This window comes from Cinclus cinclus, chromosome Z (genome assembly GCF_963662255.1).
Source record: "Cinclus cinclus chromosome Z, bCinCin1.1, whole genome shotgun sequence".
In the NCBI taxonomy this organism is placed as follows: Eukaryota; Metazoa; Chordata; class Aves; order Passeriformes; family Cinclidae; genus Cinclus; species Cinclus cinclus.
The window spans coordinates 66839984-66984162 of NC_085084.1; the positions used below are offsets into that span (position 1 = coordinate 66839984).

The 144179-nt window shown below is 37.4% G+C and overlaps 1 protein-coding gene across 2 annotated transcripts; it reads right to left on the bottom strand.

Annotated features, from left to right (window-relative positions):
- Positions 1 to 249: 249 nt before the first annotated feature.
- RAB3C (RAB3C, member RAS oncogene family) lies at positions 250 to 117634 on the bottom strand. 2 transcript variants are annotated; one of them, XM_062513194.1, is made up of 6 exons: positions 117593 to 117634; positions 108649 to 108669; positions 107579 to 107806; positions 59499 to 59617; positions 10949 to 11073; positions 250 to 437 (listed from the first exon to the last, which is right to left on the bottom strand). In XM_062513194.1, the coding sequence occupies exons 1-6, from the start codon at positions 117632 to 117634 to the stop codon at positions 250 to 252; spliced, it is 723 nt and encodes a 240-aa protein (XP_062369178.1). The 2 variants fall into 2 exon arrangements, with proteins under 2 accessions (XP_062369178.1, XP_062369179.1); XM_062513195.1 differs by lacking the exon at positions 108649 to 108669 and having other exon boundaries at positions 117611 to 117634.
- Between the last annotated feature and the right edge of the window lie 26545 nt (positions 117635 to 144179).

Sequence of the window (144179 nt, forward strand, 5' to 3'; positions counted from 1 at the left end):
TATAAAACAGCAAAAAGAGAAGAGAAGTTAATACACATCCTGCATGCAAAAGCCAGGTTCTAAAACATGGATCAGCCTTTCAGACTAAAAACTGCTCTATCCCCATATGCATATCCAAACAGCTTGACATAAAACAAGACTGTTCTCCCAAATAAATTAGTAAGACAGTATAAATAAAGGCATATAGACCATTCATAAATACTCTGTTGGCAATAGAACACACTGGAGTTGCCTTTGCTGATAGCTGCATTAGCAGCTGCAGTTGGGCTGCTGTGGAGGAGGGGTGTCCTTTAGCTGTGTGTTCTGGTTGCTGGCAGCAATGGTGGGATTTGTCTCCAGACTTTCTGACATTTTGTCACAGATGATATCCACAAGTCGCTCAAACGTCTGCTTGACATTAATGTTTTCCTTGGCACTTGTTTCAAAAAATTCAAATCCTAAGAAAATAAATAACATGTTTATGTTCTAGGCATATTTCCGTATCTCAAATAAATATGCAAACTTCTCTTGAGAAGGAGACACTCAGAAAAGAAATACATGAGAGCACACATATGAAAGAAGAGCAGTTAAAGTTGTAGCACAATTGGAGTAAATACAATAGTGCTTCTGGCTTTATACAAGGCCAGATAAAGTTACGACCACTTCAAATATATTCCATTAGAAAAATCCTACTTTAACACAGTTTAATCTAAAAATTGATACCTGTTTCAGAGTATTATTTTAGGAATGCCCTACAGCCATTGGGAACGAGTAATCTGCTGCTCCATCTCTCACTGTTATGTTTCTCTGAGCATTATTCAGTTGGAAACAGCCATTTCCATTGTGTTATTAAGGTGGTGCCAAAATACAAAATAATACATGGAAAAGTACAGATAAAAAGCTGAGCAAGTCAAGAAAAGATTTTTGCAATCTGGTATTTACTAAAGTTAGACATGAATCCATGGGACCAAAGGGATTCTCAACTCCACAAACAGAACTAATTAAAAAACAACAACAAAAATGCACATAAGGAAGAAAACATCTTAATTATTTTATATATAAGGACCTGTTATTGATTCATTCTCAGTGATTACCCCAAAGGCAAAAACCAGAGCTTTCCTTAGCCCTTAAGGGACACTAGAAGTTTTTATGGAGAGAGACAGCTGTTCTGAGCTCTCCAGAGACAAGTTTTCCTACGTTCTCTTCTCTGTCCCCATTTGTACTACATCTCACCTCTCACATGTGTCTCATTCACTTAGGCCAGGTTTGAAGCTTGGACATCAGCATGCAACCTGAAAGACTTCTGCTAGTGTTGGGTCTTCCCAAGTGCTTTTTTCTTTTACAAAGCATTTGTGTTCTTTAATTTATTTTTATAGGAATTTTCCTACATTTTTCCCCAGTTATAGCATTGCTGACCCTTTTGCTGATAATTCAAAACTTTCTTCCATTCCTGTCTTTCCACTGACTATGAGTTCAATATTGAAATAGTTTACAAAACATCTGACTCACTGGTAATTTTACAGAAGCCTTTGTACAGTCTGGCTTAGCCTTTGCATAACTATTTTGATTCCTTCTGATTAAATCTAAATATTAATGCCTTTAATTGTGAGAAAAATCCCTGTCAGAAAATTTCAATTATTTGAAACTCCTGGCAGAAGGACAGAAGGCAGATCTTTGTGGGTCTGGTGGTTTGGTTTGGTTTGGATTTTTTAATGTTTTATTTTATTCTGTTTTGAAGGCCACATGAAATTTAAATGCAAGTACTTTGTTCACAATAGTATTATGTATTCAGTATGCCATCTAAACAAAATGTAATCTACACATTCAGTCCTATAACTGTTTTCCATGCAGCTTTTGCACTTTGAGTTCTACCCTAGAATTACTGCAGATAATTATATTTAGCTTGTAATGATAACCCAACAAGAAGTAACAAGCAATATACAAACTCAACTCTGCTCTGATTTTTTTTTTGTATTTTTAATTTACGTAGGGTGCTGGACTGAAGTATCACAAAGTACTAAAATGTTTAAATGTATAGAAGCTAAGTACCAGCAAAAGCTAGTGTTCAAAGGGAGTTTAGATAGCAACAGCTACAAATATAGTACAGGGATTTGCTTGGTCATATGTCTTCTGTTAGTACCAGGAAGAAGCAAAAGGGTTATCTCACCAGTGTTTTAATACATTGCCATAAAAACTTTTCCATTCCACATTTCTCTGCAAAGTAGGAAAACTTTGAATGATAAAAGACATTTTACGAAAATTACATGCAGGGCTATAGTTTGAATCTATGTGATATTGCTTTTGTTTGGCTTTGCTTGCACATTTCCTTTGTTCTAAGCTATAAGGAAAACGAGGAAAGCCAGAGTAACATCACTTGCTGGTGGCTTTGGCCCTCCTGCAGGGCTCCATGCAGGTGAAAGCTCTTCAGATCACTTGGCAGCTGCTTGAGGAAAGGAAGATCCTCCACAATTTCAGTGTGATGTGTTGAAACCCAGATGCAACTCTAGCCCAGCAACACAGTCAAGAATTTTCCACAGCTCTCTACAAGAAGGAGGAGGAAGGCAGCTGTTCCACAGGGTAGAAGGATTGAGTGACAATGGAGGAATGATACACCAAAGCTTTGGAGATGATAGATAAGAACACTGAATCTTAAGGACATTTAGGAGTGTAGCAGGTTTTACAGTTATAAAGATGGAATAATGAGCACATCAGATGATCATGAAATAGCAAATATGATATCTAGGTAAAAGACTTGGACAGAGAAAAGAAGAAAATGAAAGCAAAAGTCACAAAGAAGAGAGGAGGCCCATGTCAAGAAATACTGTTACAAGGATAGGAACAAGAAAACAGGCCCACTATCATGGTGAGGATGTTTTGTAAAAGAACATCATAAAAAACTTACAAGGAATTCTCCAAGTCAAATGGAGGGTTAGAGAGTGACAAGCACAAAATAATTTATTCAGATAAAGTACAGCTTTAGGGGTGGTGATGTCTATGGAATTTCAGATATGATTTTGATATAAGAAGGAAATTGCAGCCATAGCAGTGGTGTATTTAGATATCAGGCAATGATAGTATTCCATTACCTTAGACATTAATTGCCTGGACCTTCTAGGCTAGACTTTGCTGCATAGATGAGTGTTGGGAGTTGGTTCTTTCCCTTTTCCCTCTGTGGAATTTTCCCCATAGTCATGCTAAGATACCTGTTGACTGGGCCCTGGTGGCAAGGGGGGGGGGGGGGGGGGGCGGGAAGAGAGAGAGGAGGGAAACCCCTCGATATCCAAACATCCAGAAGAGCAGACAGAAGGCTCTGGCTCAGCCCATTTCCCCCGCGGAGTTCGGACAAGAAGGACGATCGCCGCCTCAGCCCCATCCCTGCCATCCCAGCACCGGGAGCCATCCTCACTGCTGTCAGACCCTGCCCTTCTCCCTTCTCGCTGTAACCTGCCACCATCCAGCACTCTGCTGAGCACCAGGACCCACACCGTGAGCGGAGGGCTCTCTCTCCATCTCTCTCTCCCCCTGGGACAGCTCTGCCATCACCCCCAGCCCTCCTGTGGCTCTGCAGGACCTGCCCGGCCCCAGCACCGGGAACTGCAGCTCAGGGAAAAGATGCCTGCAGCCAAAAAACACTGGGACTGAGTTATTGTTCTGTTTGTGGGTAATTTCACAGCTGTTGTTGTTCTTGTTTGTCTTGTTAGATATACTAGTAAAGAACTGTTATTCCTACCCCCATATCTTTGCCTGAGAGCTCCCTTAATTTCATAATAATCTGTAGGAAGGAAGGATCACATTTTTCAGTCCAAAGGGAAGCTTCTGCTTCCCTTAGCAAACACCTGTCTTTCAAACCAGGACAATGAGACAATGGACAGACCTGAGAGAAAGTGGCTGAGCACCCAATTGCCTCCACAACATAACTAATTCTTTATTCTTTACTGGAACTGTACAGGTGGGAATTTTGGACAGTAGTGGAAATTACCTACTCTGTATAGGCCTATGATGGGTGCTATTTATATGCTTGGATGTGCAAATAAACATCCATCTTCCCAAGAAGAGAACAGTGCATACATTTGAGTTCCTTCCAGGCAGTTCCTGCAGTAAAGCAGATGCAGCTGCAACACAGGTGAGACATTTGTAGATGGTCCATGGAAACTCACAGGTGCAGAAATGGAAACACAGCAATCTTTGAAGCCAATTAAGACAGTTAAGAAAAGCTTTGTACAGTTTCTGGCAATCACTGTCAAAGCATCATGGTATGTACTGAGCAAGTAGGACCAGCTGGATTACAAAAATTCAGCAGGAGTTCAGAATCTCATCTGATGCAGACAAAGACACCATTATAAAGACACTCGTAAGAGAGGCTCCTGTCACACCCAAATAGCAACTGAATGTCCTGGGCAAGAGATTCAGTTTCTCATGTGAGTATTGCCTTGTGCAAGATATGCCAACAAATTTAGATTGGTTCTTTTGGCTGGTTTGTTTGTTTTACCAAAACCCTCCCTGTGGAACAGTTTCTATAGGACCTATACAGAATTTTTCCTAGCAGAGTGCACTTGGAATCAGCACTTGAATTCTGTTTGTTTTCATTCTGTTATGGAAGGTTTTGCAGATCTTTTTTCCCCATGACACCTCCTTCTCTCCTGACTCATCTTGCAATTATTTTACTAATGGCTCTTAGACATCCTAAGCTTCATAAATCCCTGTGTATGACAGCCTAAGTTCTATGATTTTCAATACTTTCTTCAGGGCTTTTTCCACCGCTCATTATTAATGGAGTGAAAACATTCTCCATGAGGGTGTAAGTGTGAAACAAGGCTGTTATCTGGTGATGCCTGGGGAAGCAGAGCTCAAACACCATGATCCCACCACCTGTGATGATCTGTACTGCTGATGTGGATGAGGCCAGGCAGAGGAGATTATTCCAAAGACATGACAAGCCCAAGAGGTAAGTTGGTAGGTAAGGCAGAACAGAGCTGAAACTCAGAAAATCCAAAACATCCAAGTGTTACCTGAACATATGTAAATAGTGTATGGAACATGCTACACGATATTTTAAATGCTTATTTTGTGTTTAATTCAGTTTTCCTTTGCTGACTCTTTCCCTCTTTCTCTACTACTGACTCAAAGAAAGCTGGCAAGCTCTTGGCAGCTCCCACAGAGCACTACAGCAGCAGCGCTAGACAGGGCACTGGCAACTGGTGCTGCTGCTCACCTGGTGATCTACAACACACAGAGAGCAGTTAGATGGATGGCTTTCCTGAATCATACACACAGCCAAAATTACTGACTTTGTACCCTCTCTGCCTCACATGTGTGCTGGCTCTGTAGAGGCTCCTTCATGACTGCTCATTAACACTTGTTTATGTCTGCTTTCAAAACACAAGGAAGAAAAAACCCAGAAAGCAGTCACAAGCAGAGAGAAAAACATTCTGCACCCTCTCATCTTCCTGAGAAAACATGACATTAAGAGCACAGGCTAGACTGCGAATTTATAGCACATTTCCACAGACAATACAGACAAGACCTCTGCTGATGTTGACCAGTTGATAAGGAAGGCATTTTGGTTTCTGAGTGTTTGTCTACAACAAAGAAAATTTAATTTATCACCCCTGATGTTATCTTTTACAGGTGTCCACAAGGGTCTATTGCCTCAATAGCTATCCTTCTAAACTTTCATGAAGACAAGCTTGAACCATGGTCCTCAGTGCTGCTTCTGTGTCTTGTTCAATCCAAAATTTGAGCAGTTCAAGACTGCAGCATCAGAGCAAGAAATGGCTGCAGGAAGCTGCTCCCTTTGTAAGAGTGGGATGTAAAAGGCAAACTCCAAGAAGTCATGGGAATTAAAAATTTAACAATATCATTGCATATAAAGGAAAGGAGTTAATAAGGCCTTATTTTCTTAGAATTGCATCCTGTGGGCAGTTCTGAGGGGGCGCTGGCAGGCACTTAACTTCTTGTCTACTCTGAATAGTACCTAGTAAGTTTTGCATTCACATACAGTCTGTCAATCAAGATAACTGCAAGACCTTTCTCCTCTGCTCAGATGTCCACTTCCTCAGAACTGTCAATATCTTTTAGTCAAAGAGATAAAGAACACACGCGGCATGACTGCAAAGGTCACCTCTCCTAGGAAACTGAGCTAAAGGTAGTTGGAGACCACTGCTGCTCTTCAAAGTATCTCCCAAATCAGCAGCTATCTGGTTATGGCAGCAGTTCTGGCTTGTTGTGCTTTGCTCTCTAAGTCAGTAGGATGGGATCTCTGCTGTCCTAACAAGCTCAAGTGCCAGACTACAATAAGAAAATTATTAAGACAACACTGAGCCTCAGAACAGGACTCTGCTAATATTATCTCAGTGAAGACTGGTGCTTTATCACCATTCAAGATAGAGAACTAAAAGTAAGGTAAAGATTATTAACAGAAATGCTTAGGTATTTATCCAGTCTTTAGGATGGTCGAATTTATTAACAAAAACAAAGCTAAAGGGAGACTGTCATCTGTGGCAGAATGGACAGACCCAAGGAGAAGTCACTAGTCATGCTCTAGCTAACATCTCATTTTCCAGTCTTTCAGAACAGAAGGTTTCATATAAATTCCAGTATTTGTAAATTTGTATTGATTTTGATTGTAGTTTCCAGATACCTTTTAAATGAGTGTATTTGGGCAATAAAATACATTTCTAGCAAAGATTTTTTTGTGTGTGTTTACAAGTTAAGCAAACCCTTGCTCCTCATTGTTATTAAATAACTTTGCTGTAATGCAGCTCCACAGTATGTGAAAGCAATGGCAGTTGGCTTTCCCCCTAGTAAAAGAACATCCTGGGGACAGGAGGCTGTAATTGGTCTGCCAATAGCCTGTCTGTGTTGTAACTAAACAGAAGACTGGTATTTGTCAGAGCTGTCAGTCTGTCTCTTTCGCCTGGAACTAACATTTGGTTGTTAGAAAGAGCTAAAAAACAGTTAAAGATGAAAGTTTGAGCAGGCATATTATAGCACAGCTCAATTATTTTCATTTTAATGCAAATTTAGATGCAGCCATATGTCCATGCTCTCTAAGCTGTGGGTGACCCTGCCTTGTGCACCACAGCCTTCAGTCAGTCACGGAGGCAAAACAGAACTCACTGTTCTAGCAATCTGTGTGCTGAGGCATCAGTGTCCACTTGGTCCCTGATTTAAATGCCAAAATTACATCATTAAAAATTGCAAGAAGTTCTCTATTTTACTAAAATGCTTTAAAGTATATAAGTGCTGACTATATTTCTATTTATTCCATAGACAATCCACATACTGCTGAGAGCAAATATTCATGAAGACAAAAAAATAATAAGAACTATATTCTATGCCCTTTTTCTGGTAATGATTAATGAATAAACTTCTTCAAATGTGTTTGTTGTGATTACCAAATCAATACCAACCTTGCACTAATTATTTTTCTTTATTGGATGGTTTGTTACATTTCTACATATTCTTGGACTTATATTTATAGGAAGAAAAGTTATGTGACTTTATTTGATCTCATCTATTACCATTTAACTGTAATTTTAATCTTTTCATGATTCTATTGTGTTAAACAACCATGAAATAATTTCTGGAAAAAACACTTTTAAAAAAGTACTGAATAGGATGATAAGGAATGGCTAATGCCATTCTTTGTGTCTTTCTGCCTGGAACAATTAAATATTCTGGGAATTGCCATATGGAGAAAAAAAAGACTATGGCAGAGCTCTCTGAAACCCAGAGAAGTATACAGCAGGTAGCAGCAAACAACTGTACACTTGTTGTAAGAGTATAATAGTGAAGAAAAATAAAATAAAACTGTTGGGAGGCCAATTCAAAGGAGAAGCAGATTACAGATAAACTATACATATTTAAAGGACATTGTGGGTGATATGATTCTATATGGCTTCAAAGACATCATTGTACAAATCCACCAAAAAAAATTACAAAAGGCCTATTGAATATAAATGCTTTGCATTTGTATCATGAAACCCATATATAATTTGCTATGGTCAGAGAAAGCATCACAGCATGTTTGCCAGTTTGCATCTTTCACAAAGCACCTACTACCCTGCTTGTAGCTATGATCCATGGGGGCACTGCCATGTTATTAGCAATAATAACATTGTCATGTTATTAACAATAAATTAAAAAAACAAAAAACAAAACCAAAAGAACTTCAAAGCAAACAAGACATATTCTGACCTCATAAACATTCTGAAATTTTCCCTCAAGGACAGGTCTGGGTTCCTAACTATTCCTTCAACCTTTTGTGAGCTTTGAAGACTGCCATGAGAAAGGTATGCAGAGGTACCAGAGGACACTTGACTAGTTCAGTAGACCTCCTGCAACAGTAATGAGACCAATTGCTGATTCATTTATACCCCTTGTTTGGGTTACACTTGAGAAATAAGCCACAACAGAGATTTGAAGAAATGAATGATTACACTTTGTTAATAAACTTTAAGGCCACACTTTTCAGAGAAGTCAGGAGCCAAAAGGAGGCCCCATTTTCCAGTAACGCTATTCTCAACAGAACACCATGTTTCCCGGAGGGCTAAATACCAGTGCTCTTTTTGACCTTTAGAATATTCACCCCAGAAGGTACATGTGTTAATCTTCTCAGTGACTTCACATAAACAAGGGCTGAAAATAAAACCACACTTGAGAACAGAAGGTGTCAACGTGTAGTTTTTTGTACAGCACTCATGAACTGTATTTGCTTGTGACTGTGATCAACACTGAATTCAAAGGGCTCACAGTTTTAAAATATCTAGATGGACAAAAAAAAATCTATATTGTTATTTTAAATACTTATCTGTAAGAGATGTTATCAATTTACTGCAATAGAAATAAAAGACAGTCCCATGTGTAAAACACAATGGGTGCTCTCCAAACCAGCCAGCAAGGCCACTTCACTTACAGAAGTTAAAGGAAAGACTTTCTTCTGCTCTTCCTGCACTCAAACCTCATTCAGTTTCTGGGAAGATTTAAGAAATTATTGCAGCTATACAGGAAATATGTAAACATTTGTGTGTGCAGTCTGACTACAGTAATTGATGGGATCAGAGACAAAACTTATCTAATAGAATAATCTGCCCTTGAGATAGACACAGGATATATATATCTGAGAAAAGAAACCCCCTGAGTATATAAATATGGAAATAGAGGATAATCTTCTTCAATAAAGATTGAATTTTAAACCCCAGGATTTAGAATTTGCTTTAAAGCCTGAAACACGAGTTTTGATATCTATCTTATTACCCTTTTTTCTTTTTTTCAAGCATCGGATATTACATCTGAGATTTCTTCACTGTACAACATGCAAAGTTCCTTTTTGTCTTCATAAATCCAACTGGGGATGTTTTGTCAATTCACTACATTTTTTTTTTATTTATAGGAATATGGTTCAAGGAATAGAAATTCAAATTTGTTATATGACTTTAAAAAAATCTTCAAACTCTATAGCGAAAATTTATGGTTGTTGCTAAACATTTCAGCAACTAGTCAAAATTTGCGGTAAAAATATACAATTAGATTTTTGGTATCTATTTGTCCAATAAATATACTTTCCTATCTCAAATTGCAATGAGTAAATATTATAAATGGTAAAAACAGATATAGATAAATAAATGTATAAACATGACAGGTTTTTCAGCAAAGACAAATATCCTCTGTTAATGGTTTTGTTGCAAGAAGTTTGAGAAACTCAATTCCTAAAAGAATATTGGAAAGTATTCTGGAAATAACCATCTGTTAAATATTTCCTGTCATCTTTCAAGGACTAACTTATAGTATCTTTAATGTATTCTTTTAAGGATATATTTTTTTAGACATATGCAACACTTACTAAAAGAGGTGCAATAGAAAGGCATGTTATTCTGATGATATTGTTTACTAGTAAAAGTAACTGTACAAGTAGAAAAAATATTTTTTATAAAATAAGGTCATTGACCTATAAATATACATAACTTAAGAACCACAAACATGAGATTAGATCTCCTCTTAAAACATCCTTTCATCCACCTACCTTTATAGCAATAGTGACAAGGATATCTATATTACACATATTTTGACCAGATTGAGCTTTTATCACACACAGTTTTAAAATAAATGGCAAACCAATGCCCATAATTTATGATTCTGTGTATAAATTGACCTCTAACAATGCCAGAGTTTGATTTACACACCTGCTGAGCTTACTATCCAGAAATCAGGAAATTTGAAGGAGAAAAGAGGCTGGTAGTAGTATTACAATGATGCTCTGGAGATTTTCTATTAAAATTTGGCCATTGTCACTTCAAAAACATTTCATGGTATGAAAGGATAACATTGTTGTGTAGAAACAGAAACAACAGAGGTACTCACAGCTTAGCAATTTTCTGTGTGAACAGAATTTTCTTCCCAGAGGGGAGACTTTATGAAACAAATTCATATCTACAGTTCTGTGGATGTACAGTAGATCAGTGGATTATTTGTTTGCAGCAGGAGTTGAGTTGGACAGTAGCATATTTGGATTATTGGTATTGCTAATGATAACCCAAATCTACTCAAGTTGCAAAAAGGTCAAAGGTCTCAAGGTCTTGTAAGCTTTTTCTGCAATTTCTGAATTTCTCCTTTCCTCTCTTTTTCCTTTTTCTTTCTAAATGTCTTTTTCCTTTTCCTTTTCCTTTTCCTTTTCCTTTTCCTTTTCCTTTTCCTTTTCCTTTTCCTTTTCCTTTTCCTTTCCCTTTTTTTTTTTTTGAGGAGACAGTGATTGTTTTTTTCTTTTTGTTTGTTTGTGTTTTTTTTTTAATTTATTTGTTTCCTTGCTCCATATCATAAAGGCTGTAGAAATGAAAGGGAAGCAGTGAGTGACTATTCTTTTACAATGAATGTGTCATCAGCAAGTATTTACAAGTACTGTAGCAATTAATGGCATTTATTTGTGCATTCTCACAAACAATCACAAAGCTTTTGTCATGTCTTTTCTTACCAAGTTGCTCTGCTAAATGTTTTCCCCTCTCAGTGAAGACTACTCGTTCATCTTCCATGTCACATTTGTTGCCAACCAAAATAACTTGGGCATTATCCCAAGAGTAGGTTTTGATTTGAGTTGACCTTAAAAGAGAAAGGGAGAGTGAGGAGTCAAAGCAAAGCAAATTCCCCTTAAGTCAATTTCAAACAGAGTTGCAAAAAGATTACAATACTGATTTTAACAATTAGGGTAACATTTATTCTGTTTAATTACAGATTTTAAATAAACTAAGGATTATCTGTCATGCATCACTATTACAGAGATAGTATCAATATAGGTTTTACTTTTGCTTACTAAAAATATTATTTTCTCCTGCCATCAACATTCTTCCTATAATTTTAGGAAGAAGAGATGGTATTCCCATTTTCACATTGTAATATAAATCTTATAATCTAAAAACAGAATTCTGAAAGAAAATCAGCAATGTATTAATTTCTTATCTTTTACTTTTAAGATCAGGATGTAAATTTAGCAGCAAAACTTTAAAAATTTCAGTTTGTCTTCCTTCTGTTGTTTCTCTCCTGCACACCCATCTGTGTCTTTGATCTACTGGAAGGTCAGTAACACATTGTGTGTTAAGCCACAGGCAAGGCTGACTTACCTTCTGACTTACCTTCAATTAAATTATATAAGCCTTAACCATGACTACAGCTGAATGGAAGTATCTGAGGCCTTGAAACACCCTAGCCACTATGAGTGCTGGTGGTGAAACAGCTTACAACGTTCTCTTTGAACATGAACAGATCATGGGTGACTTAGATCCATACTCACGGTACTTCTCAGTTGCTGCCTGCAACCATTCTGCTGGTACCCAGATCTGTTCTGTAGAAGGAAAGCTCCATGGCTTCTGACTGAGAGCATACTTGCTCTTGAAGGTAACACAGGATGCAGGGGATTTACTCCAAGCATTTACCCTTTGTCTTGGACCTGTGATTGTCTGGCTCTAGGCTCTAAGTTTTTGGTGGGATATTGATATTTTTCTGTCTCTAAATGATCAACGGAAAAGGAAAAAGACAGAGAGCATACCTCTTTTTGCCAGGCTGTTCCACATCATTTCCTACCTCCCTCCCTCCTTAGAAAATACTGGGTGCTTAGGAAAATGGCAATAGAATAGAAACTAACTTCTATAACTACACATTTATGAGAGGATGTCCTGGAAAGAAATCCTGTGGCATATCATGGACCTTTTCCTCAAAATCTCTTGGACAAAAGATTAAATAGCTTCAAAAATCTGTGACCTATATGTTTTGGAAGTTGGTCTGCATGGGTACTGCATGGGTGTGTTCACTAGGAACCCCTTCTCAAAGCACAGTCAGCATCTCTACACATTGAGACTCCTGCCTGCAAACTCTTAGATTCAAAAAAAGATCATGATCTAGTCTAACAACTGATTCTAGTGAAAGACAGAAAATTGATCAAATCTCCCCAGTTGGCTTTGCTTAGTGCAAAACCAGAGGAATGGCCACAGGCAAAAGATGCTATCATTGTGACCCTGGGTCCAGTGCCATTGCCTACAGGTTCTGTGCACGAGTCAAGGAACCTCTAGGCCATGTCTGATGGGTTTGCAGTGCCAGGCAGAGAAATTTAAAGTGAAGGATCACTGCCTTTAGGAATGTTTCACTTTATCACAATGGCCAAAAAAAGCTGAGGAAAGTCCCAGGCATTTTGTGCTACAGCGTTCCTTTAGGCCTGACCTGGTCTTTTCTTCAAGAAGTAGACACTGTGCAATTCTAAATCTGTTTTAATAGTAATTTGAGTAGGTGTAAGGTACTGTGATCAAAGAGAAGTCAGACTTCCCCATACACTCATATTTTACTAAAGATACCATTTCTCAGAAAAAAAGAACATGCATTCACTTTGTCAGAAATGGTGAAATTCACTTTTGGAATCATGCTGAGTGCTTAAGCAAAATATAATTATTATTGTGTATTTAACCAGAATTACATTTGTCACCACAGCAACTTTGCAAATACTTGTACCTCAAATGTCAGAGTATGTTAGTCCATTAAGGACTCTAAAAGAGCTTAGCTCTGAACAATTACTAGTTGTGAGCCAATTTATTCTCTTTATGTCAGCAGGAAATCCAATACATTTCAAAAGCAAAATATACAGTAAAGATACTAAGCTTTACAGAAGGAATTACATACATAATCTGTAAAGTTGAAATGGAATAAACTGATGAATAAATACAACCTGAAGAAATATCATCACACAACTGCAAAGAGCATTCATTCAACTATGTTTTACAGACTTCACCTCCAGAGCTCTACATGAGTTTCTTTCATTAAGAATGTAAGGTACCTTCATTTTATGGCAGCCAGATATGATTTGTTTAATTGTACAACTACAGTCTGTGCATTCAAATTCAGACATTTTTAAGTCTGTCTTGCTTTTGTCTCATCTTCTAGTTACATGTTTTTTAAGTAACAGGAAAAGAACTTATCCTTGCAAATAAAACCAAAGGCTTACATTTTGCAAAAGACTGTAGTGCAAAAATATAACTGGCTGAAAATTAGTCAAATATATTCATAACCAACACCACATCAGCAGAAGATTGATTCAAAGGATATGATAGGCTTATCACTGTTATGTTTTCTTTTAGACATAAAGTTCCACTATTGGGTTCTGTAGATTTTGATTCCCACAACTCCCCACCTAAACCAACACATAGGTTATTTGAATAAATAAAAAAGAATTTTCTGTTCCTTGCATACATGACTTTTCAAATGACCAAGGTTTCTGATTAATCCAAAACACAAACAATTGTCCTTGTAAAGAACTTCAGCCACAGGAAGATTGAATACATGAAAAGGCAAAGATGATGTTTGCAGTAACCTGAAAAAGACAGCTCTTGTCCACTCTCAGTGACCTGGTGTATGCCAATAGTAATTTACCCTGTAAATCTTTCCCTTTCTAGTTCTATGGTAGGCAGGCAACCTGCATCACACTTGAATTTTTAAAACTAATAGACTCCAGAGGGGCAGATTGATGGAGGAGTGAAATGATTCATTACTTCCCATGTTCAACACCACGCTGGTCCTTCCTGCACTACAATTCTACCAGCCCCTTGTCAGAAAAGAACACTTGCTGAATGCAAATGAAAGCAATGCTATTGGCTTATCTTAAAAGTGTGAGATCTTCAAATAACCACCCAGGCAACAGTGGCAGGGGGGCCTATGTGTGCTCTTGGTCAGCTTGAACAAGGTGACAGAATGGGGTTCAGGAACATGCAGCCCTGGCTGGCTGAGGCAGCTGAGATGCTGGAAGCCAAGGTAGAGAGCACAGAGCAGTATTGGAGAACTGCTCTGATGTTACTACTGTGGAACCCAGACTGCTCACATCAGATTAGATGATAAAAGCTTATCTGTACATCCAAAAGAAATAAAAAACCCCAAACCTAAACAAAAACCTCAAACAAACCAAAACCAAATTAAAGAAACTTCTATCTCTAAAAAAATGCCTGTTTGTTTTTGTATATTTTTTTAAGTTACTGTTATGTTGAGTCTATTAATCCTTAAAATTCTCCAATTTTTATCTACAGCATGGTGACTGCAAAGTCCATCAGCTAAATTAGAGGTCATGGTGTAGTGGTGGGATCTGTGTTGGAGCACAGTTTATCCTCCCTCAGTTTATCTATTTGGTGAGAAGCAGTATCAGATAAGCAACTGTGAGTTTGGAAGGGTTTCCAAAAGTGTTCAGTGTCCCCAGTTAAAATTCCTGTGTTTATTTGCTGAAGAACGTGGCAATTGTTCATGCCTCTTTGAGCAGGAAAGGTTGCTCTCCAGCTTTGTCAGGAGACGTAATTTTCCTTCTGTAATTGAAGCAAAGAATTTCCCCAGTCTCCTTCTTGTGATATGGGAAAACACACCATTGCACTCTCCAACCCCTTGTACAGACAGGTATGGTAAGGGGAAGCTCTGTCATTCACATACTTTCAGAAAATAGGATCATGCCACAAATCCTTTCCCACCCTCCTTGCCTGTGAGGAACTCTGACCTGCTTCCCATTCAAGCCAGCTTTTCCAAAGAGTCTGAGATCTCATTCATACAATGAAGCGTTTTCTACACTTCAGTGTACATCATAGGCTCCATTCTTTTTCCCATCCCCTCAATGTCTCCTAAAGTCTTATAATTCCCAGCAGTACTGATAGGTTATGTGCCTTAAGAATGCCCCAGAATCTTGCAGTTTACCTATCTCCTCTCTCTCTCTCATGCTTATCTTTTGGATATGGTGAAAATGGGGCATATGTAAGATTATTCTGTATGGCACATTAAATAACTGCAATGCTCAGTCTTGATGGCCATTTGGAATTTGGCTCTGAACCAGCTGCTCTGCACTGGGTTTTTAGACCTTGCTGCAGGCAAGGCAGGGAGAGAGGTGGCCTTAGGATTCTCATCTATTCTCCAGTAAATAATCTAGTATTAGTTGGAGACAAGCCATTCAAAATATACAAACCTACCAACCAAAACCACAACTCTGCTCTCTAATTGGGATTCTGAAGAGAGTACTAAGGTTAAAAATTTGGAGCAGTCTTAGCAAAAAAACAAGAAAAAGGGTCCTGGTGTACTTGCATACTAGATTTTTGTTGTCACAGTTATTGACATATCATGACTATACTAGAAATAATTAGTAATAATGGCATTAATAATTAAAAGAATATACAAACATTTGCCATATTTTAATTGAACTGATGAATAGCTGGAGCCATACACAGAAATAGAATTGTCTTTAAGAAACAGCTCAGGATCTTTCCTCTTCTACTGACAAGGAAAATCTGGATATTTGCAACTTTTGAAATTTTTCTACTTGTTTCATCTGTCTGCTCTGCTCTACCTTCAGGCCATAAAACCTCCATGATTGTGGCTAATACAAATAGTTTTTGCTTTTGCATTTATGAACCCCTTAATAATATTGAAGCCATTGCTGGAAAACATGGAAAGCAAGACATAAAGGAAGTAATTAGCAAAATAAAAAGCTGATGTAGATGAACATGTGACAAGAATGGGGAAATCGCCCCTCAATCATTCTCAAGGAGGGTTTAAAATCTAGTGGACATTCTAGCATCTTCAATTCTATCCAGAATGCATGATATATTGAATTTGTGATGTTTATTTTCAGTCATGGAACTGAACCCTCTAGGCAAAGACATCCCAGCAACACAGAAGTACTGAAAATTGACGGAGATGGGCAATTAAAGGGGAAAAAATGAGAAAAATAAATCTATTCCAGCCTTAGTATCACAAAACAGCTATAGGAAAAGCATTTGGGGAGAAGTGGATGTGCTAAGGATATGTTTAGTGTGGGTAGCTTGGTAAGCATGGCAGTTCGAGCTGCAGATTATACTCTGGGTGGCAGGAGCCCAAGGAAAAATAAACCTGAGCTACTTTTTGCATAACAAAAGGCCTGGGAACCTGTGGTGTCAGCCAGGTGACTGGACAATTAGACACAGCAGGAACTGATGACCCCAGACTTTGGAGAGAACTTAGACTTTGAGGGTATGAAAGCCCAGAAAGTCTTTATCAGAGGTCCCTCCTCAAAGGCACCAGCTCAAGCTGTTAATTTGTTACTGCACCATGATTAAATTATTTTAAGAATACAGAGGTCTGAGACTCTGCTGTGGATGTCTGAGACTGTTATGGGAAAGGTAAGAGAGCCAGTGAGGAAACCTGGTCTGACTGTATGAGTGTGTGGTGTGTAGGGAGTCCAACAAGGCACCTGCAGGGTTACTTCAGCCAGTTGCTGTGAAGAGGCTTTGGTCCCAGCCCAGGTGGGGCAGGTGAGGCTCCTGGATGGTTGGACAGGAAAGCTTATTTTACATAAAAAATAGCGAAAGTGGGAGACATCAACCCCTCCATGTTTGCAACAGAACAGGATATATGAGTATTGCTCAAGACTGACTCTCTTTGATGTGTCAGTTGTTGTTTATACAATACTGTGTTTTCTGCCTGGATTGAAGGGCAAATGAAGAAAAATGCCTTATGATTGTGAAAAAAAACCACTGATACTGAAGAAAACAGAACAATGCCAATTACTCACCACTTCTTTTGACAGGCTTTATCTTCCTTGTGCAGAGCCAAAGAGTGCACACCGTGCAAAGAAAGGCTACACATTTAACCTTTCCTTGGAGGAAGATAGACTGATGATGCAAAAGCAGCATGACAGGTGTGACACTAACAAATTTCTGGCTCATTATCAGCCAGAAAGCTAGTCAAAATGCACATTACCCAGAGCATCACAGGTTTTCATTGTTCTGGTAATAATTGCATAAATTTTTATTAAAAAAAAAACAAAACCAAAAACAAAAACAACCCTTTCTACAAGCTTCTGAGGCCATAACTTTATTTTAGAAAACCATGAGTTACATTTCAGTTTTGACAGGCTGTAAAGACATTCAAAATTAATCCAGTTCTTTTAGAGGTAAAACTGAGCTGATCTTTAATATGTGCATTTTTATAACTATATGCAAGGAAATATGACATTTTGCAAAATGTTTAGTAACCTAAAAACAATAAAAAAATGGAAATGGATAACAAGGATAACAGCTAAAGATGTAAGAGCTGATATTCTCTGTGTGTTTATGACATTTATTCTTATTTATTATTGGTGATATCCATTACCATAATTGTAATGAGGAAGTATATGCTTGCCCAGTGATTGTCTACTCTGGGTCTGCATTTAGTAGAATGCAATAAGAACTGATATAGCATTAATAATTGCACAATTCTGTGTGGTAATTAGGATGAAGGGTAAGGCATTATAGATGTTCATCAACCAGAAATGTCTTTCTAATCAACCATGTCTAGCTGTTCCTGCTCTGCCTATGGAAGTGCCATCCCATCCAGAGCTCTCTCCTGAGTACTTCATTGAGTTACATTTCATCTTTCATGTAATATACAAATATTTTTTGAGTCTGTGATAACATGGACAGCTTTGGTGCCTTTTCTGTACAGTGCTGTTTCAAATAAGAGTATCAAGTGTCTGTTATTGTCTGAGAATTATTGTGTGACATTATAATGCAAATCCATTGGATAATGGTCTATGATATAAAATTAACATATTTTTGGCAAAAGACGTTAAGTTGAAACTCTAATTTTTACATACTTCTCTTCAGTTGGTGTTACAGTGAAGGACCAGAAGCCTACATGGCATATTCAATTTGTATTAATCAAATTGTAGATGTCCTTAGTTTTTTGCATCCTTGGCACAATCTTTGCAAGCTGCTTTTTTTTCAAAGCTGTCAAATACACCTTGAAACTGCTTTCCAACACCAGTGTAGCAAGAGCCCAGTATGAACTTAATGCATTAATAAAAAAAATGACCGTGCTGTAAGTTAGTACTATAGTCTGTATCTCTCCTCCCCAGTACCTCCTGTGCTTGAATTCTGATGGCCCTCTCTTTAGAGCAAAAGCCCTCGAGGTGGAGTTTTTTTCCTGTACCTACATTGCCAGAACACCTCATCCCTAGGCAGAGTAAGGCCACCACACACAGTACACCTGACATTGCACACATTGGAGACTATTTTGTCACAGAGACAGATAACAGAGAATTTGTGGGGAAGCTCATGATCTAATCCAAAGCAAAGTTGGCTTTGGCTGAAGGTATTCAGAATTCATAAGAGAGAGGAAATTCCTTGTCAGACAATCACATTTCTTCCTTTTCTGGTGTGTACTACATACTGGTTTTCCAGGCTTTTTGTTGAAAAAGGTAAAATGGATATTTGCAAAAACAGTGAATAATAAATAAAAATAGTGTGTTGGACACTAAGAGCAAAGAGATCTTCCAGGCAACTTCCTTGTGTTTTTTTTTGTCAAGATAAAACAAGATAAAGTACATCTCAATATTTAATTCTTATTCACAGGAGCACAAAATTCTCTCTTACAACAAGGTTTACTTATAGGCAGACCAACTAATACAGCACATTTTTCACAGTAGGACACATGTTAATGAAGAGTTTTTATGTCATGTATAATGCCACAAGCTGTGTCATATTGTGGGAAGTGATTTAACAACTCACCACAGAGACAAAAGGCTGTACATTTTAATTTTCTCCCCACTGAGAAACCCACCATTAAATTATCATCCTTCAAAGCTGCTACCACACAGGCACAGTGAAAACAATCCAAAAAAAAAAAGGAATTTGAAAAGAGATGGAAAAAATCTTTATAGGAAAATAATATTCATGGAAACAATAAAAGGAAAAATACAGACTGCACTTGCATATCTTTTTATTATCCCCTTGTTTTCACGTTCCAGATGCTTCCACATAAATGATTCTGTTTATCACCAATTTATGTTGATTGCCCAGACTGTCACTGGAATTCCAAGTAATGACCCTAATCAATCCAGCTGATCCTAACTCTAGTATATGAATAACAGAGCTATAAAACAAGGGAGTTATGAAGAAATTTACTAAAACAACTACAGCATCTGCTTGAGTATATTGCAGTTTCAAATAAATGAACAATTTACTGTTCACTTTTTTTTTCTTTCTACTTTGCATTCTTATATATAAGAATATATATAAAATGAAACAGATACAGACAGATATATATGTGTCCTCATTTTCTGTTTTTCTTTCTTACACTGATGGGCTTTTGATAATTTAAAAAAATATAGTTAAGAAAGCAATAATGATGCTGAACAAGTTTTTTTCTGCTAGCTTCTCATATCTAATAATTTCTTTTTCACTGCATATACAAGTCCTCTAACCCTGGACTGCACTGCCTACCAAAGAGGCTCTTGCACCTGGGATTACTGACTAGCTTCTCATCTCCAGCCCCAAAGAGCAGCTACCCAACAGTGGCATTTTGGGAGTAGTGAGGTTCTTAAATGCATGGTCAACTTCTTTTGTTTGGTACCAATATTGAGAGTTCTATAGCAATCATTGAGTTGGATTGCACAGGGTTATTTATTTTTTGGTCTTTTCTTTTAAATAACAAATCCAGATTCATATTCAGAATATATATGGCAAGTATCTGCCAACAGGACATCCCTATTACAAGGAACTTCTGATTAAACAACTCTAAGTTGACTCTGACTTTTTACTGTCAAATCTCATTATGAAATGCATTGCACATTTGTCACTCTTAATCCCTTTGTACCTATTTCATGAGGAATGACTTCTAAGTTTCTCTCACTTATCAAATTCACTTATTTGGATTTAATTTCCTCTACTGTTTTAGCTTTCACCTTTTTCAAGTTTAAATGAACTCTGCTATTATTTCTCTTATGTCCAGTTGTTTCAGTTAATTGTGGATTATATTTCTCATTTAGTATTTTACAATAACTCTTTTATAAATAACTCAATCTTATATGCACACAAATTGAGTCCTGAAGTGCTTGTGTTTAAGTATTAGAGATGGAGTTGAAACAAATCACACCTAATTGTAATCACTGTAATCACTGAAAAATCTTACCAGGCTACTGAAGCCACCTGTGATAAATTGTCATGATCTATCCATGTTAAGTATTCATGAAACCTGGAAGTATCAGGGCAGTTGTGAATTATTTTACTTCTTCTTGATAAGAGACAGCATTGTTTTACTGAAACATCAAGGATATGTTTCTTCTTCTGATATTATTTTACACAAAATTAATATAATTCCTAGTAGCATTTTGTCTTCAGGGTTGTTTAGCCTGTTATCCTCTGGAAGCAGAGCAATGGAAACATTCAGAACTATAGTGAGGCATTTATAGTGGCACAGACTACCACTGTGTCCTTGCAGGCTTATCTCTTTGGAATTAATTTTGCTGTGTGGATATACTTGCAAACACAGGGGATTTGAGGTCCAGAATTTTGAAATGTGGCCTAGTTTTAAGTTGAACATGTGAGCTTCTGACTTTTGTCACAGATATCTGGAACTGGATTGGCAAAATAGCAGCTATCTAATATAGCTAACTTAATTAGCTGGTGCTAACTGGTTAATTTATTGAGTATGAGTTACACAATTGTACTGGGGTTTTAGGGGGTTGGTAGGTTGCTTTTTTCCCTTTGAGGTCATGAGTATAAATTTTTGTCTGACCACATTTTGCTTTGGGGGTACTGCTGATCAAAATTTATTTTGTGAAGGTGGCCAGGGGCTAAAGACAGCAGTGAAAACCATTTCCCTGTCTACACCCTGTCTGGCACAGGGTGGCAGAATTGTCTTGCTGACTCACACGACAAGCAATAAACTGCAGGTTTATTCCTGCTGACTCACAGAAGATGGAGGGAGGCATTAGACTTCATATTTTATTTCTAGGATTAAAAATAAAATAGGATTAAAAAAAAGGTGGGAGAAAGGGTTGCATATTCATTCAGAATGTCAGTAGTGCTACATGATTCACAAATCAAAACACTGGGTTTATAGATGTGTATGGGTAATATCTTTGCCTCTCCAACCCTAGCTATTATATATTTTTATTTTCTTCTCCATCACAGTTCTGAAAACAAAAATATAATGTTTTTCCCTGACCCCAAAATACAGATTCAAAAGCAAATCCTGAGTATTGCAGAAGTTAACAGCAACACAAGCAGGCATAAATAAAACATTCTACCAAAATATGGAGATTAGATGTATAACTCTACAATGCTCTTGAAAACTGAACACCGTGGCATTTCAAGCTAGAGCCCTCTCCTAAGGCTTGTGTTGAACTTTCAAAAATAAAAGTTTTTCTTGCTTTGCCTGAGAGGTCTTTAAAGCATACTGTTTGAACCATGTTCACTAAGATTTTTCAAAGGTTACAGCTTCTTTCTGATAAAAAAAAAGAAAAAAACAGTTTAATGTTGTTTTATTGGGACTTTGTCACTGACTTCAGTGGGTAAACACCCCTCTCAGAGGACACAACCATGATCATAAACAGGTGTTTGAGTAGACAGTAATCTTTGTATGGAAAGATTAAAAGGGCAAGCATCAGAAAATCAAAAATTCATCAGGAGAATTGCTCTGTATTGTGGTGTAGAGTGAAGCAACATACTGAAAGGTTAAAAGAATAAAACATTTTCTATGCATGGCCAGAAATGAAAGTCTGCAATTTCAAATAATTAATTGTCAGTAAATGAGTTGGTAACCAGGTCTTTGCATGGATAAGAGAAAGAAGGGGCTTGGCTTGTGGCAGATTCCTCAGAGGTCAGCTAAGTAGACCTCTGTGTGCATGGCAGAACTGTGGAAGGGTTAGCACCCCTTGCCATCCAGCCTCCTTTCATCACTTGATCCCTTTGCCCAAAATAGTGCCTCAATCACAGTGAGTGTGTGGGACGGAATAACCCTTTGTTTTCCCACACTGAACAGCAGAGCTAAGAAAGATTGAAAGGGAAGAGCAAAAAAAATGTGAAAAGGCTGATGGCATTTACCAACAAAGAGGGGCTTTGGCTGATCTAATCTAGAAAAAGTCCACTATTTCAATGAAGCTAAAATCTGCATAGCAGCATTTGAAAGTAAGGTCTCTGTTGTTCACAGATGAATGGGAGGTTACAGCAAACCTGCTTCATTTATACATGTCTTTGTATGTATAAACAGCATCTGCTGCAATTAGAGTAAGAAACCACTGGGTATAAAACATTTACACCTCAGAAACTTCAGCTAGCCCTCACTGTCTTCTTACCAATGTGTGCTGCTGTGAGGTCATTTAACCCTGTAAGTATGGGGGTCACAAACCACAGACACTGACTGAAGTGGAACTAGTTCCTGTCTCTGCCAAATTTTACTGCAGTGTGAGGGTAGATTTCAAGATTTCACCAAGTCAGCTCCAATCTGGTCACTTCCAGATTGTTCTCTAAAACAAGGATTTAGTTGATAGCTCTGCTCACAAACAGAAGGTGCCCTCTATTAGAAGGCCTTTGTACAGTGGATTGTGGATTTAAAGACTGGGGAATTGCCAGTGGGACACATCAAGGGGTGAAGAGAAGATCAGTGGTGTTCTTTTAACAAGAAAAAACCCAAAACAATCAAAAAAGAGAAGAAATTTCAAGCAGGGTATACAGTCTCATGAAGGCTTGTGTTCAAAAACACAAATGATGACTACCTCCCTCAGACAGAAAGTTCAACTAAATTAATTGATGCAACTCAAGGCCAACCTGAAGCACAGACACGGGAGGTTTGGGAGGGAAAGAAGAATGCAACTGAACTACTACTTCAACTGCAATGCAATAGAACTACTCTGTTTTCTTGGGAGCCACAGAACCCCTGGGGGACATTCAGAGTACATTCACAGAAACAGGGCTGGTCTCATGAACCTAATGCTTCTCATGGCAGCCCCCTAACCTCCAGGTGAGTTTTGACAGCTTCAGTCTTCCACTTGGTTAAAGAGAAAATAATTTGAACAACAAGGTTTAAATCTATATCCTCTTTTCCCATTTCTCACAGCAGTGCTGAATAGATCAAGCATACCATAAATAAATTTTAACTTCTTTCTCTGGACATCTGTCAGTGGAAGGACTTGGAATAGAAGAGAGGATGTGACTGAAGCAAATTATGAGTTATCTGAAAGCCATTCAGTTGCATAAAAAGGGGTATGCATGAAGAGATTCTAAGTGAAAATCAAGTACATTTTTTAATTTATGTGGTAGATAATCTCTGAAGGGTCTGAAGTGCTTCACTGCACTTAAACAATTTTGAATATGAAGGTAAACTACATTAAAAAAATAAGGAATACTGAAAGTGACACAAAAGGTCCTATTAATTCTTTGAAAATTACACATTACTTATTTATGTATCATATGTGAGTGACTCAGTCTGAGAGAAAAAAATAGCCTTAATCTTACTACATCACGAAACAAATATGCTATTTTTTCTTAATATAATATGATTGCTAAATTAGAAAATCTTCCCTCCCTCTCCTCAGTTTTTCTTTGAAGGTTTTTTTTTAATTTTTGCATAGCATTAGAAAATCCTCATTGCACTCTAAACAATGGCTGCTTAAAGAGAAATCTGATGAAATACCAGTAATAAACAAAATTAAGTATCTAAAGGTAGAAGACACCTAAAAATGTTATAAATTCTTAGTATAACCAAAATTCAGCTCACTGATTCACTTCCCACTTAGTCACATAGTGCAAAGACAAATATTTAAAGGCAAGATAAATTAAGAACATGCTCTCAGTCAGTGTGGAAAAAAAAAAAAAAGAAACAACCTTTAATATAAACAACTCACCTGAAAAGGAGAGATATACAAGAAGTAGGTAGCTGCTACATTGCACACCATAAAGAAGTTGGGCCTATAGCATATATATAAGGAATATGCACAAAGCCATCTTTGGCTGCTTACAGAAGAGAAGCAGGGGTGCTGCAGGAAGATACCACAGAATCCTTATATGGAAAGAAGACAGTGTGGCACAGCATGCAAAGCAGGATGAATTAAATGTGCTGATTAAATGAACAGCTTGCTTCTTTTACTTCATTGAAGTTCAAAGCTTTCTAGCCAACCATTTTAAGCATACCTAGCAATCAAATAAATGACTTATGTTATAAAAGCCTCATGCAGAGAAACAATAGGTAATGCACAATTGATCCCTACAGGCCTCTATCACCTTTGTTCAGGGTTTTAAAAAGAATACGTAATACTTTTTAATGCAGGTATAAAGGCTAAAAGGCTGAGAGAAGAGAGACCATGCACTGCATCAGTGTTAAAGGAAACTGAGGACAATGCTCTCTATCCTAATCCTGAAAGATGGTACAAACAGCTTTTCTCCCAGCTTATACCTCAGGTATGCTGCACACTCATTCCTTGTGCGCTGATCTTTAGCTAAAAGATTAAAGGTAAAACAATCAGTAAAACAAATTGCAAAATAATCAGTGTTGCTTGGTCTGTTAAGTGTCAGTCTGCAAGTATCAGGACACCTGGGCTCTAATGCTGTACATAACAAGTATTCTGAATGTAATCCTGTATGTAACTGCTTCCTGTAAATTCATGGCAGGGAGAAAGGTAGCATAGGTAGTCCCTAGGCCTCATTGTGAGGAGCAGGAAGTCTAACAACTTTGATCAGAGAGGTAAAAGAAAAAGCAGACACATCATAACTCTTCATTCTCAGACTTAGGACAAGAGGAAAAGAAGTATTTTTGTTTGTAATCTGAAGTATTACCATATGAGTTACTGACAGATGTTAACTGTAGTGTCCTAACAGCATTTGGACTGGTTGCAATTTATACTGTGCTACAATACTTTTTGGTTGATGACATTTTCAGAGAAAGAACATCTAAAATTTGGAGTAATGCTATCCCATGCTGTGAATTTGGGTGTTGAGCTCTGCTAAACTAGCTTGGTTCTTCAAGTCTCTCAATACAGATTTATGACTCTATCTTTAGACTATCAATTAGAATATCATATAATGGTTAGAGCCCTGCTCTGCTTGACCTCTCAAAGATACATTAAACAGATTCAAACAGTAAATCAACCCTAGTTTTTATCTTGCCCACAAGTCATGAGAAGAACTGCAAGCCTCTCATTTTCACAGCTTCCAGAGGGTTTTCAGTGTAGTGTGTGATATTTGGACATGAAAAATCCACATATTTGACCCTGAAATGATCTTGACATGATCTGGCTCAATCTTTAAGTACAAAAGAAAACAGATGGAAGAAAGATTTTGTTCTTTTTTTGAAATCCCAGATAACTGCTACTGGTTGAAATGTTTCTGTACAAAATTCCTCACATTTCTTTTATGCAAAGATGCCATCAAACTCCACCTCTGATGTGAGTCAAAAGCCTGGATTGCAACACATTTCGTTATTCTAATAGTAACCTCCACACATTCTCCCAATCTGTCTTTTGTAAAAAAGTAGCATTATATTATCTTTCTTTAAATCTCTGCTGATAAATAACTTGTGCAGTAATGCCCCTTTTCAATGAATTGGCATGCTAGGACTGAATTTATTACACTAATTATTAAATATTTTACTGGCATCTTACATTTTTTCTGTATGCTTGTGCTCATGCTTTACTCAGACTCTTTAACTAGGAATTTTTTTGTTTACAGTAATGTGCAGTGATTAACATAATGGTATGTCACACACTCCATCAGATTTGACAATAACAAAGAGAGCTGCAAACACTGAGGAAAAGGCCAAGGACTAAGCCAGACTGAAGGTTAGAGCAAAGAACATGGAAATACAACTCAGTATTGGTTTGTAGCTGTCTCATTCTTGGGGACAAATAGGAGCAAGAGAGGTAAACAGACCCAGATACAGATGCAGAAGGAAGATGGGGAAATTGCATGTAGTGACGCACATGAAGAACTCTGGCTCTTGTTAGCTTCTATTGTGTTCGTGGAAACAGGACACTTCATGAGTATTTGTAAATTAAATCATTATTACACCTGAATAGGGAACAAATCTCTGCATCAGAAAGAAACAGCTGTGCTAAAGGCTGAATATAATCTATAGCCGGTGGCTATGTAGGCATCATAAATATACACACACACACCCCAATTCATAGCATTCTAAAGTGTTGATAATAAAATAAAAACAGAATGCAAACTCTTGATATTTATTGTACTTTCAAGGACTCTGTGTCCAGTTCTACAGGACATAATAGAATAAGAGTTCTTTTGTACAAAAACCATGATGGAAAATTCATATGCAGTTGAAGTACTCTAAAGAAATTAATAAAGTTCAGTAATTGCTTTCTTTTTAGTTGTGAACCACTTGGTTGACATAGTTTCTTTGGACTATTGAAATTTTGAAACTTTTTAAAGCAAGTTCAAAGATTTGGACACATGAAACCACAATCATCTAGCTACCTTTTCTGCTGGAGGTTTAGTGTAAGAGACTAAACATAATAGATATTTTCTCAGATATTTTCACCCACTGCAATATATAAACTTAACTGAGGATGAACTATAGATCTGGGGTATGAGCTGGTTGAGCTGCTGTGTTTTCCTGCTGAATTGTGTATAGCAACAATATAAAGGAAAAGTAGCTAAAAATAGGTGAAAGTAACATCTCAGGCTATTGCAGTTGTTTGTGCAGTAAACCCAAATGAATCAGTATAGTACAAGCCCTAAAAAGCCATTATCAAATAAGAGCTGGATAGGAAACACAAGACAAAAAGAAAATCAATATTTAATTTGGTGAAAAAAGAGCAGCAATATCTCCAATTTTACTGTGAAGCAGTAAAAATAACATTGTAAAAAATGACATAAAATGAGAACACATGGAAAATCCCTGTTAGATAGCCAGGATGGAAAATGACTGAGACATTTCTGCACTAGTGAAGGAATCAAAATGAATGGACAGAGTCACAGTTACTAAAATTTAGTGTCTATAAATTTAAAACATGTACATTAGAAGAGATAATCTGTACTACTAATCTTCTCTAATTAAGACTAAATGAATTACAATCACTTAGGAAAAACCTCAAATGCCATTGCAAGGTGCCTAAAAAAACCCACCAGTGTTCAATATGCTGCAACAGTTAAATAACCAAGCAAGATGCTGGATGCATGCATAACACAGTCAAGGATACTAAAAAAATCCTCTTGCCCAAGGTCACTAGCCAATTTCATGGGTTTGTCAGCAGTGTTCTTTTGGGTGTTTCTGCTGGTTTATTTATTTTCTTCATTTTTGTAGGAGAGTACCTCATGTATCTTTGATGCAGTTTCTTTACATAGAAAAATGTGCTCACATCTGAGGTCACAATGGAAATTAAATAGGAGATATTATTTTTTTTCTCACGGTTCCAAATGTCATAAACCCAACCTATTCCCAAAAGAAATCCATACAAAAAAAAACTTCCTTGCATCTTCTCAGAAGTCAAATTGTCACATTTGGAGGTGGGAGGGGAGTATTTGTTTTGGCTGTTTCTCTGAAATACACAGAATAGGCTCCATCTTGCCTAAACCAAGATATTTACAGTGTAAAAGCCCAGTAATTCCAATACATAGTTTTTTTATGCAGAAGCTTGCTCAGAACAAGATGCTCAGTTCCAGTTTGTCTGGCACAGAAAAGTATAAATAAAATCAGCCTTGAGATGCAAACCAGACTTGAGAAAAAGCACAGAGTATGACATGGAAATTGGAAGTTTTGTATCCTGTGAACTGCTAATGTCCTATGCACCTATAACAAATAATTAGTACATTTGCATTTACTTTTGGTTGAAAGAAATTAATTTATCAGTTTCACTGACAGATGCATGCCATAGTCATTCCGAAAACTGTTCAGCTATTTGTCAAGTTTCTGAAATGTAAAAAAAAATTATTATGTTGCTTTATAGTGGAATGAACAACTGAATAGAATGCAGCTGCCTCGTACTTGGATGAAAGATTGTTCCAGGGTTTTAGGTGTCTTAGCTCGATGCCAGAATTATGTCCAGCTTAGGGCCCATGAACACAAGCCAAAAGTCTTAATTAAGCTTGTTGTAACCAATGGTTACTGATGTAAATAATAATAATAATAATAATAATAAAAATGTAGCAGATGGAAGCCAAAAAACAATAATTTTGTCCAAGAAAAGCATATAAGACTTAAAAATCTGTAGGCCTCAAAAGTAAGAGTATTTAATTTTTTTTCCAGACTTCAGCATTTTACATGGAATGAATATTTCTTTCATGCTCAACATGTAATTTTTCCATTAAATTCCCACTTGCCATACAGAAAGTGTAGATGTCTACTTGGGTACATAATTAAGTAAAACAAAGTCTTCTGTCAAATATAAATAATAGGGATGTTTTCAACCTTCCCATAGCCAAGTAGTTCTTACAAAAACCCAAAACACTGAAGGTACAAGTTTTCAAATAACTGTAAATTAATACAAAAAGATGTTTAATGGTCTTTGAATCCACGCACAGCAGAAGCATTATGATCTCTGAAGATGTTAGGAAGGAGAGCTTGAACAATTCATAAGGTTCTTCTTCAGCCATTTCTCATAGGTAACTATGGGGTCAGAGAAACACAGCAAAATACATCCTGCAGGGACTTGTTCAGTGCCAGAAAACTTTTAGGATGTTTTACAGCAAAAAATAAATATGTGGTGGGAGAATGTCCTTCTGATTTAATAGTTGTGTAAGCAGACAAAGTATGTTTTGGGTTTTTTTCAGGTCAACAACCCTTTGCTATAAAAATATATGGAACAATATGCTGCTTTTTTAACATATCAGTTTGTAGCCTACCTTGCTGTGGCTTGACCTCAGACTATTCAAGGCAATCCAAAGTCCTCTCTGTATTTTAAAATACACTGAGGGACTCAATAAAATTAACACTTTGCATATCAATAGCTCTCTTCTTATGTCTTTAGATCATCACTATTACAGTGTTACTTGTACTATCCCCTGTGCATGCTGGAAATTTTGGTATTTGATTTTTGTATAAAAATGAAGGATTTGGTAAGATCTCTAGGTTTTTCAGTTTCGATAATACAAATTTTTCTACTAATTATGCAAAGAATCATGATATCATAGAATTATTTGGGTTGGAAGGGGCCTTAAAATCTTCTAGTTCCAACTGCTCTGCCATAGGCAGGGACACCTTTCACCACAACAGGTTGCTCAAAACCTGATCCAGCACTTCTGGGAATGGGACATCTACAACCTCCCTGAGCAACCTGTCCCAATGTCTTACCATGTTCATGGAAAAGTATTTCCATCTAATATCTAAATTTTCCCTCTTTTATCCAAGATTAATTTCCCCTTGTCTAGTCACTATATGCCCATGCAAAATGTTGCTCTCCTGTCTTTTTATAAGCCCTCTGTATGTACTGGAAAATTGCTGAAAAGTCTTGCTGGAGCCTTCTCTTCTCGAGGATCACCAAACCCATGTCTCAGTCTGTCCTCATAGGAGAGGTGCTTCAGTCCCTGAACATCGTTTTGGTTCTCCTCTGGGTCGTTCCAATAGGTCCATGGCCATCTTATGTTGAGGGCTCCAAAGGTGGATTCAGCATTCAAAGTGAGGTCTCACCAGAGCAGAGCAGAGGGGTAGAATCCTCTCCCTTGCCCTGCTGGCCACATTGCTCTGGCTGCAGCCCAGGATACAATTGGCTTTCTGGGCTGCAAATGCATATTTCTGGGTCATGTCCAGCTTTTGAGACACAGGAACCCTAATGTCCTTCTCAGTGCAGCTCTCAATCAGTTCTTCCCCACTCTCTAATCATGCCTGGGATTCCCCTTACCCAGGTGTAGCAATTTGCACTTGTCTTTGTTGAACTTTATGAGGTTCTTGTGGGTACATTTCTCTTGGATGGCAACCTGTCCTTCTGTGTCACCTGCACTGTTAAGCTTTTGCCACCTGCAAAATTGCTGAGGGAGCACTTGATCCCACTGACTGTGTCAGTGATAAAGACATTAAAGGGTCCGGGTCCCAAGATAGCCCTGAGGGATTCCACCCATCACTGGTCACCACCCAGACACAGAGCCATTGATTGCAACTCGCTGGCTCTGTCCCACCAGCCAATTCCTTATCCGTTAAGTAAGTCACCCTTCAGACCCACATCTCTCCAGTTCAGAGATCAGGATGTTGTATGTGACTTTGTCAAAGCACTTAAGGAAGGCTAGGTAGATGACATCTGCCGGTCTTCACTTGCTGACCACTGAAGCCACTCCAACATAGAATGCCCAAACTTTTCGGGCACAATTTTCCCTTAGTGAAGTGGTGTTGGCTGTTTCAGATCTCTGCATTGTTCTGTATGTTGCACATTGCTTCCATGAGGATCTGCTTCATGATCTGCCCAGACACAGAGTTGAGGCTCACTGCTCTGTAGTTCCCTGGATTTGTCATTCTTAATTTTTCATAATTTTTTCCCCTTTTCCAGTCCCAGAGACATTCTTTGAGCACTGTAACTTTTCAATTATGATGGAGAGTGGCTTGGCAACAACATCAACTAGATCATCAGAGTTGCCCCAGAACTGTGGGATGTAGGGCCTCTCAGTTCAGGGACTTGAGAGACATGGGAAGCCTGACTGCAGTATTGAGGTGCTTGACTTGCTGACTGTCTCAGCCTCTTCTGTATATGTAACCAGTTCTTTTCTTGTTTGTCATAGGGAATACAGTCTCCTTGGCCTTTCTCTTCTGACCTATGTACTCATAAAATCTCTTCTTATTCTCACATCCTTTTCCAAGTTCTGGTCCAGCTGCAGCTCATCTTTGCTTGTCCCCTCCCTGCACATCTGAACCACATCCCTGTACTCCACCCTGGTCACCTGTCTCTGATTCTAGTGGCTCTGCATTTCTTTCCTATTCCTCAGTCTGAGGAGCAGGTTCATGCTCAGCCATGACTGTTTCCTTCCTTCCCCACTTTAATTAGGGAACAGACAAATGCATAAACAAAAGAGATTGTCTGTAGGAGGATTAACATGTTTTTAAATTAATATTTTGATATAACATATGGGGAATTTTTCCAAAATTATTTGCTCAGGGTATTTCTGTTTAGGTTGTAACATCACTGTGCAGAGAAATTTGTGAAGGCAAAACTGATGATGAGAGATGTGGCATCAATGTCAAGTCTGTCATAATTGGTATGTAAAATTCTTCCAGCATTTTGGTCAAATTATCTTTGTTAGATCATGAAGTTTTGCAGACCTAAAAAGTATTTCTCAGAAAAGTGAACAATACACACTATTCCAGGCATTGCTGCCCTGCCCACACCCATCACGCATCTCTGTTTTATGATATCCCTTGGCAACAACATTTGAAATCAGTCATCTCGAAGGTTTAATACTGCATCAAGAATTTATGTGCAAAGTATGACCATTTTGTCTAGTCTCAGTCAAAATCCATTTTTATCAATGCATTTAAGCTGTTCATAATTTTCTGTGAAGAATATCTCCTAATAAAAAATATGTCTTTCTAAATTGGATGGATTTGAGGAGCAAACTGTTAGATGGATAAGAAATTAGTTGGATGACCACATCTAGAGGGTCCTGGTCAGGGACTCAGAGTCCCAATGGACATCACTGAAAAGTGGTGCCCTCAGGGTTCTGTACTGGGACCAGAATTATTTAATATCTTCATCAGTGATGTAAACAGATGGATCAAGTGCACCCCCAGCAGATTTGCAGGGGACCCAAAGCTGAGTAGTACTGTTGAGACACCTGAAGGATGGGATGTCTTCCAGAGGGACCTGGACAAGCTGGAGAAGTGGGCCCATGTAGTTAAACAAGACCAAACACAAAGTACTGCACCTGGACTGGGGCAAGCCCTATCTCAGCACAGGCTGGGGATGAACAGACCCAGAACAGCCCTGCCCAGAAGGACTTGGTGGTGCTGGTGTGTGAGAGGCTGGACATGACCCAGCCATGGCACTCCCAGCCCAGAGAGCCAAGCGTGTCCTGGGCTGCATCCAGAGCAGTGTGGGCAGCAGGGCAGAGAGGGGATTCTGCCCCTCTGCTCTGCTCTGCTCTGCTCTGGTGAAATCCTAGCTCTGAGGTCCTCAGCACAGGAATGACATGGAAATGGTGAAGCAAATCCAGAGGAGGGTACCAAATTGATGTTGAGGGATGGATCACCTCTCCTATGAGGAAGGACTGAGAGAGATGAGTTTGTACAGCCTGGAAAAGAGACATTTTCAGGATGTTCTAATTCATGCCTTCCAACACTTGAAAGGAGCTTACAAAGAAAATGGAAAGGGACTTTTTACAAGAGCATGTAGTGACAGGACACAGGGGAATGGCTTCAAACTGAAAGAAAGAGGGTTTAGATTAGATATTAGGAAGAAATTCTTCACTGTAAGGGTAGTGAGGCACCTAGAGAAGTTATGGATGTTCCATCCCTGGGAATGGATGGCCCGGCTGGATGGGGCTTTGAGTTGGGTGCGGCTCTAAACAACCTGATCTAGTGGAAAGCGTTCCTGTCCACAGAGGAGGGTGTGAACTAAATGGTCTTGAAGGTTCCTTCCAACCCAAACCATCCTATGATTAAGTGTAAGGAGATGTCTAAGATTAAGTGTATAGGATTTTTTCACAGTAAAAATTACATATTGTTTCACAAAATAGCAAATGAGGCAATACTCAATCACTCAGGCAAACAGCTGTTACTTGGGAAATTAAATACAGCACAGAGTTGTCATTTGTGTCCCTGAAGACATAAATCATCCCTAATTTAAGTAGTGCATCATGGTGATTCTGATGAACCTTAATAGTGCATAGCTTCCAATTTGTTTTCCAGAATAACCAAAAAGGAGCATATATCAACAATATACATCCTCAAGTGATTGGTGATAAACAGAAAGGTGTTTTCCATGTAACAAAGCTATGAGTAGCTTTTGGTGGGAAGGGAGTGGTGGATGTTATAAAAAAATAATTCTATATATGTATTAGAAATAAGCAGAAACTCATTTGCACTCATAGCCTGATGAAGTCCAAGTGTTCAATATATTGTACTTGGTACCTTATTCATTCTTTAAACTAGAGATTAGTTTTCATGCATAATACAAGATTAATAACAGGACAGACATGCATATCAAAACAGCAAAGATGTTAATGAATGCCCAGGATATTCACAGACATTTATGTATGGAGAGTGTGATTCTTTTTAAGACATTAAGGAACTTGTTGAAGTGATCTCTAAATTATTAGCTATTACCTTTGAGCACTCCTAGAGTATGCACCAAAAATTTAAACACAGGAATACTTAGAAATCATATTAAAAAATAAATAAAAGCAGAAGTGGAGGAATTACAGGCAAATAACTCCATTTAATGCCTGGAAATAAAAATCACCTTAAGAATGTTAACTGACGTTGCTACATCAATAACAAAGATGGTCCAGGAGGATTTTGTTGCCTTCACTGATAGCCAAGATAACCTGGCGGGTACAGGGGAGGAAATGACTGCGGTTCCTCTTAATTTTAGTAAGATTAACATGTAAAAGCAATTTCCTGTATAGCAGCAAAGTAAAAATGTTGAGAAAATTCTGAAAAAAAAAAATTTTGAAAAATTTAAATTACATTTTAAAATTTAAAACTTGCTCTCTGGTTAGCTAGGAATGATCCACTGAAGTTAAAAAGGCACTCTGAACATGGGGTGTCAATTCCATTTGCTGTTGTATTAATGATCAGGATGACAAAATAGGAAATACACTGATTAATTCTGTAGAGGCCATGCTGGAGGGAAGTATCTGCAAGAATTTCAGTGAACAGGATCAGAATTCTAAGTGGTTTTGTTAGACTGATGGAGTAATCTGAAATCATGAGATGGAATTTAACACATGTGAGTGCAAGATGCCGTCTTCTGGAAAAAGAGAGAAAATGCATAAATATGAGCTTTGAGATAAGTTACTATGTGGTGTTTCTAAAGAAAAGGAGACAGGCTGCAGTGACCAAAAACCGAGTGCAAGTTACAAAGTGACAAAACAAATGTGATTCCTGACAGAATTAAGAGGTATTATGAAGAACAAAGATTATTCATCCTACTCAGAATTTTCTGGACTATTGCTACATTTTAATGACATAGTTTTGAGACAAAGTAGGAGCTTGTAGAAGACAGAAACAAGATAGAACAAAGAATTACAATTGTGGGGAAAAAAATAAAGGATTCTAATCTTAGATTATAATCTGAATTTAGAAATTATGGTAGTGAAGCAACAGTAGAGAATACTCTAAGAGACTTAAAAAAAAATCCAATGAGATCCAAGAAAAAAAACCACAAAAGCTACTTCAGTTGGGTATTTTCATCCTGAATATCTACAGTGTTTTTACATGGAGCTGTGAGCAATCCTAAATCCAAAACAAAATACGGCAGTGCTACAATTCAATATTTTTAACTTCAGCATCTGAAAGCCTAGACATCCAGTGTAATGCAAGTGCTTTGAGTCTTTCCTTTCCTCAGTCAAAGCAAAGGCACAGTTAAACCCTCAGTCAAAGCAAGTACAGCAGTTCAATCCACTGTATAATCATTATAAACCATTCCAGGTTCCAACTTCTCTTATTTGATTATCATAGAGATTTTGTGACAGGCATGGACTAAAACCTAAATTAAGACAGATCCAAAGTTAAGAGAGATTCTATTATTAAAAACCCAGCATAATATATTGTTTAATCATCTAAATTTACACAGATCTGAAAGGTAAGAGACAAATGAATGTTGATTAATATGAAACCTACAGAGAGTAAATAGACTTCTAAGAATTTGAAGGTGAGCAGAGACAAACATAACTTTGGACTAGAAATATAAATAGAGGACAAAAGTGAAAGAAAACCTTCATCCAGTGGTGACAAGAAATCTTTATTGGTAAGCAGCAAATTTCTCTAAAAGAGGAATTTACTGAACATAAAGTGCATTTTTCTGTATGACCATGACAACAAGCAGTTTTTAAAAAAACACAATGTGTCCTGTGGCCAAAATGTGTAAGGCTATTATAAAAGACATAAAGAAGCCATGGCTATATGAACAGCTTTAACTAAAAAAAAATTCAAAAGAAATAATTTTAAAATAAATATGCCTATATAAAATGTTGGATTTTGCATTCCAAATGATATAGGCAGAAATGTTTCTGTAAAAAGACATTTTACAGAAGAGGGAGAGAATTTTTTTTTTGTTTTGTTTTGTTTTTTTTTAATGAATATGAATTGACTTCACTGCTTCTCAAACTGTGGACCTTGCTCTGAAACTACATACCTTCCATTACAGAGGTAAATGCTTCTGAGGGTTACCTTCATTAGAGTTACCCAGAGCAATATTGGTCTTGACATTTACTTACGGCAGTTGCTTAGTTTGCTCCTAATTCTGTCAGTAGAAAACTAATCATAACTTCCTCCCTGCTGTGGTTTAAGTTCAATGCCCTCAGTGAGACACTCCAAAAACTATACACCACTATCTCTTGCATCCCTTCACCTCCTGCTTCCTGCTGCAGTGGGATGGGAGTCTCCAGTGGAGCTGGAAACATAAAAGGCAAAGGTTTCAGGGTGAGATAAGCAATTTACTGGAAACAGAAATGAGATGAGAAAATGAGCAGGAACAACAATATTGATGACAGAGGGCATAAGAAAAGAAAACAAATTTCTTGGAAGAAAACTCAACCAATAATAAACAATACTCCACCATGTTTTCTTGACCAGAAGGAATCCCTTCTCCATAGAAGAGACTCCCCCAGCAATAACCTGAGCTCATGCAGAATGAAATCCATGTCTCAGCTATGCCCCTTCTGGATATTGCAAAAAAAAAAAATTACTCTTGTCCTGCCTGGACCCAGAACACTTTCAAAATGAAGCTTAAAATCATCCTCAGTGTTTAAAACTAAATGCAAGGCATGGAAGAACAGTGTATTCACTCATGCAGTTGTAAAATTGAATTTAGTGAATTGCCTGTTTCCTTCACTTGATACCCTCTGTCATAAGCTTACTTATCTAGGTGATACGACTGGTCATGTTTCAGATGACAAATAAAATTTCCACAAGCTAAAGCAAAAGTGTGTATAATGCTTCAGGGAAGCAACAACTGAAGACAGATAGGCATTCTTTGATTAATACTAATATATAATATGATTAATAGTTTAGTAGACCAACAATGTTCTGTAGTATTATTAAGTCCTCCATCAAAAATCAGCTGTAGAATTCATACATTTCCTATTGATCAGAGCAAGAGCAGTTTTCATCTTGCAGCAATTACTTTGTTTTACTTTACTTCCTTATCCATTTAGGAAACTCTAAACGGAGCATGTAGTCAATATGCAAATAAATAAGGCAAAAGAAAAATACAGCTGAATGTGCTTTCTTTAAAATAGTGGGAATGTTCATAATGTCATCAATCAGGTATCGTGGTCACATTTTTTTCCAGATAAAAGAAGGTATTTTTACAAGAGGTTTTTTAGTGCCTGACACCTCTCCTTTGCTCTGTACTCTTCTATGTTCCATTGGTGCATATTTTTGTGATCCAACTGTTTCAAAGACTTACTGTCTCAAAAGAAAACATAACTTTAAGACAAAAAATGATCTTTATGAACTTTTGCAGAAAATGTTTTAAGGTGTAATTTAATGCACTTGGAATGTGCAAAGAAAACTTTCTAAAACATTTGCTGAGTGTTATGTCTTTACATGCAGACGTGTGGAGCAACTACCTAACACAATAGAGACATGGCAGTTTATGCACTAAATGGTATTATTGAATTTAATTTGCCTGTATTGACACATCCTCATTATTCTCCACAGAATAGAGCATTCTTCCTCGTCTGTGTAGAGAGCGGAGAACAAAGGAGACGATAATGACCTGACGCTCAGATACCCAGAAATTCATCCAAAATTAATCTGCCATTCCTGTAAAAGCTGTTTGTTCAAGTGCTGCTTGGTACCACTTACAAAAGCTCTATGAATGTGCTACTGAAACACCTGCATTAACAGTTTAAATATTAACCAACTCCTATTTACTTTTGTTGTCTCCTTTGGCACAGTGGAAACAAAGCAGCATGTGGTGTGTGCATACATGCATGTGTTAAAGTTCAAGCTACACCTCAGGAAATGAAAAAAGCATTCAGCTTCACAAAACAGGTAGAAGCACAGCAGAGATTTGTAGTGTATGGGATTGGTTACCTTGGAAACAGGTTTGCATTCTTTCATCAAACAACAAGATGCTCAGTGTTGACCTATTTCCAACGGCTATATGGATTTAAGGTGGAACTGTATATGCAAAGTTTATAGAGAAAGGTCTTATTATCAACAGTGAAACTTTATTTATGGATTAAATGCATTAGTTTGTTTCTTCTATACCTATAATCTTCTGAAGTGAGAAAAATAGTTGAGAACAGAAAAGCAAAAGTGAAGAAGGATGTCATTGTATCCTCAATAAGAATTTGTTTCCAAGGTATATGAAGTACTTGTGAACACTAAAAACATTTGGATGAAAACTAAACACATGGTCAATATATTATCTTCTTTCAAATAATAATTAATATAGGTTAACTACAGACAGAGTTCCTGAGACAAGTGCAGATGTTTAGCTTTATTTCATCTTCCACTATCTCAGCTCCAAAGTTTTGTTTTATTTTTGTGAGAAGTGACATTTTACACAGCATTTTTTCATGAAGCCTAATACAACTGGCAGTCAGATCTGTGAAGACCTTGAATGCAGTTCATTAACAGCAGAAGGGTAACTGTAACTAAATCAACCTACTTTTCTCATCATATTCTATTAAACTCCAGGATGTAGGAAAGCGTAAAAGTGATCATTGTTATAGGGTTGATAAACACACAAATGCAGATGGAAAGCATGTATACAGCATCATGTGTTACTAATTTAGGGAACCTCCTAGATAGTCTGGATGTCTAAACAATACACTGCAATGCAGCATCACACAGGGACGTGACATCAAATCCCAGAAGCAGTCAGACCGCCTGCCTGGGGCTTATATCAATTATCTGGTCCAAACTATTTTGTGTGTATTTATTCTATATTCCTTGGCATCACTAATAGCCCAAGCCTTCCAAGCAAGGCAAGGAACAGAAAGAAAGCAAAGCAAAAGAACTCACCAAATTAAATTCAACTGGACCTGTTGAATGAAGGAAATTATTGTAAACTGCATAAAGTTACTTCATATCATCATATCTAATGATAACATAATCTTAAGAGTCATTTTCAAGGTCATTGTATATATCAGATTTTCTGAAGCCATACATTTTTTAGTAATTTCCAGGGAGAACAGACGGATTTGTTTGTGGTAGTGCATGTTTCTTGCTAGGAAATATACTAAAGATTATATTTTTGCACATTCTCTTTAAAAATATCATAAACCTCAGCAATTCCTTCTAAATACTTGCTCTTGAGATTGTGATATTACATGCATTTTTTTAAAAAAGGGGATATTTTTGGCTGTCAAGGCAAAGTTCTGAAAATATTTAAAATGAAAAAAGTACTTCTGAACCTCAGCTTATGGAAACAAAACAAAATTGAGTCCTTTTCAAGCCACGTGATCCTTTTCACCAGAAAGTCTCCAGTTTTAAGAGAGAACAAAATATTTATTTCGCTTTGATATTTCACACAACCCCTCTCCCCTCTTCCCTTCAGACCTTACTCAGGTAACAATATTCTTTTTGAGGTAGAAAGATTATGAGACAGACTAATTTTTTTTTTTTTCCTGTTTGGCCACAGAATCAGAACTTTCCGAGCCCAATGATGATTCCAGCTGCTGGCCTAATAGGATGTGCTCCCTATCTGTGTACAGGGACCTGCCTGTCTTTAAAACACTGGGCACATATCTGGCAGAGCACAGCTTAAAGTTTTTATCAGAGCATTTATATCTTTGTCCTTCTTCAGTGTGTGTTGGGTTCAGACCAGATAATTACTGATGCTATTACAAGAGAGTTTGAAAATCCATGATAAAAATCATTAATCTGGATAAAGTGTCACCAATTAGGCTGTAATCTCTTTGCATAAATGTTCATATTGTCCCAAAGTTCAATTGCCTGTTTTGCTGTTATATATTGACATATAAGCATAAGTACTATATTTTAGCACCCTCATTCTCATATGCGTCTATTACTTTAATTAAATCTGTCTCACTGAAGATTAACACTTTCTTTCCTTGAACATCTGTCAATGCTGTATACATTTTATGAAAAACAGATTTTTTTTTTCATACTTCTGAACCAATTCTTCCCTAGACTTTTTTTGTATGTTTGTTTTTCTTATAGCTCAGTACAGATCAGAAACATCAAAAATCATGTTGAAATATATCAAGGAAAAGTGATATTGCACAAGCTGCACATCAAAAGCAGAGTTACTTAAGTTGAAGAGATAAAACCAAATTATTTCTTCAATTCTAGATAGTGAAGAATGGTGTTCCACTGCTAGTTTTCCAAGTAGTCCTTTAACAGTTATACATATTTCAAAATAACAATGAAGCACACTGGATATATTCCTTACGTCATCCACATCATACTCATTCACAACCATGAGCTATAGCCAAAAAAAATTGAACAGTACTGATGCTGCTCTACAATTAACCTAAGTCTTAAGCTTGTGGAAGGGATGTGGCCACATCCTTTTGATCACCATGGAATGTAACATGCTGGCTGCATTTTTCAAGATGCTTTAAAATCCAGTGTCTCCTTAATGTGTGTAAGACACCAAATGTTTGGGTGCACTTTGCTCAACACATTCTCCAGTGTTTGTTGCTTATAATACATGTTACAGCTTATAATACATTTTCTATCTGTTCACTAAGTTACAGACACATGATTACATATTGTGGTTAAATAAATGAATAAAATGAATATTCACTGCTGCTCCAATGAATTAATACACAGAGCAAAGGAATAAATGTCTGGAGAAACAGGTTCAGCTTCACTTTATCTTTTTCTTTCATCACAGTTTTATATATATTTTGACTTTTTTTTTCTTTGAACATTGCATTTTTCCTTATAATTTTTCTGGAATTCATCTACACCTTGATTTCTTATTAAGCCTCATTCCATGGTGGTCTACAGTTCTGGTGGTGGCATCAAGCATGCTGCCAGTCCAGGAAGCTTGACCAGTCCTGGCATTGCCCTCGCTGAGCAGAAAAACTCATGCAGGTTCTAAATACAATAGCTTGCTCTGGCTTAAAATTGCCCTTTGCTTCATGGTGAGCAAAAGGTGCACAAATGCACAACAAGTGTGCTGCTTGTCAGACATCCATGGGGACATGGGAGTTTCACAAAATGTGGAGTGTGTGGAATGAGAACAGGAAGTGCTGCTGCCCTGATGAAAGCCCACCAGAGCAACTTCATTTGTTAATTGTCTTTCTTCAAAAGAGGGATTCTTACTATGTTTTTTCCTATCCTTGCTAAGTACAGTTCTCTCTATTTTCACTCCTAACACACATGCCACCCCCTCACATTCATTGTTAAGATATTTTATTTGGGCCTTTTATTTTGCAGTCAGGCTTATTTCTTCTTTATTATGCAACCATCTTCCCAAAAGCCAGAGGCAAACCAAACAATCTCCATCCACCAAATATCCTGGTTTACACCTTTATGTGAACAGAAATTAATCAGAAAAACAAATCAAAACAAAACAAAAAAACACACAACAAAATAGTCACCTGATATAACAGCAAAGATTCCATTTCAATTTTTTCATGCTTTTGCTCCCCTCATGTCTGCTCCCATTTCCCCCCCTGCTTTAAATGCCAAACAAAGCCAGGGGACACTCCCAGCAGACTTCATTGCTTAGGCTCAGAAGCAAATGACATACCTCACGATAAGGTATGTACATACTCTTTACAGAAACTCTCTCCTTTCAGTTCCTTAGGTTTCCTGAGGTTTTTTTATGAATGTTGAATTCAATTAAAAATAATAACATGAAATGGCAATCAAATGAAATGCTAAATTGTTGATTAAATGGTAATTATTAAAGAAGGATTACTCCAAGTAGTCATATATTTCAGGCACTCAGTTAAGAAGGATTGATTGATTCCTTAGGACTGATGGCCTTAGTTATAACTGAAAAATTAAAAGCAAAAGATTTTTGAGACCAGATTTTTACATGTGGACTACTTCAGCTCTGTCTACACCAGTTTTTTATGTGTATGGAACTCACCATGACTGTGAAAAAGAAAAAATAAAAAAGGAGAGCAACCAATGTAATGAATCAATAGTTTTCAATTAATTCAGCCTTTGAAAGTGCAACAATGCCTTCAGCAAAAACGAAAAACTCCAAAACCCAATACAATTAAAAATTAAGGTTATGAAATCTGTGTTGAATGATTGATTTAATAATGCTGAAAGGTGAATCCAAACACTTTTGTTTGTAAGTTCTTCCCTTCCTAGGATTCTTATGTTGTCATTCTGTTGAAATATTACCACAAAAGAAAGTAGTGCCACTTTCCTGGCAGTTTTTAGTTAATAGTAATAGGAGTAATCCCTAATAAAAAAATATATATTCAAATATAAAAATAGTTACTTTATCATGCCATTCACATCCTTATGGCTTTCACTGCTAGAAAATTATTGGTTTCTTGAAAACTGAAATCAAGGTTCTAGTCCAAGTCAGTCCAAGTCTAGAAGAGGTCGATGTCGACTCTGCTTGACTATTGAAAAGGTGAATATGCACAGAAAATATATAAACATACCATACCCATATATACATCATAGAATAAGGTAATAATTTGAGTATTGTACTAAACAAGAATAAGTTTACATGTTAATTTGCCTTGACAGGTCGTGCAGCTTGTAAAGCTTAAATTTTATTAATTTTCTCCAACATCTTTATTAAATAAATCTATAAACTTGTTTCGATATACTGTATATTGGTGAGAATGGTGCACATCAGAAGACTTTTGACTTTACAAAGGCAAAAATCACCTGTAGGAAATAAAGTTGTGACAGGGATCTGTGCAATCTGTGGGATCCTACAGTAGCATCTTAATCCAACTTGGGCATAGAGTGCAACTTTACGCTTCAAAGCTACCTCAGTACTTTCTGTCTGTCTGAGCTGCAAGAGCAGCTAGCAAACTCTGTGCCTGGGGAATAAGGTAGCTCCAGATGAGGAAGCTTTTGTCTGGAAGCCATAAAAGCAAACTTAAACATTTCCTCTGTATATGACAACAGGCTAGAGAGGACAGTGTCCAGCTGTCCTCGCTTTTGCACACCTCATGGAAATACAAACTGCACTAAGCTACACAGTGTTTAGCACAAGCCTTTGTGTTCATCACCTTTCAGTAACTTATGGGATGAACACTAGTACTTGAAAGAGTTCCTTCAGAGCAGTGTGGGTTATATTATTGCCCAGGGAGAAGCTGACAATATCCTTACAGCATGGAGTTGCCCATACAAGTGGGGATAGCTGTGCTTTTCCAAGTCATTCCTGCACTTCTGGGATAACCCAGTTCTCTGCTGTTTGAAGGTGAGTGTACTTTGAAAGTGCCTACTAGCTGTCAGTGCTCAGGAAACGATTTTGTGGATAAAGGACTGTCATCAGCTTCTGCTTTGTGGTATGAATATAACAGATCAATATTGAAATACTCTAGTTTGGTCTTTTGTTGCATTGTTTCACGATAACCTTTGAAGCTAGAAAAGTAAACTTTAGCAATTTATCATTTAAAAAAATTGAGTGAAATGTAAAAAATCTGTGTCAGAAACTTTCCAGCAAGACATGTGTTCACAAATGGGTTCTGGCAGACTTTAAGAAAAAGCAGAAAAATTTCTAGGCTTGTTTAAATATATTTTACAAAACTACCTTATGGTGTGCTCATAGTCTTCAGCATTCTTCTTCCAATAAAAAGCCTTTTTCCTTCCTACTTTTTCTCTTCCCACAAAGTCTTTCACCACTTAAGTGAGGAGGGGATAAATTACATAAATCTTCCATTTTTGGAAGATGTTTCTCAAAAAGAGAGGATATGGAAGATAGCCAGAAAAGAGTGAAAAATTATTTTTAAAGTGATTCAGTAGAGAATAAGGAAGGAAATCAGCATGAGGGGGTGTATTAATTAAATAAACATCAATAACAGAAATACCAAACAAAGACAAGTTTCCAGCAACCATTCCTCACTGATTTTAGTGTGTGAGCCTGTCTGCTTCATCCCAGTCAAGTGGGTGCTCAAACTGCCTCATTCCACATCTCTCATTCAAATCCCCCTAATTAATGGCATTTTCTGCTTCCCACAAGTTCCTGCAATATCTTCCACAGATCTGTGATCCCCATTCCATTGCAAGTACTGTAACCCTCAGCAAGAGTTTCTACTCTTCACCCGCTACAGAACCTGGCTTGAGGAAAGTTCTGAAGGATGCCTGAATACATTCCAGTCCTTCTCCACAGACCTCCCCCCCCCCCCAAAAAAAAAAACAAACAAAAAACAAACAAACAAACAAAAAACCCCAAGCAAGAAAACAAGCAAATAAAACAAAAAACAAACAAAAGAAACTACTCTTCAACATCTTCAAGGTACCTACCACTCCAGACAAACATCTTTGCTTCTCCTTGTCTGACTTAAGGGACCTATTTCTTTTTTCACATGCCTTCCTTAAGACTTTAAGTCTTTAAAGACTTCCTTTCTGTTCATTAGGGATTTTGCCATCATCTCCATAAAGGGTCTCAGACCATTCACTTTCCCTGTCTGGGCTTCCTGTTTGCTGAGTAGATCAGCATCACTTTTTGGAATCTTAAAGAGAATCACAGTTTTGTCACTCTCTTCCACAGTTCTCTTCTTCCTCCTGGGATGCTTCAAGTAAACCTGACAGGACAGCTCTTGTAAGTTCTGAATAGATTTCTTTATATGACTTTATTGGGAAAGAGAGGATAGGACTGGAATTAAAACAAATTCAGCTTTAGCTCAAAGCTTGCAGTTTAGATAGTCTCATAAAACAGCTTGTAACATATCCCAAACTTCCTGAAAATATGAGTCCTGAGAGTTCTTCTCTTCTGGGAAAGCAAATTGAAGACACCTACTTAACTATTTAAAATTTAAAACCTTAAAATAAAAAATTAGCTTTGGATATTTAATAGCCCACTGGATTGGAAGACTGGTTTACTATGGTAGACACTATGAAAAGCCCTTTAACAACCTCAGATAGACAGAGACTTTCCCTCTAGCCATCTTACCCTTGCTTTTGTTTATATATCTAAGCTGTGACTACAGTCACTAACTCAGTAGAGTTTCCATGGAGACTGGAAAGTCATTTTAAACATGAATATAAATCTCTCTTAACAGATATTGTATGAGTTGCTAGAGGCAATGTTTCCCAACCATTCTTAGTTACTTCTCTAGATTTTGTAATCTACTCATTCAAATATGCATAGACAACAAAACTCTGAGAAGATTATAAAAACTGAATAGACATTTGTATTGTAGATAAACTACCAATACTGATTTTCCTTGATCCATGAAGGAAATGTCTTTAAATCTGCTTAGAATTATAACTTTAACTTCTGTGCAAGGAATTGAGCATTTGTAGTTTAAAAGGTAAGAAAATATGCAGATTAAAAAGGTTGTACTAAATGACGAGAGAGGCTAAAATGACTAATTTCAATTTATGTATCTAAAAATATAATAGAAAAGTTATATATTATATACATATAAATAAAACTTTCATATCTATATGTATATATGTAAGTTATATATATAAGTTAAATACTTACTATTTCTTTCATTACCCCATTACCACAATTTACATAAACAATTATAATCTAAGGGGTTTTCTTGTGTTGTTTTTTTTTTTATTAACTCCAGGTGCAGGTTTCTTGTCATTGAGTCTTAATAGTGTGTTTGCTGATTGTCTCCTAGCAAGCAAAAAGGATTGATTCTAAATATTACATCAAAGGAAGGTTTGACCATTCTGGCTGGTTCATATTTTGTTCTCTCCCTCTGTCCCAGAGACTGTAACATTCAGCTCTGTTATACTGGAAGGATTAATGCTAAATATTACATCAAAGGAGGGTTTGGATTCCCGTCCATTCTGCCTGGCTCATATTTTGTTCTCTGCCTTTCTCCCAGAGGCTGTAACAGTCAGTTCTGTTACTTCCTTGCTTGTAATAAGTGAGCTATAATGCACAGGCTCCTCTCACTGACCAGCACAAGAAACTGCTACAGTCTCGTTCTTTCTTCAGTATTGTTTTGAAGCAGAATTTACTTCATGCTTTTCCTTTATTTTTGTTTTCTTTAGTATATTTTGCCTCTGCTAATGTGCACATATATCTAATTAAGAATTTAATGTGTTCAATTAATATGGATTTGTTATAGAGTTTTTCCCTTCAGGACCAATAGGAAAAAGCAACCACTTCATGACAGATGAGGTGGTGACAGATGCTCATTTTGTTGCTTAATGAACATCTTCATGCCTTAAGATTTTAGCTTTTATATTTTTCAGATCCTGTACTGCATTGGTGTATAACTCCAAACTCCATATAGAGTGTTAATAAGATCTCTGCATTTTGGATAGACGAAACAATCCTTACAAGCCTGAGGACCAAGGACACCCTCCACCTCAAACCCTGAATAGTATAAACAAAAGTGAATTGGGGCATTGGGAGTGAATTGGGGCAATATGGCTTCATTAACTGAAGTTGTAATTGGAGAATTAACTCTTGGTAAGCAAATAGACCAAATTTATATCTCTCTGAAAAACTTGTGACCATTGTCCATTTTGAGTGTAGACCCTTGGGGAGGCTTTTTCTACCCTTAATGTTTGAAGGCCCTCCAGTAAATATATATGCTTTTATCTTTTTAACCTTGTTTGGACTCTGTCTCTAAGTAAGCCCCTTTCAGGAATCATCTAAATGGCCCATATTAAAAAAAAAAAAAAAACCCCCCCAAAAAAAAGAAAAAAAAAAACCTGGGGATATCATGCAGATATAGAATAACTGAATGTGTCATGCACACTTTCCTGCCAAACTGGGCCTGAAATTAGTTTTGTCAGTATTATGGTTTTCCAAGGTTGCCGTTGCATATGAATTGCTTTTTAATTTATATAACTTATTTTTTCACTTTCTGTGTCCAAAGCACTATAAACAGAGATGTATCATGAGTGGGAGAAGGCAACTGAAGACAAAAAACCCATTGATTTATTCTTCTTGGAGTTCTTAATGATGTGAACTTATGGCAGAGCATGTTTGCTAGAAGTAGAGGGAAGTGAAGATCTTAGGAAAACCTTCCCTGCCATGAACATTGAACAGGTACGCTTGTGTTTTCACGTGGAAATAAACTTTTAGTTTGATTTCGTAAAATCCCAGCAGTATCAAGAAAGAAGAAAGGATAAAGTCACTACTGTTCTTGGTAGAGTTGAAACTAATCTGCTCTGCAGCAGTATCTGTTTTTCTTTGCTGTTCCCAGAGCTGTGCACAGACCAATGCCTTCTACTTCCCCCTCTTCCTCCACTCCAACTTAAATAAAACCATATCCCTAACTCCAATAAAAATACAGCTGTCATTTTCCTCGTGAAGCAATGATGTGCAGATTAAATGCTTCACATATTATCACTGGGCTGTCACTGCCTGACCCCTTGCAATGGTCAGCAGTGGTCAGTCCTAAATTGCTGGAGCAATGTGTGCTGGGTCCAGGGACAACCGCATAACTTTGCAAGAATCATTTGTATGCAGAACTGAGAACTGCACCATGATGTCCAAGTATGGGTGAAGCAATTAAATTTATGCATTGGAAACACTGTTATCCCAGGCTCTCCCTGGGACATCTCATCTTGGTCGCAGGCTTCTGTGGTGCTGCATTATTTGCAGAAGGCAACTGTAACATATTCAGCCACTGAGGTGGTCCTCAGTTCCTTGGTGGCCAGCACAGAGAAGGATTAAAGCAGAAAATGATAGACCCTCCTCTGGTCCACATGGAGGACCATTTAACACCATTCTGTGACCTTGAAGGTGCAATTTTTATTGCCTGTTCTCCAAATGTATGTCATAATACCTGGATAAATTAAGTGCTTTTAAAGTGTGTTTTATGCTAAAGCATATTTAATAAACATCCAAAATCTTGGCCCAAATAGCAGGCAGGCTCTTTTGTTCTACTTAAAGACACTCTAAATGCCTCTTGTAATTGTGGAAAATACGAGCAAGCACCAAGTATAAGTAGAAACTTTAATTTGGAATTAAAAGATTTTTTTCCCTTCCTTATTTTATAATGACTTTATATTCATAAATCTACCAAATTTGAAATGTTTATATGTCTTAAACATGCTGTCACCTGACACTAAGAGGAAAAGTTCTTAACGGGATCCTTGGCAGAATGACGATGGTACTAAACTGTAGTTACAATTAAAGCTTTGTTTTCTTAAAATTTTCTTTATTAAGAATTTTATTATTAGCATAACACAGCAAACAAATGAGATCAGGAAAAAAATCAACTTGAAGGCTGAAAACCTTCACTTTTAAGCATTCACTACAAATGCCTTAATTCAATGGCCAAGGCCTTGCAATGTTCTGATGAAAGACAACCTAAATCACCTATCATTTGGATATGCTTTGAAAATAACCACTACCAGCAGGTTACATTGCTGTGTCACTTTGCAGTTTACGTTTCAACATAAGAACATTAATAGCAATTTTTGACCAGAGGGATCAATTTTAATAAAACTTTTAGTACTCCTCCACATATAGACTGTATCTCACATAGCTAATTTATTTGCACAACTGCCAAGGCTTGATGCTTAAAACAGGGCATCTTGAAATCATGTACAGAGGAAAGGAGGAGATAGGGAAGCAGAGGTGAGAAAGTTCATGAGAGATAAGAATTCAGTTAAACTTCACACTGCCCACAAAGTTGTACACTGCTTTACTGCTGACTCACACAATCTGGTTGTTTTGAGATTTTGAATAAGAATCATCTAGGCTGCATGAATGACCACTGCAGTCTTAATGCTACTGAGATATCCCAACCCACAGAAGATATCTGCAAAATTAAAACCACAAAAAACCAGCTCCATCAACAAATCTCAAGCACTGATGGTGGTACAGAGATCATGATATTTCTCTGAAGAGTAAGAGATTCAAAATATTAGAGTATTGAGAAAAGTGAATAATCTACAGCTTCAGATGAGAGTGGAAACTAAGTCACTAAGTCTATTAAGAAACTAAGAAAACTAAGTCTATTGCTAAGTCACTGATTGGACTGGTGTTGCTGGCTGGCAGCAGAGATTTCATTTGGGAATGCTGAGCAACTGTGTAACTCTGTGAACATACAATTACAGGGTGATGAGTGTATTAGTTAATGCTCAGCCAATAAAAACTATTATTGTCACAAGATTGTATGGCTTTTTATTAATAACAAAAATAAACACTGTGAGTTGATTGTAGTATACAAGGGTTTGTTTCTTTTACTGTTGGCAGTGTGTAACTATATAATGGACCTATCATATTGTTAAATATTAGACTCAGAGTTTAATATACCTTCTTTAGCATACCATTCTGTTTTACCCTCCCTAAGTTTATCTTTCTGATAAACTCCAGCAGCTCACCACTAGCCTGTCAGAGGTATTTTCCACTTTAACCTTTTGAAAAATAAAAGCATTATCCTTTGAAAAAACAGACAAAACTGAAAATCTCATTATGAGTACCTTAGCATAATCTAATTAATGGATAGAAGTTCAGCACAGCAGCATTCAGATGCATATCTGATCATCTGGTTTGCTTTTATCCACCTCAGTGTAATCTTCAGTGATCATATCTGAAGAAGAGAAGGATGTGGTACAGATTGGAAGACACCTCCTTCATTGAACAACAGTTCTCTTAATGGCTAGTATTTATGTTACCTCATTAACTGCACAATAAATCTCCACTGTGAAATTTCCAATACAACAAAGCAAGTCTATGGGGATAGTTTAATCAGAGCTCTCCTCTTGCCAGATGTAGCTAGGAGTGAGGCATAATTTGCTAGTTTGTCACGTTTTCCCAGATAAAAGATTTTGGTTATTTAATATCAGACAGACCAGCACATTTCTATGACTAAGGAAAAGGGTCTTAGGAAAGGAATGATGCAACCTTCCTTACCACAGATCAGATATAAAAAGAAAAGAAGAAATCAATCCCCAGAACTTCACCACTTCACCCCTTATCTGCAGGGGTGGTGGCTGTGAAGAAGATGCAGCCACACTCATAATGTAGCTGCCAGTCCGCAGCTGGTGCCAACAAGAAGTCTGCAATGTGGTGGTAATAGCTCATGTCCAGTTATGGCCAACAGCTGCCCTAAACAACTAGCCTGTCAGCTGATACTTATAGGCAGATAAATATATATATATAAAGTTATTTAAGCCAGTTGGGTCCAGTGGAAGTCAAGAGTGACTTAATCCTGAAGCATGTTGAGACAAGCTCCACTGAGGAGCTACACTCACCAGTCGGTGACTGAGTAGGACCTGAGTGTGTGATTGCTGTCAGTGAGTTACTGACTGTACTGGTTGAGCTCACATTAGCAGGAAAAGAAAGACATAGTGCATCCTGAGGGAACTCTGACAGTATTTACTCCTCTTTCTTATTAGACTTCCCACAGGCAGCATTAGTAGGGTTTGATGCAGCTGAGGACAGACAAATGAACACCCTGGGTCGACACCTAGAATCTAAGAAAATGTCATATCTACAGCGAAGGAGGTTCAAGGGACTGGTGTAAAATCTTCTACAGAAGTTCTTAGTCCCACAGCAAAATGAATGAAAGGAGCAAGTGTGAGTAAGAGCCAATAGGACCAAGGACCACATACAAAAAATTTCTGTTCCACAAATGTGTTTCTTGCTATGGCTTAGGGGCATAAAGATAGCAAAGAATGAAAAATGCCATGAAAACTTAACATTTGCAAAAATTCCCATTCCCTGTCTTTCAAACCAGGACAAATGTGCATATTTAAATGCAGAGCATAGTAGAAAGAAAAATATAAAGCAAAGTAGTAGTTCAGACTGGAGTGATGCTTTATCCTAACATCAAATGTTAACAAGAAAAGCCGTTAGAAAAACAGGTATATGTTTTGTCTTTTTTCATGAAGAGTTTTCCCAAAGCCATGCATTGGCAATGTCAGTGATAAGAGAGGGTAATACTTTATGGCATGAAAAAAAAGTTGACTCAGCAGTGCCCTGGCAGCCAGGAGGGCCAAGCGTGTCCTGGGGCCATCAGGGACAGCATCACCAGCCAGGCAAGGGAGGGGATTGTCCTGCTGTGCTCTGCTCTGGGGCAGTCTCACCTCCAGTGATGAGGGTCAAAATATAAGACATATGTCAAGCTATCAGAGAACATGCAAAGGAGGGACAAGAAGATGGCGAAAGTCTGGAAGTGAAGACATAGGAGGAGCAGCGGAGGTGACTTGGTCTGTGCAGCCTGAAGAAGACTGAGGGGAGACCTCAATGTGGTCTTCAACATCTCCATGAGGGGAAGCAGAGGGACAGACACTGATCTCTTCACCACTGTCACTAGTAACAGGCCTGAGAAAGCATCATGAAACATAGTCAGGGGAAATTTAGTTTATCAGGAACAGGTTCTTCACTCAGAGGGTGGCTGGGCTTTGGAACAGGATCCCTGGGGAAGTGATCACAGCACCACGCCTGACAGAATTTAAGTGTTTGGACAATGCTGTCAGGCACAGGGTTTTATTCTTGGGGTGTCTTGCGCAGGACCAGGAGTTAGACTTGATGATCCCCAGGGGTCTCTTCCAACTCAACATATTCTATGACTCTATTACTTTATTAAATACTTTGGATGACACAATGTTTTTTGTTGGTCTAGCATGAGTGATCTTCTGAAAATTATAGAACCATAAAAAAACCCCCAGATTATCTATTTGAAAAATTTTGTCTCCTTTCCATACTAAATACATGCTTCTTTCCTGTTTTAGGAAAACTCAGTTGCAATATATGTTACTCCTCAAATATCCAGGGCTATGCCCTGCCCTCCAGTTCAAAATGTGGGGACACCATTTTTTTATATGTTGGCAGAAACATTGTAGAAGACATTATTAGTGGGTCTTAAAACTGGAAAGCATGTAGGCAGCCTCAATTGAGCTAGAATCAATTTAACATTTGTGAAATCAAGTTTGATGACAGACTTTTGAGGGAAAATATGTCACCTCAGAGAACTGTTTCATGCATGCAACTCCTTACAACTTGAATTCTGTGGCAAACTAAAGGTGAAAAATGGCAAAGCAAACTGGTCTGGAATATAGATTTTAAAACATGTTTGTTCCACCAAGGATAACTTTTTCATAATTTTTTATAATATTTTTAAATAAGAACATTTCTTTTTCAGAAAAAAAACATCCAGTTTGCCACTGGTCTTTGTTCCTCTTAAAGTATGAGTGAAGACAAAAAATGAAAAGAATATTAGAATTATTTTGTGCATTAAAAAAGTACATTTTCAATAGTAATCATTAAGAAAGAAAATAGTAAATTTCATGTAATTGCAACTAATATCAATACTTAAAATTGCAACATACATTTCTGTTTCTTATATTTAAGTCCATAAATAACACCATTCTCTTTCCCCTTATCCATTGTCCAGGTTGAAGACTTAGAAAAAAATTAAATGATCATATCAAACTGTGATAACTTTCACTCCTTTTTTCACAGGATATAATTTGCGTGTCTTTTGTTTTAAGTAGGAGAATAACATGAAATTACCCATGGCTGAAAACTATGAATATGTCAAAAACAACTGAAGGGAATCTGCTTATATATGTGTTGACATCAAGCACAAGTTATTATATATGCATATATATGTGTGTGTGAGTGTGTTTATATGTATGCGTGTATAATACAATGTAAGCTGTATATGCATTTAACACTGGTGTGCTCCATCCAAGTATTTTTCCAGCTGTGTGGTTGCGCTGCTTCCAGCCCCACAGCAGACACTCAGCCTGTGAGTAGATCACCAGTGGGCACAGTGCTGCCATGTCCAGGCAATGTTCCAAGGGACAGGGCTCACGAGGACATGCGTGGGTTCTGACACATACAGCACGTGTCTGCCCTCTGCATCTGCCCGCAGGATCCCATCAGCTGCTGCATGACAGCTCATGTGCTTTGGCAAAGAGAGGTGAAGGCTAAATTTGCCTAGAGGCGCTTTCCAGATTTGTTCCCTGGTATACAGCAGACAGTGGATTTTTCTTAAATGATAGAATTGGGTTCACTATTGAGAGGCAAAAGAAAAGTAGCCTGTTTGAATATCAAACTTACTAGTTTAGATACACATTTTAGTCTAAAGAATATTAGACTAAAGTTTTAGATGTGGAAGCTAGAAGGTATGAACATATGCCCTTTAGAAATGTGTGCAGCAGCGCTGACACTAACTTAATGGCTTAGTTTGGTTTGAGGACTTCTTACATTTGTCCATAACATGCTAGCATCTTTTCCTGTTTGTTTTTTTCTTCTCACTCAATGAATATTAAAAAAATGCCATCATATCTCCCATTGCATGACATAACAGAATACATTAAACACCCAATTTCTACTGCACTGTAGTTGTAGCTGCCAACTTTCATTTCAGTTGAGGTGTTGAATGGACAGAAAAAGTTCAAGGAAATGTAAGAATTTTTTCCACTAGTTATCACAGAATGATAACTACTACTAACATATCTAGTAAATCCAGCAGCCAAATGGCATGTGAAAGTGAAAACTTTCCTATTTTTTATGCCTAAATTCTCAATGTTTTCTTGAATTGATAGTAGCAACTCTTTTTAAGGTTCTACTTTAAAACCATCTAAAATGATACCTTGAAAAATGTAATCAAGATATGCATACCACAAGAACACCCAGCCCCCCACACCCCTCATAGATTTCTAGTAATGTCTAAAGTAATACTGCACAGCTCAAGGTGTGCTCTGGTGTTATGTTATGGCATTCCTATAGTCTTTTCCTAGACTCATTTCTCAATAACTACCTCCCGTGTGTTAAGGGAATACATGAAGAATGAAAAATCAGTATTTAATTCTGTTCTTAATTTGAAATTAAATTAGTGTTCATGCTGCCCTGAGTATATAATTTGGTACTAAATTCTGCAAATAACTTCTGTCTAAATACAGAAGTAAACAGAGTGTGATGAAGTTCTTAAATCATAAACTGTCTGAGAAATGAGGTTCTGTCACCTCATGAAATAGTATCTTCTGACAGCTGATTTCTTCTCAAAGACCAGGAGCTTGAGCAGCCTGAAGCAGGGGAGAAGGGAGCAGTTAAAATGACACCTTAGAAAAAGCAAAGAAGAATAGGAAAGAGAAGTATCTTTCATGGAAGGCTGTCTGAACTCTTTAAGATGTGTAACTATAATCTTTCCAACAGGGACATTAAAAACACCCATGATATAATTTTTCACAAATACTGTATTTTTTAAAGGGTAATCAAAGTGTTTTCTATAATACCTCACTCCCTGCTAACATGGACCTCAGCCAAAAATGGAGGAAAAACTGATTTTGTACACCTTTACAAGTTTACAAAACACAGATCATGAACAGTTCAAAGCCTCTTAGAATCCAGCCTTATGTGTTTCCTGAGGAAGCATCCTTGAATCTTGAGATTTCAGCAATGTGAAATTCTCAAATTTTGAATCAATGCACAAAGGAGCACCCCACAGCAGTGTCTTCACAGTCACCAGACTATCATAAAGATATTGCTGGACAAACATCTGTAGTTGGGACAACATTTTCAGGTGCAGAGGAGGAACTTTGAGTGTAAAAAACTATTTATCAGGTGCTGTATCCCCATCCATCTTTCAGACCTAGAGAAGTTTTGCATCTAGGGTTTCAGCCTGGAACATAAAACTTGAGCCTTTTAGATCATGTTTTAGATACGTGCTGTTTCTGACTGTGCTGCTTTTTTTTACCTTGAAGTCACCTGGGAGGAGGGCATATTAGGAAGTTTTCCTCCATGAGAACTTCCTCTGTGAAATGATGAGACCAGCTGGAGGCTGGTTTAGTTGTTGACAGCCTGAGAATCCAATTGGAGAAGTCAGTTCGCTCCGTGAATCGCATTTTTGAAGCAACTAAAGACCAGAAAAACTCTCTTTCATTTCTGATCTCTCACAAGGTAACGCTGATCTGGCCCGGGTCCCTCTCATGTGGGGCCAGGCAGGGCTGGGCTCGGGAGGCTGCCGGGCCCCGTTTCCAACCAGGAGCCCCGATAACCAAAAGAAGCCGAGCCCATTGCTGAGATCCTCGCCCTTTTCCCGGTGTGTCCGTGGCTCGGGGGGCCCTGCCCTGCCCTGCCCCGGCTCGGAGCAGCCCTGGGGTGGCCGAGCCCGCCCGGCCGCCCTCACGGGCTGGGGGGAGGCAGCCGGGCCCGGTTCGGGAGAGCCCCCAGGGCTTTGTGTGCTGGGCAGGGCAGAGGGAGAACCCCCGGGCTGCGGCTGGAGCTGGGGGCGGGCAGCGCCGGGGGAAAGCCATGGACACACGGCCTTGGCACCCATTTCTCCTCTGCGTGCGCTTTGCAGTTTCCATCCGGCCCCCCCAGCACGGCCTGGGCACCCTGAGATCCTGACACAGCTCCGGCATGGCCTGGCACAGCCCCTGCAACTTCTGGGTGAGATTTTAACTTTTCCAGTGCTCAGATAGGATTGACAGACTTTCCATCCTTCCTTGGGTGAGAGGAAGAAGAACAGAAAGGATGCACCAAAGTCAGTGAAGTAAAAGCTAGGTTTTTAAATGGAGGGAGAACGAAGAGACACCATCAACATTGGCTGAAAAAATATTTTTGTAAATTATAGGCGTGGACTGTACTACACGAAAAGATTCCTTTAAACCAGGAAAAAAGACATGGGGTGGGGGCGTGAGGTGTGAAGTGTTTGGAAGTTCCTTTGCCCCGAGGGAAAAAGGGAGATCTCTGTTCCTGGAAAACCAATTATGAACAGAGGGAAGAGAGCTGAAGGGATTTTTTGCCTTTGAGTAGCTCATCCTTAAAAGTAATACATCATGACCTTTTTTTTTTTTTTTTTTTTTTTTTTTAACATGGCCTGCAACTCAGCTCTGGAAAGACTAAGTGAGAGGAAATTCATGATAGCAGATCCTGGGTGGCTGTTTTTCATGGAAAAAGTGGAGTAAGGAGAGAACTGATTATTTCCTCTCTTGAAAAGGTCCTTATAGCTAAACAAAAAGAAACTCCCTAAAGTGAACTGAAATGTTTATTTGAGCAAGGAATTGACTGAAGTGTCTCTGTATGTTGTTAAGATATGAAAAAGAGGAAGAAGGAATTGGTCTGAAGATCTGCTCTAAATTTATTATTCTTTTTCTTTGTGTTGTTAATAAATTTTTTCTTTTATCTCATGTTAAGTTTTAAGCCTGCTTTGCTTTTACTCCTAATTCTATTTTGCAACAAAAGGTAAATACATGTAAAATTGGCAAACCCAAACTGTAACATTTTTGGTGCATTGGCCAGGAAACAAAAACTAAACCAAGAGACTAGGTAACACTCTGCATTAGAAACATGCTGAGTATAAGGATGTTTAAATGACTTCCAATTCAGTCATTAGATGTTTGGAAAAGCATTTGTGAAAAAAGGTTTAACTACAACTCAGAGACATTTATTTCCCTGGAACTTCTATAGAACTCAGCATATTGAGCTGATACCATTTCCAGAGAGTACCAAGCCTTCACCCTCTCCTTTCTACAATAAGGGACGACTGGCATAAAGGCCACAACTTAACGTGGGCTGAAACACTTAAGATGAAAAAGGGCATTAAACCTCCTAGTGAAATGCACTGAGGGAAAAGAAAATGTAAAAAAAATGTAGATGCTACAGGTGGTAGCATAAAACAGGAATTAATGCAAGCACTGTGACATTACACCTGAACTAAAAATTACTCATTGAGGTGGCATCGAGCCACTCAACAATCACTGATTTCTCTGTCAAATTTAATTAGAAGGAATTTCTAAAGAAAATAGATCCCACTAGGCCACTTTCTTGAAACATGTGGATGCTGTTTTAAGAATTCAGCTAAAAGGGAAGTTTTGGTTATTTGGTTATACCCTTTTTCTACTTTAAAACTCAGGCAAGCAGAAAATGAACTCCTACAACTGATTCCTATTTAAAGAAAATACATCCTTTCCCAAAATCTTCATCTATTTAGGATAGCATGAACAAAGCGCATCAAGCTATTTCAAGGTATGTATCTTGCAGCATTATCTGCATTGCTGAAAGAAAAAGACTCTTAGTAAAAGCAGCTTCAGACCCTGAGGAGAGTTCCATAGGAGACCTGGTAAGCCAAAGCATATTTGATTTGCTGTTTTTGCTAGCAGACAGACTTTCAACACAAATCCACTCTCTCTGAATTCTTGGCTACAGATTACATTTATAAGTGCTAATAGAATTAGGCAAAATTATGGATATTGATATTTTTAATGTAAAGTGTTAATAGTAACATTGGCTATATAATTTTCACATCTGAACAGATTCATGCTGACTTAGATACGGCATCTAGGAGTACAGTTATTATTCATCTATATTTTTAGTTAAAAAGGAGAAATGTCAGCCATATTTCAGGCTGCAAAAAAATCTTTTCTTATAAAAATCATCCCAAAACACATTTTAAATGAAAGTTCTTTATCCAAACCTAAAAGGTACCTGTTGATTCATTGTCCTGACTGCAGTGAAGTTTCTAGATCAAGTCTTGAAGCTGATGTGATGTGATTTGAACTTGGATTTGACCTGTTGTGCATATATATGAAAAGGCACTACTGCTTAGAGAGGCGCATTTATCACAGAGAAAAGCACTTTCAGCCCCAAAGGACTTAAAAGCCCCTGCTCTCTCCTCCTATAAATTTCAGAAAGACAGATACCTGTACATAACCATGCTTGCTTTTCTGCAGCATTGGTAATTGCCAGTTTTCTTTAACTTTTCCTCACATTTAGAAGCAAGCTGTGTAATTACTATCAAAATTTGAAGCCACAGCTGATCAAAATAAATTATGAGCTGTGAGATGGGAGTAATGAAAAAAAAAAGAAAGAACAGCAGAACAGCAACTGGGCTTATGACATTAAAAATACAAATAATTGGCAAATCTATATCTCAGCCCTGAGAGACAAGTGAGGCACTCAGCATATCTGTCATTCATCATGCAGTTGACATCTCAGTAGTTCTCAACACATAATACTGCAATCCCTTCTTTCCACCAAATTTATATAAGAGCTGTCAACTCATTGTAAAACTTCTCGATAAAAATTATTGAAAAATCATATTTCATAATGAATCTATTCAAGAACTCCATAGTTTCTAAATATTTTATTAGTTCGTTTTACAGTGGCTTTTTTCTTTTAAGTTAGTGTGAAGCCTAGCTACTTTTTACCAGGAGATAAAGAGTGCCAAATATAACAGATCCAGGAGACTGGAAAACAAACAGGTGGGAAAATTAATAAGTACTCATATTTACACTGGCTATAAAGGAAGTCTTTTTGTTACAGGAAGAGAGATAATACATGGCATGCCATCTGGTTTGCCTGGAGATGGGACAATGAAATTGTCAGATCACAGCTGGTCTTAGACAAGACATTATCAACCCAGTGCTAGAATAGAATCAGCCCATGGACACTGAAAAGCAGGGCAAAGCAAAAAAGTTCCTCAATCTGGCAGGAAGCAGTGCCACTGGCAGTCACATGTGCAGGTTCAGCTTGGTGTACTCCTTGTTTCCCAGTTTTTTATTAAACTTTTGCAGCAGCAGCTGTGAACTAACACTTTCAGCTACCTCCCATTAGGTAGGAGATTCTGTCTCATGCTGTTGAACAGAGCAGTAGTCACAAATGTGTAACAGCAAGTACTTACACAATATTTCCAGGTAGTACAACATGGGCCAAACATCCCATTGTCATAACAACTCTCAGGGGGCAAAGGTTCCTTCCTCTTGGAGTATCAATCAGAGACTCCACTCAGACATATTCAACTATCCAAAGATAGTTATCCAATCTATACTACTCATGCAAGCTCACAGATTCTCTCAAAAAATGGAGGGGTTGCTCATAAGAGCAATTTTGTGTAGAGGCATACAGATAACTTGATAGAGAAAAGATGGGACACAGTCTGAAGTTGCCCCTTTTGCCTGGAGGACTATGATTGACTACATCTCTGGTACTTACATGGGAAATGCTAGGCAACCCAAGATCCCATTTCACTGCAGCAGAGTCAAGATAAGGTTTTCAGTTATTATTTTCAGAGTGATAAATAACCAACTTCATCTTATACAGACCAAAACTCCAGGTGTTGAGAGGGAACATGCTCCCTTAGTTCTGTGACACCTCCCACCACAATAATAAGTAGAAGAGTATGAAAGAGAGAAAATTATTTTTTCTTGGATTTCAATGCACAGTTTAATGCTGCGTAAGAAGTTCTGTTAAAAACAGGCATCACAACATCACTACATTTTAAGCATGAAATGTGCTTCTGACTTTGTCTGTCCTGAAAGAAGTACACACTAGAACATATCTTAAGATAAAATTTAAAAAGTCAAATAAATATACTGAGCAAATCACACAAACTCTGAACAAAATCCTCTTTCGAACACAGTTGTCCCATGGGAGCTAATACACAAGAGAGCATGGGGAGCACATATGACAAATGTTATTCATATCACTCAGAAAACTGCTGGAAGGCTCTTGGATATTAAAATAACTTTATTTATTTCCTCCTTTAAAGGGGGAAAAAAATCACTGGCTTTCCTTTTCCTTAAGTAAAGCTAACTTTAAAAAGCTTTAGATTGTCTGGATGTTGATTGACCCATGTGTGATTAAAATAATATCTTCACTTTTAGGGAGACATCTGGACATTCATATAACAGCATGTAATACAAATTCCAGTGATTCTAGGGGTTATTCAGATAAAGTTCACTCATTTTAACACTTGATTCACAGGACTGACAGAACCATGTATATACAGCTACAGGTAAAATGTTAAATTCAAAAATTACCCACAAATATGGTATCTCATTTTGTTCAATAAAGTATGGGAACACTTTCTAGTATCTTAGCAGTTAATCTCCAGATTAGCATGTTTCTGGTTTTAGTAGTATCAATAACATACATGAACAGAAATTACAGAAAACACAATGGTTACAATTGACTATATGTGAAATATTTTTGGATATTCCTTGTCTTTCCTGACTAAAAAGAAAACCACCAACCATATATTCAGGTATCAGAATGCTTGAGCATTTTATTTGGAAATAAGTTTTCCAAAACAATTTACACTGTCACAGTAGATAAGTGATATCACACATATTCTCCAGGTATTTATTTAATATAAATTCCAATTTTTACTTACCAGTCCTGCACAGCATTGAAGGAGTCTTCATTTGTGATGTCATACATTAAAATGAAGCCCATTGCACCCCGGTAATAAGCTGTGGTAATTGTTCTGTACCTCTCCTGGCCTGCTGTGTCCTGAAATAATGACAAAAAAATTTTTACATTGCACATAAATTGACAACTTTTTTGTTGTTTTATAGAAAGAAAACTCTGAAAAGACTTATTGTACAACTCTGTAATCCTGAGAATAAGTAGATATAGGAGAATTCTGCAGCGGATCATAATAGGAGGGACATATCAATTCTGTCATGAGGAGAGTGGAGAGCTGCAGATAGGCATGGCCCCTGTCAGCCCATATATCCTGAGTCATTGGTGATTGATTTTATTCACCCTGAGAGCTGGGTAAGAACTTTCTCTTGTGCTCCTGCCTTGTGCCTTCCCAGTGTCACAGAAGTAAAATCTGGATAAAATGCTAAAACAAAATAGCATCCTTAGGACTTCATTGCAAGAACAGGATGGTTCCTGAAGCCAGGAAACATCTTGAACAAAAATGGAATGTCTAATTGTTCTGTTCTTGTGATTTTAATCTACAGGTGCATCTGTCAACAAGCACCAACACAGCTTTTTGCAAAAGACTGTAAGGCAGTGCTCTTAAAACAAGGATGATATCTGGCAAAAAAAAAAAAAAGTTGTTATCAGTCCCTTACCTCAACCCAGTTTTCTCCCTCATCTTAATCAACTGTCTTTAAAGCAAGAAAGGTAGGAATGTTAAGTCTTATCTCCTACTCCTTGCTTTCCTTATTTCCATTAAAAACTTTTCAGGGTAGCAACTAGCTTTTAATATATTTAATGCAATGTCTAGCATAATGTTTAGTCTAGAGTAAAGAAGGCTGGCAGCAGAACTCATTAATGCTTTTATAAATATAATATAAATATTTCAAGACAGGTACCAAAAGGATGGTACTAGACTCTTTTCAATGGTGCCCAGTGACAGGACAAGGAGCACTGGCCATAAACTAAAACAAAAAGTTCCACCTCAGCTTGAGAAAAGAATTCATTACATTGAGGGTGGCACTGGAGCAGGATTCCCAGAGAGTTTGTGGAGTCTCCCTCTCTGGAGACACTCAACACCCACCTGGATGTGTTCCTGTGTCACCTGCTCTGGGTGACCCCACCTTGCCAAGCATTTAGACAACACAATCTCCGGGGGGTCTTTCACTAAGAGATGGGACTAAGTATTCTCTAATTCTATGATACAACCACCTATGTCTGCACTACAACTGAGACACAACAGCAATAACTGAAATACAGGAAATGCCTAACTATTTCATGTTCCGGCATACCTATTTAACATTTTTAAGCCATTAATAATAGCATTACAGAAGACATAATGTCAGTGCAATTCTGTAATTAACAGATCATCTGTGTACATTTAATTTTAACAAAATTTGAAAATTAATATAAATAATAATTAATTAATAGGTAGGAAATAGATTACTAAACAGATAAAACTTATTTCATTTGCCTTCCTACAAAGAAGACTAACCAGTAACAAATATATTGGTATGTTTTCTGAAATAGCTTCTAGGCTAGAAGTACTCTCTTGTAAACAAAAGAAAAATAGATTAGGTGGGCCTCCATTTCTGCAAATATATAATTCATTTCATAAAATAATAACATAAGCAAAGTAGATTCTACATGCAACAGAAAGCACTTTTAGATTAAAAAATAATCCAAGGAAACTAACAACATTAGGTAGGATATATGATTCCTGTTCATCCTGTATTAAGCTAGAGAAGTAGTTAGACTTTAGCAGGTCTCATATGAAGTTAGGTTACATCTTTGTGGGAAAGGCAAGACAGATCAAACCTTTTTCTGCTTATGCTCTGAACTGGCTGAGCTTCTAAGAGCTGTGGTCTGGAGCTTGGATAGCTGCTCCCAGATTTTCTGGTGTCCCCTGAATATTAAGGTATTAAGATATGCACTAAGCCTGTGAATATTTCATTTATTAGAAAAGCTTTACTTTCATTTCTTTTTTTTTGTTTGTTGATTTGATGTTTGGGGTTTTAGGGATTTATGTTGTTGATTTCATTTATTTTATTTGTTATTAGACAAAACTTCTGGGAGAGACAGAAGCAAAATATGGCCCACAGCAAGCATTCAGCCTGTACATAAAAGAGAGGATTTTCAAACAAATTTTATCAGTATCTATCTGCTTGGCTTTTAATTAGAGACATGTTTGATTAGTATGTATGATAGTATGCCAAGCAGGAGACCACTCTTACTGAAGACAACCTTGTATTGCTCTGGGTGGTTCCCACTGAAGCCCACCTTCACTTCATAAGAGTGAAAAGCTCTAGCAACACAGCCATTAATCAGTGATGCTTTCTGTCCAAGAGACCATTTTTTGTGCAGTGTAAAGCCAAGTAGGATGGGATTAGGAACTCTTGTTTACAAAAACAAAAAATTAAAATAAAGAGTGAGTTTAAAGGACAACAAATCAAGATGAAAGTTCTTAAACACTTTTACACAAAGGGGAGGAAGCTGCAGATAAAGATCCAAACACTGACTGACTTTGGGGCAGAAGATGTTAGTCTATACCCAAGCATTGGATTTGTGTCAGTCTGGAGAGGAACCAGGTATTTGAAGTTCTCAAATTCTAATTAATAATCCTAAATTCATAGCTAATGCTATGTTAATAGGATGATAAAAAAAGATTTTCTAAAGGGATATTTTAATATACATGACATAGATGGATGATCATTAATAAAGGGGGTACATTGTTCCAAATATAGATGATCACATTCCTTTTGGTATTATTTTGTATTCACTTGCTATGAGGAAGCAATTAAAATTTTATGCAAAAATTTATGCAGTAAAGTATTTATGATCATGTAAAAAATGAACCAAATATAAATATCCAATGTGTCAAAACTTTTGTGTTGCACACCTTCATAAACATGTTCTTCGTATAGAGACAGGAGGATCATCATAGGTACCCTAAGGATAGATCCTTTCATATGACCATTAAGGAACTTAAATATCATTTGACAGGGGAGATAGCACAATATCTCATCAAATCATATAAAAATCATATACTTGAATATTAAATATTATATTTTATTACACTAATTTTATTTCAAAAATAAACAACTATGTACATGGCCTTTCTGTTTATTAGCTTTTATTAAAGAAGAACTAAGCAGAAACGAACAGATTTCCATATTTTATCATATTTATAGTTGTACATCACTATGATTCTATCCCCAGGTAGTGTTACGTACTTGTACTTGAAGACAACATTTTCCTATTTATGTAGGGCTACTGTCTGCTGCTATGTTATCTTACTCTACTCGGCAAGACCACAGAATTAATTTGATAACTGTCTTCTGAGATTTAAATTCTAAAATATAACATCTGTATTTTCAGTGACTGATGTTTATTTCTAAGCAAACTAAATAAAATAAGTGCAAGAAAGAATAAAACTTGTTCTATTATTGACCGGAATTTTAAACAAAGCAATTTGTTTTTATCTTTGATGAGCAGAAAACAAGGCACAGAGATCATGCTGGGGACTTCTTCATTCATGTAGTTAATGTCTGGTTGAGAGCAGATGACTGTTCATTATACAAGTGGGAAAGCAGAGGGGAATGAATGAGGGTGAGGGAATGCTTTATGAAAACTACCACACACAAAAGACAAAAAGAGATATTTTACAAATCTTCGACAAAACACACACACAAAAAAACCTCAGCAGTGACAAGAAATATTTTCAAATATTATGTTCAGTTCTATAAATTTAACTTTTAATACAGCTATGCTATTCCATTAGCTTCTGGTTAGATGATCCTATCTTTGTGAATCTTTTTAGTAGGCATCAGATTGTAATTATTAATCACATTATTATAAGGTTTAGTGGTCACAGTACTTTGGAAATTGTCCATTTTCTGAGCATTGTATACAGTATACATTATATATATATATATATATATATATATATGTACATACATATGTATACTAGCACACTGGCTAATATCCCACAGTCTTGACTATTTGGAAGACTCTGATACTTGCACAGATTTCCTTTCATGTTGTGATGTCTCTAGTATGCTTTGTTTGGCTTCTTTTCTAAACTGATTTTTTTCACTAATGGTAATTAGTCATCTGCAAATATTTTCATGCTTCAGATCCTGATATGTATGATTTCATATTGGAAAAAATCATTGCTTTTTGTGAGTGATTCAATAGCTAAAAGGACCAGTACAGTATTCTATCAGTAAAGGTCTTGAAGAGGCTTCATAGATCTGTAGACAGGGAAAGAAGAATGATAGAGGTATAGATTGAATGAAAAATATCTGGTTCTGCCTCTTGATGAAGATAACAATCTGGTATGCTTTTGGCCAACTGTCCTTTTGTTCTTCCTGATCATATATGTTCCAAATAGCAGGTAGACAAATAATTCTATAGTACCTTAGCTCTTCATTTGAGTTAAAATTATAACTGAGAAATTTGACATACAATAAAACAAGAAGAGAAGATATGTCAGTTTTTTGTACAGTAACTACATGAATCAGTGTTTGTCCTGTGTTTCTCTCTTTAATAATGTTATGGAAAATTTCCTACAGATTCTGATTGTTACATGGGACTGCTATGTCATTGGAGGATCTAGTATATGGGGAATGCACCAGCAGCTGACAGCAATGTTCCCAGAGGAATGGAGAGATACCTTGTAATAGTCATCTGTGAAAGTAGAAACACTTGAGGACAGGAAACTAGATGACTCAAGAGCAATCATATGTTTCACATGAAGTTAAGAAACTAGATGACTCAAGAGCAATCATATGTTTCACATGAAGTTAAGAGTTTAGGGGGCTGGAAGGTCTCAAAATAAAAACCAAGGTTCCGATAGTAATCCTGGAGATACTATTTAGTATCTTACTTACAAAGTACAGTTATCTAACTCAACAGAAGTAAACCCTTCCTATTATGGGTTAAGTCCTGCTAAACTAGACTTCATCGAGAATGTGTTATTCCAGCTCAGACTACACCAGTGTTTTTGCAATGGGTTAAATCAGACACCTGAATTCCTCTGCTTTGTGCCTTCCCTCTCATGCTCACCTAGCACTGCACCACTGATAGGAACAATATGCAAATAACTTGCAAGTGAAGTTGCTCATTATTAACATAGTCCTGAAGGTGAAAACAAACAGCATTTGCCAGCAAGAACTTTTAATGAGCCTGTCATGAGAGTTCAGCCTGCAAAACACAAATTTATTTTTCAGAGTGCTTGAGTGATTCTGTGCCTGTGCATTTCTGTTCCATATGCCAAATGCACAAATATCTTTTTAGATCCACTTCCCCACTACAAGTTTTACTCATATCATAATATATCTTGTTCTATGTGCCATAAACTTGGCAAGAGTAGAGGAGGATTTCTTTGGCAGTGTTTATACCTCTGCTTCACATCCACACCATTTGAAGGTAAGGCAAATAGAAAGATAAAATAAGAAGTGTGAGTTGGGTGAATCCTCACTTTGGAGGCCAAATTTTAATGTTATGCAAAGCTGGCACAGCAATTAAGAACCTCAGCTCCCTAATGAGTTTCATTTTTCTTTCCTGCTGTTGCTACCCAAATCAAAGAGACTCTGTATTTCTCTAATTTTTCTGATGTCTCCTCAGGTATTTCTGGTGTCTCAGGAAAAGGATAAAAATAGAAGTATGACAGACCATAACCCCCCCAATCAAGCAACCATCCAAAAACCACAAAAAAACAAACAAACAAAACAAACAAAAATATTCACCCCCTCCCCCCTCATAACTAACAAACCAACCAATCAACCAACCAAAAAAAAAAATGTCATTTGAGGACGGGGCAAGAGATGAACCTCAAAAATCCTCTTGAGATGAGGATAAAATCTACCTAAAGCCTACTACAACCACCCAAGAAGAGCAGTTGTGGGTTTATATAAGAAGCAACTGGGCAGGGCACAGAGAAAAAAGACAGGGAGAAAAGCTGCTGGAGCAGAAGGAGCTGATTATCCCAGATGCATTGTTTCTCAACAAACAGCACTTTCAACACAGAGTGTTAGGCATGTAGAAACATAGGCAGATGAACACTTATAACAAGGAAAGGAAAACACAGTTCAAAACACTGAGATCGTACAAGAGAAGCAATGGGGTTTTTTTCTTCTTTTTAATTTTTATATTCAGAGACTAAAAGTGTGTCCTAGTGCATAATGAAAACAAGCAAAAAAACTTTTAAGTATAAACCAGATTTAATGTATTGTCAATAAAATTTTTACTAAAAAAAAAATCATTTCGGAATGCTGAAATCTGGCACTGAATTCTGGAAAAGTTTGAGAGGATCAGAACAACCTGCATTTGAAAAGAAATGAAAAGAAGAAATATAAGATCTATGATAACATTAAAAGGAACAGTAATCTTAGAAACCTCATATCATACAAAACTACAGACAGCCTCCAGACTTGAGAGGAAGTGTCCTTAAGCTCCAAGAGTGTATTTGGTAATTTGGACACTAAACAGTGGCAGTCACAGTGGGATGGGTTTAGTTAGGAAAGGTCATTCCTAATGCCCTGAGACCTATGCCTATTAGGAAAATAAGAAGTAGAGCTGTTTCATCCACAGAGGCAACATACAAAGGCATAGATGCCTTTCATTTAGCAGGAAGCAGAAAAAAACACTGATCCATATTAGAAGTTAACAGACTTGGAGCCAAGTTGACTGCTACCATATAAACAAAGAACAATGTTGAGGGATACTGGAATGACAGAGTACACTCCTCTTCCCATTTCTGTACTTTGGTTATATTCTTATAAGTCTCTTGACTAACTACTTCTCTGTAGACCTTTCTATTCACCAAATAATCACATTTTATCTTTGTCTTTCCCTTGTTATTCAGTCCTATTCTATATCTCTAACAGCTTTATACATATTCATTACTCATATTTAATTAACTTACCCTTATTATTCAGGATGAATTAGGATTCATGGATAGCAAAAAGTTTGACCAACCATTTTGATAACAGTTCTATGTTAGTGGCCCATTGTACTGAAAAATTTTGCATAATAGTGCCATCATATTACAATATTGTGCAAATCCTTGTCCAGTGATTAGCTAGAAGTACCTTTTGGCTACTGAGAGCTATGAAAATAACTCTTTCCTCATGACAACAGTGAGCATAGAACATTTTGTTCTGGGTCTTTTTTAGAAGCAGTCTTATAACACTCCAACTCTAAGAGAAAAATGACCTCATAGTAAAAAGGACATTTTAAAACCATAAACCAAGCACTCTTGCCAGAAACTCTCTTCCCACCTCTACTTTTTCCTGTGATAAACCTCTGTGTTTAAATCTGCAGTGAAGTTTCTCTCATTTGGAACAAATTAGAAACATTCCTCTTAAATATTAATAACCTTCCAAACCTCCCCAGGAGTAAATGAATGCACTTCTAGTAAGAATATTAAGTTTAAAAAACATGTTTAAAGACTCCCTGGAATTACTGTGAACTTGTACTTTTCCCATTTTTTTTTTAATTTAAAATCTATAAAAAGTAAATAAGACAACTTGCAACACAGAACCAGACACATTTTCCCTATTCTAAATAAGAAAGTACAAATGCAATATTTCTGGAAGGGTTCAGGCATGGCAAAAGTCCAATTCCATCCAGAACTTTTATGAGGGCTGGTAAAAGGCAGACCTTTGTGCATTAGAATGCCTGCTGAATAAAAGTACTAGGTAGAGTGTGGTAAGTGTTACAACAGTTTCTTTCTACCTTAGCACAAAAATGCTGCTTTAGAGCTGTCTGGAAGATTCCTTCCAGATCTATAGGTAACTTCTGTATGCTCTTTCTAAAGGTGGCACCATTGTTTCCTGGGGGAGGCTTAAAGATACCTAAGGAAATTATGGAAGTTTTTATTTATCACACTTTAGGCAGACACTTTATAATCTAAGGCTCAGCTGAAAAAGCAATTGGCATTTTCTGGAGGACATTGCATCATTCTCTCTCCACCAGCTACACAGTTCCTTAATTTATTTCCTGGGACTGTTCCCTCCACAGACATGAGCTATTGAGATGTGTGTTTTCAGGACTCTCCACCAGTCTCTCTCTTCCACTTTTAACTCATTTGTTTTCCAACAGTTCATTATCCCTCTTTTACTGCACAGGAGTCCACCACAGCTTTCAGACAGTTATTGACACATAGGTAATTCAAGAAAGACCAAGACTCTGGCTCCAAGTATTTTAGACTTAGAATGACTACTCTAGTTCTTCCAAAGCTGATCTTTAATTACCAAATATTGTAAGATGCTGGAAAACACTTTTCCCTTACCCTTAATTATTTTAGTTTCCTTGTGGAAGAATTAAGAGGACGCATTCCCCATAACATAAAGATACTTTTGTTATCAATATGCTGCTAGAATTATCTACACATAAGATTTATCTATTCATTTGGGGAAACTCTAAATTGGATTGAAGTCACCAGAAAGAAAATCCCATCAAAGCAAGATGGAATTCTTAGATGGACTATAAGCACTACTAAAATCTCTTCACTAAGGAAAGAATGTTTAAACTTGCCAAAGAGAACCAACAATTTAATCTACTACATGATGTGAGAGCAGGGGTTTGTGCAAAAAGATATTATTTTCATCCAAAAAAAAGGACATTGTGTTCTCTTGCTTGTCAATAAATACTTCTGAAGTATGGATGTATATCAAAAGGTCATGCTTAGAACACTTTTCTATTGTCCTGGCATTTGATGAGAGACATGTAATTGAAGAGAGCATGGGTTATTCTAACAAGAAAATAGTTATTTAGCATGAAGATGTGTCAGCAGCTGACACTGTTTAAGGCACCAATCATGTCTGTTATTTTGTCATGGTCTAAAACAGTAAATTATTAAAGAGAGAGCTGTAAAAAGAAGTTAAATATGGCAGTGTGATTAATCTATGAATCTTGCATTATTTCAAGTACAGTGCCCATGTGTAGGAAATTCTGGCATAAAGTGGCATAACTAAATCAGATACCATCTAAATTGCTGTTTAATTTGGCCCTTGGTCTCTCTTTTTCTTTTAGGTCAGAATGTGAGCTGTGTGCCTAGCATATGCATAAGCATATTTAGCAATTCTAATGACTTTGTAATTTTAAAATCAAACTTTGAAGAAAAAACACAGTCATAACAGATAGCATAACTGCCAAACATAAGAATGGAAGGAAAGGAAAGAGAAAGGGAAAAGAAAAAGGAAAGGGGAAAGGCAAAGGCAAAGGCAAAGAGAATTTCATTTGGAAGGGACTGTCCCATGAAAATTTCTGTTGGAAGAGACTGTTCTACTGTCTGACCACTGACCAACTGTCAACCCACTTTGGGCTGACCAAATGCTATGGCATGTTCTTATAAGCATTGTCCAAATGACTCTTAAACACTGACAGGTTTGGGGGTATGGACCTCATATCCTGGGGAGAAAGAAATATTATTCAAGAATTTCTTCAATAAACAGAGCAATAAGTGAAGCAAAGAGCAGGTATCAAAGAGGAAGTTTATTATCTAGGAAATTTTCCCCCTATATTTCTATTTTGAAAAGCACCAGGCAAACAAAAGAGCAGCAAGACCTCTACACTTCAAGGAATATCCTTTGACATTTTAGAAATGGTCCATGGAACCAGGCAAGAGAATATAGACTGATTCTTAACAAAAAAAGTATGTCACAAACTTCTATAAATGCATGGGTAGGCTAATACACTTTGATAGAGACATTTTCAAAAATCTTGATGAAGCAAAGTAATTTTTGTAAAGAATTCAAGCTTCAGGTGCTTTGCTGGACAATGACTAGAAGAGTAATCACATACTGGAATCAAATATTAGATGAGCAAACATTATTCCTTGGACTTCTAAGAAAGTATAATTTTTTAGATATAGGTAAAGAAACAGGTGAGGGTTAAAAAAATTTGTAAAACTAATATTTTTCATTTAGAACTTCAGAAAAGAAAATGTGAAGCTGCTAATTCTTTATAATTTAGAAGTGATGAACATGTTTACCTTTTACATATGAATAACTGTTTGCTGTAAGTCACAGACATTTAATAATAAGACCCTATGGAAAGAAAAAATAATATAAAAAGTTTGTTATTTAACTGCTAAATTAACTGAAGAAATAATATTAGCACTTGGGATTTTTGATGCAAAGTTATTTCACTGGAAAATGCTGGACTACTCAAATCAACTTTTTGGTAAGTTTATGTTTGTGTGAAAAATTTCATTACAGCAGGTAATTGGATCAAAGCGCATCAAGGTCAGAATCTTACAATAACTTCCTCAAGAAAGAGGTCATAGGCTGTAGAGATCCAGGGAGTAGCAGAATCATATAAACATTTCCTGTAAGACATTGTTGGGTATGGAAAACATGGCTATTCCAGTCTGGTTTTCGGTTCGCATTTACAGGCTTATAACGCACATCTACAAAGGCCTGAGAGGCCTCATCACTTTATACCTGAAAATTTTTGCAATTATTTTGATGACCCTTCTACTCTGTCACCCAAAAATGACAGACCCTTTTATAATCCAAGCAGACAGATCTCTCAGTTTTCTGAGTAACTCACAGTGTTTTTAATTTCACAGTGCTAATTTTAACTTCCTTTGCCTTTTTTTTTTTAAGCAAGCCAAACAAGTTAAGCAAGTTAATTATGGGGTCAATTAACATGGAATTTGCAAGCAGAACACAGAGACTTGTTTTTGTCATATCCATCATATCCATCGTATCCACACCATATCCATTCTTAATTTTATTTTTGGTAACAAAATGTATATTTAAGACAGAAAACCTGGATCTTTATTAGCAAAGTAATTAACCTTTTAGAAAGCAAAAAAAAAAAAAAAAAAAGTATGCTGATATAAATAAAGGGCTAGAATCCTATTAATCCTGAAACTACAATTTCATTAAAAGAGTTTAAATCAAATACCAAATCAAAACAATGAAAAGATTTAGACTTGTCAGGGTAGAAGGCCTGAGTGAAATGCACAATTCCTTCCTAAATATTCAATTTTCATATTTATTATCAAGCAGAATGGTTGCCATAGTTTATTTGAAGTTTTGAATGCAAATATTTCAATAAAACAAATGTACTGGTATAAATACTTTCTATTTAGATCATATATGACGAACTATAATTAGCGTTATTCTTCAGCTGTGATTCTTGAACCACAGGTGTTCTTTCAGAAATCAGAATTTTTCTGTCTTAATGCATCATAAAGGAATAGGAAATTACTGTCTAATGGAAGCAGAAAAATGACCAGCTGTGAAATCTGTAGCAAGTGTAATTATAATCAGAGCTACATTAAAGCACTAGCTACTTCAAAACCAGACATTGGGCTTATATACAGTCAAAGAACAGCCTAAAAGCAAATGGAGTGTAAATAACTTTCAAAGGGCCTTGCTGCCTACAGTGCACCACTGACTACATTGCAGTAGTGGATGATCACAAGAATTCTGCTTTAATTTATGCACTGTGATATTTTTTCTGTAATTTAAAAAAAATCAGTAAGAGACAGGTACCTGAAAGCTACCATATTCTACTGCATCTCCACATCTCCATCCCATTTCTTCCCTGGAATGACTATTATAACTCTCACATAATAGTGGTTTTGGAGTAGAAATAGTAGCAGTAGTAGCAGTAGTAGCAGTAGTAGTAGAAGTAGTAGTAGTAGTAGTAGTAGTAGTAGTAATAAAATCAGGGTTTCCTAATTTGTTAACATCATCCCAAAGGTGAGTGTTCCTGTGTACATACTGCAATTCAAAAGTATATATGTCTATTAACATGTACATATGCATGTAACACAAATCTTATATATTCCACTATTCCTATTGTGATACACAGGTGTGTTTTCTTGTAAATTTGTCCTATGTATTATGCCTTTTTGTTAGGGGTTTTTTTTAGGAGGTTACTGACCTCCTAAAAGCATAAGGAGAGGGAAATATACTTTACCATAATTATTCCTTTACACATTTGCATTTTATTAATTGTAAACAAAGAGTAGAATTACCTAACAGGAGAGCTAAATTCATGAGTGTGAATCAGATATGCAAGCATACTAAAACATTGGAATTATTCTGAATTCATATATGCTTTACCAAAGAAAATCAATATAAAATTAAACGTAAATGATAGCAAATTAAATGAATCTTTTCCAAATACAGATTAGATTAAATTATTTGAAAAGCCACGTCCATAAATCCCCTGGTAGAGCATCTTTCAAGTACACAGCAGAGAACATAATCCAGGTTCCTTAACAATGCCTCTCCAGGCTGTTTTCACAAAAGACACCTTTTTGGGCGGACTTGTATTTTTCCTTGATGCAAACTCTGCCTTTGCTGCTACCTGGATAGAAAGTCCAGTAATTTGTTCACTGAACATAGCACTGACCAGCATATTAACTGGAAATTGCATTATTAGACATCAAACCACGTGTTCTTTGATCCCAGATAAAAACTGGGGATTTTTTTCCAACCCTGATTTGATTAAATTGAGGAACATGTTATTCCATTGTGCAGACATAACTGAATTATCATCCATCAGCTGACAAAATGCTTCTGTGACTAAAAAGGAAGACTGACAGCCAAAGGGGAGATTTGAATATTCAAGATAAAAGTGAGAACTGATCCCAGAAAGGAGGGTTGGGGCTTTTTCCTAGTTTCTACTATACTGTGACGGGGAAAAAAGAATCTGCTCATTTCACATGTAAGCATGATCAAAGATTGCTGTTTTGACAATAACTTGCCAGGCTTGTTTATTAGAGGGCTCCATATAGGCTCCCAGGTGTCCGTGTTTCAGCCCAGAGCTCATACAGAAGTTACTAATTTTTCTAAACCTAACTGCTTTGGATTTAACAGTCACATTTACTGATGAGCAGAAGCAATAAATGAATATGAGTAGGACATGATCTTTTTTCTTTTTAATCTTTAATGCGATGAAAATGTTATCTTTGTGACACATAATTTTGTCTAAGACAGATATACTACAATCTCTTGGTTTCATATTACATTTTCTTTGAGGCCAGGTACCATCAAAGTTACTGGATCCTGCAGGAAGTATATGTTCTCCAAAATTATGAAACCAAACTTCTTTAATGGGCAGGAGTACCTGAGTACTTTAGGTACTTAGTCTTCAACACTGTGAATGAGGACAGCTCTGTATGTCATCATTAGGTATTCAACAAGATTGAGCAAGTTCAGGTGGTTCCAGCATGGAAGCTTCAGAATAACAGAACAACATGTACTTTATTATGTAATATACAGAAATACCAGATTAAATCAATAACTAATTAATACTTTTAAATCAAAAATTTAAACAAAATACACTCAATTCAGTCACTTCATACACCCCAGAAGGATCTTAAACTCACAGAACAATTTAACAGCACTTGCAGCAAAATTACCAACCACAGAAATTACTCTCTGCCCTCAAATCTTTTATTAGACAAGCCATATGCTTATCTAAAATAGAATAACTGTAACATCATAGTCACCCTGTATTTTATCAGAACATCTTGTGAATTAGTAACTCTTTAGAACACTGCTGAAAATAACCCATTAAATCCATTTCAATAATGCGTATCACAGAAGTGTTTAGTAACAAATCTTCTATATATAATTATACATTATATATAAACCCTCATTTAAAAAAGGAACTTATATAGATTCAAGCATAAAAATACTAATTCCATTTTTATAGCATAATTTAGACCATATCTTACCAAAGAAAACATATAGGGCAGAAATATAGTGTTTAAGAGGGGGTGATACACTTTCAAACCATGACACCTAGACAGATGTCTCTCTTCTCTTCTGGCCATCATCCAAGGCTCCAGGCAGCATGATCAGGGCTAGTGAAGTCTGAACTGACTGAAGCTTGGCAGGAAACGTGAGCAAGGTTTGAGATCATGACACAGTAGTGACAATAAAGGAACTTGGGTCCTAACTGATGACCTAAGATAATTCATACTCCTTTGTGGTCTCTTATTAAAGCCCCACATAATTTAGATAGTTCAGAATTGTCTGGAGGTTGTTTTGTTTGGTCATATTTTAATTCTCTAATTTGTATAACAGAATCCTGAAGACTAAAACTAGAAAAATCTCTTTAGGCTGCCTGTTTTTTCTTTCTCAGTGCTCAATATAACGCTTATACTTTGCATTTTAAACATTATGTGTTTTCCCCTCTGTCTTCTGTTTGACTCTTAAGGCTCATTTTGCATTTATAACCTGTTCATTTTCACAGAATAAAGAAATAGGTGAACTGCAGTTTTTGAAACTGGAGTTTTTGAAACATAGAATATATTGAATGAATTATCCATGTAGAGTGACACAGAATATTAAATACAAGACCTCTTATAACTGTGCCAGTTTTTCCCTTCCAACTTGCCTTCTGAGAAGCAACTATACCCTTAGTATAGCATTCATTTGCCCCTAAAACAGTAAAACCTGCTGTATAGTATCATTCCATGTCTTTCCTCATAAAGACAGCAATTGCAACTTGACACCTGACTGCAGGGAAAAAAAAGGATGCCTCACACTATTATTTTACTTATGTTAATTCTCAGAGATTTCTAATGGGTATTAGTACACAAAAAAATTATTATACAATTAAAACCTAATTGACATAGGGCTAAGGATTGGATTTTATGAAAGATACAGTTTGAAGTGTTTACTTCTGTAAATAGAGATAACTTTTTCTAATAAGTATCTTGTATATACACAGTACTATGTTTTGTATGTTACATACCATACAGAATAAACTTATAAATTGGATCTGTGTCATTAGGACATAACAACATAGATAATGTCCTCTGACATTTAGTATATAAAAATGCACTCTATATCAATTCAATCTAGAACTTTGCCAAAAAATTTAGATCAAGATTAGATTATATCACATTTCAATTTTTTTAAAGAATCAATCATGATATCTTTTCCAATTAAAAACCTATCACATTCAAACAAATTTTTTGTTAAGCAGGGACAGGGATCATAAATGCTGCATATTTTTAGTGGGATTCTCAAATGTTTCAATGAAAATAGAAAGAGCTGTATGCCCAAGTTGCTGAAAATTGAAAATTTATCATGAGAATTGATATCTTCAGAAAGTAATTGTTGGCCACAGTAATGAGGATGTGTTGCAGAGTGAATTCAAGACCTATCACCAAAAGGAGAATCTGTAAACTTCTTGTTGCAGAGGTTTTCTGGTTCAGCTTCAGTGCAGCATCTTAGGCCTTCAGTCTTGGTGGAAGTTACCCTCTTCATTTTCAGTGTCTATTGTGCCAACTGGCAGTCACTGCTCACAGGTGAGAATGCAGCATTTGTTGGGTTGGATATAGCCAGTGGGATGCTCCGCTCTGGCTGTTCACCACACATCACTGCACTGAGAGAGAAGAACTGTGTGTTGAACATCACCAGAGCATTACTAGTCTCTGCTTACCAGCTATGGCACTTCATCCACTCCCTCATCCACACTACTCTATTTTCATTTCATTCTCTCTGTGTCTGCTTGTACTGTGTATGCGGCAGCTTCCTTAGCTCTGCCTTTAGCCCAGTCTCACCTCAGCTTTTTGCTACACACTTCTTCTGTACTGCTTAAAGTTAGCTATTGACCTCCCATAATCTCCTGTTGTGAAATGCCTCGTTACCACCTCTAGTAAGTATCACACTGATACTGATACACTGCTATGCTGCTGAGAGCCAGAGATGGGCACACCCTGAAATACGGGAAGGTCAGTGTGGGAATATAAACTGCAAATAAAGTGCAATACCATAATTGTGAGTCACATTTTCTGTGCAATGATGTGCAACATGAGCCATATGAAGTGGTGCTCTGAAGGTGATCTAATTGTGAGTTGTGTGGTCTTTCCAACTCCTGCTGAATGCTGCCAGAAGTCAATCTATAAATTACATTAACGTAAGTAAGGTCATTTGAACTACAGCATGTGTAGCTGAATACAAAAAAGATGGCTTTACTTGACAAAATTATCCACATTTAATAAGAGCTGTGGATATAGCTAGTATCCATTTGGATATTCAAATATATGTTCATGTGTTTTGTTAGATGTATCACATAAATACGTGGTTGTGACCTCTTTCCTAAAACCTAGGGACTATCAAGTATCTCCTCAGCTGTGTTACTGCTGTGTGTACATGTATGATAGAGAATTCAAATGTCATGCAATCCACACCTCTCTTGCCTGGCTGACAACATATGTGCCCACTTTACCATTTTTAATAGTTCTCTTAATTATGTAATTATACCTATGTAAAACTTACCCTTACTGTCTAGGTCAAATGTCCCTCTTGTTATTGTAATTATATTTGGATATTTGGAAATCTCAAATAGGAGTGCAGGTAATTAAACCCCAAGGAGTTTCCCTTAGTAATGGCTTTTGATGTGCCGACAGCACTGAGTTCAGCACAAAACACTGAAGCTACTGCCACTTTTCTCACAAACACCTCAGTTCTGTAGTGGTTATGCTGTCAGTCCTAATTTGTATATGATAACCTCACAGATACAGTCTGATCCAGGCGGGACATACAAGAGATCAAAGCCTGTACATAAGACTTATCTCCAGAGCCTACAGGTTGGACTTTCTGCATGAAGAACCTTGGCTCTGACTCCTGGCAGCAGTGAGCACTGAATTTGACTCCCATAGATTAGGAACAAGCTGGTTATTCAACACATAGATAAAGAACATAAAAGCCACTTATACCTACCAATGTTTTAATGCATTTTATTGCGTTAGAGGAATGGATTTCTGAGGTAGACTTTGCTGACATCTGCTTTTTAAAAAATCTGCTGCCAATACTGATATTATTTTATATATCCTACGGAGAATTCTGGGAATCCAGGAAAAATTAAAAATAATGACTATAATAAAATTCCTTTGCATTTCCAATATATCCATTTGTTTTTAACAATTTAATATTTTTTTACCAAATCTAGGCTCTCTTTTTCATGAACGTTTGGACCACATGATCTTTCAAGGGCTCTGTGATTCTATGCTATGACTTGTACAATAAATTCATATAAATACAAACACTAAATAAAATAGTGATGAACCTCTTTGCTGCAGATCAACAGCAAAAACCCAATAGCATGTCCCATCTATATGAAGGTGAATAGCCACTGAGCAAGCACAGAGTTCTTTCAGAATCACTTTATGAAATTGGCAATGTTTGCCCCACAGCTGATATGTCTACTGTACCATGGTTATTTAAATTTAGAATAAAAGTAGAAGGAGCAGGTTCCTAATTTTATCAGGAAGAAAAAGAAGAGTAGATCCTGAATATTTGACAGTGCCACTAGCTTAAACAAAAAAAGAAAATAAAAAGGAGACCAGTATTTTAACTGTTTACAAAGACATGAGTTACTAGAACTTCTGTTCTGTAATAGGACATTTGAACTGCCAATTCTGGATATGGATTGAAATTCACAATTTATTCTTTAAATAGACTAACTTCTGAGATGAACCTCTTGTAAATTAAAGAAATATGAGTAGCTCATAAAATACCTATTTGATTTTTAACACTAGGGATAAAAAAAACCCCAAAACCTTTATGAAAGATAAAATCTTAAATGTAATTTTTCTTATTTTGTGTTGGATTTGTATTGTTTTCTGACCTGTGGCGGATATTTATTTCACTAAAGCACCAAGTATTGTGTTGCAAGTTCAGCCTGAGATAAAGAGGTCTGTAAGTCACTATTTTGTAGTGTCCAGTAAATTAACTAAAATAAAGGAGGTTACTTTTTCCTACATATATATGTAAATTATCATAAGACAATTATTATGATTCATTTGGTTGGCAGCTTTCTTTCTAAACTATTACAAATAAGTACTTTTGTACACTGTGCCTTGAGGAAGAGAACTGTGTGAAAAGTAAATATAGTAACATTTAATTTGTCATTTTAGTTCAACACTTTACATAGGAATTCTGCTTCAAACCCACAGAATGAGTAAATGTTTGTAACCTGAGCTAAGCAGCTAATATTAGCTTGGTTTTGGTTTTGTTCATGACCCTCAATGCTGACATTCTGTATTCTCAGCATTAAGGTTTTCATAACTTACATTGTGTTTGTTTCTTGTCTGTATAGCTCTTTAACAGTTACTAAGAGATTTCCCATTTAGTAAAAAGTGAAAATTCTGTGATTTAAACCATACAGTCAACATATGTCAAAGAAGCACTGACAAAGTCTGCTACAACTGACAGTGTTAAAAAAGAATATTTACCTCTGTTTTTTAAGCTGAGCTTTTTCTCTTTGTGGAGGCCCTAGCACTCAGACAGGGGAACTTTAATTTATGTTTATAAACACGGTACAGGCAGACTTATCTTAGTTAAAATTTTCTCCCTCTACATATTTAATTTCCTTCTTACCATGAAGGTTATTGCCAGGTTTCATATTTATATGGATTTCTAGAACGATTCTCCTCAAGCCTGCTGCAGCAGATGTATCATTTTGTAAGGGCTGTAGAATTAGGCTTACAGTACCTTCAGTACAATTTTAATGATGAAAACCTGAAGCAACACCAACTCCTTTCTCTCTTTTATTATTATAGGATATTTTAATTCCTCAAAGAAGAGATCAAATTAATGTGAATTCTAGCAAGAAAGCACACTTTATTTTTCCAATGAATTTTTGTCAAGGGCAAGCCACATAGCAACATTTGCATTAACATTTGTATTATCAAGATCCAAGTACGTATTTGTAATTGTCAAGTATCACTTATTTACTGTCTATTGTGTAATAATTAATGAAATTATCTTAACACCAGACATTTAAAGAAAGAGCCTTTATGTCCATTAAACTAGCCATATATGATAGCACAGACATCAGAGAAATTATAAATATTTGTACCAATATTCCCACATTACCTATCTTGAGAAAGTCATCTGACAAGAAAAACAGAAAGCACCTATCCAGGAAGAAATTAACATCTCAGTATCCTGAACTCATACAACGAGGTCAGGGTGAGCAGAGACAAGGATTGATTTCTTCATGCTGTAAGGTACCTACCCATAGCTTCCTGCTAAGGGAGAGGAAATGAGTCAGAAAGTCTTCTTTAAATATGGGTGATTTATTTCAATTCAGCACTTCTTCAAAAGATCATAGGTAAAAAATCTGAAAACTGATTCAATTTCATGAAAAACACATCAACACAATTCTCAGCTTTAATATTATAATGATTTAACTAAAATATCAAAGGTCTGTATTTCATTTATGAATGAAACCTCTATTAAGGAATATTAAGAAAATATCATGCATATGAAGCCTTTTTTTTCTTTGAGGCATTTTTTTTTTGTTTGTTTTGTTTATAGGGGTTTGTTGTTGTTTTTGTTTGCAGCAAAACCACTGAAGGTGATAAATCTGCATTATATCTCAGTATGGAAAATACACATCTTCTCTGCATCTGTCCATGTCCAAGTGATAGTAACAAATCAATACATTTCCACTGCTTTCCATAATAAACTTAAATACTAAAAAGGTAGTCTTTTGGTGTATTATAACATGACGTTTAAATAAAGCATGTTTAATCAAGACTTGTGTAAAATACATTAAGTCATCAGAGGAACTGGATTCTGCTAGAAATTTAGTCTTCTTTGTTGATATTTTAGGAACTTCGGAGTTATTTGCTAATGACATTTATGCTTCTACAAATATAAGAGAACACATGGAAGTATAAAACTGATCCAGACCCAGAGTAGGCAAATTGGCAAATTTTTGCTCAATTACCCAGAATGTACCTTTATAGAAATTAATTTGACATCATGATTGCACATAACTTGCAGAATGACAGACATTTAATTTAATTTAAGATTTAATTTATGATTAGAGTAACTTGGACAAATATTATATAAAGCTGTTGCATGCAATGGGATCTCAAACATTTAGCAAGCAAATTTGATACCCTGTAAGTTTATACAAGATCAGTGCTTTCTATATGCAGTGGTGTGGTCATGACTCTGATCTAATACTCAGTGCTGTACACAGAGTATTGCATGCTCACAAATCCACAGTGCCTGAAGCATTTCCCCAGTGCAACATGAATTAGATGTTCCCCTTGAAGTTGGTCTAAAATAAGCTCTGAAGTGTACTGAAAATGCTTAAGAGCTCATCCATATTAAAAGACTGTCTTGCACAGATCCTTCTGGGACTGAAAGACAAAGCTGTAGAATAAATGTTAAGAACATTTATGGGCTTACTGCTATGAGAATACAAAGGCCTGAAGATCTCCTGATTAACTAGTCAATTCATAGATATATGAATGTAAGCATTCCTTCTCCACACAAATTTGATAAACGTCTTGTTTTAACTCTTAAACACTGACATCCTCTGATTTTCATCCTCAGTTTCTATTTGAGTTGGGATTTGGAGGCTAGCTGAAAACACAAAATAAGCTAGCACTTGGGGATGGGAAACTTGGAGTGTCATTTTCCTCCAGCTTGAACAGGAGTCACAGGGAGAAGAATCAGGAGTAAAAGTGTGGACAGATCAGAAAGAAAATCTAGAAGGTCAAGCAAAAGAGTTGCAAAAGTGCTAAGTGCACAAGGCTAAGCACACAAGCAGAAGTAAAGATGTAAGAGTATATAAGTGTAAGAAGTAAGTTCCAAGGCAAGATACAGTTTGAAGACACGTAAAGCTACAGGAATGTCAAACACAGAATTCAAACATAGGTTTCCCCAGTTTGAAGCAGGCATGACAGAAGAAAGGCTACCAAGTCAGCCAGAGAATACACTGCAGAAGCTGATATTCAAATCAGGATTTTTTTATTGCCCAAAGACAGGGCAAATAAAATAAACTCTAAAAAGACTATCAACTTACTGAATAACAATAGAAAATAGTTGAGATTCCCTTACAATTAGCAGGGACACAAAGTCAGGGATATAGGCTGAGGATTTGCTAGACTGTCAGCTGCTTAGGATCACAACTGAAGCTATCTGAAAGGCTGACAGCTGAATTAAAGTCTGATGGAGAGTCTTTAAATGACACACAGCTTTCATGTTCCACAAAGTGTTGTAAAATTATTCTTCTGAGAGCTTCTTTTTATTACTGCAATAAAACAAGGATGCTCTATAAAGAGAACGTCATATCTTATTATTACATTCACTTCAAAGAATGATGCTGTTTCCTCTTAAGGTCCATGCACTGGCTTCCCTATAGGAAAAGAATGCCTCATATTAACTAGTCATTCAAAAGTACCTTTGGGACTATCATATGCCAAAGGCTAAGGGCAAAGAAGCTCCTGGTTCATTGGGACATCTGGCAGCAGAAAGTAGTTGCACATGTCATGATGCCATTATCAAACTGGTGGAAAGAAAATGTCCAGTTTGTATTGCACATGATGGGCTCACAGTATGTTAAAGCTATGGCAGTCAGGCAGTAGCATAGAGAAGCCAATACTTTAGTCCATAATATGTAAAACAACTAAGTTAGAGCAGAGTTCATTATGAAAAGAAACAAAGAAAAACTGTCATAACTCTCATGTGATTTCTCCCAGCTAAAATAGTCTGTTATTTGCCTTAAATCATCAACTATTAGATATAGCTAATTGTAAGAATTACACTCCTTATTTAAGATCTTGTTGTTTCATGTACTACTTTGGCATTGCAACATTAAAATTCTGAAATTATAGAAGTATAGAGATAAGAAGTGTTTTATAACTCTAGACCCTCATTCTTCCTGTCCTGTAGGACTGGAAGACGTGAAGAAATCTAACAAATACTACATTGCTAAAATGCAGGCTTTTTAAAACTTATCTAAGTCACATTCCTTTATATGCTCTAAAGAAGAGAAACCTAAATTTAACATAAAAACAGAATGAAAGTATCTACAGGAAGGTTCTTTAGTAAGGCAAAGTATTTTCCACCTAGGACTCAAGGGAACACACGCAGACAAAACAGAATATGGAAATTCTGATACAAATATGTCAATAGGAACCTATGATTCATTAAAACTCAGTAGTTTCTCTGTGGTTTGAATCAGATTGTCTATCTCAGAAGAGATGTTATTTCCAGTGAAATATTTTCCTTCCTAATCTTCTAGCTACAACCCAGCTGATACATGGCATCCTGCAGGAAGCCATGACTGTGAGAGAAAACCCCTCCTTCTCTCTGGTGGCCAGGAAGGAGGTCTTGGCACTCATGTCAGCAGAGTCAAACCCACCAGCATGAGACCTGTTGGGCTCTACACCAAGTTAGGAAATCCAAACTTGGGCTCTCATTTACTTTGTGGGTCTGCAATGTAAGGAAAAAAAAATATCAATTGATCTTTCAGACTTTCTATCTTGAGTATCAGAAGAATTTTCAGGGTCCACTGATTTCTCGTCATCTCAGCCACTCACAAGTCATGAATAATTAGGTTTACTTTCATTTATGCCAGAAAGACAACTTCTGTAATCTCACTGTCCACAGAGATATTTATATTCTAGTAGAGTTATTATCTAGTTTTCCATTTGAACTGAAGCATAACAGTTGACAGTGGAGATGGACATCTGCACATGCAGAGTTAGTATTCAATTCTTTAATATATTCATATATTAATTAAAAGATTAGGAATTTCCTCCGTTTTTAATTACTGACGAGCAGATCTGGAACAATAGTGAAAATTGTTACTCATAAACAAGTTACATTTAATCTGGTTGGAATGCAATTGTTCTGGTACTCCTTTTACTGTTTCTTCCACACATGTCCTTGAATTATGTTTATGGGGGAAAGAAATGTCATTGCTATGAAAAAAATGGAGTGTTGTCGGAATATATGTGGGGAAAGATTATATATGAACTATGGCACTGTTCTCTTAGTCACATTTCTGTCTTCAGTCATGTCTGATTACAAAACAACTATTTGAGGAAAGCACAACTTTATCACCACCTCTGGAAAAAACAACAACAAAACACAAAACAAAAACACCAAAGCAAAAAGAAAAGCAAGCAAACAAAACAAAACCAAACATCCCCAAAAAGTCCCAAAACCACAACAAAACCAAACCAAAGTAAAACAAAAGAACCCCCTAAAACAAAAAAACAAACAAAAATCAAACAAATAAAAGAACCCCTTCTTTCCTCCCCCCCCAAAAAAACCCAGCAAAAACCACAAAAAGCTCAGACTGAAACAAACCAACCACAAAAAACCTGACCAAGAAAATTTCAAAATCAAAGAGGAAAAAAAAGAACAAGGTCAGAAAGTGATGATGTGCTCGATTACTAATTTCAAGCACTGATCTGGACAGGCTGGATCATGGCTGAGGCCAATGGTGTGAGGTTCAACAAGGCCCAGTGCTGGGTCCTGCCCTTGGGTCACAACAACCCCAGGCAGTGCCACAGGCTGGGACAGAGTGGCTGGAAAGGACCTGGGGGTGCTGGTGACAGCAGCTGAAGAGGAGCCAGGCTGTGCCCAGGTGGCCAAGAAGGCCAATGGCATCCTGGGCTGGATCAGCAATAGTGTGGGCAGCAGGAGCAGGGCAGGGATTGTCCCCCTGTGCTGGGCACTGCTGAGGCCACAGCTCGAGTGCTGTGTCCAGTTCTGGGCCCTCAGTGCAAGAAAGACACTGAGGGGCTGGAGTGAGTCCAGAGAAGGCCAATGGAGCTGGGGCAGGCTCTGGAGCACCAGTGCTGTGAGGAGCAGCTGAGGGAGCTGGGGGTGTTTGTCCTGGGGAAAAGGAGGATCAGGGGTGACCTTATCACTCTCCACAACTGCCTAAAAGAAGATGGTAGCCGGGTGGGGGTCAGTCTCATCTCCAAGGTTAACTAGCGACAGGAGAGAAAAATCATCTCAAGTTGTGCTGTGGTGGTTTAGATTGGATATTAGGAAAAAATTATTCATGGAAAGGGTCAAACGTAGGAACAGATTGCCCATGGAGGAGGTTGAATCAACATCTCTGAGGATATTTAAAGGACATATAGATGTGGCCCTCTGGGTTTAGTGGTGTACTTGGCAGTGCTGGGTTAGTTGTTTCAAAGATCTTTTTCAACCTAAGTGATATTATGATTCTGTGACTCTTAAGAGCAGGGGCCAGAACTACACCAGCAAGTTATTTAAGAATTCAAATCAATTTTTGAGGTTTCTTTTAGCAGGGACGCCTCATGAAATAATGTTTGCCAAACAGAGCGTGAAGGTCACTAAGAATATATCTGAACTGTTTGAAAAGCAGATAGCATCAGTCAAGGAATGAGATTTAATGTACTCTACAGCATATTTCTGGCTCATTGTGAATTAGGAACATCAATTTCACAACATATCCAGAACACATTCCACCTATTTATGGACAGGGCTCGTACAGAATATATTTCTGGATCAAAAAATACATACAAAGTGTAGCTTTTGAAAGGTATCACTGGTCTGTATTGTTAGCATCCATCTGAACCAGTGCAATAAAATAGGGGATTTGCATTCTGTCCCCAAAAGACCTTTTTTTTGCAGCATTATCATCAGTAAATGCTTCTGCCTCAAAACTGACTGGCATAGATGAATCAGCATGAGTAATGCTGCCTTGATGAAAAGTACTTTTTGCATCTACTACTAAAGGGGAAACATTTCAAAAGTTTCATAAAAGGAAAAAATAGTATTCTCCACTGATATAAAGATAATATAGAAAAAATATCTAGAGTAAAAAAATTAGGTGAGAAAGCTGAGTACTTTTAATTCAAAGGATCTGTTATAAAGTGGAAAGAAAAGGAAAACAAAGCCCATTTTTAACTGCTTTCAAATCAACCAAAAATTATTCAGGTAGTGTGAAGGGGGGGAAAAAGGCCATTTTCTGACACAGTGTGAGAGGTTTGGAAAATAATTCATATGAAAGAATATTTTTAGTTGTAAACATTAAATAATGGCATTTTCATCTACATAAGCCACTACAAAAGACAACATGAATGCCTTTAAAAATACCCTAACCTGAAAAAAGTCTACAGATCATCCATGTTAAATAAGGAGTCAAGAAAGGAAAATAAATGGAATGTTAGCCGAGAAGTAAGTCAACATCACCCCAGGCAGGTGGTTTAAACTTTCCCTGCTATTGCATGCACATTTGCAACTCTTGTGTTGAATGCCTGGCTTCTCAAATATTTGGGTATTCTTCTGTTCTTCTCACCAGGTCCCCTGTTTTTTAAATACATAACCAACCATATGTACTCTAAAAAGGGATTATGTTTTAAAATAAAAATCATGATTGCTGTAATTGCACAAGCACCTTCCCAAAAATGTTTTTGAAATGTGTGAAATAGATTCAACTTCATAATTTAAATGAAGATGAGAAGAGAAAAAATATTCCAATTCTCATGTTGATGTCAGGTGATGGAAGAAACAACAGCAGGACAATTGCTGGGGAGGCATGCAGGGGACAGTGTTCCCACAGATTCTATGAAACTGCCATTGCCTTTATACTCTATATGCAATATGCACATATGCACTCTGTATGCAATATAAATGCTATAAATAGTACATGCTTAAATTTGCAGGTATATGCCAACTGAACATGTTAGAAAGCTTTCCATCTCACATTAGAGAAATTATGAACTTAGAAAGGAACATATAGATTCAAACTAAGTGAAAATAAAAACACCTCTACTTCAAATTTTGATGAAATGGACCAGTATATCACCCAATTGATATTTTTTAATTATTTAGGTGCCATACAAAAGAGCATTAACAGAATTATTAAATATAATCCATATTTCACTTTGAGTAGAAAATGAATTTTTGCTGTCCTCCACTAACATCCTTCCAAGTATTAAACCCCAAATCCAAACACAATTAATTAAAATATAACAAAAAAATGGAAACAGGTCTTCTCTGTAAGGACAAGTCCTTTCAAAAGGTTTGATTAAAAGACCTACCTACTGCATTAAGCAGACAGTTGGAAGATCATTGCTAAAGAAAGTCTTACAAACACGACAAACAAGCAGGTAGACTGCTGCTTCTCAAAAGGAAGTGACAAAGCCAGACACAGAACCAGGCTTTTTGACCTGCCAGCTAATGATCCTTATCTGACAGATCCTTGTGTCTAAGCTTGTGTCTTTCTGTTATTTTATTCTGATGTTGGTTGCCAACACAATGAAATCAGCATGAGTGACATGGTGATCTGAGAAAGTATATTTCTCTGATTCTCAAATAAATAAGACCGAGCTGATGGCTAAGAGGAGTTGAGTGCCTTTATGTGACATACATGCTATAGAACACATCTCTGAATCTTACAAATTTGGGTAATAAATTTTGGCTCCCACAACTCTTTCCACACTTCCACTTTATCTGTTTTCCTGTCACAAGCTGTTTTCTATCTGCTGACAGAGTGCCACAAGGTCCCCACTCAGAGGTTATTATTCCGTCTGCTTCGAACTCTCCAAGTGTTTCCTGGGTCCTCTTTTCATCTCGTAAGGAAAAGAAAGGAGCAAGACAAGAACTGCTAGTGGACCCAAGCTCTTCAGTACTGCAGCACACAGTGGAGGCTTTCTCAGGACAACCTGTAACTAAGTGGGCTGACTTTGGATTCTATAGTATCCATATGGGACACAGCTTGGCAACAAATCTGTGATCTACACTTATGAACCTCAGATATTGGTGGGTATATAGAAGAATTCTTGCAATAATGTTGAGTCACAGTTCAAACGATAGCTAGCAATTCTGTACTGTAATGGTCAAATCTCAGTTTTTAATCTGCTGAATTTGCTAAATTCAGGGCACATTTTGCTGAACACTTTCACCCACACTTTGCTAACCACACTTTTGTTTTTCATATGATTAGGCACACCACTATTATTACTACTGTATGTATAACCATGACAGCTGAAAATTAGAGTATTCCTTTTTAATATGCATTTAAGTCATGCAGCCCATAAATGGAAGTGGCACTAATGTCTTGTTAGTGTAACTCAACTAATGGAGCTTACATTGATAATACTGGTTTTACTTTATCAATTTTATTTTGTTGATTTTACATAAACTTTTGAAAAACTAGTGTTTTACTTCAGTGTAAAATCAACTGATGAAGCCTCTGTTGATAATATTGATTTGATTTTACTGTAATGGTTGGAGGTGTAGTACATCTCACTTATAACACCTCAAAAGATTCATAAGGCTCATGTCCAGCATACTAATTCCACAGATGTCAGAAGTATATGCAGGAATATCACCACAGAAAGAAAAATTTATTCTCTCTTTGGGTATCATGTCACTGCAAACCTAACTGAACCCATCTAATAAAAAAAGAAATAGAGCTTACTTCTCTCCACATACCAATTTTGATCTGATTTGCAGAGCAAAAATATCATGGCTTTACAGGACATAGTGCATAAGAAACCAAGAGGCTGATCTGCTGGCATACCTGTACTTTATCCACAGGAAAATTGTCTGTATAGCATAGCTAGAACCAAGACAAAGGTACTTCATGTGATATTGTTATTACTAGAAACATGATCATACATATTCAATTTCTTCCTCAATCAACAGAACTATACCAAGTAGTTCTTATAAATCTTTAGTTGAGTATAAAGAAGATACTTCTTGTAATTCCCTTCCAATTTTACACAAATTTATTACAAAATTCTAAGCACCACAAGAATTTAAATTCTGATGCAGCAACTATTTTGCAGTAAATCACAGCTGCAGACTGATCAATTATTCAATTCTCTTCTGCAGTTAATTGTAGGGCCATAAACTATTTCAGATTGCAAGACTCCTTGGAAGATCGCCTAACCCAGCCCTCACTTAGGGTCATTTCTAAGAACAGATCAGGCTGCTTAGAGCTAGCTGTATTTAATTGGATATTAAAAAACCTCCAAAAACAGGATCGCACAAACTCTCAGAGCAATCTCTTTCACTACTTTACTGTTGCTATTGTGGAGAAAAACATTTCCTTATACAAAGAGATATATGTCTTCCTGGCGGAATGTCCATGGCTGGACTTAATGATCATAAAGGTCTTTTCCAGCCTTAACAATTCTATGATTCTGTGACATACAGCCTGATACCACCTTACATGTATGGGAAGGATGCTCTGAGGTTCTCCTGAAACCTACCACACTCCAGCTAGCTCAGATTACTGCTTCTCCTTACAATGCAAGTGCTCCAGCTTCCTGGGCAGTCTGAAGATCCTCTGATGAATTTGCTCCAGTATGTCATCCATGGGGAAAGTGGGAGGACAGGGAAAACACAGTGTCACATGTGCAGTTTAATTAAGAGGTTTGTGCTCCTGCTAATAAAGCTCCCAACGCTACAGAAATCTTCTATAAATTTTACAGCAGCATCAATGGTGAATACAGTATGAATATTATTAAAGATCACACAACATGTACATGTACACACAACATGTATATATACATGTACATGTGATTTGTATGGAGTAATTTAAGTTAACCAACAGATAAAATTAATTTTAGCTTTTAAAAAGATATGAAGATGGGAAGGAATCCAGTTCCACTTGAACCTAAAGGACTTTCCTAACCACAGAAAGGCAACACATACTAGATTAGGCTCATCTAGCACCATGCTCAGCAACACTATCCCTTGATTTTGCTATTTCAAGTGATAAAAACAACTATTTCCCAGCTGACAGCAGCTTGCACTTATCTCTGTACATTGCTGTCCCAAGCTCAACAGTGTCAAGCAAAGTTCTGCTACTGAAAACCAATAGCACTGAAGCATCTGGACACCAGGTTTGTTCCAGTTGCTGCCTCCTTGAATGCAGTGAATACAAGAATGTACCTGTGTCATTCACAGTTCCCACAAACCATACCCCAGTGACACAGAGGCTTTACGGAAAAAACAAAGAGCTGTGCTTTAAAAATGAGATAATTTTAAAATGACTAGCTGTGACCTTTTGTCTGTTCTAAGTTCCCTATTTAAAATCCAGTCACTGCAAGTACAGAGATCTGATGAATATCAGAACAATGATAGGAGAACGAAAGTAATGAGCTAATTACTGAAAATGGAGCAGACTAAATCAGCTGCTCCTAGTATCCATCCAAGGGGGATGATTAGTTCCAGTTAATTCCTACCACTGTCGAGTTTGGCCCTGAAGAAGGAGAAACATGAGGTACAGCAATCATTCCTAGCTTACAGTGAAGTGCCAAACTAAATTGAATCACATACTAAGAAGTCTTGAAAGCCAGAAGGGAAAGAAACACATGAAAACAAAGCAAAACACATAAATATAAAATTACTGAAAAAAGAGATTTTCCAGTTTATTAGCTGCCCTTTTTAACAAGTACTGGCAGACACTATATTTTTTTTATTTTTGGGGGGGGGAAGAGGACAGAATTTTCCTAGAAATTCTTTACTCTTTAAATAATCCCTTAACATGCTGTGATATCAAGCTATCTTTTTGAGATACAAGATAGCACGAAACCTACACACTGTTTTGCTACTCCTAACTTCTACAGAATCCATTGTTTTACTGTTAGGATTCCCATTTAACCTTTCTTTACAGCAAAGATCTGGGGAGAAATGCTAAATGCTTTAAGTAAAAGTTAGATAACTTTTTTGTTAAGTTAAGTACACCCTGCCCACTGAATTCTGTATTTTAAAATATCATTATAAAATAACACTGCAAAGTTATTAAGTTATGAAATACTGCAATTAAAAGCCCAGTGTAAAGTAAGGCAAAAATCAGATGCAACTATAATTTTGTGCTGCAGCTTTTAATATACTTATTTGCAAGCACATAGGAAGACCATGTATGCTGATTTCTTCACAAATGTTCTGAAAGCTTATGGTAAGAAACAAGAAACTTCAAGAAGCAAGAGGAAAGCTGAATAACTACACCTTTTATCTGTAATCCTGATGCAAGTTGTGGACACTCTCATGTTGCTGTCAGTGCTGTAAGGAAGACATCACCATTCATATTATTGCCAAAATAACATTCTCAGCAACCACAATGATAATCTCCCCTTATCCAGTATAACATGAAGTTAGATTCATAAAAAGAAATAGTAACAAGAGAGGAGACACTTTTATATTTAAAGGATATTTTAAGAGGGAGAAATTTCATAGTAAATTTCTAACCCTGAATTTATTTTTTCTCTCTTATCCTATCCTAGCTGCTGTACCACCATTTTTACCTCTTTTTGTGAAAAAACAAGATCTCACCTCACCCTACACTATAAGAATAGGTGATGTGTGTACAAACAGGAAGACTAACAAGTCCTGAAGACATAACATTCAGCTGTAAAAAGTAGAAGGTTTCTTATGTCTCTAAGTGCACCCTTGACCTAATGTTATTCCTCCTCCATCCTTCCTCAAAATCTCAGTAGGGAACCCAAGGAGCATTAACGTTCCTCACAAATAACAATTTTTTTTTATGACAAGGTAATTTTATATAACAAGAAGAAAGGAACATATGCACTCATCTAACAACAGTATTTCAGATATTCCACCACAAATTAGACACCCCTGAAATATCAATATGAATTTTTCTCCTATTTTTGAAGATCCTTAAGCAATATTCTTCTTATAAGTGTAAAATGTAGATGTTTTCTTTCTACCTGTTAATTCTCATTATTTTTTCTCTATGCAGACTCAACAGTACACAGATGATCCTCAGCATTCAATGTAACCAATCACAAGCAGCCCTGCACACAATTAATGAGGGTTTCTGAGTGGCTGGACTATAATAACATTTCCAGGTCCTTTGTCATAATTAACTACATGTGTTACAGGCACTTGGGTACAAAACATGATTTGAGAACAGCAGCTGCCACTAGGAATTAGTTGCTACTAGAGAGAGATATATTTAGCCATGAGATAAACTGATGGTAATATATGAAGCTGAATGATTTTAAATGAGGACCCCTCTTTAGGGGGTAAATAATATAGCTCTATCTTTCAGCCTTTATTAGCCCAAGTTAACTATTTTGCAATAGTTCTATTTGTGTGAGCAGGAATCACTCTCATAGAGGATGCAGAACTGAGATCTAAACCTGAAAATTAAGATTTTCACTTGCAAGTGATTTCAATTCTGGAAACTCCTGGCAACAGGAAGGAGCACAAAGACAAAGAAATTAGTTTCTTCTGAGCATGTTCTTGTGCATTGTAGAGCCAAGAATGCTATTTTCAGACAAATAAGCAGCATACTGGCATAGAAGTCATATCACAAAAAATATTTATGACTCTCCTCTTTGAAGAACCCCAGAAATAATTTTGAAAAGACATGGAAAAATGCAGATTTGTATCAAAGCCTGTTATAGACTGAAAGAGACAAAACCAAAATTATTAGCATCACATGCAACTCATTTACTTAAGTCATATGCTGCAAAATCTTGGCTTGGGTTCAAGGGAAATGCCTGGCTTTTAGGAAATAAACTATTTAAGATTTCTAATGCGGAACACTACAAAGGACAATTAAATTACAGTCCAGATAATTAACAGTAAGAGGAATGGCAGCAAGCATTACACAGTGTTCTCTGACAAATATAAACAAATGAGAAAATGGATTGATGAGCAGAACTCACTACTAAGAAAACTAATTATGTACCTTTTTCCAAAGCTATGGTTATAAAGCACAGATTCCTGCCCCCATAAATAACAGGAGAAAACAAATAAATTACTGCCAGTTTGTTCAGAAGTTCTTTCCTGATCTAATGTATTCCCCCAGGAGACCTTCTGCTGCCTGGCCCAAGTCCCATTGGGATCTATGTTGTCCTTTTCCAAACATGAAAACATACACATTTCTAGAATATTTTGGGAAAAGAAGACAACATTTAAAAACATTATAAAAAATGACCAATCAAAAATTCTAAGAGATTTAAAAAATCATACAAATTCCTCAGCAAGTTGTTTACAGGTCATCTTTAAGATCTCTTACCAAACACCTAACCAAAAACATTCCATGATTCTATAAACTGGAAACTATAAGTGGTCTACAGAAGATTTTAAACTTATCAGCCCAAAACAGTTATTACAACCTATCTTCAAAGGACTGGAAAATATAATCTTGCACCAAAGCAAACTGGTGTGTATTTGTAAAAATATAGCATCAGCTCCATTTCCTGGACCAAAAAGTAGATTTCCTAGAATGTTCTGGATTCTGCTGCAAAGGTTTTCCAATAAACTTCCATGATTAAAATAAAATTCAGACCATCATTTGCTGTCCATAGACATCAGATCAAGTAATCAACATACTTCTATTTTTTCCCTAAAATGGATGCAAGCATCTATACACACATTATAGATGTGGAATTAGGATTTATTGTCTCACTTGCAATTTCTGCTTTGATGGCTATGCTTTTTCTAAAACCATTTCTGAAAAATTAGCAAAGCTGGTATATTCACATCATTGAGCTTTAAACTTTCCTGACCAGTAATTATTACCATTCATCCTAGTATTCCTTCTGAAAAAAATCCTTTTTTTTTTTTTTTTCCACCAGACAGTGAAGTTGTGAACAAAGGCACCTTGTTCTAATAAACAAAAAAACGCCCTAATATTATTAACTATTGGCATCATCTCAGCAATGGCATCCAGCTAAAGTAGGTTTCTCCAGGCATAACACAGATTTGTTGGTTCATTTCTGTCTCCTTAATATAATTTGTGCCATTCAAAATTTGCCCAAAGTAGTCTGGTAGTCATCAGTCTACAGCATATTGATTTTTACAAAAATTCTGAAAAGCCACAGCTAAACTGAATTTAACCTCTCATCCATTGGCTGTTCTTCTTGTCTAAGGTATTTTTGTTTTTAAATAAAGGTATGATTCAAATATCAGAAATATAAGCATCTATTTGACTATATTTATATCCACATCTTTCTCTGTTTAATAGAACATATATTTTCAGAGAAGAAAAATTTAGATGGAGCTAGAGATGCATTTTAGTACAAAATAAAGCATCTTCTGAAGATAGGTATTTCTGGCTACCAGTCATAGAGCCATGGTAGACTACTAACTTCAGACAGATATCTAAATTTTAGCTTATTAAGGTCTAGAGTTTCTGATTCCACTTCTACATTACCTCCCTTTCCCCCACTCTCTAATCTTACACCTGTATCTCCATCTGTGCTGGATACGTCTTGAAGACACCTGAGGGAAGGGCACATTAGGAAGTTTTCCTCCATGAGAATTTCCTCTGTGAAATTATGAGACCAATTGGAGGTTGGTTTAGTTGTTGACAGACTGAGAATCCAATTGGAGAAGTCAGTTCGCTCCGTGAATCGCATTTTTGAAGCAAGTAAAGCCCGGGAAAATCTCTCTTACATTTCTGATCTCTCACAAGGTAACGCTGACCAGGCCGGGTCCCTCTCATGTGGGGCCAGGCAGGGCTGGGCTCGGGAGGCTGCCGGGCCCCGTTTCCAACCAGGAGCCCCGATAACCAAAAGAAGCCGAGCCCATTGCTGAGATCCTGGCCCTTTTCCCGGTGTGTCCGTGGTTCGGGGGGCCCTGCCCTGCCCTGCCCCGGCTCGGAGCAGCCCTGGGGTGGCCGAGCCCGCCCGGCCGCCCTCACGGGCTGGGGGGAGGCAGCCGGGCCCGGTTCGGGAGAGCCCCCAGGGCTTTGTGTGCTGGGCAGGGCAGAGGGAGAACCCCCGGGCTGCGGCTGGAGCTGGGGGCGGGCAGCGCCGGGGGAAAGCCATGGACACACGGCCTTGGCACCCATTTCTCCTCTGCCTGCACTTTGCAGTTTCCATCCGGCCCCCCCAGCACGGCCTGGGCACCCTGAGATCCTGACACAGCTCCGGCATGGCCTGGCACAGCCCCTGCAACTTCTGGGTGAGATTTTAACTTTTCCAGTGCTCAGATAAGACTGACAGACTTTCCATCCTTCCTTGGGTGAGTGGAAGAAGAACAGAAAGGATGCACCAAAGTCAGTGAAGTAAAAGCTAAGTTTCTAGATGGAAGGAGAATGAGGAGACACCATCAACATTGGCTGAAAAAAATATTTTTGTAAATTATAGGGGTGGACTGTACTACACTAAAAAATTCCTTTAAACCATGGAGAAAGACATGGGGTGGGGGGGCAGGGGTGAAATGTGAAGTGTTTGGCAGATCCTTTGTCCCGAGGGAAAAAGGGAAATCTGTGTTCCTGGGAATGAAGTATGAACAGAGGGAAGAGAGCTGAAGGGATTTTTTGCCTTTGAGTAGCTCATCCTTAAAAGTAATAAATACCCCATGACTTTGACACGGGAAGCTCTGGGAAGGCTGTGAAGGCGGGAGGAGTTTCACGATTGCAGATTCCTTGGTGACTGCTCTTCATGAAATAAGTGAAGTCAGGAAAGAACTGATTATTTCCTCTCTTAAAAAAGATCCCCATAGCTGAACAAGAAGAAACTGCTCTCCCTAAAGTAAACTGGAAAAGATTATATGAAGTAAGGAATTGACTGAAGTGTCTCTATGTTGTTAAGGTGTGAAAAGGGGGAGGAGGGAGTGGTCTGAAGATCTATTCTGAATTTATTATTATTTTATTTGTGTTGTAAATAAAGTTTTTCTTTTTCCCCTTTTAAGTTATAGACCTACTTTGCTTTTGTTCCTAATTCTATTTCACAACAGCAAGTAAATATATTAATACTGACAAACCCAAACTATGACACCATCTAATGAAGCTTGTTTGTTAAGTTGGCTCTTTTCACTTAGTGGGAACATGGAACCAACTGAAAAACCTCTCCTTTTGTGTAAGAGTTGTTACTGACAATTTCAGAACAGATTAAATGAGAAGTTGCTACTGTATACTTTTCAGAAAGCTTTTTTTGTTTGAATTACTTCAAATCATCAGGTTTGGAAATACTGTCAATAAATCTACCAGATTTAGAAGCCTGAGTGGAAAATCTTGTCATAGGTCCAGGAAACAATTTAGTTGTGTAAGAAAATTTGTCTTATGTAGTAGTTAGAAGTCAACTTTGATATAAGGTGGCTGTTAATCACAATAGTCACAGCATTAATGGCTAAATTAGATTTAAAGGTGATTTGGTTCTAGATGAAGTACAGTCAATCATTTGAAGACTGCCAAGGACATTAAAAGCTATAAAATTTATTTTGTTTCTCCCTAACCTACTCGAAGACCACCTACAAAACCCATTTCAGAAACTGAAAACAGAGCATATTAATCCCCTAAATGTTAAAAGTCTGGCAGCCCTTGAGAAACAATTTGGGTTACCAAGGGGATGAATCACAGTGTTCCAACATGGGTTCTCTCAGTCTTGGAAGTGATTTCCATAGAGGATGTTTTTTTTTTTTCTATGATTAAAGCTATATGTGATCAAGAACCATGAAACAGTCAACTGTATTTAAAACCATAATACTGACAAAATCCTTAAGATATTCAGAAGAAAAAGAAATCCTGTATTATTTAGTTTTGTCGTTATAGACACTGACGCAAAACAGTGGAAAATACACTAATGGACATTTTATGTGGAAAAAAATTGTAAAATAAAAGAAACTTCCAGCATTTAAAATTCCATTCTAAACAGGCCATGTTTATAACTACACTAAACATGTTATTCCAATATCTCTGGATTTAACTGTATGCTTCCAAGGGAAATACTATAGTAGAAGGTGAGTGCTACTTTTGAAAAATTGAGTTGTCACAAGAAACATATATTCATTTTGGTCTGTTGAAAGTTATATTTGGGCAACTCAGTCTTTCTTCTACATGATCGGAACAAAACATCTGTAAGGGAGTTCTCCTGGCATATAGAATCCCATTTTCCAAGACCTTACGTACAGAAGGGGAAAGAAAAAAAAACAAATTTGCTTTTGCATTCAGCAATTTATCTGCACTGGTCTGTAAATTAGGGCAAAGCACTGCGTGCTCTGCATGTTCTCACTGTATTACACATAAATAAATCAGGTAAAAAAACCTGATAAAAATGACTCAACAAATAAACTCAAATAAAAACTCTACAAACTCAAAAATGCTAAAGGTCAAATAAAAACTTCCCCAAACTTAAAAATGCAAGCACGGTCATGCTGTACCCCTGTGTCATTGCTTCATGTCTCAGAACCTTGGTGTGGTAGCATGTTGTGTGCTGGCAACACTGCTTTGCACAGTGACCGAACTGAGACAAAATTGTCTAAGATGAGTGTATATTCATAATTATCAACAGAGACAGCCCCTAGCATCTTGCCAGAATATATTCAAAATACAAGTCTCCTGATCCATACTTAACTCAGTCTTGCCTGAATATCTCCCACCCTTAAAGAATGTGTGTGTGTTCTTTTATTATTTTATACCCAGAGAAGGAAAGTCGTGCAAAGTTTTGTTACTTCCTAACTGGCAACACAAGATGAAAAATATTATGGAACTAGGTCCCTAGGGCTGTGTAGAGGTCAGAGTGAACTCCACAGTTTATACAAAGTAAGAAGAAAAAGAAACTAAGAGCTCAAAAGAGAATTGCAAATTGGGTGGGAGACAGTAGTGCCCCTATATTTGCACAAGATAAATAAGGCTTTCCAAGTCAAGGTTACTCAACTTATTATTCCAAGATGCCCCACAAGAATTTTTATTTCTGGCCAAATACACTACACTAGTGTATTATTGTATTTGTGTACTAGCTGGGCTAATAATGCAGACTACTACTTTTCTCTCTTTTTCCTTCCTTACTTACATGTACAAGAATGTACTTCATATTTGCGTTCATTCCACAGACCCTGTCTGATTGTCCTACAGGACACCACTTTCCCAAACTGGAATGGCTAAGAACCACTGCAATGGAGCCAAGAATTTCTAAAGGAATTCAGATAGAAATAGTCTGCAATATCTGACATTTCAAAAGAAGGAAAAAAATATAATTTAGCAAAAGAAAGCTAGTATGTAATTTATCAGACACTACAAAATAAAAACTCTAGCTCTTAGCAATATTTTAAAATGGAAATCAAAGCACAGGTATTAGCAGAAGATTTTCTGGAATCCATCCAGTTCCTGATTCCACATCATTCACCACAGTGAAATAAGAAGACAGCAGTCCTGCCCTGCCTTACTTTCAACCTCTTCTGTGATCACTTGTGAACTACTACCACACAGCTCGTAAAAATCCTTGTTGTAAGGGACAGGCAGGCAAATTTCCTATTTCCCTGGATCCCATAATTTTCAAAGTATTAGACTCATTTGTATATAATAGTGCCCTGAGCACTAAAATGGCCATGACTGAATTATCTTGCACTTGTCTAGATAAAAAATACATCTTCATAAAAAGCAGAGCTTTTCCTGGGAGAAGGCAAAGAACTGATTTTTTTTGTAGATAATACACCTGTATGTATAGCCGGTCTTGATGGGTCAAATAAAAAACATTATAGCTAGTTGGAATCCTCTCTAATAGTGTTTATTAAATATTTTGGGAAAATTGCAACAAGGTGGACATATATGATAGTCCTTTTTAATATGCCTCCAATCTCCAACCACACACAGCTCTCTGGTTTCCTGAGCTAGAAGTAGTTTCTGTGTCTAAAAAAACTCTCAGTGAGTATCTCTTAACATGAGTTTGCCCAGACTTAATTCACATAAACTTTTACCAAGAACTGCCATAGCTTATCTACGTGTATAGGACTGACAAGATTTATGAAGAATTCCAGGTTTTCTTCTTTCTATCCATTTAAAATCACAGGCTTACTCTTCTCATGCAGACTGGCTGTTATTATGGCTGGTTTAAAACACGTTATTTCTTTAGAGTGCCTTAGCCTTCCAATTAGAGCAAGAAAAAATAATTACCACTAAATACATGTAAGTTTAATCTCCAGAGCTGAAGTCCAATTAAGAGCATTATGTACAAATGCCTCCTATCATTGCTTCTTCTATGTACAAATGCCATCTTCTATCATTGCTTCTTCCACTTAGCTTTAAGGTTCCTGTTTCTGCACAATTATAATGGCATTCATAATCTTCAGCATAGAGGCATTTGTTCTGGACTATCTGATTTTCTGTAAGGTCTTTTCATCCCTCAGGCTCCTAATTACAGTCTTGCCTCAGGTTTGACATTCATTTTCACAGGAGTCCTTATGTATGTTTCCATCACATCTTTCTTTTGGTTTTCTTTCTTCTCCTCTAATTAGCACAATACTGGCTACCATCCCAGCATTTCTATATCCCAGCCAAAGACACCATAACCCCCCTTGCCACTGTATGATATTGTTAATATCTTTCTGCCTCGATAGGTTCCATACTACCTGCATCATGGCAACAGACATGTTTACACTCAGTAGCTGTTTAGTGAACTTCTTTGTCTACCAGACACATCATGTACAAAGACCAAACTGATTTCTTATTGATCACTTTTGCTTCTGTGGTGATTCTACTAAATGCCACCAGCTCTACCTTATGGGTTGTAGCTAGCTACTGAAACTATTTTGAACCGCTCAATAAATTTATCTGCCAGAAGCAGAGTGCTATGAAAAGAAAGCATTGTTAGTATCTGACAGATGGACATTCTGAAAGGGAGTTGATCTAAATAAGAGCAGAAAAAATGTTGTCTCAAGAAACAAGAGAAGCAAGACAAATACCTGAGTCCTTTAGGTACTCTATACAAGACTACCACCATATTCAAAATATCATATCAGCATACAATTGAGGAAGCAATTGTGAGCATTCAGAAAGGTTAAAGCGCTACTTGTCAGCCCAAATCCACAGAAGCTTTCCAAATCAAATAATGAATGACTCTATTTGTTATACAGATGATCAGTGCATATCCTGTTCACTTGTTCCAGGTTTCTTTAGCACATTGACATAATAAGTAATGGGCTTGCTTACACGTTCTTTTTTTCTCATCTAAACTTTCTCAGTGGAGGATTGTAGATTTTTGACAAAATTAAGTGTGTTTGTGGAAAAAACCCAAAGCAAAGCAAACCAAACCAAACTAAAGCAAGCTAAACCAAACCACAAGCTTTATAAAAAACTAAAGTACTAGTCTTGCCTTTGTTTCCTGGAGTAAAAAATTTACATTGTCTCCTTCTATTTCCTTAGTTCCTCTATGTAGTACAATGGGGTTTTTTCTTTACCTGTTGTCAGTTTGAACTTCTTTCTCCATATGAAGTACCTTCAGTGCAATAGATAATGAAATAGTCCTATTTCCCCTGGAAAGACTTCACCAGGCACAAGCGAAAGCCATATTAACTGTTTTCCCTTGGATGGTTAGTAGGAATCCCTTTGTTTTCTCATATACCCAGATCATGTCTTTATTCAGCAGTTGTTAACTAAACAACTTATACTTTAAAAAGTACTTTATTATTCTTGTTCCAGAAGTGCCCAATTTGATATTGTTAAATTAAATTCCACTTCTATTACCTGAAACTTGAAAGCTAGTAGGGGTTTTAAGAATGATGTATGGATCCTCTTCTATACAAGTTCCAACTTCCCATCATTAACAATCATTATTAGCATATACGTACAACGCATTAAGTTTACTAACTATTTGAGCCCTAAAACCTTTACACAATGCATTTTAAGTCTGATGTCCTCTCCTGTCAAAACAGCTTGTCATTAGTTCCTCATCCACTCTTCTTTCCAGTACTGAAGCCAGTGCTCTCCAGGAATTTACCTTGATTCCTTTTGTTCATACAGTTAAAGAATCTTATGTTTACACTCAGCCAGCTAAGATGCTCTCACAATTCAGCTCCCACCTTTTTAGTTCACAGTTAGCATATGTGATGCTATATTATATGAGTGTGATCATATCCACTAAAATCTAAAAATCCTAATCACAGAATTCTCCAAAGAAATTGCACCTGAAGTAAATCGCATTAATGGCTGTTAAGAAGTCTTGTTAGATGACTAGACTTTGAATAAATTTTGGAGAAGAAATCAGAAAAAGAAGTCCCAAAAGATTTCAGGACATTGCAGAAATTATATGCCCTCATTTTAGGTGAATATAGAATTCTGAGACATTACATATCCAGGTGTTTTATTTAGCTCAGCTCATTCTGGAATGCTTCATTAAGATGAATAAGCATAAGCCTTGGTAGCCAGCATCACAAATCAAACTATCTATAAAGGATAACCAGAAACCCCTATGAGAGTTTATTTTTTTTTTTTTTTTTGCAGAGTGGGCTTTATTTCCAAATAAAATAAACCAAAGTCAATAGTAACTAATCTGTATGGGGCAACAGTGCCTACTGAGTATCATTTCTGCTGTCACGAGAGAAAAATTGATTTTTGGCAGACCCACCCAAATCCCTTTTCCTTTTTATGAATACACATAAATAATAACCTGATGTCCAGAAAAGACCTTTTTCTCTCTCTCTATATATATATAGCTACCATGATAGATGATAGATAAATAGACAGACAGACAGATAGATAGATAGATAGATAGCATACTAATTTTAGAGTAAACCAGTCAGCAAATTACAGCACTGACAACTTCCATCAGAGTTACTGACTGAATTCATAGAAGTAAAATCCTCTGTATTTCCCAAACTGCAATTAATTAATAAATAAAGTCATAACAGGTAAAAAGTGAGGAATTTGTTTATGAAGAGTGAGTAATAAAACAAACTGGGTTAAACCAAAAATACCAAGACGATTAAAACAGAACAGTATGTTTATTCAGGAAAGATTGAAGGAGATTAGCCTTCAACTACATAACAAAGAAAGTGGAAAAAGCAGTTTCTCTACCAGAAAAAAAAAATAATTGCAACCAATATAGCAATGTGAATACAGAGCTAAATTCTCCAGAGATGCTGTTTTGTTTGATATCATAATTTCACATGTAAAATCTGCATTAATTGCCCATTATATGTGTAGCAAAAGATGCTACATCCTTATGTGACACAGAGACCCTGATGGCTCTGTGCTCTGTGCTCTCAACAAAATGCACCTAAGCTTACTACCTGAACAAAATGCAAAATTGACTAGCATTAAATAAAAATGAGTTCTTTTTGTGTGACTCCCATATCCTCCCTCAGTAACTTGTGCCCCTTTCAACCCAGAATGATTTCAGAACAACTTCAAGATGTTCTAACATAGCACAGGGAAACAGCTTGCACTGAGCAGCAGGAGAGGGCAAAAGTGAGCTTTAAATACTATCTCTGCATTCCAATTTTCATGGTATTTACATTATGGCTCCTGTCCAAGGCTCTAGTCCTGTGATTTCAAAGCAACAACAGCACAGCAAGAGGGCAACGTTTTGCTCTAATCTACAACATTAATCTTACTATAATTCAGCAAAGAGCATGTAAGGGTTTTTCTTTATTTTTTTCTTTGTAGATTCACTGCAGCTGTATAGATGTTATAAATTTGCTTCTAAAGTGGTTCATGGGACCTCACAGCACAGTTGATTTCATTTTTAGGAGTGCTGTAAACATTAATTTCATTTTAGAAATAGGCTTAGTTTTGCTTATTAAATTGATAATGTGATAAGTAGAAGTTATATTGACAGTTTAAAGTATAGTGTCAGACTTCTCTGAATTCTATTGAGCTTGTGCAATTAAAATAGCTTATTTATTTTTAAATTTACTCCAATGTAACTGTGATCCAGATCCCTGTCTCAGCAAAATCATTCCCTCTATTATTTCTTTTCCACCCTGTCTCCTCTCTTGAAAAAACAAAACAAAACAAAACAAAAATCTTGATATTCAGATACACATCTATAAAACACTCTTCTATCTTCTCTTTCATTTTTTATCACCAGATTTTAGGGAGGCTAAAATATATGTTATATATAACATATATAACATTTATATGATATTTGCATGTGTGCAAGTGCTGGGTCATGACAGTTCTTCCACTGTTATATTCTTCCTGACAGTCACAAGCTGGTGACTCATAGATAATTATGTGGAAGGCAAAGGCAGCTGAAAATATATTATACCAGAAGCCAGTCTGATCACAGATTAGGGGGAGCTGCAATTACATGAAATGTGGCAGTTTGGTGATTTGTTGGCCTAAAACATGGCAGGATGTGTTTCCCTGAAGTCCAATGAAGAAAACTGCCTAAGACACACTGTATAAAAGAGTTCTGGAAAACATCTTACTCTAGCTAAGTTTCTTTAAAGGATTGCCACATAGGCTTCAACTTAAACAGTGAGATAAGCCTTATTTGGAATCTCAGTTATGTTAAATGACACCTTTTTTTCCAAATAATAAATGTCTTTGAATACAGATATACCATTTTGCTAAAACAGGAATTTTTGTCAAAGAATATTTAAAGTCCAGCAATGTGAAGTTAGCATTGGAGGGTTCTGTAAAGCACAGGTCTTTGTAAAAGAGTGAAATCCTTGACCCAAGACTCTACAGAAGACTTTCAAAAAACTGTTGGAATATTGAGAAATATAGTGGAACTTAATCTTGGTTGCAGTTGCAGAACAGACATTTACCTCACATTTCCTCTCCAAACTATTTGAGACCAGGTATTTGCAAACACTGTAGTGTGTGTTTTAGAGCAAGCATGCAGCATCAAGACACAGGGCTGTCTAGACAGGGTGCTGAACTTATAGTTACCATCCTTTTATTTGGGTTAGGTTTAAAGACAGTGTTTAAAACCCTCAAGACAGGCACTTCTTAACAGCAATAAAATTGTAATATCTCATAAATATTTGAACAGCTAGTCCTGTATTTTAAACAAATAGCATATGAATTTTTAAATGTACAATCACTAGCCGACATGGCCTGTCCCACATAGCGTACAGCATGTGCTCTTTGCACTGAAGTCAAATTGAACATAGCTTTTACATTGCCAGGGTCTTTGGTACTGAACATTGAACCCTGGTTCCATACAAGAAATGCAGTTAGTTTTACAAGATATGTATTGTTTATAATGAATGCATCTATATTTTTTATATATTCAATACTTCCCAAGGCAGCATTTCTTGCAAAAAAAAAAAATTAATAAGTACAGTTCTGGGTTTTCCAGCAAAGGACTATAGTGTCACATCTTTTAGCACTTTTGTAGTGTGATTTTGTAGTGTTTTGTAGTGTGCAAAGAAATACTAATCATCATATGTATTATCTCATTTTTCACACAATTTATGGTGCACTAATTCATAAACTCTTGGTCTCATTTTCACTCAGATTCTTGGTGCTTTCTCTCACATCCTACTTCACAGTATGAGCAATAGCAGCCAAAGTTCAAATAGCAGGTGACATATTATCTTTCCAGTCCCTGCATATATTTCCCTCTGCTCTGATGCCTTTAACATTTAAGCTATACTAAATTCTATTTTTATACACTATATAGATTATTTAAATTACCAGTATGTACTAAAGTTTAGAGAAAAGAAAAACTCTCTTCTCTCCTTTTAGGTAAGCAGTATCTCCCCTTCCTACAGTTCATTACCACTTGAATGGCTGAAAGTTAACTTTTCAACAATTTCTTTCTAGACTACCTATCTAAGATGATGGAAATTCGTAGCTGAATTGGATCCATGGGTGCAACTTTAATATAAACAGAAAAACAAGTAAAGGAAACAGAATACAGAATAAACAGGACAAGGTAAAGAAAGCACTAATAATCCCTAAATTCAGGAAATATACAACTTCTGAAATTAACTAAGACTCCTTTAAAGCTATACAAAGATTAAAAACTCCTGGTGATTCTCTGATAGATCTGAATACAGTAGTTCTCTCTGTAATATAGCAGGCTTTCCTTTGACTGTGCAACTATTCAGTATTTGTCGTTGACATCTCCAGATGCCATGACAAATAAGGGCAAAAAACAAATAAGCAAAAATAATGATTAATAAATTTCACAACTATTTCCAAGAAATAAAACCTATCAAATATGACTTGCACATAAATGGAAGTACTCTCAATGAATATGTAAGAAGCATCATATGAAATAATATTGCAGTATGAAAATAGGATCCTACACCAAAACTTTCAGGCTCTTCAATGATTTATATTGTGTAGAAATAAGCAAAAGAGAAGAAACTAAATAGTTCATGTCTGCCTGGAATTGCTGCCCTTTCAGGCCATGTCTGTAACAGCAATTAAGTTGTAACAAGTAGTATTTCAAGGCTATGAAACTTGTCTATGCTGTGAAACTGCCAGCATGTTTAGATCCAGGCTTGCAAGCACTAACAGTTCCTGGGTAGAGTCCAGGACTTAGCAAAGGAGAGAGACCACTCCCAACACAAAATTTGGATGTGCCCATTCTCTTTCAGAGACATATGGACAAAAACTATTCCATACCAGCTGAATACCAGTGCCAAAGGAGATCATTTACTAATACATCTGAATTCAGAGAAATCTCAAATTCCAGCACCAGAAGAGTTTCCCCATGGAAGTGGTCACACCACCATTTGGACAATGCTCTCAGACACATGGTATAACTCTTGGGGTGTCCTGTGCAGGACCAGGAGCTGGACTTGATCCTGATGGGTACTTTCTAATTCAGCACATTCTATAATTCTACATTACTGTCTTTGAATGACTTTGTCTGATGTATTACAGTATACATATTTGATTTGCATGTTTTGATGAGGAAGGTTCATATTCAATATTAGATTTACTATCCTCATCTAAAGAAATCGTATATTCAAAGTACCAGGTACACATGGTCACCAGCAGCTGAGAAAGGAATAATGAAATACAGTTTGCAGTGCCTATTAAAAACACTCAGAGGAAACAGATGTGACAAAGTCAGAACCTGAAAATCCTGCAATGAAACACTTGTTACATTTGCTATCCTCTTTCTCCACATGCTACTCCTGTCTCCACTTTTATTGCTTCAGCTTTCACTATCTCTCTACTGAAACAGTGTATTTAGTGATTCTGGAGCTGATTCTTATAGCCCCAGTCAGTGTTTCAGGGTGTTTCTGCAATAGTGCACTGCCTCCACACGTTTAAGTTACTGCAGGATACCCCCCAAAGACTTCAATATCAAGGCACTCTCATGTGTATTGGTACTCCTACAGGTCATTCTACCACACGCACACACCCCCTTTTTTTTTTTTTTAATCTGAATTCTATTTATTGCTAAAGGACTGTTAGGAAGCTTGTGGAGAAAAATCAGGTGCCTAATATTTATAGATTTTTTTTTTAACAGTTACAATAGTTTTAGTTATTGAATGACGACATTTCATTTTCTCTGTCAGCTTGTAAAACATAGTCCTCACTTAGTCCCTAAGCCCTTTCATGATTTATAGAAGCTATTGTTGTGAAGGAAGCAACATTTTGGGTATCAAATGAAATTGTCACAGACACTTCTGAGAAGGGTATGCTGACACAAGCAGCTCTTATCCTGTCTTTTCTAGGAGGATATATTTCTATGTGATTATTGCACCTAGTCCTTGAAGTCTACGCTAGTCCCAGGGAAAAGCCATCAAAGCAGCAAAAGGCAGTGGAGTGTTCTTATTTGATATTTGCACCAAATTGCTACAGATATAGCTGTATGAATGCAGTTGTAACTCTTCTGTGCAATAAACAGATCACAGAGGGAAAACTTGATACTTCATTCCTCAGACAAAATTTGTACTGAAATCAGATTGAAATCACTGAGATTTCTGATTAAGTAAATTTTAAAAATGAGCCAGAGATGAGGTGTGGATAAATTGTCAGTTAGATAGGTTGACCTGTCTTTGCAAATTTTATACTTTCTTCTAAGAGCCAGTGTCTGGACTTTGTTTTTCCTTATTTTTCCTGCCTATCCTGTGGTTTATTATGACATGTTAGCTAACAAATTCTACTGTCCAAAGAAGTGCATAATTTGTCCCTAAACTTTTGCAAACTGTTATTTGTACTATATCATTGACAGTTCACATAAGTAATGCAAAGCTTTATAACACCACAGCTACAGAGAGATTTAAAAGGTTCTTATTTTTATTTTCTGATTTACATACCTTTGAGCTTTTAATTACTTTAGTTATAATGCATTTTTGTCTGAATTAATAGTGAGAAATCATTTTTCAAAAATTCACTGTAAGTTTGAAAGTGAGAAAATATTATAGCCTTTTAGTTTCAGCTTTTTCCTTTAATATTACTAATTCAAACCAAATAGAGGAAAAATATATTGCTTTTCATTATTTTACACTGTAAAACATCCTAAAGCCCTTTAATGGACTTTCATCCTGTATCTGTATGTGCTGCATACAGACAACTTTTCTTTAAAAAATTTTTGTATAGTTTCAGTAGAGGGATCAATTCCTTTTTACGTAAAGCACAATATTTTTTCAATTCCTGTCTTCTAAAAGGTAAGAGACATCTTAATATTCTGTCTTTCTAATGTCCATAGCAGATTGTCACACTTATAATGTGCTGTGAAACAAAATTTCAGAGACAGATGGTGGTCCTATGACAAGGTAATGTGTGGCCTCTAATCAACATAGCACTTGAGCTCTGAACTTCTTTCAATTTCAGTAGTAAATACTGTGGAAAGAAGATGTTTGGCTCAGAACGAAAAGATGCTCCCAGCAGGCTCTTTCTGACCTTTTGAAAAATTATATTACAGCAAGGACTAGATGGAGCCCCATCCTCCCTGTCTTGAAAAATGAAAGAAGACAGTTCAAGAATAAGACACTATTGCCTCCAAACAAACAAACAAAAAAAAGCCTCAAACAAAGAAAAGACTTTCAGGGCATCCCAGTATGTGAACAGCACCTACCTCAATCTGATAGCCCTTCATAATTCATCTGTGATAATATGCTGTGAATTTTATTATTAAATAATGACTCTGCTTACTTGACTGCCCATCCTGACTTTAAACAAATTTGTAACCTTCACTGGTAAGCATATGAGAATCTTATTCTGATGGAATCTGCAAGCTCCAAAAGGCTTCAAGTTGAACACAAAATTTCTTGTTGAAAGCACTATTAAACAGGAACATTAACCTAGAAGAATATGTACAAAATCATAATGGAAAAAATTGGATTGGATTGATTGTGTGTCTAGATAGGGAATTTCAGTGACTTAACAGCATTACTATATACATATTTCTGCATTTTATTGTCAAGCAAGAATAGTAGAGCAGCATAATTCCATGTATTTATTCACTTAAGTGTATGGCAAAGTAATTCAGTTCTGATTTTGTCATTCAAAATACATTTTAAAGTTGCTTTCCAGTCTTCTGAGTTTACAAAACTGTGAGATTTTCAATGATATTTTATTTCATATGTGCTGAACATCAGCTATCACATGATGCCACCTAATAGTTTGTCACTGACTTGAGGGAGGTGTTATAACTTCATGCAAGTATTATAACCCCATGTTTCTACTCATATTTAACATAAAATCACACCCACTATGATTAATTTGATTATATATTCTATCTAATATGAATTGTATTTCATAAATGAATTGAAAATGGATATTGCAAAAGCACTATTCATTTTAGGAAGTTATTTGCATAACCAACAATAATAACAAAGTATAATATAATATAGACAAAAGTTACACATATAGACAATGTCTATTAAGAACAATTCTGCTCTGGATGTAACTTAGGAGACAGGGTAATAGTGCTATATTTCAGATTTTGTGCACTAGAATAGCTTTCTGAGATCCCTTACTAATTTTATTGAAGGTCTCAGAGGCGCAACAATCAAAAGATTTACTAGTAAGCTTAACTGCAACACAGTGCTCCAACACAGAATACTCCATCTAAAAAGCACAGACAGCTATAAGTGAGTTGCTGCAATCTGAGTTAATCTGATAATGACAAGGCCTTTTAAGAACAGCATGAGAAATTTAGTGGGAAAAAAAGCAAACTAAAAACAACAAAAAGAAGGAACCACCAACACAAATAAAGATGCAGTGCTAAGACAAAACCCTTTCCTATGAAAATGTGATCTGAAGTCTTGTCTCTAACCCTACATCCTGCCACATGACTGTTCACAAAGTAGGAAGGTCTCTTCTATGCTCTGAGCCTGTTTCCTCTTCCATAAGGAACACAGAGCTCTTGAGTTTTTTTCAATCATCTTGACTGCAAGTTTTTTCAGCCAAGAACTGTCAGAGCCTGTCTGACTCTGATGTTAATGCCATGCAAAGAACAGCAAAATACTGTACTTCAGTACCTTAAAATATTGTTTGCACTCTAATATCCAAGACAGAAAAACTATAGAAATAGTTTTAATAACAAGAAGTAATTAATTGTTATTTAATTCCTATGCTCTCTCTCTAAATATTTAAGGGTTAATGCACTCAATGAAAGCCTTCAGCTGTGTAAATGCTATCAAAACTACTACAGTTTGCTTAATTCACAGAATTGGTTTTTTAGCTTACCCAAATCTGTAGCTTAATTCTTTTTTCATTTTTGAAAACCGTTTTTACTTTGAAATCGATCCCAACCGTGCTTACAAACGCAGATGTAAAGGAATCATCAGCATATCGGAACAAAAAGGAGGTTTTTCCAACACTGCTGTTGCCAATAATGAGCAGTTTGAACATGTAATCAAAGTTCTGGTCAGATGTATCTTTCTGGCCATATCTGGAATCTTGAACGGATGCCATCTGTAATTAAAAATAAAAAAGAAACATCTTATTGTCTCTTTTATCATAAGAAATGGAAACATTTAGATTTTATTGGAGTTTTCTGTACCAGGTATCAATGAAGCTCAAGAAGGATATAATCTTGAAAGATTAGTCATGTTTATGCTTCAATGTGAACTTCAAGAAATTCACAGAGATCTAATAATTTTTTGTGATTCTTGTATCTAGTAGTAGTTCTGGTAGCAACAGAGGATGTAAAAATGACTGGTGACTGGTACCAAAAGAAAAAAAAACCTAATAATTCTAAAAATCCCGACCAGTTCTTGAGTATATCTCTAAAAACACTTGTTTTCAGAAAATGTAATGAACAGATGGTGAAAATGCAATGACACTTCATTAGTATAAGAGAGAAATAAGAGATCAATGTTTCCTTTTGATACAGTAGGTGTATTTCCAAAGAGAAGCTTAGCAAGTTTTGAATCTACTAGAAGTCTTGAACCATATATTTTACTGTAAATATCTTCTGCCATGCCTATAAACTTACTCAAAGCATTTTTCCCTTATCAGCTTTTAGTTCTCATACCATTAAATAGTGAGTATATACACCTCTGAAATAAAGTCTTGATTTTTTTTCCAGTACTAGTATATTCTGTAGTTTTTTGAATTTGCAATAGTAATGCAACACCATCATCATCATAAGTGAGAGTTAGAGTAATAGAATATTAAGGCTTGGAGGGGTTGTTAAAGATCATCTAGTCCCAGACCTGCTGCCAGGGACACCTCCACTAGACCAGGTTGCTCAAGGCCTTAACTTGGCTTTGAACACCACCAGGACGGGGGTGTCCACATCCTCTCTGGTCAACCTGTGCCAGTGTCTCATCAGCCTCACAGTAAATATTTTTTTCTAATATCTAGTCTACATCTCCCACTTTCAGTGTGTAGCCACTTTCATTTCAGCCACTACCCATTCCTCCTTGCCCTGTCACTCCAGTTCCTGTCAGAGAATCCCTCTCCAGATTCCCTGTACGTCCCTTCAGACACTGGAAGGTGTCTGTGAGGTCCCCACAAAACTTTCTCTTCTCCAGGCTGAACAGCCCCACCTTGCTCAGCCTACCCTCCTAGGGGAGATGCTCCAGTCCTCCTGCCAACCACCTGCTCCTCCTCTGGACTTGCTCTTACAACTCCTTGTCATCGTGCTGGGGATTCCAGAGCTGGATGCAGTGTTCCAGGTGGGGTCTCAGCAGAGCAGTGCAGCATAATCCCCTCCCTCAATCTGCTGGCCAATGCTCCTTTGGGTGCAGGCAGGATTCCCTTGGCTTTCTGGGCTGGGAGCACCCATTGCTGGCTCATGGTGAGTTTTTCATCAGCCACCACCCCCAAGTCCTTCCCCACGGGGCTGCTCTCAATCACTCCTCTGCCCAGCCTGTGGGTGTGTCTGGGATTGCCATGACCCACGTGTAAAACTTTGCACTTGGCCTTGCTGAGTTTTGCAGTGGCCCATCCACCAAGTGTGTCAAGGTCCTGCTGGATGACATCAACATTTTGAAATTTGAGTCCTTAAAATACAATTTTTAATCCATATAAAACACCTGAGTAAGTACAGATCACTGAATAGTCAAAGAGCAACTTATTTTGCTCTAGGAACTTCAAAGACCATTGATTCCATTTATAAAAAGTACACCTTAGGCTTTCATGAAAATGACCAAAGTTCTACCTAGCCTGCTCAAAAAAAAAAAAAAAAAAAAGAAAAAAAAAACAAAACAAAAACAACTAGGAGTGTTTCAGATTGATTTTTATGAAAAATTATCAAGTATTTTGAGTGTCTGTGGAATCTTTTTGAATATTATTATTCTAGGAACAACACTTTTGCAAGCTGATTTAACAGAGACAGACACCATAACCTAACATAAAGGCTTGTAGAAAAGCAGCTTTCTAATTTAGGCATCTCAGAATGCATTTGGACAATCAGAAAGGACAACGGGAACCAAGGCGACAACTGTGCACTAACCCACACTCTCACCAAAATTTCAGTTACTGTATAATTGTTTCAGATAATTCTACTATCTCACAGTATTAACAGCATTACGCCAGCTTCTCTGGGCTACTGAAGAGGCATATAGGAGTGGGGACAAAAAGCTTTGTAGGAGACATTGAAATTAGCAAGTTTTTAATAGAAAATTCAATGTCAGATTCATATTTCCTAAATTACACAGAAGGGAATGTTTGATTTCAGAATTCGATTTCAGAATTACCTTATTCATTAAATGTAGTAATGGGTACCCACACACTACTAACCTGAGTGTTTGGATTGTCCTTAATATTTATTAACTTCTTCCACAGGTGTGCAATAAAGAAGCTTTAGAATAAAAACCTGAATATTGTCAAGCATACACATTACTAACCTTTCAGCTTTATTATTTCTATAGAAAAGACAGAAACTTCCATTACTGTCCTGTACTGTATAACTGTTTTGGGGTATTTTGCTTAGAACACAGGAAAAAGGAAATCAAATATTGATTAAACAAGTCTGCTCACAAGTCGCTATAAAGCAGAATAACAGAGGGCATGCTGATGTTGCATAGAGTTTGTAACAAGAGATCAATGAGATCTATCAGACCAAAGACTGAAGTGGGTATGGATGCTAGATGTGTGACCACCATGTGTTGCTACAGCAGCCTGTTTGACAGCCCTTCTGGCTCCCCTCTGTTGTGCTGCAGCTGAAAGCAGAAGTTACCCCTTGTAGCAAGGGAGAATATCATATTCTTTCCTGATTTTATCTCCTAGGAAGCTTTTCATATAGCTTCTTCAACCAGCTTAAGATTTAAAAAAATAAGTTTAAGCTTTCATCCATTTGCTGCCCTGAGTCCTATGAAGCATCCAACTCATCCCCATGTACTTCAATGCCTAACACTTCAAAAACAGTATGATTCAGTGAACAGAGAAATCAGGAGACCTGGATTCTAATAATAGTCCTGCTAGACCAGGTACATTGTGTAGCCTTCCTAAGTAACAATGTGTTTCCTGTGGATAGTTTTAAATACAGACTTTACCCACAGAAATTTCAGTGCTCCTTTAAATTAGTAAGGTTATATGCATTACCCATGCACCAGTTTCCTTAACATTTCTGAGGAAAAAAAAATTAAAAAACGCAACACCTTCACTGTGCCATAAACTTATTGTTTTACTTGCAGTATCATAGGCAGAATTACAGGCATGTTGAAAACAGAATTGAAGCTATTTTTTATTTTGGGGACAGGAGTATGTCTACAGGATGCAAAAGACATAGGAAAGGCACGGGAAAGGACTGATTTCTCCAAGAGGATTAGTGAGATAATAATTTAAACTATTTGGAGAGACTTTGGTGAGCCAGTCTCCCTAGACTACTGATAGCGATCCTTTCTCCTGCCAAAACCCAAATGAGCCTGCACTAGTGTAAAGAAACATCAAACTCCATGCAGTTGCTAAGACTTTGCCATTACCTCCCAAATTCACTCTTTCTGTAGTAAGCCAACAGACAAATTCTTCTAAGCACAATCTACATTATGCTCACAACATAAATGGAATCCTAAAGGAATATCTGTACTTCTGTTGACTGTAAGGGAAATACAGATGCTTGGTCCTTTTGAACTTTTTGAATAATCTTATAGTGCTTCTTTTTCTTAAATGTAACCTGCTTAAAACTTAAATATGGAATGCATTGTAATCCACTCCCCAAAGTAATAATACGTCAGTTCACTCCTGACTCTAACTGTCTCTACTATTGGAGGGACTTCTAAAATATGAAGAATATCGTGATGGTACTATGTACTGCCTTTGGAAATTATGCTGGAAGCAATCACTAGGAATGCTGTGTTCTCACCTGTAATTAAACACTACATACATGGATGAGAACCAAATAAACCTTGCTAATGCTATGACATTCTTTTTCCAATAAAGTCAACAGCATACCTTTATTTTGACAAAGTTTTTTCTCAGAGGTTAAGTGGCTATATTAAATGAGTATCACTTTCAACAAAACACACTGAGTTTTCAGTACAATGTGGCTAGTAAAATTGAAGAGAAAATGCATAGGGTTATTTCCATTAGCACCAAAAGCAGTCTCAAGCCATTTCCTAGAGGACTTAGGACAGACTAGAGAGTCAACTGAGAAGTCTAAGCTCAAGACAATGAACAGAAGACCTATAGACAGGAGATCTCACAAGCTTGCTCCTCATCAAAGCCAGGAGGACTTACGTTGCCAGCTTGAATAAGGTGCAAGGACAAATAAAGGATAGCTTTGTATGCCTCCCTGCTTACAGCACATCTCCAAACACCTTAAGCATGTATTATTTAAGAGCATAGGCAAGTTTAATCATTAAGCAGATTTTTCTGTTCAGACCCAAGTGCTTTCCAAGTCTCATGTTTAGCTGTTTCCTTGATCCCAAAACAAGAGGTGAAAATAGAGCAGGGCTGAGAACAAATATCAGAAAAACTGTGTTTACCTTACACCTTCATGATCATAAAAATACATTTGGCTATCTGATTCTTTAAGCCTTGGCAGGCTTCATTCTTTGACAGAGTCAATTTGAACAGCTTTCTTACTTCAGGACCGCAGGATGCTGTGACCACCCTGGCCTGCACACAACTTTAGTTAGCACTTACATATGCACTCTACTCTGCATGCTTAGTGTAGGATGATTTGTCCCTGGAAAATATGGTGCAAAAGGCAAGAAAACCTGACACTGAAAACATTGAGATTCATTCCTTCATGCATTTAGCAAATATATTGTTTTCTTTTAAAAACTCTAATAACCGTCATGTCTTAAAGGAAAAGATCAACAGTAAGCCCAGAGAAAATGTCTTGCTTCTATGTACAGTGAGGATCGACAGAGACTGATTAGTGAACTTAAAGTTGTTTCGAAATGCAACACTCTATCTGTCTAGTGTTACAGCCTGACCCTGAAAGTGGAGTAACTGAGGTCCTTTTAAATAGATCACTTTGGTCAGATGAGTGAAATAGCACTGACTGACCAGTGTCTATACATAGTTGGAGTGGAAAGATAAATGGTTCTTTCCTATATGCAGGGTAGAAATATATACAATGCTATTTCTTTCTATACAGCAGCTGACTTTAGTTGATATTTTAGTAAAAAGAGAGTTTCCTGCACATGCAGCCTTTTGCAAGGTGATCTTTCTGTCTTTTGTAAAATGTAATTCAACACACATAATCAATGCATATTGAAACAATGGAATACAGAGGAAAAATTCAATTACTGTAACTTACCAAACTGTATGTAGGATGTGCGAGTGACACTCACTGTACATAGTTGTCTTTCACATGTAGATCAACTTACATCATCAGAGTAGTTAAAATGTTACCAAAATCCTCATGTATAAGAATACTGTAACAAATAACCTAGTCATGAAGAAATTAATTACTTTTGTGGTGAGATATCAGACTAATCTAGGGACTGGATTTTAATCTTAATTATTTCAGAGGCATCCTATGACTTTTGTTTTCTTCTTTTCTACATCTTGGGCAAGCTACTTAGTCTCTTGTATTTTTGGCATGATCTCAACAAATACGTTGATATCTACAGATGCAGATCATAGCCAATTCTCACAAATCGTTATCATCTATTTTTAACCAATTAATAAGAATTAACAGGGTTAAATAGACAATGCACCAGCCACTTACTTGGAATTTACTGATTGCCAGCCATCTGCAGGGCACAGCTTGCAAACTAATGTACTTGGCAGCATCAGGAAAAGCTTATCTGCTTCAAGGTATTATGAGGTCAGAATCATGTATATGTGTAAATGTACACAATTAGAAACATGTCATTAGAAATGCACAGGGTTTTTTAAGCAGGACACTGAAAGGCAAAGTTGGGGAATACCACGAAGATACTGAGATGTTAGGTCTAAAATGCTTCAGAGAAGCTCTACTTGCTTCATATCAGCAAAACTGGCATGAATATGGCAACACTGCCAGGAGCTGCTCAGGACAGTAGAATGTAAGGTGAGTAAAAACCAGTTATGGCAAGGCTCTAAAAGCTGGATTCTTGTGGTGAGCTAGCGAATTATCCTTCATTTCTCTTTCTTTAACCTAAATTTACTTTGTCCATGAAAAGGGTAGCTTAGGTAGCATATTTCTAATTCCCACTCTAGCTAGCATGTAAAAAAACCCTTCTTCAGAGAGTAGCAGAACCAGAGACACAATCCTAAGTGGGTTAGTATAACACAGGATGTTAGGAGACCACCAAAATAGTGCAGCTATGAAAAGAAAATTTGAAAGCTGCGTCAGCCTAGGTAGTCAAGAACAAATACATTTATGTTTACCAGGGAATATGAAAAAATGAAAATGAGATAGCTAAAGCCTTCTGCCATTTACTCTATTTAGTGCAGCAGTCAGGGTCATGAGACTAGTGTTTGCCAGAGAAGCTGAATGAGGATAAGAGATGAAGCAAAATACTAATGCCACTGTCTAGGGCACTGGTGAGACAGTATTAGTGACAATTTTGATCAAGTGTGTTTATGAAAGCCAAGTTCAAATGGGAAAATACCCAAAAAGGTCAACAGGAAGACTAGAAGAAAGAAGAGCTTATCTTATGGGAGAAATAAAAATGAAACAAAACCAAACCAAACAAAAACACAGTAAACAAAATTTTAGTTTGTTTCTTGCGATAATAATCTGGTCATGACGCAATGGGAACTATTTAGACTGATGTGTACTGGAGCAGACTCTGGATGTTATCAGTAGTATAAACTAGCCCCTGAGTACCTCTGAGCTGGAGGTTAGTAAGTATTTAACCAGAAGGGAACAAGCTTCCACAGTACACAAAAGTGGGTTTGACAGAAGGAGGACTACAGACTCCAAATGCAGCTAGATCAGTTAATTAAAAGGTGTATGTAAGTTTTTCTAAGAACTTAGTGGCTTGGCAGACTCTTGTACTCCAGTGCTTCTACTATGAACTAACATTGAAGTATCTAATAATTTTGCGGAGCAATATGAGCTGAATTGTCATGCAAACTCCTCTATCTAATAGCTTTGATTGGCCTTTTTTCATCATAATTTTATAATAACTTCTTAAACATATATAAGCAGCATTTTGGCTTGCTATTGCTGTTCTCCATTGTGTTTGGATGTGTCAGCTAGAAACATGCCTTGTCTAGACATACCTACTGCCAGTGACACCAGGATATGAAAAAGTAAGGAAATTCTTTTACATTTCTTTCCTTGGCAAAGGAGATAATTCACAAATTATCTCCCACTTCCTAATTTTTTCTCCCCTCAGCCACCTTTGGAATGATCTGATGTCCTGGCAAATGCAAGAGGGTGTCTCTAGAGATCTAGCGTTTTCTACAGTCTGCCACCATTAATGTCCATATGCTCTAATAAATACTAAAAAAAATAATAAAATTCAAACTGCAGTTCCTTTTGTATTTTGGCAAAGTGCAGGTATGTGGAAGATCTGCATGCTACAATAAGACAAGGAATGAAACTAGAAACGAGTGAATTGGTGCATGAGTCTCTGAAAATTTCCCACTAAATCTGCACATTTGAAAGTACCTTGAAATCCTTAGGGACATTACTGAGAAAGATACATAGATATCTCAGGTAATTCAGACCAATTCTAAAAAGAATATGCAAAATCCATAAAGAATTCAGTGTTTGACAGAAAGGAAAGTTCATTGCTTTTAAACTAAAAACTTCTCCATGGTCATAAGCATTCCTAAGATTTATATCTGTTCTTTGACAGCATGGCTAAAGAAATGGAAAATAGTCACAAACTGTAATCCAGACACAGCAGATGACAGGAGCAAACCTTTTCACAAGTCTTTCCTGGAAGGTCTATTTCTCTGGTAATTGTTGGCCCTTCCTGTCTTCAGAGAAATGACATGAACTTGAGATTGAAACAAAGAACTCACAAACATAGAAAGATGGCGACAGTGCTCAGGCCCTTCTTCCATCCTGCTAAACTATTTTAACATTTTAGTTTTCTTTATTATTGCTTGATGGAAATGTAAAAACATATGCTTACACTCTCCTCTGAGTTGTTTTGATGTGATCAAAAGATACACATTTGATCACTCTCTCTTTTGCTCTACAATTCAGAGATGGTAGTTCTGTAACAGAGTGTTGCAAATTGTTGTGTGCAAAGCAACTACATTCGTTTCATGCAATAGGAAATCACATAGCTGAAAAAAAAATAAATCTTGCAATTAGTTCAGCCAATCTAAGCCCTGTTTGAGCAAGGTTCAACTATATAAGCCTAATGTTGGGGGAAAAAAGGATTCTGCAGAAGAACCTACAACAGAAAACAGTTTTACTGGAATCAGTAATAGGAATAATATATGGGTATGCTGGGAATAATATAAGTAGAAGGAAAAAAACCCCGAAATGACAGAAACTACAACTGAAAATCAAGTTCTGTGTGCTAGACTGCATTTTCACATTTTGAAAAAATCCAGATGCGTATGATTATAATTTTGAATGTGATATGCTTAAAAATATACACTGACCATGTCAGCAGTCCTGCAGAAATGGATTTTACTGGGGGATTTATAGCTTTCTGCTGTCTCTCTTTATTCTGAGGATGTGTTTCTGCTGACTTTTACTCAATTATGTTCAACAATAATTCCAGTTCTGACAATCTCAAAAAAACCCAAGAAGCTGTTCTCTGTTTGACGTGTATTTTTTTGTTTTATTTCTTTTTATTATCTGAGCTCTCCTTTCTTTAGGTTCTGTTTTGACGTTGTACTATCATTTTGCTTCCTCAACTATTTTAAAACTTTGGAGAATTCAACAACCTGTCAAAAATATCAAATACAGTAGAGACCAATCTACAATTGTCACCCTTTACAAACAAAATTATCTTTAATGTAAAGTTCTCTAAAGCCAATATATACTAAATGTGTCTTCAGTAGATCAATAAACATGTGTATAAATGGAAAATACCACACAAACATTTCTGACACATACATGTAGCAGGCAGAATGTTGTAGATCTACACTTAGCCTGAAATTTTATTACTGCCAGAGTAGATATCCATCAGGAAAACATTAGCTAACAGGGCTGCAGTTCATAACTTAAATCACAAGACTGCAAAAGTGCTCTTTGTACTTGATCATAAAATGATTGTTGCCAATCCACTTTACTGAAAAAGAGTAATATATTCACATGTATAGTATGGGGGGCTCCACAGCTCCTGTGTGGGATTACAAAACAGGCCACAGTTAATAATTTAATACAGTTCACCAGCAAAAAAATTTTTGAGATAATAACCCAGAAACTGCTAAAAACTCTGCACAATATAACTTGTATCTGTCTAGCACTTGCTGATCCAGCGCTAAGGGGTATTACATTTTTCCATACTAAAAAACTGATGGAAACGGGCCCCTCTTTGCTCCCCCCAGGTCTAGCCGCGAGCCACCTCTCCCCGGTGTATGTGGACAACTGCTCCACGACTACACAGGTGGAGGCATCGTGCCAACCTCCTGGGCGCGGCGGTGGGACCTCGGTCCTGCTCATCACCCACACCTCAGCCGGTCACTCCCAGGAGAGCTGCGGCCGGTGCTCGAGGGGCACGGTCTGAACAACACCCTTCGACGTGCCCGAGAGTGACCCGAAACCCACCCGCTTCCCCTCGAGGGGCCCTCCCTCCCGGGGACACGACCCCTCGCTCACTCCCCGGGCCCCCACACGCCAGGGCTGTCCTCACCCTCGGCCCGCAGCAGCAGAGCCGGCCCGGCGGCCCGGCCGGAGGGGCTCCTGCCCCGTCCCGGCTCTCGGCTGCACCGCCCCCGCCGCACCCCTCGCTCGGCTCCGGCCCGGGCACCGACCTGCATGGGCGCTTCGTGCCTCATCGCTGGGCGCGGCCCCGCCGCCCACCCGCTGCCGCTCGCTCTCGCACGCCGACAGCCACCGCCGCCGCCCGCCCGGGCTCTGCCGGCAAACCCGCGCCGAGATCAGCACCGGAGCTGTCCCCGCTCCGCCCCCGGTCCGCCCCGCCCTCGCTCCCGTGCTCTCCCGGGAGTCGTAGTCCCGCTGCCCGGGTTCCCCGCGCTCGGCTCTGGGAGAAGGGACTTCAGCTCCCGGGGTGCTCGGCGCCAGGCCGCGAGCGGGCGGGGCCGGAGCGGGCAGCGGGGCGGGCGCCGAGCTCCGCGATCCCGACTCGGGGCCGCAGAGGGCGGCGGGGCTGGGAGTGTGGAGCGGGGATGCGGCGCGCCGTGCCCGCGCTGAGGCGGAAAGCGGAGACGGCCCCGCTGGCTCGGCGGATGGCTCTGCCCTCCGGCCCGCAGCCAGGAGCAGCAGCAGCGCCTGCCGGGGGAGGGCGGGCGGCGCTCGGGGGGCTGCGGGAGCCGCTCGGTGGAGCGCAGGGAGCGCTCCCGAGCCGCTCGGTGGAGCGCAGGGAGCGCTCCCGAGCCCGGCGCTGCACAGCGCCCTCTGCGGGCAGGGGGAAGGCGCGCCGGCAGGCTCCGCGCCTCGGAACGAGCGCTCCCTCCCCGTCATCCCGCTCCCTCCCCGTCATCCCGCTCCCGCCCCGTCATCCCGCTCCCGCCCCGTCATCCCGCTCCCGCCCCGTCATCCCGCTCCCTCCCCGTCATCCCGCTCCCTCCCCGTCATCCCGCTCCCTCCCCGTTATCCCGCTCCCGCCCCGTCATCCCGCTCCCGCGCCCGTTTCTCTGCTGCCGCATTCGGGCTGATCCCGTTCTCACGACCGCGCCCGTGGCCCACAGCCAGAGCTGGCCACGGGCGGCCGAGCGCCTTTCATATTGAGGACTGCTGGTCAGTGTCCTTGCTGTGGACAGTAACGGTCCCTGGGCTGTCTCCTCCTCACATCCCGATGTCCTGCTTGCTCGTCTCACTTGGCTTTTGCCCGATCTCTGATAGAGTCGGGCAGCTCCGCGTTGTGCTGCGGTGCCACGGCCATAATCCCGCGTGGACATAGCGACATCGCTTCTGGATGGTGGCAGCCGTTTTTGATGTCCGTACTAATGTCGGATTTCCCCTGGTCTCTCTGACCTGCCTCAGCTAGCTCAGGGTCAGAGAGATGGGGGATTTTTTATCCAACATGGACAAAGGTAGAAGATTAGAAGAGGCTCTCCTTCCCAGGATGATCCAAGTTTATTGTCCTGAAGAGTTCCAGGGAGAAGAGCGAGAGCATGGGAAACACGGGGTATTTTCAACCCCAACTCAGGGGCGGAGGAACCCCGGGTCACAGCCACTCAGGGCTGGCCAGGGGAAAGGGAAGGGTTAAGGGAAGGGGACAACCACAATACAAACCGAGGGGGAAACAGAACAAACCATCCTCAGTGCAACACAAAACCATAAATGTGCATTACAACATACTGATGTCATTATGTAGTAGTGCTTAATCATCCAAGAAGGTATTTTAAACATCTGTCTCAGAACTTTCTGCATAACCCCATCCTCTGATGCAGAGTCCATACTTAACCTCGGGCCAAAATGGACGGGTCTGTAGAAGGTAGAAGAAAAGTGTATGAAGTGTGTTGGAGCCAGATATAAGATTCAGCAAGTTCTTCTCTAATGAAAGGGTGAAGATGGGCCATGGATGACTCTGGGGATGTCTGCCCAAGTTTTGCGAGCTGATGCACATGAAAGGACAGGAGAAGGCAGCAGTGGTGGCTGAGGTAGAGTGCAAAACAGCAATTTGCCCTGTTGGTTATCCACTTCACGTATGTGATATACTTTGCACAGAGTGAAGCACCCATGGGAGCTGGGACATGAACAAATTATGTCATAGAGATGTGAATATGGATTAAAGTGTATGCCAGAAGAAATTTCATACTAGCTTTGCAATTTTATTAGTTTCATTTGCAGCTGTTTATACCTACCCCACTATACTACGAAGATAGGAAATGTTTTTCAAAGACATGGTGCATTTTTTGGACCTCGCCCTTCTTTCCTGCTTGAAACACAGAATTTTGCTCTTTCTGCCATTGCAGATATCTTGATTTTGCTCAGCATTTTAGCTAAGGGGTCACTTTTGTGTTTTCTTAATGTCTGCAATTTAATCTTGCTACTGAGTTTAGGTGAATACCTACCAAAAATCATGAGTAACAACCCATTTCCCTCTGAAAACAGGACATATTATATGTATTATCAATTGCAGTTAGGGAAAGAACATGGGGCTTTTTTCTCCAGTGAAAGTTTTGTTTAATGGGGCTTTGGTTTTAGAAAGTATTATAAATATATCACATAACCCTGAATATATTTTAAACTATAATTTTCCATAAAATGGAAATTTTGCTTTAAACCCTAGCTGAATAAGTATTTGAAAGAGTAGATTCAAATATTCAGAAAAGTTTTTGATCATGGAATTCAGAAAATAGATACTGTGGATTTACTATTATATTAAAGTTTTAAAGTAGATTTACTGCTGATACATTAGGTATTTAAGATTTAGATGATGCCAGGTTCCCAAATTTATCCCAAGACAAAGATCCTCCACAGCTTTCAATTATATTTGCATTTATCTTAGCGTTGAAGTCTTGAAGCAGCTTCTCACCTAAAATCTCCATACAGGCAACTATTAATAGACCATAAAGCTGTGTTACTTCTGCATTATCATATGTCCTTATGTAAAGCATGGGGTTTATTTTCTTCTAGTGTAAATGTTAAAGTAAACAGATATATGCATAAACAATACTTTTTCTTTCTTTAATTTTCATATGCATAGTAAACAATAAATACACAAATAACACTAATTTTGTAGAATCATAGGGTAGTTTGTGGTGGAAGTGGTCATCTGGTTCTAACTCCTCTGCACTCCTCCCTGAGCAAGGACTCCACCTGCTAGACCAAGTTGCTCAGAGCTCCATCCAGCCTGGCCTCATCATTTTGCATTGTGTACTCATTCAAGAGATGATACGGGGATAATATTCCATTACTCCATTTTTGTCTTTTTGTTGTCTGGCAGAAACTTAATCTTTTTCTTTCTGTCTTATTCAGAGGCTTTTGAAAACTGTATCAGGGAGAAGTGGACCAGAATGACATAGTATAATGCTAGACATAAGCAAGCTTTTGTACCTCAAGCATAGTAGTCCAGTGGCTTGCTGTGATGATTCTCCTGTATACTCTTGTCCACAGAGCACTGTGTTCATGGGTCAACAGTTTCTGTTGGTTTCCAATATATTAACATTTTTGAAGCACAATATACTTGAAGCTCCCTTTTAAACATAATTTCTATGAACTAGGTATTTTCACCAGGCATTAACATACAGGGGATCCATTTTAGTAAAATACCTTATTCTTTAAACCAAGTGTTGTAGAAACACCAGAGTAGTCATGAATATCAATTCAGATTTTCAGGTGTATTGATTATACTACTTACTTTTCATTTGTTTTTCCTACACTCACAGGAATTATTTTTTTTTCCCCCATACCAAATGGGATTCACAGAACAATTTGGTTATTAATTGCTAATTGAAACTAAATTAGTTTTCCTTAAGTTATGGAAAATAGTCATTCAAATAATGTAAGTCACCACAAAATCTAAGTCAGAATGAACATGCTGCATGTAAGATAGCTCATGCAGTCAATCTGACTTACGTAGATGTAGAACAGAATGATTTTAGGACACTTTTTAATCTTTGTAACACAGTTTTGTTTTTCCCCAAAGACTTTTCTACAGCACATGGAAGATAAACAATAACTTTCAGACCTGCAAATGAAATGTAAGAAAACTTGTAATAATAAAGGCACCAGGAGGCAGCTGGTTTGTAACCAGGTGAGTTGTTTTGAATGTTTGAACTGTGAAATGATGGAGATATTAACAAAGCTGTTTCTCAGTTTTGCACTAGAGGTCTACATAAGTAAAGATAACACAGATGCAGTGTAACATAACATATCCCATGCATGTATTGGGAGCAAATATTCTCTGTGCTTTCAAAACTTTCAAAGTGTAGCCCATGCTGTAATATTAGCAAGCAAATAAGATTCAGAAGTAGAAGAAATCTGAGTTACAATGGAGTATAATAAGGCAAAGACAGTTAACTAATTATTGTAGTTGGTTTCGTGTAATTCTTAGATCAACATATAAATCCCTTTAATTTTTGATTTAAGAAAATAAAGGTTCTTATTAGGTACATAATTCCAGTTGTTACAAAAGATCAGTACCACTTGACAATGTTTTCTGTCATGTTCTCTTTCATAAGGTCAAATAACTTTTTTTTTTTTTCTCTGAGCTTTTAGAAAACAGTATTTCTTTTACTCCAGCATGTCATTTGACTTATCCTGGGATTGGACTTTGGATGCAGAGAACAGAAGGAAAGGGAGTCAAAAGTATTTCACAAAGCAATAAAGGTCGTTTACCCTCAATCATTCTGTCATGGTTTCAAACCTGGCTTATGATTGTAAAATAAAAATGGTATAAGAAGTATGCCTTCTTTAGATATTTCTTTTAAAAAAAGTATAAGATCATTTGACTACATAAATGGGAAATGTAGAGAGCAAGAAAATTATGATTAGAGATGTCAGAAATATTTCTTTCCAGTTTTAAACATTATTTAATCAATAAGGCAAGCATAAATTAACAAAATACAGATCTGAAATTAGTTTAGATGATGATAGTAGATTTGGCACTGAGACAAGATCTGTCCCAAGCACAGATCTCCAATATGCAGCCATTAAAAAAAAAAAAAAAAATCCGTGGGGAGTTCTTGTCAGGCTAGAAGACAGATAAAGCACACAGAATCTTGTCATGGGGTAAACCATTTTGTATTTGCAACAGATGAAAATTCTTCACTGCTGTATAGATACTTGGGTTTGTGACCTTGGCAGATTCTGCAAATTCTTAAATTCCCAGCAGACCAGGCTCACACATCAGGCCATATGACAGCACACTGCTGATGCATGAACTGGAGATGCCACAGTAGGGAATGAGAAAGCAGTTGCTAAAAGACAAGTTTGATGCTCACCACATGATACTTGACAGACTTGCATTACAATGAAAGACAAGCAAACAGTTCTCTCAGGGATGTTTTTATTTTTCCTTCTTCTGATTCTCAGAACAGAAGGTACTGTTGGTCTATTCACTATTTAACTTTGCAACCACTAGAACTGTAACACAGAGCTGAAATGTAGCTTTTCATCTGGTGGATAAAGGACCATCATAAATCTCCTCAGTTTTGCTGTTGATGGAAAAGAGCATTGGGTTAATCTGTCCTTGCACTTGTTGTTGCCATGGCTACTGGGTCACAGCACCACATACACCATCACATTTCATGCATCCTCATAGTCTACGTGCAATGGTTTCAGTGCTGTGTAGAAAAGGGAGAACTTGTGGTTTTCAGTTTCTATTGCACAGCACCATGGCAGTAAGGTCACCCAGGTCTGTGGAGATCAAAGAGGCATTTCACACTCCTCCCTTTGAAGGCATCTCCCTCTGCTGTGTGTCCTGGGGCTGAAGAACAGAAATATCTAACTCTAGACTTATCACTGCCTAATATGAGCACTTGCAACACTATACATCTGCATATCCAGTGACTTGTCCAGGCAAGGGAGAAAATGCCACCTTGTAGTTGAAGATGGCAGTAACATGTATTCTGGCACAGATTTTGGTACCAACTTCAACTTCAAAGATCTTAAAAATATCTGCTCAGCTGTTTCATGAAAAAGTGACTTAAATATTCAAGACCAGTTCAAGGGGTGTGTATTCATCATGATGGGTAGATAATGGTTAAATATTTTAGAAATTATAGAACTAAAGTCCATGCTTGAAATTGTGCATATACCTGTAGAGATGTTTACTAGCAGTTCATGCATAGTCAAATTTAAAAATGCATTTAAATTACAAGCCAAATGTATTTCTTATGTAATGCTTTTGCAACAAGACCTCAATTCATGGTGAAATGTCATCAACATAAACTTTCTGTATTTCAGAAGACTGGTTCTTGTATTGCGCATGCATTTCTGTACTATAGTTCACAAGATCTGGCCTAGACAAGACAAAGCTCTGACAGCTGAAAAGAGCATTCATCAATTTATTTAAAGTACAGAAATTCCTAATCAGGGCAAACAAAATAGTTTTGTCAGGTCTGTGATATGCCACGTCACCAGTCTGAATGGTCACTGGATGGCATTGGTGGCTCAGTGCTGACAACAGCTCAGATCAATCAGATGACCTAGAGAGGGGGGTTCTGGGACTACTTTTCCAGTAGGAATTTTCACAGTTTGTCCTGTCAAATAATTTCTGCACTGCAGAAAACACAGGTTTTTTAAAACAGCATAATAGCTAATGCTCTGTAATGAATTAATATGTTTAAGGTTTTGCAGAATGGTCAAGGGAAGTAGCAGCCATAAATAATGGGGTTTAGGCTCTCAACCCTAGTAGTCTGATTTTCCTCTACTCTTGATGAGAGTATGATTGGTTAAACAAAAAATCTGACTAGTTTTATCAGATATGCACAAAGTCAGTGAGATGTGTGGATGTTGTGTTTATTCATTTTGCATCTGACTTGTCTGTTTTCCCTCAGCATGATGTTAGCATAAAGCTTCCAGTAATTAATGGAAATTACAGGAATAGATACAGTTCATGAATTCTTCTACAGTTTTTTTGGTTTTTTTTCTTTTACTAGGTTTTATTTTGAAAGTTTCTGCTATAGTAACTATAGACTTAAGTACAAAGGTAAGAAGAAGAAACAGTTGCAAGAACCACATATTGTCAGCTTGTATATTTTTCAGACAGAAATATAAAAATGAATGAGCAAACAAATATATTCACATATAGCTCTAATATAATTTTTTTTTTGCTTTCTTTCCTCTGAAAAGCATTTCAAGACAGAAACACTGGTGCTGTTAATGATACCATGGTGATTTTATCAAGTACTTCCCATGAATACTCTGCAGCTGTGTTAGAAGAGGCTGTTGTGGCAGGAAACAACCTAATAGCTATTTTTGGGTCCCTTAGCTATGCATGACTCAGGAAGAAAAAGAATCATTGCTTGATTTTCTATTCTGCATAGGTACTTAAAGTACCAATCATCAGACCTACTCAGACATCAGACCTATTTCATGAGGGATATTAAGAATAAGTCTCTGGAGGTCAAATGTGAGGATGTAATTCTGTGAGATGCTGATCCCCTGTAGATCTCATTAGCTTTCAGTTAGAGGCATTCACCTTCTCTCAGATCTAAAAACTTGGGCTGAAAATCAGAACCAAGGAAGGAGCTCCAACTCAGCCTTTAAGAACAGATTGACTTCATAATCATTTGGAGTCTTTAAAAGCAGGTAGTAATTTGTTCATCAGAGCAGAGACGTTGAAGGTTGGCAGATTCCATACATGATTAATGACATATTGTCTGTCTGCATTTTACTCCTTATTTCCAATTTAAATGCATCCACAGCTCCCTGTCTTCCTTGTTATACATGCAGTACATTATCATGCTAGGGAGCTGGCAGTAGCCCCTGGCATTAGGTTACAATTATTTCCATTAAAGGGAAGCATTTCTATTGTTTCAGAGAAATCATCACATCCCATCTCAAATATCTGCAACTGCCTCTAGATCAATCTAGTACATTCATATTTTGAGCGTCTTTTTCCTTCTGTTGCTTTTACTTACAGCAAATTTGTACACACCTTACCAAAATGACAACAGAACACCAACATCTGAACCTAAGGGCAAGTTCAGCCATAGTATCTTGGTTTACCTCACTGTGCCTGGCACTCCTATGGGCATGCTCATTTGGTATGCAGGGCTGAGGGTGCAGAGGAATTAATCAGGAGGGGAATTAATCAGTCTGTTTGCATAGTCTGTCCCAAGTGTTCTGGAACTTGCAAATTGTGCAGAAAATGAGAGCATAAAAGCAGGTAGATAAAGACAGGATGTGTTGGATTGATGTTTGCAAATGAACCCAGTTCTGTCATCATGACTTTTGCCTAAGGTACTGAGCAAAATTCTGGCAGCTGGCCATAGAAAGCACAGTTAGATATATACTGCAGAAACCATTGTGTCATTTTAAGACATCTTACAGAGCAGGCCAGTTTCTAGCCAGAGTAAATGATGGGTCACAAGTAATTTCATTAGCTGTTCCTCTGCAGTAGCATTTTCTAGCAAGGAGGAGCAATAGACAGTCCTCAGGGAAAGATTCCTTACCCTGCCACATTGCTGAGAAAATCTCACTACAGTAAGCTTCCATGTTTCTCATTTTCAGCTTGCCTAATTGAAGTCTAATCTGTATACATTCTCACAAGTGCAATCAAAATGCCAAGCTGCCTGTTATGGAAGTGTAAGCATGGTCAGAAATTTGCTTGAAAATGGGCTTGGATTCTGCCTTTCCCAGTGATTCATTGTTGGCTCAAGAGAGTCCCTTGGTGCCTGTTTCATTTCTTGTAAAATAAGATAATATTGTTATCTCATCATAGTTGCTGCTCTGATAGGAATGTTAGGAACAGAAAAAAAACAAAAGTTGGAAGAAAAAATATTAATTAGATTGCATTCTTTGAAAATTGTGCATATTGTTATCCATGAAAAGTGAGATACTTAAAAACAAGAACAGAAAAATAAGTGGACAATTACTCCTAAATAAGCATATATATGAGGAAAAAGACAAAAAAAACCCCAAAAAGACAAGATAACATAATTATTATTTTGGAACTCTATTCTCTGAGAACCTTCTGCCCATATTTCTGGTAACTGTAACAAAATGCAGAGAAATGACAATTAATGCTGTGCTGGCAATACATTTTAATCTTGCTTTGGATTATCCAGCATTCACTGGTACAGCTTTTCAGACTCCATTTAAAGAACTGCAAGTAAAAATAATACTTCAAGAAAATGCCAAGATTCTAGAAAATATTATATTTTTTAATATTTATCAAAGTCTAGCTACTTGCTCTGCATAGCAGAAAGAAAACAAAAGTCTCTATGGCATACACAGTTAAAAAATTACCACTGAGATATTTGGGTTAGCTTCTAGCAGGGTATGTTGGTTTGTGTTTACAATTTCTTCAAACTTAAGAACCACTCAGAAGGAAGGATTTACTTTAGGCAGTACCTGCTTACTCAGATTTAATACAGTATATTCTCATCTGGTTAGAGACACAAAACAAATTCATATGTCTCTAGTTTCAAGAATATGAAATGCAGGTTTGTGCATGATAATCTAATTTGCCACTAGGATTGCCTTCATAATTACTCACCCATCATCCTTGTAAAGGAAAAACATAAGGAATGTGATAATGTCAACATTTTTGTATTCATCCTGTGTAGCAGATCATTCCAGCCTTATGACAACTACTTAAATATAATAAAAGTTCAGTCAACCAACAATAGAAATGAACACTCTGGTTATGGACACACAGACAAAGCATTACATCAAGACCTCTACTGTTCAAATACATATTTTTAGGGTGGTCAGAGTGCAGTGTCAGACCTTGGTAAACAGGAAGGAAAAATGCATTAATGAGACAAGCACATGCTTTCATGTACTGGTCTTCTGGCACCATTCCTCTGAGCTGTAATAGCTTGCAAGAAGTGCAAAGGCTTCCTCTCAACAGAGCTGGAGAAAGAAGTAATCTGTTAGGCTTATATGGCCTTTATGTTTCTACCTATAGAAATATGACAAAAAAGCCATTTATTCTATAATTTACTTCAAAATTCCAGTATCAAAAATCTTGGAGTGTAACTAAGGAGAAAACTTGTTTTCTGTGTATTTTTAAATCTTTTGATCTTATTTCTACTGGAAATAATGAAGAGGCTGAATCTGCCATCCTGTCTGAGGCCTGCATCCATGTAAATTCTGTCATGGGTACTTAATTACTTTTGAAGCATGTGCTTCTCAAATGGGAATAGTTTCACTGCATGAACAGTAGGTTTTACACAAGGATCAAACATAATGTTGCTTTCTAAAAACAGTGCATCAGGACGTGAAGATTAGAGCCAACAGTAGCTCCTATTACACAGAGGAAAAGCAGGTGTATCAGTCAATACACTGCATGTATGTAGCAGCTCTTGAGTCAGCCATGCCAAAAAGCATTCAGGAATCTAGCTTCTCTGGCTTTAGAGTCAGGATTTATCAGAGAGAGCTCACCTGCTCCTATTCTTCAATTGAAAGTTGCTATATAGTCTATTTGATTTGCAGCAACAGTGTTTACTAAAACGGGATGGTCATAGGGAAGAATTTGAAGAAACCTCTCTGAGCTGCCTCCACAGGTCAGGAAAATACACTGGTGCAGTGCCCAGACCTGAATAACAAGACTGAGAAACACATACTTCAACATCATAAGCAACTGAGGCACTGGAAATTCATGTAAAAGTGGACAATCAGGATTTTCTGCAATGACTTCTGGAAGAAGTTGATTGTGTTTGCCTTCATGTATGCAGATGAAAGGTGAGGGAGTAATAAGGAAAAAAAGAAAGAAACTTTCCTTCTCAGGGACTGGTGAGCATTTCATACTTATTTCCCAGAGAGAGAAGAGCCCTTACAAACTTTTCATGACTGCAGGATTATTCTGTAGAATAGTCTTTAATGCTTTGTGGAACAAAAAGTACCAGTTGAAGCTGACAACAAACATAATTTTAAGTGCCACATATTGAAAGTAAAACCATCTCAGGTTCAAATCCAAATACTTACACTAGTGCCCCATGCTTCATAAGACTTCCCCATAAGAGAACAAATCTAGTTAGCCAGCATGTGCTTTTCTTTGCTCCTGCAAAGCTACTTCAGACTGCCTCAGCTGCCTGATGTTGCCTGCTCTCCCAGAGTGCCTGGGTCTGCATTCCAGGGTTTTAACATGCACTCTATACAGTGTTTGAGGCCCTAGGCAGTGTGTGTGCTGAGCAAGAAAAGATACTTTGTACTGGAGCACAGTTGGCAAAGGAAGAATAGGTGACTACTGTCCTTCAGCAGCTTTGGCCTAAATGGTAAACTCCAGCCATGATCTCTGGGCTTTCCTCGTGAATATTCCAGGTCATCTCTCCCTGATAATCACCTTCAGTCATTCCTTGGTAAAAGCACTGAGTACAGTCAGAATTAAGCTCTAAAGGCATACTATGGGTGATTTTTCTCTATGCTAACCAGAATTGCATATAGACCACATCTATGTTGTTTTGAACAGAACACAGCAGAGGTTTTAATTTATATTTCATATCTGACTACTGCAGATACCAGTTTAAGTGTCAGAATTCACAACTGGCAGCTCTGTGTTGTACAATACTAGTAGCTGTGCTGTATTTATGCTGCAGAAAGTTGTAGTGTCTGCACTAAATTCAGGAGTAGAAAAGAGCATTTATAACATGTAACTGTGTTTTCCTATATGATAATAATACAGGTGAACTGTATATCTGTTACAATATAAACTGCTCAAAGACCAGAATATTAAGTTATAGAGTGTATTAAAATCTTATATGGAGTCTATTAAAATCTATAAAAATCTATAGAGTATATTAAAATCTTTCCTTCCAGACAAAAGAAAAACCATAAAAGAAGTCTGTTTTAAGGTAATAAATTAATGCTTATACTAGATGAGTAAAATATTGATTACTATTAGCATAAAGCCAGCAATATCTTTCAAAATATGTATGTAGGCATCACATTTTTTTTTCTGAAATTTTTGATAAAACAAAGACAATAGTATTAACTCTGTGTCATTTAAACTCACTTTACTTAAAGACAGGACAACTGTGTACACAAATAAAGTCTATGTTTCCTTTCTTCTAGAATTACTTTGACTAAGGTTATGATTATAGGTGGCTAAGGAAAAGGGGAGCTCTTTTTGGGTCAGAGCCAAACCATTACACTTTGATATACATGTGAGTGGTATCAGTATATTTTTGCCACATAAAACCTAATTGTTTTGAGGAAAGAGAGAATGGAGGTTATTTAAGCCTCATGGAGCAACTGCAGGAAAATTTAGTTTCTTCAGGATACTTTAAAACACAGTCTTTATCCTCCATATTCCCTTCCTGCCTTCTTCCCAGAACTCTGGTAAAGGCTGATGTCACATCTGAGCTGGCTAATACCATGATACAACTCTTTCGGTTGCTCACAGACTCTTTTTACTCCTTTTCCTCTACCATCTCTTTCTGCATTTGCTAACAGAAAAGATTTGAGTATACTTTCAGATGGAATTTTTTCAGCTGGAAAAGCTGGCAAGTCCCTTCTCAATGACTTTCTCTGAGGAAGCAGTGTCAACAGCATAGATCTCATGTATAGAAAAAAAAATGGAGTTAAACAGTGCTGGATCGTGTGTGCTGCTTCTTTAAATGCTCTCAGCCAGCAGGAAATGAAAACGTAGCTTAATATTAATATTTCTGAATGCTATGAAATATTTTTTTATATGCATTGCCTTAATCCTCAGCAAATTAGCAAGCAAGGTCATTAATATATCCATCTATCATTCACCCCATGCAATAAGAATTGACTTCTCATATGTAATTATGTCCAGCAAATATGTTTATCTCTTGTATGTCTTGGATGGCTACAACTCATCCTCTAATGCTGTATCTCCTTTAGCAGACTGTCATAACTGACAAAGACAAATTAGTTGGAGCAGTGAACAAGAAAATATTAAGCAGGTAAGTAAGATCTTGGCTTGTGTAACAAGTATAATTTATGGCACTACAAAATGCTCTCTGCTGAAAATTTTTCCTCTAGAAACTGAGATAACTGGAAGAAAAAAATCCATAAGTATTTTAATATTATTATCCTTTAATTATGACCTTCTTCAATTCCTTCTTTCTAGGATCCTGAACTTTGCATTCAAGTGTTGTGTAACACTAACTTTCAGAACCCAGTTTGACAGTTTGCTTTGTTTACATATTTTTGCCCAAGGAATCTTGCCTGTATAAGCTGAGTGAATGCTTAGTTTATACAGGCCATACGCTATCAGCTTGGCTATCTAGTGATGCAACAGGTTGCCCAGAGACCAGGTGGATGTCTTCTAAAATCACAGAATAACAGAATATGATGATTGGAAGGGACTCACAAGGATCATTTATTTCAACTCCTGGCCCTGAACAGATCACCCCAAGAGTCACATCCTTGCCTGAGAGAACTGTCCAGATGCATGAGCTCTGTCAGGCTTGATGCTGTGATCACTGCTCTGGGGAGCCTGTTCAGTGCCCAAACACCCTCTGGGGGAAGAACCTTTTCCTGATATCCAGCCCCAACTTCCCCTGACACAGCTTCAAGCCATTTCCTCAGGTCCTCTCACTGGTCACTCAGAGAAGAGATCACTGTCTGCCACTCCTTTGGGCATTCTCCAATAGTTTAATGTCTTTCTCATACAGTGGTATTCAAAACATCCCCCAACACTCAAGGTTGCTGAGCAGAACAGGACACTTCAGGACACTTTGAGAGACAGTATTGAAAACTTTACTGAAATGAAGTAAGGTCACATAAACTGGCTTCCCTTGATTAAATAGGTGGAATACATTATCAGAAAAGAAAATAAGATTTGATGAGAGAACTTTCCTCTCATGAAGCCATGCTGGCTGCAACCAATGACTTCTTTGTCTTTCAGGTGTTTTGCAATATCTCCTAGGATGATTTCTTTTCCATGGTTTTACAGGACAGTGAACTGAGACTGACAGAACTGTAGTTTCCAGGGTCCTCTTTCTTTCCCTTCTTGAAAATCAGGACAAGCCCATGTTGTGAGCTTCCAGTCAGCTGGGACCTCTCCAGATTCCGGAAACTACACAAAAATCACCAAGAGAGGTTTCGCAATGACACAGATAGGTCTTCAAGGGTTCATGGCTTAATCCCATCAGACCTCACAAATTTGTAAGGATCTAGCCACAGCAGCAGATCTTGAACAATTTCAGGGTCAGCTGGGAGCTGATCATTCTCACAGTCATGGTCCTGCAGCTCAGGGTGCTGAGACCCCATTGCTCCTTCATCTTTGAAGAAAAAGGAAAAGAATGTGTTAAACACTTCTGCCTTGTGTGGCTTTTCCCTGCTCTTCTCGCTGGGCAGATTTCAACCACAAGGTCTGTAAGCACTGCCTCTCTAGGCAGTCAGCTCTTATGTGATTTCATCTTCACTCACAGGGACTTGCTTCAGCCGATGGAAAGAGACCAGAAAATGCAGCACAAACTTTTTCCACAGGCTTTATTTATTCTGTGAAGGGGGTCCAGCCTCAATCCAAATCCATGGGTTACTATTGGTACTTTTATAGGGCTCAAGGGGGATCAAGAGTAGACCAATAAGGTACAGGATTGAAACACTATCCAACTACATCAAGGTTCTTTGTGTGAAATAACCAATTACAGAAAAAAAATCCTAACCAACCATCTTCTAAAAAGATAACAAGGTTCTAACATTTTTCTTAGCATTTGTCATTCTAATTACGTAGTTTTTCTTATCTCAAAGAGAATACCAAAGGGGTCTCACAGGGGTATCTGCAGAGCAATATGTCTCTTCCACAGCCTTGTCCATGCCTCTGCTTGTGAGGTGACCATCCTTATCCTGTAATGATTTTTACGCTGCTTTTGCCATTCAAGTCCAGCTGAGCTTTGTATGAATTTTCTCCCTATGGTGGTGAGCAGCATCTCTTCATTATTCCCATGTCACCTGACCTTGCTTCCACTGTGCAGACACCTCCTTTTATTGCCTTATTTCCAGGAGAACATCCCTGCTCAGCCAAGTTGGTCTTCTGCCTCGCCTGCTTGACTTCAGACTTTTGGGAATTTCCTGCTCCTGTGTACTAAAGAGGTAATTTTTTAAAAATGATCAGTGCTGACAGACCCCTGCACCTACAGAAACTTCTTCCCAGGAGGACTTTACTTATTAATTACCTAAGCAGTCTGAAGTCTGCACTCCTCATGTCCAGAGTTGAGGTTTTGCTGGCGCTTTTCCTCATGTCATCAGTGATTTAAATCTCTGTGGTTGTGGTTGCTGTGGACAAGATGGCCACTATCTCCACTTTGTTCATAAATCCACCCTGTTGACAAGCAGCTGATCAAGGACAACAACTTTCTGAGTCAGCTCCCTTAGGAACTTGTTCCAGAATTAAAGTTATAATCCAGTTTTTGGAACCTTTTGGATCAGTTTGTACCAGCTTTGTGACACTCCTAGTCAATTTCTGGCAAGTTGAATTTCCCGCAAAAGGACAAGGGCCTTTAACAAGGAAGCATCTCTTATTTCCTCAAAGAACAATGCATCAGTGCCATTGTCCTGGCCAGGAGGTCTATAGTGGACTTCCCTGATGACATCCAGATTATTTGTTAGCACCTTGATTCCTACTCAAAGGTTCTCAACTGCGCCATTGCCACCTGTGAGCTCCAAACATTCTACCCTATCCACTACATACTGTGCTACCACTGTGCAACTTCTGCCCTGCCTATCCCTCCTGAAGAGCCTGTAGCCATTCAACAGGGCACTCCAGTCACAGGACTCATCCCACCAGGCTTCACTTATGTCAAACCTCTGGGAGTGGGCCAAAGCCTCAAGCTCCTCTCCTTGTAATTCTCTTGCATGCACTGGTGTAGAAGCATTTCCACATAAGGCACTCCATAGCCAAAACACAGTGAAGCAAATTGAGGGTTTCCATTAGTGCTCATTTCCTCAAGATTTGGCACACCATCCCATTGGTCATCACTGTTGAGCCTGGTTTTGTCCCTTCTCCCCTTCCAAGCTAGTTGAGACCTCTGTTGATGAGCCCCTCCAGCTCTGGTGCTAGTGTCACATACTTAAATGAAGCAATGACTTTCCACTTTTTCGACTAAGGACTTTTTGACATTAGAAATAATTTGCACTACTTCCTCATGCTACTTGATCCTTCTTTGGTCAGTGACTCTTCCAGGCTAGATATACTTTTTGGACAACATTTGTCAGAATCTTGATCTTCAGCATCACTGTCTGTGAAGATGCTTTTAGCATAATTGGTCCCTTGACTTCTCATATACCTCAGTTCCCTTGGTTTGTTTGTTATGCAGAGATTATTCTCTTAAAAAGGAGAGTTAAAAAGCATATGGCATTCTGGTTTTGAGCTAGTTCAAGAATTACTTCAGATAGGCAGCTAAACTAATTTCCGGTCTATAAAAGTTGATAGTTATTCCACTAGTTTCCATGAGCTCTGCATGTTTTTGCTACTGAACAGCATATTTTGAAATGGGCTTGGGATTTGTTTTCTTTTACTTCTAATCAGCACTGCAGAATAATTTTACATAATTCACATTGCTCATATTTTTTCTCCTTTGAAACCACAGAGATCTCTTTCACAAGGGATTTATGTTTAATCATTCTATGGCTTTATATGAGTTATCTTCTGCATAGAAATCCCCAAATGCACAGAAAGGAAAAGAAACACTTCCTACAGCATCCCATTATATTTGACTCAATCTCAATATCCAACGTGTTTACATTGTTTCAAATTAAACACCTGCTAAACCAAAGCCTAAGCTCCAACACAATTTTAACATATCTCCTAGCATTCGCTACATTATAGCTACACAACAAATGATTTTATCTTGAAAATATGCCCTCAAAATACTTGGTCTCATGGCAATTAAGATCATCAATAGCTCTATTTGCACCCTTCTCCTGCCATATGTTATTTTCAAATATTCAAGTTGCTCTCATCTTCAGAATATTTCCCAGTATTTACTTTAAAACATGTTCCTATTTCTTATTCAGAGTTCTTTGTAATGAGTTTGTGAAAAGATCAGTATTAGTACTGTGACACCACATCACATTTTAAATATTCACTGAGGCAGCTTTGTAACTTTCCTTTCCTACTACAGTTTTTTCCAAGTTTGGTGATGAAATGGCCTAAATAGCAACTCTTCCTCCATCCCACACTATGCAGCCAGGTGGAAATCAAAGGGAGTGGACATCTGTGCCTCTTGCATCTTTGACCTCTTTGACATATTAACATTTCACCTGAAGTTCTTAGTCGTAGATATTTCACAACATAATATTTTCTTAAGAGTCAAAATTCTTGGAGTTTTGAGCTGTCTATGCCCTGTGACCATTTTGGCAGGGTTTCTCAGTTCTCCATTTCAATAACTACACTGCTGTAGCTAAATGAGATCAAGAAAGGAACCCCAACACAGAAATTCAATGGTCATGGAAAATCAATGACATGGGCTGGGTTTCTGCTTTTCTTCATATGTTTTAAATTACTAGTTTAGCAGCAAGCTAATACTAAGTACCTTTCTTCTATTTCTCCTCTTACATTTGATGTGGTATCTCATTTCTCCTTCATAAGTAATTGCTGTTCTAGTGAATCTTAGTTAGAAAACTGATTTTTCACAAATATATAAGCAAATTTTTTCTGGGTTTATTAATTTCCTACTGGAAGTTAAATGTGCACAGGGAGTTTTGCCAGTACAGTACTTGTTAAAAGATTACTCCATCTCTTGGATCAATCACTAACAAAGAACTGAAATTTGGCTTGGCATAACAGTCTTTTGGAAGAGAATGTTTTTCACACACCCATGTATGTATACATATACGCTCTCATCCAAGCAGCTCCCCCTCCTGTCACCATAATTTCTGTATGGACATGAAGACAATTTCTTTTCATTTAATGCAACTGTTTTCTGACATGTTTTTAATTAGTTTTCAATGAAGTTTTTGTAAAGCACTGAATCAAGTCAGTAGTTCAATCCAGATTGCACTGACTTCTGTCAGTCCTTTCATTTCTCATGAGTGACCATATTCATCCAGTATATTCATAGGTTTTTTATACACTCATTCTTCATACACTGATGCCAGGTTTGTTTTTTTTTTAGTTCTGTTAACTCAAACTCATCTTTCTATTGTCTTTTGTGCCTTAAGAGAAAGTAAGCACACCTTTTATTAAACTTTTTTTCATCACAATAAATTTAATAACTTTTAAAATGCCAATCTTACCTAGTCCATGCTATCTTTATTCTTTTTCAGTTATTGATTTACTTTCCTAATTTAAACACTGATTCTTGCCCTTGCAGCTAGACCTTCTACACAGACAGTTCTCTGATGTCCATACTTTCTTCCCTTGACTTTCCTCTGACCACAGACCCTGACACAACTTCAGTTCCCTCCTGGCTGAGCTTCAGATCTGAGCCTTTGTTCAGCCCCTCCTTTATGCCCTTTGAAAGCCTCTCAAGCTTCCAGGCCTGAGCCCGAATTAGCCACAGTATCCAAAGGTGTGTAAAGCAGTAAAATTTTGAATCATTTCTCACTGCAAAAAAATCCAGGAAGTCAATTACAGAGGAACAGGCAAAATCGTGTGCACACCATTTTCTCAGTAACACTCAGCTAAAATTGTTCAGTACAACCATTATGCAACAGGACATAAATCACATTCTAGCTCAAAATATACTTACCAGGAAAACACTTAGTTCATATTTTTGAACCTGAAGTGTATTTCAACAATTCTTAGAAAAGAGAATCTCTTTTAAAAAGCTTAATTAACAGCAAATTTTAACTCCCTGTGGGACAGTTTGACCATCCATTAAGCAATGCTGAAGTGGTCTGAAACATAAAAATTAGAAAGGTAGAGATTATTATCTCTGTTCTGTATGGATAATCCCTTCTTTTTTTCTTTTCTTACACCAATGAATATTTTTTAATATAAGACAAGGAATTTGTTGCAATAGAAAACCATGAATACTTCAGAATTTAACATTTTAGAAAGACAATATATTTAGACAATTAAAAAGATAGCCCAAAAAGATTCTTATATTCATTTGATAATAAAGAATTTAAACCCAACTCATTTCCTACAATTTTTCAGAGTACTGCCTGATTTTGTTTTCCAGCTTGCATCCTGTCAACAACAAACACACCCTCATTTACATAACATCTACTGTTGATCATTAGGGACTTTGCACAATGATTTGGGGTTTGGTGGGGTTTTTTAACTGTTGCTCAGAAGACTGTTTGATTAAACAATAGCTTTATCAATGAGTAGGCATAATAGTGTTACTGAATGCAAGAAGTTGTATATGAAGCCATTCTCAGTAATTGTTAATTTATGTAAATCTGAGCCCTTGGGAAAGAATATTAAGGAAAATTGCCTTTAAAAGAAATACCTTGAAGATCAGATGTCAACATAAGTTGAAGAGTCTGACATGAGTTATCAAAGTTCTGTTCTAGCATCTGCAGTAATTTGAGAAGAAAAAGACTGGGAGATGGCAAATAAAAACCTTTGTATTCTTTCCTTGCTAACAACCATGGTTTTCACAACAGGCAGCAAGTTTAAGTGTGACTTACCCAGAAAGGGTCTAGCAAGATTATGATAAAAGAGTAATCAATTTTTTGATCACATTCTTGATTTTTTTTTCTTTTTCTAGTATTTATTTTACTTACAATAACCATTTAAAAATACAAAAAAAAAAAAAAAAAGAAAAAAGAAGAAAGAGAGGAAAAATAAGGGAAGTTAAGCTACCCCCACTGCTTCACAGCAAGTTCTGCACTTGCAGGAAATGGGACTGACAGCTTATTCTGGTACTGGAAGACACCCACATTTTAGGACAGTTGTCAGCAACTTCTAATTTTTGTGAAATTCTGCTTCTGAATTTCAGTTTCTGTGGATAGAAAGTATCTGAAAATAATGTTACACTTTCCTATTTAAATGTATTAAAAATCTAGTGTCTCCCAGAAAGACTGTGATGTTGTCAAAACTGAATGCTACCTAATAACAGGAAAAAAAAGGGGGGAAAAAAAGTGTGTGTTCTCTTATATAAGCATTTGTCCTACCAGCTATAAAATGGGAATGGAATGGCTAATTTCTGCCATAATTTTTTTTTTGGTAAGTTTCTCAGGTTCATATAATTTGACAAGAACTATTGAAAAGCAAGGAGAAGTTTCATTATATTTTTTTCAGGGCAGACTGATTGGTGGGCTATAATTACTACTTGGAAGGTCATTAACTGAATGCTGCCTACATCTATCCTATGCAAAGAGAAAATACACATGCAGTTTGAAACAGAGAAGCAGAGAAAATTATCATAAATACAGCTACACAAAGACATTGAATGATATTGTATAGACAGCTTTAATTTTGCCATTTTGAGGTACATTACATGTATTATTAATAATGTTTTCTGGTATTCATTCCTTGCAATTTAGTACTGCCAATATTTCTAAATATATACATTTTTACAAACTGATTTGGAAAAATAAAATCCATTAAGATACTGGATCCCCAAAAATACTTGTATTTACAGAGAGTGAATCTTTGTGCTTTCCTCTTGTCCACAGTTATGACTATGTAACCATAATCTTGTGCAAGTGTTATACAAGATATTGTCACCACTCTTCTAGGAGATCATGTCAGGCCAAGATCTGTATTTTTCCTAGTTCTTCTGCCCAACATTAGCATGCCTCACCTCAACATTTGTTTAAAAAGAGTCCAAAGGAAAAAAGGAAATGTGCCAAGACTTCAAAAACCCTTAAGCTATGCTCATTCTTCCGTAGGTTGAACTTATACAGAAGCACTCAGAGCAGGGATAAGGACCTAGATGGAAAAAGATGAAAAAATCTTAGGCTTTCTTTCACAGCACCATGTCTGCCTGCAGCGGAAAATCACAGCAGAGACAAGGCACAGATGGATTTTATAATGATACAGAGAGAGTGAATAGTCCACTCTATCACCTAGGGGCCTAAATTTTCATCAGGCCACATTGACTTGATTTTCCTGGAAAAAAAATCAGGTCACAGACTGATAAAGCAAAGAAAAAGCACAAGAGCTGCCCCCGCCTTCATTGAGGTATGAAACTCAGGAACTCTCTGGGGATCTGCTGACTCCCCTCCAGGCACCAACATTTCTTAGCTCAGGACAAGTTTCATACACAGGTTTGCCACATCTGATAATTAAAGCTGATGTGCCACAGCTCCTGCACTAAGTGGCCAAGGGCTTTGTGCTCACTGGAAAGGTTGGAGTAGAAGTGTTGGTAGTCCTTCATGCCTTCACTCCAACTATGCCCTGACATGGTAATCTGGGAGAAAAACTGGAGAGCAACCCAAATATTTTGAAAAAGTTTTCCCTCCCCTTTTGCAAATTCATGTATGCAAAGAGAAGCATAATAAATAAAAGGAAAAGGAAAAGGAAAAGGAAAAGGAAAAGGAAAAGGAAAAGGAAAAGGAAAAGGAAAAGGAAAAGGAAAAGGAAAATTCCAGTAAAGCTGCATAGATGTACATTGCAGTGAAATCAAAACATCAATATATATCCTCCATGGTGATTTTTTTTCTTCAATTAGGAAGTTTTAAAGTATCAAAAGCCTCTTCTCTGCTTTTCTCCCCACAGTAATGCACTTTCACTGACACTCTGCTTTCTGTTCAGTCAGTGGGTATGTCTCAGCAAGTCATAGTCCACTTTGTGACTTCTGTTTTCTTCCTATTACTCTGCAAAATAGTAAACATTTTATCTTCCTTGCTATCAGCCAGCATCTAGTATATCGCATTAATAGGTAGGTACAAGAAAAGGATCTCTTTAAAGCACTTTTCTTTTGAAAAGTGTAAATAAGGAATACAGATTAATGAAAAACAAAGCGGGGCACATCACAATCACAGAACAGTTTGTTTGTTATAAAGCTCTAAAGCTGGTAATCTGTAAGAGGCTCTCTGTGTTAATGACTCTGTTTACAGCTCACAGTTTGTGCACCCTAGACAGGATCCTTGATTCATTACAACTTCTTAAAGTGTTACTGAGTAATGTGTTCCTTGTCCCTCTGAAACTTAGTGTCCTTCTTTCACACAGATTTGCTTTCTTTTGTGGTGGTATTAACACAGTGAGAACTGACTTTATTGTTCATACATTACAACATTTCAAATAACATATAACTCTTCTTATTGTTCATCTGATAAGTTCAAGAACTCTTCTGACCTTTCCAGCCTTTCAAAGTTTTGCTAGACCATTTCAAAGGGTTATTTTGGTCTTTAACAAGGTGTGAGTTGTTTAAAAGAACTCCTTTCTCACTTAATTACAACTTTGAAATGTCATTAATTCTCCAATTGGGATTATTTTAATTTTTGTGTGATTATTATAACACCAAAGACCACAGCAGTGATAAATAATTGCCATAGAGAAAAACGCATTTTAAAACAGGTTACAGCACCAGGTTTTCCTAATTGTCCTGTATGGTGTTGTAAAAGAAGCAACAGGCCAGGCATCACTACTGACCTTCAGGCAGCAAATCTGCAGAATATATTAAACGTTTTACAAGGCAAAGGATCATTTTTCTTCTGGCAACCCCTTCTCTCAATATATAAGTATATCACAAGCCCTGCTTTCTAGAATTGAGAGCTGGACCAGCATCATATGCTGACAATACAACTTATCCTTGGAAAAGTATTAAGCAAAAAAAAAAAAAATAAAAACAACAATTCCTACAGGATACCTGGCAAAGTAGTAGCACAAATTACCGTAATTCACTGTGAATCCTCTTTCCCAAGAAGACATCAGAAAGGGCCATGAAATTACTCTTTTAGTCTTCCATCTAAGCACTAACAATAAATATTTGCAGTTCCATGTCCTCTTTTGTGGCAGATCTAACCTAATTTAGTTTATCTGTTTGAACTAGAGAGGCACATACATCCAGCAGTGTGGCCTATGCACCCTGTTGATTCTTCTCCCACCTGGGCCCCAGGGTCCCCTTCTGCTTTACTGACAAGGCACCTTTGGCACTAACATCAGAAGTAGTATTGAATTTTAGCAACTGAAAATATTAGATGAAGAGAAGGGAATGAAAATACATGCCTGATTGAAGGGACTTTAATTTCAAGGGTGTTTTTTTGAGTAATACATCAGCTGAGGAGAGACCAAGTCCTCTCAGAGGTACCTCATAATGACAGTCTGTATGTTGCTTCTCAACTGGGTGGTTTATAACTTCCCCACTAAGTGCACTAAATATAACCAGAGGGATACTCTATGATTTTTTGGCTCAGCCAGTCTCCTAGACATGAAGGACCTCTAGTGGCTGATGTTTTCATATTAAAACCAACTCATTACTTAGGCTTTTAAGGTATTAAAACATCAGGCCTTTTAAGATTCTGCTTTGTCTATCATCTTTCATGCAGTGTTAATAAATAAAGATAAAAGGATTCTGAACCATAGGATGCTGATGCTATTCCACGTGTGACAGAGCACTATGGAAGGTCAGAGATAGAGTTTTGCCATTTAAGGTCACCACAGTATCTTATACATACGAGTCTCCCTTATATATTCTTCCTGTGTCCACACAGAGTTGGAAGACCTTTCTTTGTAGAAAAGTCAAAAAAATGATGCTTCTTCATTTAACAGTTGACAAATTCCAAATTGAGTTAGCCTGTGAGAAACAGGGTAAGAATGATTTACTTGCACTCTGAAGACATTGCTAAAAGACAGCTGATAGTAGCACTTTATTTCAGTACAGCAGAGAAAGGCAAGATGTAAGAAGTACAAAGCTGAAGTCAGCAAGGCTCAAACTAAAAGTAATGCAAGATAAGCAGAAAGAGGAATTAAACATTTAAGGAGATAACAGGATACGTAAAATTCCAAGTGGTAGAAAACAAGCATTAACACTGTTTGACTTTCCATGTTAAACCCAGCAGGCCAAGAAGTTAGTTTGGGCTAAATATGTCATCTCTAGGAAGAATTCTCTGACCCATATTTCTAGGACAGAAGAGACTCAATGACTTCCTCTAGGCTAAAAAATCTTAAGAAAATGGTTAGTATTGTTTGAGATGTGAGATCAGTAGAAGAGAGGAAGAGAGAAAGAAAATGGAAACTCAGGGGACACAAAACCATCAGATAAACAGATAAACCATCTGTCTGAGAAAGGCTTCAGGATGTCATTTCTGGATGGTAGACGCTGTCACATGAAGTGAAGGGCATTCTCTTCACGTCAAGACAGCCCATGGGACTCATCATCCCAAGATAAAAAAGTCAACAAATCTGATGTAAATGTCTTGCAGGTCAAAGTGTGGAAAGAGAACTCATCTCTTTCCTTTATTATTGACATTAAGATAAGAGATATAAGCTCAACCTTTCACACATGATGGTCTTACTTGACAGCTGCTCTGGGGCAACCTTTGATTGAGTTTCCCAAAAAGTGTATGAAGAAACCAAAAGCAACAACAAAACAGTAACTAGCTCTGTTAGCTAAATGTTCCCTCATTTGCAAAAGGCTTTTTAGTTGAAGGATGTATTGGGTTTGTATGTCAAGGTTTTGGTTGTAGGGAGGGTTACGGGGTGGCTTCTGTGAAAAGCTTCCTCCCTGTCCGCCTGGTTCAAGGCCAACTGGCTCCAGGACAGACATGCCACTGGCCAAGTCTGGGCCCATCAGAAATGGTGGCAATGCCCTTGTGATGACATATTCAAAAAATTTTTAAAAAATAGTTATTGCACAGACATAACTGTGGCCAGAGAGGAGTGGAGTGAGAATATGTGAAAGGGACAGCTCTGCAGACACCAAGGTCAGTGCAGAAGGAGGGACAGGAGGTGCTCCAGGCACCAGAGCTGAGGTTTCCCTGCAGCCCATGGTGCAGACTATGGTGTGGCCCTGCAGCCCAAAGAGATGCAGAGTCCACCTGCAGTCTGTGAAAGAGACCCATGCTGGAGCAGGTAGATGCCTGAGAAGAGGCTGTGGCCCTGTGGGAGGCACATGCTACAGCAGGGTCCTGGCAGACCCATGGAGAGACCCATGTTGACCACACTGGACAACACTTCCTAGTAGGAACTGGGTAATTTATCACCACAGGGGGCCCACACCAGAGCAGGTTGTGCCTCAAGGTCTGCACCCTGTGGAAGAACGACACACACTGCAGGAGTTTGTGGACAACTGTGGTCCATGGGAAGGATTCACATTGAAGAAGCTAGTGGATAACTGTCTCCTGTGGGAGGGTTCCCACGTTGCAGCAGGGGAAGGACTCCTTTCCCTGAGCAGAGGCAGGGACAAAGTGTGATGTACTGATCACAGACCTCATTCCTTGTCTCCCTGCACCACTGGGTGGGAGTAGAGCTGGAAGGGAGGGAGGGGTGGGAGGAAGGTGTCTTTAAGGTCTTTTTTTATTCTAATTACCCAGATCCAATTTTGTTTTTAAGAAGTTAAATTAGTGTCTCTAATACTAGCCTGTTTTGCCTGTGACAGTACTTGGTGAATGATCTCTTCCCAACCTTATCTCAAATGATGAACCCTTTTTATATTTTCTTTCCCCTGTTCAGCTGCAGAGGGGAGTTATAGGCTTTGGTGGGTGTTGGCCTCTAGCCAGGGTCAACCCATTACAAAAAGGCAAGTGAATTTTAACCATTATTATTCATTTCTGATCAAATGTTTTAATCATTCCAACCCAGGACTGTTCTTTTCTTCTTAAAAAAAGAAAGAATCCTGTTGAATGCATTACCTGTTAAAAACCAGCATATGCTTTACAGATAAATAAGGTATTATGGTAGTCATGATGTGAAATCCTGAAGGTTTCAGTAAAATTCTCTTATTCATAAATAGAATTTCTTTCCAAAAAGCACAATCAAAATGGTATGATGGACTTACATGTATATACATATTTAAATAAGTTCTCATTTTCTAATCTGGTAGCTGTTTGTTGTGACACTTGTCATTTCAGTGTGGAAATTTTTCTGTCTTTTTTTTTCTGCATGTCTGCTGGATCAGCAGTGTCCTTTATAGAAACTAAATTACTAGCATGGCTCTTAGTAGGAATGACAGTAATTGGCAGATTATATGGGATAAAATGATCCTATACCTATTTCTGGGATTTTAAATGGCTAATGGTTTAAATGGTTAAAAGTGCTAAGTGCACTGTTGCAGAAAGTTACCCTGGGTTTTCCTTTCAAATGCAAGGAAAATCATGTCCTGTAATAGTCTGGTTCCAGGAAAATTGGCATTGCATTTATAAATTTAACCAGAGGGGTCCAGACAACAAATACTGGCAGGGGTTAGAAATTGTGTATGGAAAAACAAGAAAAAAATTAGATTCATTTAACCAAGAGGAGAGTGGGAGACAATACAAAATTCTTAAAATATTTGAAAAGCAGAAAAATTAGAAATACTTCTTTATATTCACTGGAAATGAGGTTGGGAATGATGGGTTTGTGCTGCAGCAAATTTCTGAGCACAAGAAAAGCTCTAATAGAAAGTCTAATGAAGTATTAGCAATACCTGTCTCTGAATAGGATGGACAGTAACCTGCAAAGAATTGTGTTGGTATCATTAGTCCTCTTCCTGATTGTAAGAGGTTCTAGTTCAGTGTTAACCAACTACAGCTCTCCCACAAAGCACACGTTTGAAATGCACCCTACATATGGCACCCTGGATGCACTCACATTAAAAACATCACTACTTGCCTCTTTCAACCTTATTTTCACCCTTAGGAGATATTTACAGTATTCCACACCCTAGACCATGGAAAAAGATGTCTGTATTCCTCCAAAGGGTGACTCGCCAGTGCAGACTGGAAAAAAAGAGTCCTCAAGGTGTAGTGTTAAACCAGGATTGGTCTTGTCATGGAGTGAAAAATGCT

Excerpts from the sequence above, each read along its gene's own strand:
- RAB3C (XM_062513194.1), bottom strand. The coding sequence starts at position 117,634 with ATGAGGCACGAAGCGCCCATGCAGGTCGGTGCCCGGGCCGGA. Across the intron at positions 107,807-108,648 it reads CTGATGAGACACTGGCACAG|ATGGCATCCGTTCAAGATTC; the intron begins GTTGACCAGAGA and ends TTTTAATTACAG. Across the intron at positions 59,618-107,578 it reads GAATTAAGCTACAGATTTGG|GACACAGCAGGCCAGGAGAG; the intron begins GTAAGCTAAAAA and ends TCATTATTTCAG.